The sequence below is a fragment of the Vigna umbellata genome, chromosome 7 (genome assembly GCF_029865625.1).
Source record: "Vigna umbellata cultivar VRB3 chromosome 7, Vumbellata_1.0, whole genome shotgun sequence".
Lineage (NCBI taxonomy): Eukaryota > Viridiplantae > Streptophyta > Magnoliopsida > Fabales > Fabaceae > Vigna > Vigna umbellata.
The window spans coordinates 25,815,555-25,959,733 of record NC_142171.1 but is presented as its reverse complement, the minus strand read 5'-3'; the positions used below and the strand labels follow the sequence as shown (position 1 = coordinate 25,959,733).

Sequence of the window (144,179 nt, the reverse complement as noted above, 5' to 3'; positions counted from 1 at the left end):
ATCAGTCTCCTATTTTTGGCCATGAGGCTTTTGTATATCATTCCATGCTCCTATCTTAATTTCCACTCCTCTTCTTAATTCAGCAATTTTAAGGACATTTCAGCGAGAATGAGCTATATAACATGTAAAACTGATGTCATGAGCTTAATTCCTTATACGTGATCTCAACAAGGTTTGAGATTCAGCAGTTAAGTTGAAAGATGATATTTGTTGCCTGAAATGTAGGTTTGCTTGCTATATTGGACACTTTTGATTTGTGATTTGTCACACTTTACCTATATATTTCCTTGCAGTATTAACGGGTAAATGCAGCTTGAGGTAATGTGTTTCAGAAACCCTTATTTCATTTTTATGACCTTGATTAATACACTCCATATTTGTTTGTCATAGAACCAATGCTGCATTTAATATATCTTCCAGAAACTCCTAGACATCAACTTTCAGTTTCATAGTTCTGTTCATCGGTCATTTTTTAAATAATAGCACATTTTCAAGGATAAATTGCACTCAACAATCAGTTACCATTAATATAATATGGAAGTATGATAATTCTTCCCATTATACAACTACCGTTGCATAGAAATTTAACAATGTTTCTAAATTTTAAGTTATTGTTCAGACTCGATAAAAACTATACTCTTTTTTGGGTTATGATCGCAAATACCTTTTTTATAAATTGTGATCATTGTAGTAACAAATTAATGAAAAATTACCAATATCGTTATTTATCAACATTCTACTCTATTATATAAAGCATTTTATAATTTTTGGTTAATATATCTAATATTGTATCTATCTTAAATATACAGAAATTGTCGTGTATCAGTGTCCTATTAAGTATACGTCTTTCATAGGAAAAAATATTACATGGCATTATCATATAAGGATGATAATTAATAAGGATATCAATTATAACTAAACTTTAATAAATTTTGTAATTATAACGTGTTCCCTCCAATTTGAACAAAAAGAGAGGAAATAATATAAAAGAAAGTACTATAATCGTGTAAAAAGACAATCATTCATATATTGCTGTTTTCTTTCCTTGGTCACTGTTTGCTTTAATTTATAATCATTCTTTTATATTTTTTTTATCATGAAAAAATTTAAATGTATTTTTCAAAATATATTTCACTTAAAAAATTAACTTTTAAACTTCATTCTTAGTTAGAGGTATTTAGGTTATTTATACATCTACTTTTGTATGTACTTTATTCAGTTAATCTACAAAAAAAAAAATCATTTCTACTTTTCTCTTACTTTTTTATGGTTTTATTTCACTTTACTGGATGAACTAAGCAATAACTTTGATCTTGTCCTTAATTTAAAAAAGAAAAAATCATTCGCAGTAATCAGCACATGAAAAAAAACATTCACAACTTACTCATGTTACTTATCGAAGTTATAACAATGTTAAATTGCATTGAATTAATATCATTTTGTTTTAGCTTACGTGCATATATGAGGGGGGAAAAACTAAACTAAATCTTCTACAAAATTAGTTTGCACGTAAATTAAATAAATTAATTTTCCCAATACTTCCGATTTATGATAAATAGTTTTTTCCTTCTATAAATGCTTTTAAAAATGTCATGTATTAAGATCATGCCGACTTAGCAAAGCAACTTAACAAAATACAGTAGCGATTTGAATAAAAAACATTAGATATTAGTAAAATTGAGAATCGTTAAGTGGGATGGGGGAAAAGTCGTAGTTAATAGTTAATAAATTTAATTATATAAAATTTGAGCAATTATAACATATGATTTCTTAAAGGACGAAAGCATACTTTCAAAATAATTAAAAATGTTATCTGATCATATCTGGTCTTAGCATACATAATTGTACGTGAGTGATTTTGAAAGGCACACGAAGGTTCCTTCTATGATGATCATAGTGATAATAAGACAAGAATATTATTGAAGCTTTTGTTATTGAGTGTTTTGATATTCTGTCTCAAACCCTTTTTCATTTTACTTTTCCCCTAACATTAACAAGGGTGCCTACCAATATTTGTTGTGGCCACATGCTATGATTTAGAGCAGAATTCTTACCCACTCATAATTATTATTAAATCTGTCCCGTTTTGTTAGCTTTAATAAAATATTGCTAACAAAACTATTATTGTACAAATTTTTATCTATTATTGTAGTTATTATTGTTTTGAAAGAAATCAGAGTTTTAAGCGATTTATAAAACTCCTTCCAAGCTTTAAATTACCATTCCAAGCAAATTATTTAAACTAAATTTGAATGAGATAACGTGTGCATAGAAGATTCAAACTAAACAGCATTGCACCATCTCAAGCAAAAACATACAAACGATAAGCAAAAGCAAAACTAGTTTGAAATTTTGATTTATCAGACTGTGAGCATGTTTCAACAGACATAGCATAAGCAGAGACTTGAGATACAAAACCAAGGTACCAAACTCTAACAAAAGCCCAGAAATGGACCGAAACAGAACATGTAGATTAGATAATCTGGATCATCCTAAGGCAAGCAACTTCAAGATCAACTTGAAGCATATGGTTTACTCATAGATCCAAGAGTGTTGGGAGCTTTGCCAGTTAACAGAGCCATCAGGGAACCACAATGCAATTTCCTTGCGAGCACTCTCAACTGAATCACTTCCATGGATAACATTCCTACACAAGAACAACTTCATCAGAAAAAGTATCAAACTTCCCTCAAATTAACCAATTCAATCAATTAATAAAAAAGAGAAACACCATTCACTGAAATTCATTGGAAATCACAACCCATTTGAAAAGGTCAAAAATTTACTTCAAATTGATCAAAAACTTAATAAAATGTAGATATGTACATAAACTACAGAAAGAAAAAAGCCATGTTGACAAACATTGACTTAAATACCAACAATTTTGATTTTGATTTTGATGAATACAATGACATACATATACAGAACATGGATTTATTGGGTTCCCCTCCCTTCATTTTTATTCTTTTCATGTCTTATCATCTACCTTGATAATTGAAGATGTTATGGAACACATTGCAACATTCACATTAAGAGAAAATAAATAAATTTTAGGGCACTTTTTGTCTCTAAAACACAAGGCTTCTGGACACCAACATCTCTAAAACACAAAAAAAAAAAATTGAATATCAAACAACAAAAAGATAACCTAATATCAACATAACTAAATTAGAAACATGAACAATGGAAACACATTTGGTTGCAGCATGAAAAAAAAACTAAATTGTGAAGAAAACAAATTTATACCTTCCAATGTCAATAGCATAGTCACCACGGATAGTTCCAGGCTCAGATTGAGCTGGGTTAGTGGCCCCAATAATCTTTCGGCCAGTAACCACAACATTTTTACCCTCCCAAATCATGGCAACAACAGGGCCAGAGATAATGTAATCCACCAATCCACTGAAGAAAGGCTTGGCAGATAAATCAGCATAGTGCTTTTCAGCAAAAGCACGCTCCACGCTAATAAGTTTCAAACCTGATACCAAATCACATTAAAACAACCGTTTGTTAATAACAATTTCAAAACTAATAAACTTGATCATAACTCATACTAAGCACAAGATCTTGGTGTTCGAATATGAGGTCCAAGCAGATAAAAATTCACAAAATACATGAACTTTAGCTTTAATCTAGATCAGAAACAAAACAATAGGTTCTGATCTTAAATCACAACAAAAATTCAGTATGCTATTGAGCAGTTAACAAAAAATTACCTTTCAAGTAAAAACCTTTCTTCTCAAATCTGGCAATGATCTCACCAACCTGAAACAGAATCACTTATCAGTCAAATAAATCATATGCATGATCCTTCAAATTCAGAACATCAACGTTTAAAAACGAATTACCGACACAGAAAATCATTCCTAAAACAACCATCGTCCCATTTTAAGGAAATCCATATAAAGCAAACAAATCTTCTAAACCCTCCAATTTCCCAAGACACAAAAACAAATCCTTAACAAGGTTATCAACTCATTCTCTGAAAAGTCATAAACATCAAACCCACTTTCTCTAAACTTCACATAACCAAAAAACAAATCACTAACACAGTCGTCGACCTTTCCTGAAAAGTCATGAATAGCCAACCCAAGTTTTCAAAACACAAAATTTCCCAAACCCAGCTCAAATGAACAAGTAAAATTTTAAAAAAATAAAAATAAAAAAATAAACGCTTAGAAATTCCACAAACAAGTACATGCATCCAAAATTTTCACGAAATTCATTCACAAATGCATCGTGAAATTTAACGAATAAAAAAGGAATCCAAAAAAACTAAAAAAAAAAAATTGTTAAGAGAGAATGGAACTCACAAGGCCTCTCTGAACGCCATCAGGCTTGATCATGATGAAGGTTTGCTCGGCCATCTCTCTCTTTTAGATGATTGATTATGGTATTTTCTGTAGTGAGTGAGCAAGAGAGAGCGTGAGATATACGATAGGATGTCCGAGAGAAAAGGGTATTTATATACGGTGCTGATGAGGACTCCAACCCTAACCCTAATTTTCACGAACGAATATTCTCCATTTGGCCTATGGAATCATTTTCATTTCACTGTTTTTCCTTTTCTTCTCTTACCTAAAAATATTCTAATTCTCTCTTTTAGAAAGGAAGATGTTGTATATTTTGTTTTAACAATAATACCTACAAACTATTATTGATTCCTCTTTTTATACTTTCACTAAAATTAATTACAATAGCTTTTATACTTTCACTACAATTATTTATAATATCTTTGTAAAATTTTATTTTCCAATAAGTGTTTATCTTCATACCAAGAGTCTAAACATATTTCAATCTTTCAATCCTATGTGTTATCAGTTTATGATCTTAGGACTTTACAATGTAATTTTATTTATCGTCTAGTTCTTTTTATATCTTCTTTTAGATTTATTTGTGTTTCAATTTGTTTTAAGAATATTTACAAAATGTACTTTAAGACTTAAGTCAATTTCTTGGTATTGTTAGTTTAAAGTGCTCAATAAATTATCTTACATACCTTAATTAATACCTTAATTAATGACATTTTGTGTTTTAATGGACCAAGACTCATTTTTGGATTCAGTGAGGCCCAATTTTTCTTAATTTTAGCCTAGAGATAACAAGTTAATTAAGGTAAATCATACTTAACTAATATCTAGTTTGTAATAAACCTTTGTTTGCTTTTTTATTGATCCTTTGTCTCAAATTCCAATAACAAGTGACATGGTTCAACTTGTTTTGGGATGTTTATCTTAATGGTGCTTTTGGTAATCGAGTACACACAATCTTATCTTATGTATAGGTTTTGTGTCGGTGTGAGGTGTGAGTTGTGTGTAGTACATTGCCTCTAAACTCGAGTGTTATTCATGAAAAAGTTTGCAAAGAAATTTTTGCAAAAAAAATTCAGTTTCCTTTGGGTTGGTCCCATATAGTATACTAGGCCTTCGTGTCTAAGAAGACGTGATGAAGTGTGACTTTAAAGGTATACGACACTTCAGTCAACGTGCTTTGTTGTGTTAGCCTTTTGCAAGTGTGATAAGCGCTAGAGAATTTTGTTCCTTGGATTGTTGTCGATCCAACGATTAAGACTAAACGTCTGTTGAGTTCCTACACAAGTTGATTGCCTATAAATAAAGAAGGTATTTGAAAGAGAAATTGTGCTGCTCTACAATTTTGTTTGATAATGTGTTTTTGATCAACCGAGAGCACTAAGAGATCTATGAGGTAATAATGTCTTCTAGCTTTAGTTCCACCACTAAGGAGTTTTTGGGTTGCTTAGACAACAGTTATGCTGATGAAGAGATTCTAACGGTGTTGAATTCTAGTTCCAGTTGTGAGAGCTCTATTGGTCAATATTATTTGTCTCTCGAAGAAAGTCAAAGAACTGTTTTGTCAATTGTTCAACCAGATGATGCGGGTAACAACCGTGGCTCGCCAAATGTACAATTAGAGGGTGTGGCCGAGACAGCCAATAACGTTGAGGGAAGAAGGCCCATGATCATTATCATCAAGGGTAATGATGTCAGTGATGGTAATAAAGATGTAAATGCAGAAAGGTTAGCATTGTTTACCAGATATGAATGGGTGGATTCCCATATCCACGAGTACCTCTTAAAGTATAAATGGTCATCGATGTTACGAATGTTTTTAGACAGTGTCAATGTTCTAGACAAGGGAGTTGGTGATGTCATACTTTCATTACGACCATGCAAATCAAACGACAACATATATCATGATCAACAGGGATCAGAAAAGGGCTTTTTTTTATTTTTATTCGTGCTTGATGACGAATCTTCATGTTTTTCTTCCATTGAATGAGTTTATGGCAAGGTTTTGCATATCCTAAATGTAGCACCTTTCAACTCCATCTGAATAGTTGGGCTTCCCTCCAAGCATTCAAGATGTTGTGCTGATATTTGAGTTTAGCATTATTTCCTCGCATTTTCTTATATCATTTCAGCATTTACGTAACAAGAAGGTGGGTTGGTTATCTTTGATAAGTAAGGCTTGACTATACTTATTAGCATCGTTCAAGTCTTCATACAAGAATTTCAAAGGAATTTTTTTCAAAGTGGTAATTGAAGAAAATGGTTGAAAGTTCTTTTTCACTGGTGACATCCCGAAGTTTACGTTGTATTGGACGCAAAAATTGCTTAAATACTCTTTGTGAGAAATATGTATGTTATCGTCTGACGAGCTAGCTACTATCGATCTTCTGAAGCAACTACCTTGGAAGCTTTCAACCTAAAAACTTCTCATTCTACATCAGTCCTTTCGTTTCAATGATGAGTTTTTTAGTATATTTTGTTTTCTCGAGCTATCACTTTTGATAAGTTTTTAACTTTGCTTAATTGTCATTTGTATTTTAAACATAATAGGCTTTGCCAATTTAAAAGGGTTAGCTTACTTCAAAGATTTGCACAAGAAGTTACAAGTAAGCAACAATTTTAGTGCCAAGCTGTCTACAATATAACCTACTCCAACAATGGCCCCTTAACATGTTGAGGCCCAATTATCCCCAATCAATGACAAGTATGGTTCTACTTGCACAAAATGTCCTCTAACTCTAATCTTAGGTCACAATGTAGTCCTTGAATCTTCTCGCACTGTTTGGTTCACTTGGGTATCACCTACATAGAACACTCTGACGCTCAAGTTAATGTTATCAAAATAGTTTGGTAATAAATGCATAATAAAAAGTATCTAACTACCTGAATGTTAAACATGTATTTATAGACTTTCGTGATGAGTATCAAATCAGGGTTGGTCCAATTACGACCCGTATGCTAGTAACTTGGTTTAGGTTTAAACTAATTACTCTTAATGATTTATCTTATTTGTGGTATGACCGATCAGTTACTTTGTTGTTGGATGGTCGACTGCTTAATCCATGACTTACCGAATGAGAGAACTAATGTTTTAATATTAATTTGTGAAAATAAAGTTAATAAAAAATATTGTTTTTCAACCCAATTTTGTTCCCACAAGTCTGATAATCAGAATTTTCTTTTACGAAATACTTAATTTATGAAGTTTATATAAAGTTAATCACCATCAACAAATGTTTATCTGTACGAATTTATCAAATATTCCCGTAAATAGGATTATTTGACTTAATGAACACTTTTATAGATAGGATTATAGAGCTAAATTTTTGGTCCACGGTTTCCAACTAAATTAAAATCCTCATATACGTGCTTAAACGAATTCTTTTATAAATATTTTTAGAAGAAAAAAGAAAAGAAAAAACTGAAATAAATTTCCGAGTTTCGTAAAAGTGTAAAGATATTAAATAAATAAATTTTAAACTAAAAAAGGTAATTTTATTTTTTTCATGATAAATATTTATATAAAAATGAGAGAGGAATTATAAAATAGCTTATGATATATATATATATATATATATATATATATATATATATATATATATATATATATATTTAGGGTTTAAACCAATATATATATATATATATATGAGACACTTTCTTGTAGTGAAATTGACATAATTAATCCTAAGAAATATAATTTTATATTGGTTATAAATGCTATTATCCATAAATTAAAACTAGCCATATTTGTTTGTCAATAATTTTATTGCAAACCCTAAAAAGTAGTCACATTATTGCTGCTTGAGAGTTGATTAAATCTTTCAGTAACAATAAAACTAAATTTAAAATAAATAAATTGGAAAAAAAATAAGCATCTATTATTCTTTTCACTTCCTTCCTCTTTTTAGCATTTCGAAAATTAGCTAAAAAGAGGAGAAGTGTGAAACGTAGAATAGGAAGTGCGATTAGAATAAATATACCGCTTTAATTATTTGGGCCCATGACCTATCAAGTTGCAACCTAAATCCATGGTCATGATGGGATTTAGAAATTAGATTATAACTTTTTGTTAGTTTTTATATATCACTTCAAAACACTAAACTTAGTTTTTCTTTAGAATAGAAGCAAAATTTACTCACGTATTATTAATGGTAAATGTAGCTTTAAATAGTCAAATGACAGTTTCTAAACAATTCAAAACCACCCCCGAAAATAAAGCTAATAGTGGTTACAGGAATGAGAAAAATTAGGAAATATTCCTAAAGACTTGGTAAACCAAGATATTATTCAAAACAGAAATAAAAACTGCTGCAAACTCCATCATTTCCTCCCTTAAACTAAATGTTATAAAACAATTAGTTTATATCAGAAATTATATCAGACAGATCACACACTCCCAGCAACCTCCGAAGCTTCTGAAAAACTTCCATCTTCAATGGCTTGGTCATTATATCAGCCAATTGATCTTGACTCTTGCAATGAACTAATTCAATTGCACCTTCCTTAGTAAGATTTCTCAAGAAATGGAACCTTACATCAATGTGCTTGCTGCGGCCGTGCATAACAGGATTCTTTGACAATTTAATGGTTGAGTTGTTATCACACATCATAGTTATACAATTTTCATAAGAATGACCCAATTCCTTTAAGATTCTTCTCATCCAAACTCCTTGACAAGCACAAACAGCAACAGCTACAAATTCTGCTTCCGTGGTTGATAAAGTTACAATAGGTTGTTTTTTGGAACACCATGAGACAGTACCTGATCCCATTAAAAATACATACCCAGATGTACTCTTCCTATCTTCCATATCCCCTGCATAGTCACTGTCTGTGAAAGCTAATAGCTCACCACTTTCTGCTGTCTTATAAAAAATCCCATAATTTACAGTTCCTTTCAAGTATCGTAAGGCTCTTTTAGCTGCTTGCAGGTGAATATCTAGTGGTTTTGCCATATATCTACTTATGAGACATGTAACAAACATCATATCAGGTCTTGTGGCAGTGAGATACAACAAACTTCCAACCAACTGCTTATAATAAGTTTCATCAACAAAATTCTTGGTTCCATCTTTGCTCATTTTGAAACCTGGGACAATTGGCGTGCCTACATGATTACTTTCCAACATACCAAACCTGCTCAAAACTTCTAATGCATATTTTCTTTGACATATATAAATACCATCAGGTCTTTGTAGCACCTCAATCCCAAGGAAAAATCTCATCTTTCCCAAGTCAGACATATCAAATTCTCTTAACATAGAGCTTTTAAACTCAGACATCATGACTTCATCATTACCAGTAAAAATTAAATCATCAACGTAAATACTTACAATGATAATTTTTCCTTCTTTGTTTCTCTTGGTGAATAATGTTTGTTCGCTGTCACACCGCTGAAATCCTTCACTAATGAAATGAGCTTCAATTCGACTGAACCAAGCCCGCGGGGCTTGTTTTAAGCCATACAAAGCTTTATGCAACTTATAAACCAAATGCTCACTACCCTTTATTTCATACCCTTTTGGTTGCTCCACATAAACATCCTCATTAAGGTCACCATGAAGGAAAGCCGACTTAACATCTAGCTGGAAAATTTGCCAATTTTTATGTGCAGCTAGAGCAATAATCATTCTTACTGTATCCATCCTTGCCACTGGTGCATAAACTTCTGTGTAGTCAATTCCATGTTTTTGAGAATACCCCTTGGCCACTAATCTAGCCTTGTACTTATCAATCTTGCCATGTTCATTGTATTTGATTTTGTAGACCCATTTCACTCCAATTATTTTAGCTCCAATAGGTAGTGTAGTGAGTGTCCATGTTTGATTCCTTTTTATGGATTTGATTTCTTCATCCATAGCCCATCGCCAATTTGGATTTTTCACAGCTTCCTCAAAATATGTGGGGTCATTTGACACCATTAATGCCATATGGGTCTCATCCTCCGATAGACCTTCTCCAGGAACATAATCATCCATCCATGTAGGAGGTTGCCTATTTCTTGATACTCGTACTCGATCTTCAGTATTGTTTTCTGCATTTATTTCTGTAACATCATTTCTTGCATTCTCACCTGCATCTAATTCTGCATCATCTACTTCTGCATCATCTATTTCTGCATCATCATTCCATTCTAAATCTGGTACAGGTTGTGTTCCATCCCAATCCCATTGTTTGTCTTCCTCAAAAATCACATCTTTACTTATGAGAATTCTTTTAGCTATAGGATCAAATAACCTATAGCCTTTAGATTCCTCACTGATTCCCAACAGCACACAAGTGATGCTTCTATTATCGAGTTTCGTTCTTCTTGCCTCTGGAACGTGCATATGGGCTACACATCCAAAAACCCGAAAGTGAGCAACCGAGGGTTTCATTCCACTCCATGATTCTTGCGGTGTAACATCTTTCACAACTAATGTAGGAGATCTATTTAGGACATAAATGGTCCAGTTCACTGCCTCTGGCCAAAAAGACTTGGGAATATTTTTATCAGATAGCATGGAACGAACCATGTTCATCACTGTTCTGTTTTTCCTTTCGGCGACTCCGTTCTGTTGTGGAGTATAAGCAGTGGTCAATTGCCTTTTGATCCCATTTTGTTTGCAGAAATCATGGAACTCTGTTGAATGAAATTCTCCCCCTCTGTCTGTGCGTAAACACTTAATAGACATGTCAATCTCTTTCTCAACCATAATCTTAAAACATTTGAAGGAATGTAACGCTTCTGATTTTTCTGCCAAAAAATATACCCATGCTTTTCTACTATAATCATCAATGAATAGTAGAAGATACCTTTTATTACTATTAGATGTTGGAGAGATGGGACCACATATATCTGCATGGATAAGTTCTAGCTTTTGACTTGCTCTCCAATTACTTTGTTTTGGAATGGAGTCACGATGTTGCTTTCCATTAAGACAGTCACTGCAGATTACTGTTGACATAGAGAGTTGAGGAAGTCCTTGTACCATGTTCTTGCTCAATAATGTCCGTAAGCCACTATAGCTTAAATGCCCATACCTTCGGTGCCAAAGATGAGATAGATTTTGAGTGTGTGTATGAAGGCACTGGTCAGAATTTGTTTGATGGAAAGTACAAGATTGGGGCAGCAAGAAAAACATCCTGTTGGCACTCATGTTGGTCTGAATTATCAAGCCTTTCTCTGGATGAAATATTTTGCACATTCCTCCCTTGATCAAAATGGTCAAGCCTTTCTCTTGTAATTGCCCTATGCTTAAGAGATTATTTCGCAATTCTGGAATATAGTAAACTTCACTGACAACAAAGTTTACTCCATCTACCAGTAACTTGATGCTTCCTTTTCCCATCACTGTCATCTTCGTGTTGTTTCCCAATTTTACCGAGTGTCGAAAGTTTGCATCAAACTCATGGAACATAGCAGAATCACCACACATGTGATTAGAACATCCAGAATCAAGAAACCAAACATCTTTTCCTTTAGTCTCAGGAAACTCCACATAAGACATCAAAAGTAGCTCTTCTTCTTCATCATAAACCTCTGCATAATTTGCTTCTTTATTCCGAACACATTCATAACGAAAATGTCCAAGTTGATGGCATTGGTAGCACTCTACAGCCGCCTTATTGAAGGTTGTTCTACCTCTTCCTCTTCCCCGTCCTCTTCCTCTTCCTTTGTAGCCACCTCGACTATGACTTCTTTCCTCTTCAAAGGTCACTTTTAAGGCTTGTTCCTCATCTTTGTGTCTACGAAACTTCTGTTCATGTACTATTAGTGAGCTTTGTAACTCATCAACAGAAAGATTATCTATGTCTTTGGACTCCTCAATGGAACATACAATGTAATCAAACTTCTCAGTTAAAGAACGGAGAATTTTTTCAACCACTTTAACGTCTGACATAACTTCACCATAAGTTCGCATTTTGTTGGCCACTGTCATGACCCTAGAGAAATACTCTGTCACTACTTCACCAGATTTCATCTCAAGAACTTCAAATTCTCTACGGAGAGCTTGAAGATGAGATCTTTTTACCCTTGCATTGCCTGCAAACTTTTTCTTCATAGCATCCCATATCTCTTTAGAAGTGTCTTTCTTGAGTATGGTGTCGAGAACAGTTCGGTCAATAGCTTGAAAGAGATAGTTTTTGACTTTCAAATCTTTCAGTCGCATCTCATCTTGCTTCTTTTGTTGTGCTTCAGTTTGTACGGTTCCGCTTGCTGGAATTACATAACCAAGTTCGATGAGATCCCAATACTCTTTAGATCGAAGGAAATTTTCCATTAACATGCTCCAATGGTCATAATGACCATCAAAACGTGGGATGGCTGGCTGGACAAAGCTCCCTTCGGTAGTCATTTTTTTGTGCTAGTGCAAAACTTCAAAGACTGCTGCTTTGATGTATCAGGCCCAGTGGGGGCTCTGATACCAGATGTTAGTAATTAAGATTGTAAATGCACTGATGCAGAGAAAATTGACTCACGTATTATTAATGGTAAATGTAGCTTTAAATAGCCAAATGACATTTTCTAAACAATTCAAAACCACCCCCGAAAATAAAGCTAATAGTGGTTACAGGAATGAGAAAAATTAGGAAATATCCCTAAAGACTTGGTAAACCAAGATATTATTCAAAACAGAAATAAAAACTGCTGCAAACTCCATCAGGAATCAGTTTCTGCAGTAATTTTTGGAATGTCTTTTTCCTTTGTGCATAACTAAACTAACTTTGAATTAAATTTTTTACATCAAGCATTTGGTTCATGCTTGTTCTGTAAACACTGCGATAAGATATTGATTGTAAAAATCAAGAGGATCCAATTACACATACTAGATTACATAATAAATTCAAATTTTTATTATAATAGACTTTTTCTAACTTTGATACTTAGTGACTTGCGGTGAGTTACAGATTAAATGATCAAACCTTAACTTGAATCATCCAACAAACCACTAGTGAGTTCAGTTGGTCGGAAAGGAGACCGGTTGATCATCCGGTTAATCATGAATTAGCACATAAACCTTAATGTTAACTAACTTAGAGGTAAAGTATAACTAATCATAATTGGACTGTGATTAGATCATTGTTAATTAAAAGTCCATCCGAAACCTATAAATAGATATTTGATGTAAGAAGGTAGGTGATTTTGCATTTAGTGCGCCACTAATTCTTAAGTGTCAATTTTGAGCTGATTTTGATATCAGAGTGTCTTTTGTAAGTACCATCTGAATCGTTTAAATGATCGGTTCAACTCATCACTCAAACTCTAGAATAACATTCAGATTTTGGATGACTCATCATAGTTTAGATCGTTGACCTTGACCCTACAGTCAAAACTATACTATATTAAGATAATGGATTTGAAATTAACTCAAACTTACAAAATCAGTTGAATAAGATGAGACTTTTTCTATCTTATATACTATAATTTAATATTATTTATAGAAGATATGAGATCTCCAATTATGTTTGAATTTCAATTAAAACATTAAAATATGTAAACAAAATTTAAGAGAATAATAAACCAATTTCATATGATTTTGAAACAAAAAGGATTTTTGAAGTGTGATTCCATGTTTAAGGTGGAGTTTGGTGAAATTTTTTATACTTATCACTGTGTTTAGCATTTGAAGAGGTAATAAGAAGATTCTTTGGTACATTAGTAGTGAAAGTGAAGGTTTTGCAATATTGTGGTGTTAGCTTTGTTTCATGTCTAACAAGAATAAAAAGAGATCCACCATATCTCTATTGTATCAAATTGCTAAGGCCATGGCCAACATTATGCATTATTCATTTGTTCAATTTAGTGCTACCTTTAGGGGGCAAGAATGCATATTGAAAAGTGAAACATGTTTATGTCAAATTAGAAAATTAGGATGTTTGAATTAGTTGGGTGCATTTTTTTTATTAAACATTTTGTAATAATTTTTTTAAAATTGATATAGTAATGAATTTTAAATGATTTACAATGTAAGTGTTTTTCACTTATAAATAATACGTAATCATTAAACTCATTTGCTTAGTTTTTTATGTCTTGGATAATGTAATTTTTCTTTGGGGTTTTGCCAATAAAATTTATTGTCTATTGAATAGAAAATGAGCTAATGAGTGATTTCAGTGATTAGATTTCAGAAAAAATACAACTTTCTATTAAATTATTCATTTTGTATCTATTCTATTTTTTTTAGTCTAATTGAACTCAAATTCTAATGTGCTATAAAGAAATAATTTCGTTAATTACTATATAACATTTATTTGATATTTTAGTTATTTTATCATAATGTGGACATAAACTCAACATAAAATATTAAAAATATAAGTTATGTAAGATTTTTAAAATAAATGTTATAACAAAATCAATTTTAACATACATGGAAATAACCGATGGAAGTATTAAAAAGAGAGAAACACAAATTTTAATTTATTAGATAGTCCATTGAAGAGATACTCAAAAAAAAATTTGTCACATACTAAAAGCTTGTAAACATAGTATTTGGATTTTATTTTTAACAAAATTAATTTTAAATATATCTGTTCATCGTATATTTTTTAATCTATTAAATATAGTCCGGTTCAGTTTTATAAGTTTAATTTATCAAAAGATAGATTTTTAAAAATGGAATTATAAAACAATTCAGTTTATTTTTCTTAAACAAGTTAAGTATTTTGGTTAAGTTCAACGGAATAGTGATTAAATACGCTTCAATTATTTCTTAATAATATTGAGTAGTTAATGTATAATTAGTGGTCGTTAATTTTATTATATTGATGTTGAAATATAAAATAATTAATTTTAATAGTTAAAATAATATAAATTTAAATAATAGATATTTTAAAAATAAAAATATCTTTTTTGTTAATTTTATATGTTTTTATAATTAATAATTTCAGATATTAAATGTTTTTTGTTTCTTTAATATAAGATATTTTAATTGTTTTTTTTTGTGAATTTTTAGATTTAATATTTTATTACTTTATAGTTGATATTTTGGATTGTTTATTTTTTTTTGTTGCTTTCTCTATTAATTTAAACTTTTTTAACGTTTAATTATATTTTCATTTTTAGTAACATTAAAAGAAAAAAATAAACGGTTATAAAGAAAAAGAAACGATACAACAATTACAACTATATAACATTTATATGAATTTTTATTTTCTGAACAAAATGAAACTGTATAAATAATTATTAAGGTGAGAATTTACTTAATGTCACAATTAATTATAAATTTTTGTAAAATTTAATGTTTATTAATTATTTTTAACTAATGCCACAACTCATAGCATGACAAAAAATATTTATGTAGTGAGTGTGGTGAGACAGAAAGATGTTTAAAACAATCATGATAAAACATTTATGACACTAATCACATCATTATGACACTAATCACAACATTATAACACAAATCACAACATTATAACACAAATCACAACATTATGAATCAATGAACGGACTTACTTAATTTATAAATTAAATTTATTGGAATCATATTGAGAGTAGATTGACCTTTAACTCATAAGAATAAGTATTTATTAATTTTTTACTATTTTTCATAAGTCTCTTAATTACAACTATTTATTATTTCTAGTTATGTAGTTTAATAAATTAAATTTTTAAATATTATAATATTGTTAAATAATGTTTGAATAATTTAAATATATAATTTATTTGTTTGTAAAATTATGAAAACTAACATTTTAATTTTTAACTATCATATTTATAATAAAGTTTGATAAAATAGATTAATATGTACTTTTCTGAAATAATAAATCAATTCAATCCACTTTTATTATATAAAATGAATAAAAAAAACAAGACATTATTTAGTAAATCAATCCTCTAACCCATAAATTAAACTTCATAGTTATATTTAGTATGGTATGATATTTAATATAAAAATAATTTGTATATATTGCATAATATTAGAATAGTATTAAATTTATTTAATATTATTTTCCTATTAAAATAGAGGGAAAGTACATCAATACTTTTCTAACTTAAAATTTAATGTGAAATATAATGAGATTAAGCATTGTTATACAAATATTTCATCACAAATGTAAATTACCTCTTTCAAATGACCAGGCTTAAATAATTTGCAAGTGTAAAGAGTTTTTTTAGTATCATATAGTAGCAAATGAATAGGTTCTGTAATTGATTACTTTTATAATACCTACATTAATTTTTATACCTAATAGCATATACGATTCTTTAATCCATAAAAAAATTTAACAGTATGTAAAAGTTAATCCATTTATTTTTTAAAAAGCTAAAAGTTGTTTTTAAGTCTCATGTATTATTTAAGGGTTAAAAATATTTTTATTCGATAAACTTATATATAAAATTATAATCTTATGTTCTAAATTTTAATATATTTTAGTTTTAACATTTTAAAATCAAATGAATATAATTATTTTTAATCCAATTATGTTAATTTTTTTAAATATTAAATGACATTAATATTTAAATTGTTTATACAATTTATTATTTTCATGTTTCAGCTCTAATATTATTTTGAAATATTGTTTAATATGTAAAAATAAAAAATAATATTATCGAATTAAAAAACTATATTTATTATTTTTTAAAATTGAAAAATCAGAACATATAAATGTTTGTAATAAAAGCTAATTTTAATTTCACGAACTAAAAATATATATTTAATTTTTTTTAAAATAAAGAAAGAAAGTGTTTATGACACGTAAATACAAAGTGTAACTGAGGAGTAGGTGTAGGTGCACTTAGAAATACATATTTTATGTCCTTACGTAAATGTAAGTTATTGATATGAATTATCTAATAAAAAAATGTCACTGAATTATTTTTCGGAAGCGCCAAAATTATAGAATGGATTATTTACATTTTTCATAATTAATAATGATTTTCTTTACATATGTTTTAATTCCTTAAAAAATGGGATACTTTAAAAAGAAGATAAAATTAATATTTTTATTCTATATATTTCAAAAACTAAAATTAACCTCCTGACATATTGCTCACAACAATTTAAGTTTAAATTCTTTTACATTACAACCTATTTTGATTTTATAACTTATCACATTTAGAAAGTAGTTATTTTACGGCATTAAGTATATAATTATTTTTTCCAAATTACTAAGCAAAATTAATTTTAATTTAGTTTGATCTTAAAAGCCCTTAATTGAAAAAAAAAAATTAGGTCTGAAAATTGTGAACATGTTTATGACAATAAATGTTAGGATTAAATATGTTTTTAGTCTTTAAATTATAGGCCGTTTCTGGTTTTCGTTCCTCTTTTAAAATAAGATACAATTTGGTCCTCATTTTTTTCGAAACTTTAGTTTTAGTCCTCGAAAACTAACCTCGAAAACTATCACATTTTTAACGGGGTTAGTTTTCGAAGACTAAAACCAACATTTTGAAAAAAACGAAGATCAAATTGTATCTTATTTTGAAAGAGGGACGAAAACAAAAAACGATCAATAGTTTAGAGACTAAAAACATATTTAACCCTAGATGTTATATATAATAACAGTATGATGCATGATCATTAGAGACACTAGGGCAAAATGGTTTGGTGAAGATTGCTAAGTTACACCTGCAGCAAGAACATTTCCTTTGAAAGCTTTGAAGAACCACCATTGCTGTGAAACAAGTGTAATGAAATATAATACTTTATTATTTATTTATTTATTTAGAAATAAATAAATAAATAAATAAATAAATAAAGAGGTTATTGAGAGACATGGGACCCATGAAATATCTGATTATTCACTCCACCATGATGAGATTTTGGAAGACTATGGAAATTGATTGGGAAGTCATGATTGCTGCATGGAATTCAGCACATACTATGCCACACTACTGCTACTATACTTCCTTCTTTCTTCTTTCTTCTTTCTTTCACATTAACATCAACTTTTCTATATACTTTTTTAAATCTCTCTTTTACAACGTTCATTTGTGGTTATAATAAGTTACTTATCATTTAAAGACATTTTAATTTATAGATATTCAACTCATAAACTAATTTATTAAATTAGAGATATGTTTGATAAAATAACTTAAACTAAATGTTTTATATCCACCAAGTTATAGTGAAATAAATTAGAAAATAGTTTTTTTCCTTTTATCTTATTGAACATCCTATACTCGATTTTATTTATTTATTACACTTTTGAACTTTGCATTTAAATATATTGGGTTGTTTTTTTTTTCTTTATTTGAATGTATAAATATTTTGTATTTGTTCACGAAGAAGAAAGTATACGTTAATCATATATCCATCAATAACATTAAATCTGATTAGGAAAACTTTTTGTACAATAATCATATTATACTATTTAAGTCAATATCAACTTTGATAATGCTATGATTCTTTTAAATAAATTTATTAAAAACTTAATAATAATAATAATAATAATAATAATAATGATAATGAAGCACGAGACAATTTACATATAAAATACATTATCTCAAACCTAAAAATTTAAGTCAATAAATTTATAAATATATATATATTTTTTTTAATTTTTATTTTTATTCAATACAAGACTTTCATACTTGAATTTTGCAGCACTTATATGTATATTTTTCATATTTTATAAGTTTTTCTTATAATTTTTTATAAAAAATAGTAAAAGATGAGCTTTTTTTTTTTAATTTTCATGTGAATTTTATATAATTTTATTAATATTCACAAACAGTTTATAAAATATATATTTTTTAACGGTGCATGATCCTTAAGATAATTATTGTAAAAGTTAATAATTTGTTAAATGCATAGGATCTTACATTACTCATATTATATAGAGAGAACAAATGTTGGAGGCAAGGAAATGTAAGTGAATGGAGGAGAGTCTTTTAAATCAACAACACAAAACAAAAACACAATCATTATGCTTTGAATTCAATAAATCACTGTCTTTGTTGTGTGGTTATTATACTCTACTTATCCTAGAATAAGTGTAGTTTAAACATTAAAATTGACCAATTTTTTGAGTTTCTAATGAAATGATAATTTGATGAGAAAAATAATGTATTCATTAATTAACAGAATTAAGTTAATTTAGAAAATTATTTCAACAAGTAATTTATTTATCATTGGTATTATATATTATTTAATTGGTGTGAAAAATATCAAACTACAATAATTTTGAAATGGAAGAGTATTAAATGTAGTTGATATACTATAGCACTCACATGATTGAATAAAAGTATAAAACTATTTTACATTATATTAGATAGTTAACTTTTTATGGGATTAGAGAAGAATAAGGTTTTTAAGATTCTAATATGTGAATGATGTCAAATGTTTGATCCTTGGTCTATCAAACTTCCTTTCTTTGGGACCTAAGAATGGATCCATGTTATAAAAAATGGGGACAACCCACCCATTTTCAAATCTCTATTCTCTTGTAATATTATATTCTTTTATCATCTTTCAAAGATACTCTACCAAGTTGCTTCTCCAATGACAAATTTAAGAGGGAAAAGGAAGTGTGTTTGGAAAACTTTGCACAAAACTTTAACCTACTATGGAAAAGAGAGACACTTTTTGTGTTTCTATCTTTTCTTACAAATGAAATAAAACAAAAGTAAGAAAAGACTACGAAGGTTAATTACATAATAGGTGGAAGTATAATTAATTAAATATAAAATAAAATGTAGATGATGATGATTACTTGATAGAGATCATTTTTTAATACATTTGATAAATTTGTCTTTTTTTTTTCATGTAGATGGAGTTTAAGTATTGAATGTTTATAGTAAAATTTATGAATTTTTTTTTCATAATGTTTTTTTAAACTATGTGTAATGTAAATTTATTATGATATTGATGTGATTCTTCTATATGTATATTTTTTATTTTTTTAATAAATTTTTTATATAATAATAGTGATGTCTAACAATTTATTTGAATTTGAAAATTATGTCGCATCAATATTATAATAATATAGGGTAAAGTTGATATATTATATTAATATATAGATATTATGTTTTTTTAAGAAAATACTTATATACTATTTTACTCTCTATGTTCTAAAAAAAAGGTACATATGAAATTGTATTAATTTTATGTATTAAATGTTTATTTGTTTTTCAAATATACTTTTTTATTTTTATTTAAAATTTAGTTTTATTTAGCACGTAAAATAAGTATAATTGATTGTCGATATAATATAATTGCATAGGCTTCAGTTCCTAGTGAACTGAGGCATATAAGTTTGCCTTAATTACAAAAAGGTCACCACGTTTTAATATGCTTCGGTTTTGTAAAAACTGAAGCATATTGCGTTAAAAGACTGTTTTTTTACTAGTCTTAGTGAAAATGGGAACGAGCTTTAGTGGCGGTGGCTGAAGTAAGATTTGACGACAATACCAAAGAAGAGTGTAGACGAATCCGAACAGGGCATGCCTAGTAGTTGGAACCCAAAGCAAGACAACAAGAAAGTGGTCGTGACAACTATTACGGAGAAGGAATGACTAGCAATAGACACACGACAATAGTGACTATGATGAACACAATTGGTATAATTTCACACTAATTTTGAAATCATACTATATTAAATCTAATATGTCTCTTGTTTCGGGTATGGGATCGAGTCACTCAAAACACCTATACGATTTTTCCTGATAAGCCGTATGGTCTACGTCCTTCGTCTTCGTCTTCACTCCACCGTCCAGAGATATACCTGCCAAAGGTTCTCCGATGCTTAAGTCAGTTGACTGTCCGTACGGTATAAAACAGTAATAAATGTGCAGTAAATGCAAACACCTACCACTTACTTGTCACATGTATTTATAGATTTCGGCATGGGCTTGAGATTAATGAGATTTTAATTACGGTCCAATCTCAGCCCAATATCCTTTATTACCAATTACCTTAATCTTTGGGTGAGAAGCCGAATGTCCTACCTATGGTCATTCGGTCATACGCACTGATTTTGCCGCATCCAGTTGCCTTAGAGTGTTCTTGTTTGTTGAAAACGTCCAGTCTGACTTGACGTTGGTGTGTTTATGTGACCATGATGTCATACACACTATTAACTCAAACAGAGTGTGTTTGATTGTAGAGTGATGTCGTGACCGGTCGACCCATACAATACAGGTGATGTTGTAGTCGGTCGATCCACACAATAGAGATGATGTGGTGGCTAGTCAGCCCATACATCTCTTATTACAACAATTATTATTTAATAGGTCAACCAATTTTCTTTTTTTAAATTATATCAATTACTCTATCAACCAATTTAATATATACATATATTAGAACGGTTTTATTCAAATCGATTTAATAAACTTAATAGTATTTACAAAATTATCATTACATTTTTAATTAAATTATTTTATATTATATTTTAATCTCTTTATTCTTCATTGGTACAACTAGTTAAAATAAGTTATTTCTTTATTATCCATACCACACTGTCGTACATTTCAGCGACTAAAATTAGTAACCACTTTTCTTTTTCAACGTATAACAGTTCTCTTTCAATTTTAATAAGAATATAATAATTAAGGGTGATAAAGGCTAATTTCTATGGTCATAAATTCAATTATTAGCCTCTCCTTTTTCTTTTTGTCAAATTGCTTTTCAAATATGTTAACATATTTTGAGACATCTTTTTGAGCATATGTTGATTGAGAGTAACCAATTAACATCGATGTTAAAATAAAAATAATCACAATCATAATAAAATAATAATAATAATAATAACAATAACATTTCCTTATGTTTTTTTACCATCTTAAATTTAAAATGATATTTATTTTTATTTTTATTTGTTAAATTAAGAAATAATTCCTTAATTAAAAAAATGATTTTAATTCTTCAAGTTTTTATTTAGGAACTAAAAATGTTTTCGAAAAAACTACACTTTATCAGTGAAGTCTTTATATCTCATTGTCGTAATTATCTCAATATACAATACAATATAGTCAAACTAAGTCAGTTTATAACCAGTTAATTAAGGTTCACATATTTCATATTGATGTACTACAAAACAAAGATAATTGCGGTATGATCGACAAAATTTGAAACCAAACATAATATTTGAAAACAACTTTAAGCAATAAAATATGATAAGTTTTATAGCAAAGAAAGTAATACATCTTTATTCATCAAGTCACAATCCATTCTATGAATAAGACAATAAGTATGCTGATAATTATATTTATAAATAGGTTAAGAATATATCTTCTAATTAATAATAAAATAAATAATTAACTCACGTATAGACATAATTATGATCATATTTATATTCATAAATAAGAATATATCTCCTAATTATTAATAAAATATATAGTCATAATGATAATATTTCAATAAAATATGTTATATAAGATGAGAAAACATTTCTCACTTAATTCTATAATGGGAGAGAGATATAATTCAACTTTATGTTTGCTAAGATGATATAATTTATACAAACTTCTTCCTTGCTTAAACTATAGTTATGGAAAATGTTATATAGTTATGCACACAACAATTTACTTAAGGACAACTTTATCACCTAAGTAATATACAAATACTAAGAAAAAATATCAAACAAAAATTCAACCCTTTAATTCTAAACATATCTTGATTATTTCTTTTTCAAAATCAATCCTATTTAGTCCAAATTAATTTAAATTTTCAAAATTCTTTAAAACTAGGACATTTAGCTATTAAAATGATTTATCAGAGGTTAAACTTATTTATGTTTCAACAAATCTTTGAAAGTTTTAAGAAATTACGAAAAAACATAGTTCTTAATTTATTACAAAAAAAATTCATCAATTTCAAGTAAAAATTATTGTTTTTTTTTTGTAAAAAAAAAAAGAATCCAAATATAACTCACATAAATTCATAGCCTAATACTAACCCAAACTTTTGATGGCATTTAATCAGACCTTCTCTCAAATTTAAACTTTGTTCAGTCCACCAATTTTAATTATAATTACAAATTGAGAAGACATTTTTTTTAAAGGATGTATTTTAAAGAGAAAAACGAATTGAGAATACTTAAAAATGTTCTAGATTGCTTTGAGAAAATCAAACCCTTTCTTTTTAACTAAGACATGCATGTTCTCAACCATTTAGCCCGTAACTTTAGAAAGAGAAAAGGAAAAATGATCATGAAGTATTTCTAGAAGAAATATAATCAAAGTTAGACAATTTAGGTTTTAAACAAATTTTAAAAAATTACACGTAAATCTCTTTATATATATATATAACACCTTTTTTTAACTTAAAACATAATTATATTTCTTTTAATATTAAAAACATAATTCCTTAAAATATCCCTAAAAAGAACTTTCATAAACCCCAGGGAATATTTTGCACTCTTAAATAACAATTGTTTCTTGAAGTTGATGTTATTGCCTGATTTGATTAAATTTGTTCCATCCGTTAATAAAAATGCTCGTTCAAGTTACACAAATGTGATTTTTTAAAGCTCATTCCATAAAATGAACTTATGAAAAAGCTGAAAAATAAGGTGGTAAACTATGGAAAGAAAGAAACTTGGGCAGTGAAATATAAATTAAAAACAAAAGGGTATCATATAGAATGAAAACCTGTGATTGATCGACATGAGATATGGAAGAATTAGAAAGAGAAAGATTGAAAAAAAAGAGAAAGGAAATTGTGGAGGGTCTTTTCAAGAGTGAGTGTGGAGGGTATAATTACAGGTTCTCTTTCCTTGTCTAGAGAAGGGTGGTCTCAGTGGACACATGTGTAATTGGAATATGATTTGGCATGGATTTGAAAGCCTCTGTTTTTTGGTTTCTCCATTCTTTCTTTCTTTCTTCAATCTCTCAAACATTAATTCTTTACATCATCTCTCCCACCACTACCATACCCTTCAATTCCTTCACCTTTTATGCCTTCCAATTTGAGATAACCTATTTCTCTATGAGGTGCTCTTCTCATGTTTATGCAATAATTCTTGATATTAATTAAGTGTTTTTACAAAACTCAATAGTTTTATATCCATAAGAGTCGAGATTAAGTATACTTTAAATACTTATTCATATATCTTCTACTTTTTGAGGCGTCTTTTAAGAACAAAATCATGACGGATAATACTTTGGATGTATGATGATTGACTCTAATAAATGTCAATCGACAAATATGGGATCAGAACATATTCACCTTTGGACCAATAACGAGGTTCTCAGATGAATTATCAATCTCATAAATCCTCTATTGGGGATAAACCCTTATTTCCTTTAGACCTCGACTAAAGATTCATGTTCCTACGATAAATGGTTTCACATCATTTAGGAGTTGAGGTCAAAAATAGTTTAAAAATTTATTCCATTATTTGAGGTGTCCTTCAAAGACAAAACCGTGACAAAGCTTCAGATTTCAAAAAGAACAATACTTCAAAAACGCAGTAATTGATCCTAACTATATCATTCGATAAAATTAGAAAAAAAAATATTAAGTATATCAAGAAGTGTCTCAGATACATTTGATCCTTATTTTCTTTGGAAGATTTTAATAGGAATGTATTGCTTTTTAATTTTCTTTTTCGAATAGCCTTTAGAAGGGTTATTGTCGTTGGTGATTAAGAAAGATATACTTTATTCACGTGTAAAATGAAGGTGGTTACAAGTGTAAAAGGAAAAAGATTGTCTGTGCTACCTTGAAACACTTAAAAAATAAAACTCTAGTAATTTTGCTTAAGGTTATACATTAAAACTATGCTTATATAAATTATTTTGTAAGAAGTAACCTTTAACCCATGTCGTGCCCAACAAATATTTCTAGACTATCCTAAATTTAATAATTTACATATCCACAAAGATACAATTTACATAAAACCACATTATTGCTTACGTTATTAAGGCTTAATTATGTGATTGCTAGTATAATGTAGTTTATTTTAAAGGTCTATTAACAATACACTTTTAATTTGCAAAGTTGAAAAGAAGAACAGCTCTAAGTTAGGAATTAATATGCATATATGAATGCCATCATGTGGATTATGTTCCCAATTTATGGTAGCTACTTGGGGAGAAACATTACTCTTTCCAAAAAACAAAAAAAAAATTCCAAGCACACGTACGAATTAATATATAAAAAATTGAGTGTTAGTTAAAATTTATAAGTATTTGATATTTCATACATTTTTATATTGATATGAAAAGAATTATATATAGGTAAATAACTCTTTTAAAAATCCATTTACATGAAAATTTGAATAAGAAATATATTTGTTCTCATTTTCATACTCATTTTTCAAAAGATCAATTAAATAATTATTTTTATTTATTTTTCTCAAATTCACCGAATATAACATAAATCAAACACGAAATTTCTTGATAAATAAATCACCCCCAAAAATATAAATAAAATTACTCGTATAATATTGTAGTTGTTGTTAGCCTAATAAATTTTTACATGAAATATAAAATTTCCTGCTAAATAAAAATCATTCTCACACCATATAAAATCTATATGCATATACAAATATCTAATCACCATAGAAATAATTTTACTAGTTATGTAAATCAGCTGTGAGAAATTAGATATTTGTAGAAATCCTCACTTTATTGTCAGCTGAATGTTCAAATTGAGTGAATGGTGTTTTGTTTTCTTGTGAAGATGAAGTGTTCGTTCTCGAAAATAATATTACTTTTTCAAAATAGTGAAATCTATTTAATAATAAACACTTTATTAAGCTTATTTTCAAACCCTAATAATATTTACAAAAAGTGAAACTCTTTATCAACTATATCATATAACATTATTCGTCAATACACACGAATAATCAAATTGGTTCTTAAATATATAAAATTCTATGAATTTAATCATTGAAAAAACAAAATATTTATTTTAGTTCTTGAAAATACAAAAATTCCCTAATTAAATCATATTATTAAAACTTGCAAGTCTATTTTGCTATTGAAATGTAATTTTAAAGATTAATTATGTTCAAAGTTTAAGTATATAAGTTATAAAAATCCTTTTTTTGGTGGAATGGAAACAGTGGTCAAAACAAAATTACTTTATCTTCATTATAATTGAGGAGAAAAGCAACAGAAAAAATAGTAAATTTTGATAATTGAAAATTGAAGTGTCTGTGACTGTTTCTCACACATTTTGTGAAACAATGTAATCGTAATCATGCTTACTTAAGATAATGAATCACACATACAGAATGCTTCTTCAAGAGATTAGGACTAATTAAGTACTCAATTATTTAATTAATATATAATATATGTCCTTTTCTGATGATTGATAAATTCTCATTCAATAATACTTAAGAGGAATTTTGTGTGGTGCTTCTACTGTGTAGCATTATAATTTACACCATTTTTGGACATGCATTTTAGGGATAAATTTGAGAACACACCCTTTAAGCTATCTATAAGAAGAAAGCATTATAGCATTTTGGTTACGGTAATGGATCTGTTTGGTAAAAGCTGGATATGGTTTTCCATCACAATGAGTTGCTGAAAAAACACATTCATTAGGTCAATTTTATGTATGACTCATCAAATGAGGAACATCAAAATTGAGTCCTTTCAAGAAACAAACATAAATGCATTTATTTTCCACTATAAAGGAAAATGGGTTCTACTCAAACTTCCCCTTTCTTACAATTATGAAGAAGTTGGCTTGCAATTTATGTTTTAGAACAATATCTTACCATGTCCTATTCTTTAGTGATTTTCTTTCTCAATTAAAAAGTATTAGAAATTGATTGATACAGGTTATATTAATAGTACAACACAGACAATGTTTAGCAAAAGAAGATTGATAGGATGAAGGTGAAAGATTTCAAGGTAAATAATTATTTCTTTCAAACAATTGATCACATAGTTTTTGATACCATTTTATCAAAAGACATTTTCAAAGAGATATAGGAAGCTACGAAGAAAAAATATGCTGAAAATGCAAGTATTAAAAGGTTTCATCTTCGATTGAAAGTTCTACATCGACAGAGATAAAACCAAATTATAATACATAAATGAAGGTGCAAACCTCATCTTACAAGCCTAAAACTGTTAGAAGTCCCACATTAACTAGAGACAAGGCCAATTCATAGTTTATAAGTGGGTGCAAATCTCATCTTACAAGTTGGTTTTGTGGGATTGAATTAGGTTTAAAAAACACAATTAAGTGGGCTTATTTTCTTTATCTAATAAACCTCATTGGTAATGTTATAAAAATTATATATAAATTTTAGTCATTGAAGACAGTGTTTTAAAAATAATGATATTGCTAACACTGTTAGAAAATCATTCTCGGTTCAAAGGTCCATATACATAATTGGTGCACTAATAATTTTTTCAGATAGGGACCAAATTCAAATTCAGCAATAATTGCCTAAAATATTTTAAATTTGTCTACTTAAAAAGTTGAAAGTATACAACAATGGAGTCAAATTAAAAGAAAAAAAAATTGGTTTCACATATAAATGGTTAGAAACAACAAAAAACTTTACGTATATACATGAAATTAGAAAACCAATTACAGAGATCTTAAAAATCTTAAACACCAAAATCGATTCAACGAATATCTACATCACAGACAGCATTAGGGTTTTCTAGATCGTCCAACTGCAAGTTGATCACGTAATTAACAATAATTGAGTGTTACAATCAAACTACAATAGTTTGTGCAATCAATCAAATACTTCACAGTTTACATAATTTTTTTCCATGAAAATATTTTTAAAAAAGGGTTAAATATGTTTTTAGTCCCTAAACTATTGACCGTTTCTGGTTTTCGTCCCTCTTCCAAAGTAAGGTACAATTTAGTCCTCAATCTTTAAAAAACGTTCGTTTTAGTCGAAAAAACGAACGTTTTGAGGACTAAAACGAGAACTAAAAACAAAATTTTGAGGACTAAAACGAACGTTTTTCTAAAGAATGAGGACTAAATTGTACCTTACTTTGGAAGAGGGACGAAAACCAGAAACGGCCAATAGTTTAGGGACTAAAAACATATTTAACCCTTTAAAAAATTATAAGTAATAAAATATAAAAAACACTTCGATGTTCTAACCCTATATATATATATATATATATATATATATATATATATATATATATATATATATATATATATATATATATATATATATATATATATATATATATATATATATATATATATATATATATATATATATATATATATATACACACACACATATATATATAATCCAAGCTTGTATAGATTCTATGTAAAATATCTCAATCAACAGCATATAATTAGAATGTGTATAACCACAAAAAAAAAGAAAAAAAATGAGACAACAAAAAACTTTATCAGTAAAAAAATTGATATTTAACTACACACCACAACATTTTTACACTGCACAAATACTGATTAGGGTTGAAGTGCATGTATTATTATTTAGTCAGTGGCTTGGTAAATAATTATTACGAAACCCATTAACAATATATTATAGATCAACTTGTATGGAATTGTTTCAAGAAGATTAATTAAAAATATAAATTTTTGAACTTCAAAACTCTATGTTAAATAGTGAAAAAAAAAACAAAAAAGTTTTATGACTAGTAATAATATCTTGTTTGATTCGAAAATATGACACATGATGTCTAAAAAAACTACTATTGATATGCATATATACCAAGAAACAACTTACATGGTAATCGATGAGTATAAACCTGGCGTGATGTGAAAGAATCATTTTGGTATAAAAACGACAATACCTAGTTTCATTCCTTCTGGCACTTGTTGAAGATAGATTCCACATGAAAAACACTTGTAGGACACTGCACGTGTAATCCAGAGAGAGAAAGAGTGTACACAAGCCTTTGAATAGACTCCGTTAACCATGGGCTGAAGGAATAAAACATTCCCTTCAGAATTTAATTGCCAAACACAAACACAAAAACAACCTACTTCTGTTGACCAAACCTCAAACACCTTGTTCTTGTTCCTGTTTCTGTCTTCTCAAATCCACCCTCTTTTTCCATGTTCACATGGCCTAGAATTTTCATGTTCTTCACCACCCCTCCAAGATTCACCTACATATCAACAACATAAGACCAAGAAAAAACCAAAAATCAAGGTTGTTTCAAAAGGGGTTATGGAAGGAGAGAGAGGTGTTAATCCAAGCTACGATCTTCAAGTTTCATTCAGCAACACCCCTCAAGCAATCCACGAAATGGGTTTTGTCCAATTTGAAGAAAATCAGGTTCTTAGCTTCCTGACACCCTCAGCTCAATCCCAATCTTCTCAGCTCTCACAGTCTCTAACCGGTGGCAACACCGTCACCGCCGCCACAGTCACCACCACCATCACTACCACTACCACTTCTGGATCAGTTGGTTTTAACCATAATGACCTTGCATCCAGAAGTTCTTGGAACAATGAACAGGTGATATAAGTTTATTCTTATGTCTATATCTATCTATTCATGTAAACTACGATCTTTTACCTAATTATAGGTTTTTGTTTCTTGTATTTATTCGTTTTGTTTTTATGCAAGTCTCTTTCAATTTTAGGGTATGCTGTTTTGATCACTTTTCTGTGAAACGGTTTTTGCTTATTATATAAATGGTATACCATGAACTTTCAGGTTAGAACACTGGATCCTAAAGCTGTCAATGATGAAAATTGCACCGGAAATACCAGTGATGGCAACAACACATGGTATACTCAGTATAACATCTTCTTGCAAACACAACTTTCTGATTTCAATCTCTCTCTCTTTCTCTCTTTCTCTCTCTCTCTCTCTCTGCATGCACGTAAATATTTAATTTAGATGCCTCAGAAGATATTCTTTAGGTTTCTGCGAAGAATCTGAAGGTCTCTACCATATATGGAAGTGACTGCTTCTTTTTCTTTCTGAGTTTGCTTTTGTACTCCAAGTTATTCTCTCTTTCTCTCTCTCTCTTTTGGGGTATGAGGAAGAGCATGGTACTCAAAAGTCTTGATACTCATTGATACTCGAATCCACTAGTCCATCAGCCTTCATATATTCTTCAAACAGATCATAATTTTATACTTTTGCTATCATCTTTAGTTTATTAACTTTCTGGTTTAAGGTTAATTAATCCTGCTTTGAACTGATTAAGAAAAAAAAAGCCTGTTTAATGGAGAAGAACTTGAGAATCAAGTGGCACATCTATATATATACATATAGATATATATAGACAAACACATGAGGATTTGTATATATATATCAGTATGTTGAAACTATATGTTATGTGATGGTAGGTGGAGAAATTCAGGGTCAGAGAAGAACAAGGTGAAAGTGAGGAGGAAGCTGAGAGAACCAAGGTTTTGTTTTCAGACAAGAAGTGATGTTGATGTTCTTGATGATGGTTACAAATGGAGGAAGTATGGTCAGAAAGTTGTCAAGAACAGCCTTCATCCAAGGTAATGATAATCAAAAAACCCTTTGAATCTCATTAGCCCTTTTTGTTTTCTTGATTATATATATATATACAGTGTGAAGAACATATACATATTGATTATATTTGATAATGTTTATAAACTCATGCTTGTGTTCTTATGCATAAGAATTTTTTACATAACATAATTGGTGAGAGAACTGTGAAACTCTTTGAAATAATGCAAAAATGGAAAACTATAAATGATTGAGTGCATTGGCTACATCATAGGCATTATACTCGGAGAAATGAAGGTAAGATGTCTTTTTTTTGGAAAAATATATGTCGGTGGTGAGCAACCTCAATTCAGATATGTAGCAATGTAATTCTCTAATATAATGTGTATTCAAAATACATTTATATTAAAAAAAATAAGAAAAACAGCACAATCTCTGAAGTGGTAATTATCATAGATTTTGTTTCAAACATTAATTATAGACTGAAAACAAGTGAGAGAAGAGAGAGTGATGAGAATCTTGGCTAAAACTGAAGGAATGATACTTTCAGAGGACTTGTGAGGAGAGAAGATTGATGGTACAGACTGAAAAATAGGCTTTTTTATTTTTATTTTTATTATTTTGTTGAGGTAATTAATTAAAAAATATGAGTTCATTGGGAAATAAAAAGGAAAATAAAATAAAAAATTGTTGAGAATATATTTAGTGGATTATTATTATTAGAGTTTTGACAATAGTGCATGGTATAGGGTCCCCTCCTTTGTCCTATGTTCATGCTGTTTTTCTGACCAACTTCTTCCACCCATCACTCAAAAGCTACCCTTCACTTCCACCTAAACCTTTTCTTTCGTATTCATTATAATTTCATTAACAAAACCTAATTAATCTCTTCTACCCATAACTTCTTGCCAATGTCAAACAAAACCCTAAATATTCTTCTTTTAGTTATGTTAATTTATGTTATAATAATTTCTCTAGCTTTTCAGTTAATCCTTAGTTTTAATATATTAATTTTCATATATTTAATTTTTTAAAAATGCATTAAGTTTGATGTATCAAATTCTTTTAATATATTTTAAAATTTCAAATAGTGTTCATTAGGGTATTTTAGATATGCAAGAGAGATATAATATACCAAAAAACTCTGTAAAGAATCTAAATCCAACCATTTGTTTTCCCTTTTTGTTTTTTGGCTTTAATATTATATATTACAGTTTTGTATGATTCTTATAAACTTCATCCATTCTAAGATTGTTTGCTGTTTGATTTATTTTCACTAGTTTTAAATTCATGGATACACACACAAACTGTGATTTATGTTTGAAGTAAATTAAAAATAAAAAGTTAATGTATTTTATTGAAAACTGATAATCAGTTCGTTTAGTTTCTTTTAAAGATTAAAACTGAAGCTATTTTAAGATTGGGGAAAGTAATTTATAAGAATTTATATTAAATATGATCAATGTATCTTGTTTTAAAGGAAAAAATAGCTTGGTGCTGTATATGATCACTGATTAATTAGAATGTAATTAGCAAGATCAAAATATTAAGGTGTGCCAGTCATGTAGCCTACAATAATTGACGAGGAAATCCTTGTTATGATGATAAATTTATATAGTCAAAAGACTGCATTATTACACAAGTTAATTATTTTTGAAATAGATAATTTTTTTATTTAGGCATTATTAAAAATATTTTTTTACTGACATATACAGTCCATTTATTCCTTTATAATAGTACTTTAACCTTTTTATTAAAACCAAAAACAAATTATGTGATTTTTTTTATTTTAATGTAAATAAAATAAGAGTATAATACTAATAATGATGTTATCTTGAAAATAAAAAATAACAAAGAAAAAAATATTTTTTTATTGAAAAATCGATAATTAAAAAAAGTAACAAATTTATATTCTTATTTATGTGTTCCTAAACCCATTTTCATGTGTGTAGCAACTTTCTTTATGGTAAGTGGAGCATTGGATAATGTGTACAGAAGGTTCTCAAACATGTATTTAAACACAGTAATAATATTTAGATGAGATAAAAATATATATATATATAAATATAACACAAATAATTATGCATTTGTTATTTAGTTGAAGAAAATTTGAATTTTAATAATAAAATATCAATTTATCTTTTTTATTTCAATTCTTTTTGTTAATTACTTGTAAAAATAGAAGGTACAGTGCCATGATCAACTAATGCATGAAAGAGTTATGAGAAAACATTATCGGTATCTCATGCTGCTTTAGTTTTCAATATTAATTTGATAAATATTATATCATTAATTTTTGGTGCCGATCAAAAAAATCATTAATTTTTTATACATTTTCTCGGTCCACAGATGAATAATATGTTTTGAAATGTAGAAATGAACAAAGTTATTATTTTCTTTCAAACAATTTAAATAGAGAAACGAAATCTTTTAAAAGCTAATATAAAAAATATTTAAAAAACTTTCTTTAAAAAGAATATTTAAAAGATTTGTAATGTCATATAAGTCTTTAATATGTACCCCAAAAAAAGTATTAATAATATATAAAGAAATCAAGTGACTACAAAATGAAAAATCTTATGTTGTCCATACCTAGGAAAATTGCAATTTAAGTCCAATTTAAAATCTTAGTGTTCATGATATTCAGAAGTGAAATCAATTGAAAAACTACAATTTAAGAAACAAATTAATTTCATTTATTTAACTTCTTAAGAATGCACACCAAATCATAAATTTTTCAACAACTTTTTTTAGACAATGAAGTAAAATAAATGACAAAAATGAGGAAACATGATAGATAAAACAAAAGTTATATTTGATGAAAACAAAAGTTACTTAGAGTGAAGGTAACTAATAATTTAGAGAGAGAAAAATAGAAAGGATCAATAAATATATATATATATATATATATATATATATATATATATATATATATATATATATATATATATATATATTTCCAAATTAATTTGGTTTGGTTGCAGAATATGATTACAAAAGTGTACTTAAAGGTATGTACTTAGAAGTGGAATTAGAAATGAAAAAGTTACTTTGGAAAAATAAAAGTCACTTCAGGAACATAGGAACTTAGGAACATTTGGAAAATATTAATAAAAAAATTAATTTAACAGTGAGACATGTCTGAATCCAACAAGTGTAGGTGAACAACTGAAAACTTCCTGAAAAAGATGCACTACCAAACTTTAATCGACACTATTTAAATTAATAACAAAAGATTTTTTTTTCATTAACCAAATATATATTGATTTTTATTTTTTTTGAAAAATTTATTTTATAAAATTCTTCTCAGAAAAGATGGTTGATGACATGTTTTTAAGAATATTCAATGATATGTAAACATTTAGCTAAATCAGCTTGATTATATAAAAATTATTTCGAAGTTAGAAAAAAATAATCAATCCATCGCATTTTATTTGTTCATTTTAAGGAAGAAGTAAATTTTAAATCTAATTTTACAATATTAATTTATAAATTAGTTTAATCTCATTTGTATATAATAAATATTTCTTATTTTTATTGAATGTGACATTGCAAACGTATTATCTTTATACCTATGGTGCTAATTTTATATTAATTTTTACTTCTTTTCTGAAAACATTTATTGGTAAAACTCCATATTCTAATAATATGTATTAGACCATTAAGACTCATCTATGTATATAATAAGATCAAATCTGATTTGCATAGTATTCGAAAGGAAAAAAAAACAAACTTTAATAAATAAGTTAAATTATCTTTTATTTTGAAGAAATAAACTAATTTTGAAGCTTTGTAGTATTTATTTTTTTATGTTATGGTGATGATATTGACATTAAATTTTTTGGATATGATGAACAGAAGTTACTACCGTTGTACTCATAACAACTGTAGAGTGAAGAAAAGGGTTGAAAGACTCTCAGAAGATTGTCGAATGGTAATAACAACCTACGAAGGAAGACACAATCATTCTCCTTGTGATGACTCAAATTCATCAGAACATGAATGTTTCACTTCTTTTTGAACAATTAATGTGCTTTCAATAATTAATTAATTAATATATATATTTATGTACTAATAGTTATTTAGATGTGACAATTTTTCATGAGGGATTATATTGTTAGTGAGCTCAATCATTCTTTCATGGATGAACTCATTTCTATGTTGTTTATACAAATTATAAGGTTTAAATTAAGTTTTAGTCTTTTTTATTTTTCACATTTGTGTAACTTTACTTTTTTATATTTTTAAATTGGCTTGAGTTTAAATATTTTTAATTAATTTCTTATCAAAAAAATGTATTATATTGAGTGTTCAAAACATTTTTTACTTTAAAGACATGATGCCATCGAAAAACTGTCTTTATGTCTTCAACTTGTTAATTAACTTATGTTTTTTATTTTTTTTTAATTTATTCTAATTTATCGATCAACTCATTCTCACAGAGACAGATAGTAAGTTGACCACGAGTCAGAAGAAATTAAAGAGAAAATAAGTGATTTAGTATGAGTTAGATATGGGAAGACGAGAAAAATTGTTGGAAATCACACATTGACGTCGATTAGAGATAAGAGCAAATTATAATATATAAGTGAGGTGCAAATCTCACTTTACAAGTCGGTTTTGTGGGGTTGAGTTAGCTTATAATTCACTTTCTAACATGGTATCAGAGCTATCGGACCACCCAATTTCTACTATCACGCACGAGATGTCTATACCTCGACGTCACACATTGACGAGAGATAAGACCAGATTATAATATATAAGTGAGGTGTAAACCTCACCTTATAAGCCGGATTTGTAGGAGATTGAGTTAGGCTTAAAAATTCAATAACAATTAAAAAAATACTTAGACCAAAATAAAATAATATTTTTAGCCTTTAATAAAATGAAAATTTTTAATAGAAAATCAATAAAAATATATAAATTTATGAAATATCTAATGTGTATAAAAAGTATTTCTCTCATCGATGTTAATAATCGTTTAAATATTTTTTTTCTTTTTCATCCTTTAAGACTTTTTTAAATACAAAACCATAATTAAAATTCTTGACTCCAGAACAACTGTAGTGATTAATAATGTTATTTTAACTTATTATTTGAAATCGAAACAATTATCATCATAAAGGAGATAACTCTAGTTATAAAAGATTAGATTATTTTTTTTCTAAGAATCATCTAAAACATTTGCTAAATTTCAATGACAATACTAAGCATTCATTTAATTCTTTATAACATTATAAAAAAAGGAAAAATAATAATTAAAGCAAGTAATATATATGGAATAAATATATTTATTGAGCAAAACTTAATGTAAAGAAAAACAACTTATCCATCAAATAACGTCAATTAAAATTCGAAAAACATATAAAACGATTTCTGAAACTAACAATCATTTTCACTTGTGCACATTAATCACATAATAGAACATCCTTCTGAGTAATGATCATTGAAGTAATAGGTTGCTTTCAGAAATTCCTCTCCCCTCTCTCCATGATATTGAGATGCTTCTATGATGGAAGATCTCAGAGGAGAATCATTCCTTATCATCACATGATGGTTGAAAGTGTTTGAAAATTCATCTTCCTTCACATGATTGTTGAAAGTGTTTGAAAACTCTTCTTCCTTCACATGATCATGGTTGAAAGAGGAGTCTGAAAATTCTTCTTCTTTCTCATGATCATGGTTGAAAGTGTTTGAAAATTCACCATAGTGTTTTGGAGAGTATGAAGAATCTTCTTCTGAAACATCTTCTTTTGGAGCATTTGATGCAATCTTCTTTTTCTTTCCAAATTTTGAGAGTTTTGATATAGTTTTGAAGAAGCTTGATTTCTTCTTAGTTTTTTCGTCCTTTTGTTTTGAACTCATTCTTTCTTTCAAATCCTGCATACCATGCAAATTAAGATTTTTCATAAATGTTAATACACTATATTAGCAAACACATGGTAATAAAATAATTAACTCTTAATAATAGCAATTTAATATAATTAAAACAATACAAATATATATAAGATAACATCAGAGAGAGATATAAAAGAAAGTTCTTAATAATATTACCGTAACAACTATTTTTCCTCTTCTTTTACTCCTATGCTATACCAATTTATAGAGTTTTCTATAAAAGAAAAATCCAAACCCGTGACTCATCTTAATATTTTCATTAACTCACAAACATGTGTACGAGATCACACTTAAATTACATTATAGTTATACCAAGTGTTATTTAGTAGAACAGTTTAAACCATTAAACTAATAAAGTGTAAAATATATAATAATTAATGTAATAATCTTCACATTATATTTCTATCTAACTCAAACATTCACATTAAAAAGCACACTATTCCTAATTCTAAAAAGACTTGAAACACATATATAATGCAATTCACTTGAGAACATACGAATATTTATAAAGATGAAACATATAAATATTAAAATGCATTTTCATCATGATATATATCATGGTGGGATGAGATATGTTGGTGGAGAAGATTGATAGACCTAATAATCTAATAAATATAGTGACAAAAACTCTTCTTTTATTAAAGTCCAAAATACTATTTTGAACTTAATTTATATTATAAATATAATTTAATACAAGGAAGTGAAAGTAAAAATAATTTAAGACATTCAAGTCAAAGTGGGTATTTATTATGTTTTTTTTCAATAACTTTTTAGAAATAAATATGATCCAATAAAATAAATTATATTAGAACTACAAGTTTCTTCTTACTATTAATTATTAAACAAATTTTAGAATATATATATATATATATATATATATATATATATATATATATATATATATATATATTCCGATAATATCATATAAAAAATAATTGGCAATAGTTATATTTCTTTCATTCGGTATTTATTGTATCACATTCGTTTATACAAATACCTTACTTTAAAAGAAAGTTTTAACATTAGTTTAACTAAATTAAAAAATAGAAACTCTTATTGAGAAATTGTACATGCTAAGAGTTGAATTAATATGATGAAATATATAAACTTTCTTAATATTAATTTAAAGTTATTTTTAAATGTTTTGTGATTATTAAGCTATAAAATAATTTGTGATTAAATGACCAATAATTCTTTTGCTAAGGATTCTTCCTGATATAAATTTGAATATTATTTCTTTTATTTTTAAAGTTATAAAATGCATAAATGATTTTCGACAAAAGTTTTAGCTTATAGGGTTATAGTGATTACTAATAGAATTATTTCTCTTAAGGAACATGTTAAAGATGATATTTGTATTATTTCTGAAGTTATTAATCTTCTATCTAAAAGGGTCAAGGGTGGTAATATAGTCACTAAGCTTGATATAACCAAGACTTTTATATCATTAATTAGAATTTCTTAAATCAAGCGTTGTGTTGTTCTGATTTTCATGAAGGCTTTTTGACGTGGATTCTTCATATATTGTAATTTGCTCGTCTTTCTATTTGGGTTAATGATGGTTTGACTAGTTACTTCGCTTGTGATAGAAGTGTTAGACAAGGAGATCCTTTCTCTCCTTTGCTTTTTTGTTTTGCTGGGGAGGTTTTGAGTAGGGGCGTCTTAGAGCTTTTTTCTAAAAACTTATGCTTCCTACGGTTGGTCCTTAGGGATACAATTTTCTTCTCATATTCTTTATAGTGATGATATATTTGTTTTCTATAAAAGAGATGCTAGAACCCTACAACATTTGAAATCTTTCTTGCATGAGTATGACACTTTCTCTAGTTAGTGGGTAAGTCCTGCTAAAAGTCACTTATACACTAATGATGCTTCTTCTTCTTTTGTTCTCAAGAGGGTTCTCTCTTAAAATCACATATATCTTCCTTTTACGTATTTGAGTGCGCCAATTTTTGTGGAGGTTCCTAAAGTGTGATTTTTTCAACCTTTGGTAGATAAGATTCATATTAAACTTGTCTCTTAGAAAGGAAAGTTGCTTAGTATTAATGGGAATAGAATTCAACTAGTAAATTCGGTAATTGTTACTTATTGTCTTATAGCTTCCAAGTTTACAAATGACCTACTAAGCTTCTTCTTGAGATTAAACAATGAATTCAAAATTTTGTTTGAACTCGATGTACACAAAAACATGGGGATTGCTCACTGTTAAATGGTCTATCTTATGTGGTTCTAGGTGAGTGATGATTTGTAGGTTACTTATATTCAATTGGAAAATAAAACATAACTGCTACATTTAGCTTGAGAGTTTGCTTATGGAAAAATGACTTGGACTAAACTCATGCGTATCTTCGATTTCTTAAATCTAAGTATCAGAAATATATGTTCTTTAAATCGTCATTAATTTGGCATGGTATTAAGGATGCATATGATGTTATTCTTGAAAATACTTTTTGTACACTAGGTGAGGGTAATTATATTAATCTTTAGAATGATTGTTGGTGTTCTAACATTTACATATCTAAACTGGCTACAATTTCTTATTTTGACAAAGTAAGGTTATACTTTGTTGTTCGTTTAGCCTAGATAGGTACTCACTAGAACTTTTCTTTTTTTTTTTTAACCAACTTATGTTATTTTTCTTCTTTTGTGCTATCTTAAAAAGTTGCAAAAGAAGTTTCACTCTTCTAATAGGGAATGTGTAGATTGAGGAAACTTGATTTGGTTAGATAAGGTGTCACCAACTAAAACTTTGGTTCTTTAAAAGTTATTGTGTGATTGGTTATCTATTGATTTGGAGGTTAAAAAAAGTAGTTTTATGCTTTATATGTTTTTATTGTGGTAATAATGTTGAATCTTTTTCTCATTTATTTTTTAATTGTTCTATTATTATAGGATGTTGAGAATGGTTGAAGGAAGTTTTTCAGGATTTACAATTTTCTTTGGATTTGGTTGTTTAATTTATGAAGTTTCCTTGTAATGAGTTGCTTAAAGTGATTAAAGTGATTGTCATTAATGCAATTATTTGGAGGATGGGAAATCATAGTAGGTTTTAGTATCCAATTGAGTTTCCTTTTGTTATTTTTCAAATTAAGGAGTCAGTGAAAGGAGTTACTGCATGAGTGAGAATAAATCTAAGAAGCATATAAGTAATACTATCTCTGATTTTTTTGGTATTGAAAATTTTAATATTCAAACTAGGAAAGGTAAGATAGTTTCATTTATGGACGTAATATAACAAGTTTTATCTACTAATTGACTTAAGGTGAATACTAATGGTGCAACTAAGTTATCCTGAGTTTGCTTCATGTGATGATACTCTTTAGAGGAAGTTGGAGTGAATATCTGGATAACTTTTAAGCTTTTTTAAGGGAACCAATTATTTATACTAAGTTTATAAATGTCACTTATACTTTGGAGCATGTTTAGAGAGATGACTTTCAAAGGTTTTAGTTGGATAGTAATTCTTCTTTAGTTTATATGATATTTTAAATCAACGAGTGATTCCTCGTAATCTTAGAGAAAAATAACGTGTTTTCATTTTTGTAAGTATATGTAATTCAAAACTTCTAATGTTTACATAAACGAAATTATTATGATAAGTTAACTAATTTACTTTTAATTCATAAAATATTTATCTTCATGTATTTATTTAAATTTTTTCATAGATATAATTTATTTACGTTTCCTAAAATGTAAATTTTATGAGTTTAGTGTAATATCTCATATTTTGTTTTATTTTATTTTTTTACTTTTAATAAATATTCACAAAATGACAAATGATGAATGGACTTTGAAATGTAAGCATAACTTATATTTTATTTTTAACTACATCAAATTTTCTATAATTTATTTATTTATGTAAACTCAATCTTAAGTTCGATATTAACGAAATATATTTTATTAAAATATAATAATTTAGATATTGTAGCCGTTCAAACTGTTGTGTCGTAACTACATCCGAAACTAGAAAGATAATAAACAGACTGTGGTACGACCCAGTGGTGAAAGAGAGAATGGAAGCGCTGAGAGTCTGCACTCTAACATGGAACCCACTGAAGCACTTCTTTCACTCTCACGCATTTCGTCGAACACCTCGAACGCTCGTTTTCCGCGCCTGCTCATCTTCCACCACCGCTGATACCAGGGCTGCCGGTCGCAATCGCCGGAGCTCGGCGTCGTCGTCTACCACTTCGACTTCTGATAGGGACGCCATTCGAGCCATACGCTTGAAGAAGGTAAGTGGCTATCGCTCACTTGCAACGGTGTCGTGTTCTTCCGTTTTCTTCTAATTGCTGTGTTTCGTGTATGGACGAGTTTAAAACTGAATTGAAGCTGAGTTTTGAATTGGAAAATTGTGCATTGTGTGGTTTTTCGTTGAACTTCAATGCAGGAACGATATCAATTGCCTTGTAGTTAATTTTGTGATCAAAATTTATCTTTCTTATCTGTTCTCCCCGCTTATTGACAGTTCTAGCAAAATGAGAATATCATGTGTGTAAAAAAGGAGTAGTTTAAGACTAATTTTACTTAGCGGCTTTTTTTCTGCTGGGGATAGAATGCAAAAATTGAATGCATGGTTCGGACAAATGTAAAGATTTTGGTTGAGATGTAGTGTTTGTCGGAGAACTAACAAACTAGGGGTCTTTATTTTTAGATTGTCTTAATTTTTGTGGAAAGGATTATCATTTTTGACAATCCTTCTTTGTGGTTATTTGTAGGTTGAAGAATTGAGAAGCAAGGGGCTTGATCCGTATGCTTATGAATGGGACAAAACTCACGGTGCTAGTCAGCTGCAAGATATCTATATAGATTTGGCAAATGGTGAGGAAAAAAATAGTGAGAGTGACCACGTATCTGTTGCGGGAAGAATTGTGGCCAGGAGGGCATTCGGAAAGCTTGCCTTTCTCACACTAAGAGATGATTCTGGGTCAATTCAGGTTTTGTTTAACTCTTTTTGTACATTCAAGGTAGTGAGTATGTAAATATTATAAGTGGGGGACATTTATAAGCTATTGTGAGCTGTCTGTATTTATGTAAATTAGGAAACCATTTTTCCTTATAGTTATGAAGCATATTATGAATAAGAGCCCCCATTGTGTAATTTAAGCTTTGTTGTTATTGTAGTTTTAATTTTTAGATGCATGTTATATTCATGTAGAGATAGAAATTACTGTCCTTCTGTAAAGTGAATGGTATATATAGTGGCTAACTGAAGTTTTTAAAATCTATGATTTCAGCTCTATTGTGACAAGGAAAGACTCATAGGGGATCAGTTTGAAGAGTTAAAGGCACATGTTGATATTGGTGATATATTAGGTGTAAGGGGAACAATAAAACGCACAGAAAAAGGTATTTAACTAATCCTCTTATTAAATGATTAGGCCGTTTTTAGTAAATTGACATGGCTTGCATTTGCAACATGCTATTTCTTGTGCCCATAATTTATAATTTATCCCAGATTTTCATCTGTATTATCTGTTATCTTAGTGTAAATAAAGGTAAGAACTTGCAGTAATTCTATGACTTTTGTATGCTTTTGAATTCCCATGCATATGCCCTTTCTAAGATTACATAAAAATTGAGGTACTGAAAGTTTGCTGCTGATGTGATACATACACAAAATCTAGTATGTTAGCAAATATGAGAGTTCAGGGGACAAATTAAATTCACAAGAAGGTTTTCTCTTTAAAGGTAAAAGAGGTTACAAATGTAAACAACATGTCTACGCAAATTGGAAGTCTCGAGCTGTCTCTAGGTGGATTAAACCAAATAATTTTTTAAAATATTTGCTGAAAGTTTTGTATTATGTTCTACTGGAGTTTTCTCAGCCTTCTTTTGTTTCATATATGATTATTTGTCGTATGAGTGTCTATCTACTGAAGATTTCTAGTATATGTCATACCTGTAATTACTCTTTCAAGTTGCTAGGGACTAGTTATGATAATTGCAGACTGAGAAATAGTTAATTCCTGAGATTGATAACCTTTCTCTGCTGGATTAAATATGCTCTTTGACAAATGCCAGATGATAGCCTGATAGTTATGAAACATTTGAACATCTTCTCATGTTTTTTTCTGGTCTTACTTCAGGAGAACTTTCTGTGTGTGTCCAATCTTTTGCAATCCTTACAAAATCTCTGCTTCCACTTCCTGACAAATATCATGGACTAACTGATATAGATAAACGTTATCGACAGAGGTAAGCTCATGCTTTTATATTTGTGTTTATTCCTTACTTATTGAAATCACTGTTATATACTAAGACATTTGTTATTTTATTAGTGACTATGATTACAATTCTTCTATACAATTTTTTTTTTCCTTTATCTAGTTCTTTCTATTTTTGTAATAGGATATCTACATCTACTCATGTTCTTTCTTGTTTCTCATCTGAGTAAATTATCTTCATCTTTCAAATTTTTTAATGGATTGTATTTTTTATTATTTCTTATTTTGTGAAATATGACTTATATCATATCTTATTCTTTCTTTTTATTTTCGTTATTTATTTCTTATTACTTCTCCGTTCCATGTCTTCTCTAATTATACCTCACACTTTTGGACTATCAATTGATTAGCTATGATTTAAAATGTTTCTTCACTGTTAATTGTGGACTTGTGGTTAGGTACGTAGATATGATTGCAAATCCAGAGGTAGCCGATGTATTCCGTAAAAGAGCAAAGGTGGTTCATCTACCAAACTTTTTTATCTCTTAAGAGTTTAAACCCAATGGCATTCAACTGTTTTAAATTTGACATTAAATAATTGTAATGTTGTAGACTCATTAAGTTTATCTTCAATCCTTTTCCCATGTCTCCTAATTGAGCTATAACTATTTTTTGTTTCCGTGTTTCTTATTGAGAAACAGATCAAGCTGAACAATTTATTCTATAAATTCATGGGAGGATATCAAGGATCAAAATTACAATTCTTGAGCAAAAGTGAAAGGAGTCTAGGAATTGGACTCAGTGGAATACGTGAATAACAAAGACAATTAGATTGTAATTGCATTTTGAGTTCTAAGGGGAGTGTGCTCAGCCAGAGAATGTCTTACACTTTTAGCATTTTTCTCCTCCAAAATAAACTAGACTAAGAGAGTAAAAGAATTATGGTCATCATGCTGTTCGGTGAAGAATTTTGATAAAACTATGATGGTAAAGTTCAACCTCGGTGACCAGCTTGGTCTTGCGTAATAGTTTTGAATCCAGAAAAAATCTTTTTGCATGTGTAATGTCCCTCCCCCGTAACATCTCATAGCAAGGAGCCCTCTGGCGTTGTGGTACATAATTTTCCTTACTATTGGTAAAAGAATGATGTTCAGTATGTCTATTTTGGGTTGTAATACATTATAACATGTTTACATTTCTTTTTCTTGAAATCTTGTTGCTGTAAGTGTTATGATACTTTTTTTATTTTTGCCTTAGTTATATATTTGATTGGATTTGATTTGAATGAAGATTTAGAATTTTGGTTTCTGCGATCATAGGCTCACTTTCTGTCCTTTTAGACTGATTAACAAACTTCTCTTATGTATTTCCTGAGCAAGTAACTTGATTGAAATTGATCTTCTAATCAATTTCATTCAAATAGGTTGTATCAGAGATACGGAGGACTATGGATTCTTTAGGTTTTGTTGAAGTTGAAACTCCAGTTTTGCAGGTTTGTTGATTTTAATGTACCTACCCTGGCTGCATATTTTTATTTACATAGAAGTGCATCTTCAAATGTTGGGGACTCTACTAGCTGTTTGATATATGCTGTTTATATTTAAGCAAGGAGCATGGATCTTTTAGAAGTTTTGATCTAACAGGCTAGCTTGATACATGATCTTTTATGTTTGGTTATTTTCATATTTATGCATTGTACTGGATCTCATGAATGTCAGATTGATATAGGGGTTATAAGATTTCAATTAAATGGCATAGTGGAACCTGCCAGATTTGTACTGTTATTATGCCATTGTTGGCTTTGTTTTCAATCATCTAACTATTTGGGTTATAACTGCAACTCCAAGTCACCTCTTTTTAGTTTTTCTAATTAAGGTACCATTAAAATTTTGGACCTTGTCTATGGATTGTACCATATGCTCTTTCAGTCTCAACTCTCAATACAACTGCTAAGTGATATATGATGTAATTACTCTCCAAAATGCCTTTTGTTGTAATTTTATTAATTATGATACGTAGGAGTGTGGCATTTGTACATGGAAGTTTTTTTTTTCCTGAAACTGATTAAGTTCATTGACTAGGGAGCAGCTGGGGGAGCAGAAGCCAGACCTTTTATTACATACCATAATTCTCTTGGAAGAGACTTATATCTGAGAATTGCTACCGAATTACATCTTAAGAGAATGCTGGTGAGATTTGACATATTTGTTATTTGTGAAGTCTTGCTTAGAATAGAACTCAGAGAAACATTCTTTTTTGTACAGGAAGGAAGTATCGAGGGGTTTGCCTCTTCTTACTTCACTCAGTAGTGGTGCAATTCTTTGTTTAACAAAGGAAAATACATTAAGTATTCATTCTGAATGTAATGCAAATGAATAAAATTACTGGTCAAAATATTGTTTCTTTTTATCAAATTTTGAAATTGCCGTGGGAATGCTGAAATTTTACTCTTGACAATACTAACAATTAGAAAATGTTGTCTTTTCTTTTAAGGATAATTTCATTCGTATTAGCTGCAAAATTTTTTGAAATATTTTCATCTAGAATATGGCATATATTCTTCAAGCTATAAATTTGAAACTGGCTTGATTAATATGGATGTTATTTTTCTAGTGAAGTCATTAACCATTTTAATCCTTTTCTTTATGGTAGGTGGGTGGCTTTGAAAAAGTATACGAGATTGGTCGAATATTTAGGAATGAAGGAATTTCAACTCGACATAATCCTGAATTTACAACTATAGAGGTAAGAGTTTAGATTCTGGAGGTGAATTTTTAAGCTTCCGTTACATAGGCCCGAACTGCAGTTCTATAGCAGAAGCGGAAAACCTGGATCCAATAACAACTAGCTGTTAATATGAGAGGAAAAGGAAGAATAGCTGAAGAGGGCAGGAAGTGGAAAATTCAATTAGCAGAGAGAATTTCATGACAGAATTGGGACAGGTGGCATGTAAGAAGATTTGGGACTCACGGGGGGAGAAGGGAGATGTTACATAAGAGAAAAATTGGGGTGGGGGAAGAGAAGGGGATATGGAAAATTTGGTGGTGGTTTAGAGGATCACCACGCTAGCTTGTCGATAGTCTTGGTTTTCATTTTTAGTTTTTGTTCACTTTTCCGGTGAGGTTTTCATAGTAATATTTAGTTAGTTTTGGTACTTGATGTGAACATAAATAACATTTCCTCATATGTTGGATTTCCTCATATGTTGGATTTCAAAATGATTTAGCAGTGATCGTTTGATATTTCAATTTGCACATGACCTTTTTCACTATATATTGAATTGCATTCTGTTAAATATTGATACTAGTTAAACTTTAGATGTACGAAGCATACTCGGATTATCAAAGTATGATGAGTTTGGCAGAGGAGATTGTCACTCGATGTGCTCTAGCAGTTCATGGGAAGCTTACAGTTGATTATCAGGTAGACGCTGTTCTTACTAAATTTAATCTAGAATTGAATTGGTTAGATGTGTTAGAAGAGATGCCTAAGCCTCTAGAACGGATAAAACATGTTACTGTATTGTTTATTGTTCAATGTTTAAATAGGAAGGTGTAGTGCCCCCTTGATTGATCCCCAATTTTCGGGGCAAATGTTGGGACTTTGATCTGTAAGGGAGGGCTAGGAGTACCACCATATTATAATTATAATATTTAGATATATGGATGTTCAATTTGACAAAAAACATTCTTGGTTCTGATTGCTTAATTTAAGTAAATATATTATCAATCAACGGGGCTGTCTATTGGCACATAATAAGAGTACTACAGACACATCTGTAAATACTTTATTTAAATCACTTGAAAAAATGATTATGGTATATTTTTTGTGTTTTTGACAATATAAATACTTTCTTTTCCAACAGCACCTTTCAATTTTAACTTCTTATCTTGTGCCTTCACGCATAATAGAAAATTCCTTATTCAAATTTAATAAAAATGTTTTTAAAATTTTACAATATCATCAAAATTTATAATAGTATGTTATGTTACCTTTTTAGCAATGTAATAATTAGTACTCAATATAAAAGAAATATTAAATAATGGCTCTCAAGCCAAAAATAAAAAAATTAATCATAAACGAGATCAGAACTTGAATGAATCCCACAATAATACATCTGTTTTTTCTTTAAAAGTTTATTTATTTATAATTTGATTAAAAAGGCAATTAAGTTCTCAATTTTTTTTTATTCAGTGATTTTTTTTTCTTTTTTACATTGGATACAAGTATACATTTTTCTTTTATTTTCTCGTACAACCAAAAAGACCTCCAAAGCCATTTCGTAACTAGTGAATTGGCTACATGGATAAAACCACCTTGAGTGTCATTGTCTTATGTTCAAAATCAGATAGGTCATTTATTTTCTCTTCACTTTAAGTTTTTTGTCACCTTTTTTTTATTAAGCAACTTCTGTAAAAAAAATTGGAAACCCAAAACTTCATTTATAGTTCACCCAAGGAAAACAATTCACAGTCATAGGTAGATTTTGAAATTTTTAGAATATAAGAGGAAGCTTCTTATCATTGTATCAATTATACAACTCAGAAAATTCTAATCTTCATATATTTGTGATAGTTTATCCAGCCATTATATAACTACAGAGAGTGTTTATACACACACACAACATATGGGGTGAATATATATATATATATATATATATATATATATATATATATATATATATATATATATATATTTGTGTGCACGTGTATACATATAGGTAATGTACCATCTGAGAACTTTTGTTAAAATGAGAAATAAGAACTATAAATATAAACAATAGATATATTGTGTCAAGAATTGTATTTTTATGACCAAGATACAGCCGGTGGATGCATAATCTTTTTAAGTGGTCATGTGTACACTGGCTAACTTTTAATCTTGACCAACCATGCCTAGTTTTATAGTCCAAATTGTTAGTTTTTATTTTTCAAAATAGTAAAGAATTATCATTTGATACATCCCTTATTTAAGTGAAACTTTCATATTATGAATTACTTTCAAATATCCCTTTTTATTTATCTAATCTTAATTAAACCTACTACCAATTTTATATATTTATCTTCAAATTTGCTCATTGTTCCTTGCAGCCCTTCTGTTCTCATCCTGTCAACAGAGGATATTATATTTACAATAGTGCTTTAAAACTTAAAATGAACTTTTTTTTTTATATATATTCTAGACATTTTCTCTCATGTAGTTCCCTCAATGATAGCTTAGCATTAACTAAAAAAATTTAAATGTCAGCTGGTGTTTGATGAGTGAAGACATTATACTGAAATTTAATTCCGTATAACAAATTTATTGAAGGTGGTGTAATGATTCCATACAGGGAGTTGAGATATGTCTGGAAAGGCCTTGGAGGAGGGAGACTATGCACAATCTTGTTAAAGAAATTGCTGGGATCGATTTCAACGAATTTGGAGATGATATTGAGGTTGCAAAGCGTGTTACTCTAGATACCCTTGGAAAGAATCTTGATAACAAGGATAAAGGTTCCATTGAAGCATGCCAGTCCGTTGGCCACCTTCTTAATGAGGTAGATTTTATTCATGAGCATCCAGTTTTTATTCTTTTCATTTGATAAATTTAGTTCTTTTTTGCAATTACATTTTTTCTCCTTTTATATTGATATTCCTCTCTTTTGCACTTTTTGCATTTATTATACTGTCAATTTGATTTGCAGACACTAACCAAATTGTTTTTGTTTTGTTTATTTAGGTTTTTGAGATTTTTGTAGAACCAAAGCTCATCCAACCTACTTTTGTTCTAGACTATCCGATTGAGATATCTCCCCTTGCCAAACCACACAGAAGGTAGAAACATCTCAAAATATCAAATAATGTTATTTGCTGTTATTAAAGGTATTTTTATCCTACATACTATGAAATATTAATCTTTTCGAACTTAGAATATTTGTTTCACAGATTAAAACTCATCCCCGGGAATATGAACTCGGGAATGTTGTACTACGTACTTTCTGGCATGCAGTGATTACATTTATTTTAAAAAAGGCATCCTGGCCAATCTCAATAAGAAAGTGATGCACAGTTTCTGTTTCTAGATAGTAGCTTCTATCTTACACATGATCCTACATTAGATACACAGGTTTGACTGAGAGATTTGAACTTTTCATTTGTGGCCGTGAGTTGGGGAATGCATTCTCCGAATTGACTGATCCCATAGATCAGGTAAGATTCAAGTTTTCAAACTTTTCAGATCCAAGTTGCATAGCTTGTGTAGATTTTGCTTATCGTACACTATATATAATGTGTTTGTCATCATTTGTTTCTCATATTCAACCACTAGAAAAGGGGAAAATAAGATCCTGGTAAGATAAATATAAAATACTGTCACCCTATATCCTAACAAATACTATTCTCTGTTATTTTAGAAGTAGGTTTAGGTTCTTGTGGTTGTTAGTTCAGAGTAGTTTATTTTTCTTTTCCTTTTTCTTTTTCTGCAATTACCTTAACAAGATAGATGACATATTGGATAATAAGTTCAGTATCATTTATGACAATTTGATGACATACTAACAGGAAAACAAGTCAAACTTGGTGCTGCATGATAATCAAATTGGTGCTTTGTGCATTAACTGCATGCGATTTCTCCATTTTTTTTTCACATCCAATTTTAAGTTCACAGCTACTCTTCTTCAACTTTACATGGATAACCAAGTTAGGTATTAGGAACCAAAAATAAAGAGAAAACTTGAATGGTTCGTTCGTTAATCTGTTCCAGATACCACCAGAAATAGAAAATGACTTTGCCCCACCTGTTTGGAAAAAGAATGAACTCTAATGGTTTCTTCTCTGAACTTAATTAACTGTCTCAATTTAATTATGGTTTCTTCTCTGAACTTGGTAGAGGGGACGCTTGGAAGATCAAATTAAACAGCATGAAAAGAAGAGGTCAGCTATTTCGGCAAATGATGATAAAAAGGAAGGAAAGGATGATGAAGATGACTCGTATGAAGTAACTCTTGATGATGACTTTCTCACAGCTTTGGAATACGGAATGCCTCCAGCTTCGGGAATGGTATGTCTGCATTGTGTATCTTTGTATAGTTGTGGAACTTACCCTTATTTTTTCTTGTGGTATTAACATGGTCACGTATTGAAGGCACTGATTCTGTCCAATGCAATCAACAATTATCTTGTCTTGAAATCAACTTAATAATAGATTAATTTTCTGATAGTGTCATTTTTTAAGAGCAAAATCATCATGTTCAATTTATATCATAATCATTCTTCATTTTAAAATGTTACTTTACTAAATACAGTGTTATAAAGGTCCGTTATGATTTTCATTGTGTATATTCTCATGTTTACTTTTTATCTTCAAATTTATGTTTCAATAGTTTATTGAATTTCTTATTGAAGAACATATGTATTAGAAATGAATGAATTATAAGCTATTACTGGAATTTCAATGCTTGTGTATGAGTGATATAATTAGTGTAATAGGCAACAACCATGGTGTATGCAAGCTAATGATTTCACTTCTCTGAATTGTGATGTTAATAATCTTTGTCAGCATTGTTTGACCTACAAAGTGTTCGAATAGCAAATTGGTTTTCCTTTCCTGTTGTAGTCTTTTAATTGCCATTTACAAATCCAGGGACTTGGAATTGATAGGCTCGTGATGCTTTTGACAAATTCTCCCAGTATTCGAGATGTTATCGCCTTCCCAGTACTCAAGTTGCAGCAATAGTGATATGTTTGTGAGTTCACTGTGCTCACTTTTTGCTCTTTCCTTAATTATATATGAAATCGTTTGTAGAACATGTAACAAGATCAAGTTATTTATTATTCCTCAAATTACCTGTTTGGGAGTTTTGATTTCTGGTAAGGCAAAATATGTCACTTAGAATATCAACAAAGGATTAGTTATTCTTCTCCTACAATATCATTATTATTGTCTTCTAGAAGAAAGTTAAGTTGATGGTAATGTATTTTATGTGTGGAGAAAATTATTATAGAGAATTTGATTAAAAGAATTACAAATAACAGTACCAAATTAAAAAAAACAAAAAAACAAACATAGAATGGATATGTGAATGATTTTCACCTGATTGCATATTGAAAGTTAAATATATTTTGAAGGGATGAATATTATAAAATAAATCCATGATTTTTATATGAAAAAAATTCATATATTTTTTTAAGAAAATCATTTTGTACTTTGAATTTCATAGCTTAAAAGAAAAATAAATAGTTTATCATATTAAAATTTTATCATTAAATAATTTATACATTCTAAATTTTATGTTTCACGATTTTTTTTTTACATTTTCTGTATTTTAATTTTTGAATAATTGCCAAAAATGGATCTAGTAATTTAATTGTTTAAGGATTTGTAGATCAAAAATGAATCATCCAATTCGAATCGTTTTTTATTTGTATGGATAAATTGTTTCTAAAAAAAGCATAATCCAATTTGAATTGAACTTCTAGCTATTTTAATTTGTTAATTAAATGTCATTTTAAGTAAAATCCGATTTAAAAACAAACATTTATATCTTACTAGTGCATTCTTTCTCACTTTCTATTTCACTTTTATTTTTAATTTTTAATTTTTAATTTAAAATTTATTTTTTAAAAGTGCTAAATGTCAATAAAAGAACGTATGTGAATATAAACTTTTAGGTATAACCTCCCTACAATATGAATGATTTCATCCAGAGACTAAAAATATAAGCACTATTTATTATAATATATTAAAATTCATATGTAATATAAAACAATAACAGTTGCTTTTTTCATTTATGATCATTAAGTAATTAAAAAATAATATAAAGAATATTGGTTTTTTCATAACGTATAAAATGAATTTTTTTATTTTTCATACAAATTATAAACAAATATAATTTATTATTCAATATTATATAAGTATCTTATGTGAATAATAACTTATGGACAAAAGTAATAATTATTAAATAATATAATATAAAATTTAGTATTATTAATATATTGAGATTTCATAATTGAGAAAAGTAAATTACATCACATTACTTAATTGAGTCACACACTAAAAATAATTTAATATATTCATTTAAAATATTTTTACATATGCTTCTACAAACTATACATACAACTAAATTTGTCATGATTTTTTTTATTTCAAAATAATACAATACTGTATGAATCTAAATTGACAAGGACAAGCCAAGTAAAACCTTCTAACATTAAACTAAAAAACACTTCTAAAAGATAACAAGAAAGGTTTGAAAGATCAAAACCCTACGGCACACACTCTGTTAAGTCTTTGCAGAGGCACTACAATTCCATTTCCAAAGAGAGAGAAGAAGAAGAAGAAGAAATTCAATGGCAGCAACGACAGAGGTTGAGAAGAAGAATCTAGAAGAGGAGGCCGAACAAGTCGTTAATCCATGGGAGGTTTCTTCAAAAGGAAAAATCGACTACGACAAACTCATCGACCGTTTTGGTTGCCAGAAGCTCGACGACGCTCTCATTTCGCGTCTCGAACGCCTCACCTCGCGTACGCCTCACGTTTTTCTACGACGCCACGTTTTCTTCGCCCACCGGTACCTCCATTTCCTTCATTCACTCCCTTCATTTGCTTAAACGGTGATTTGAGAGTATCGTTTATGTGTTGCAGCGATTTCGCGGAGATTCTCGACGCGTACGAGAGAGGCGATAAGTTTTACTTGTACACCGGGCGCGGACCTTCCTCTGAATCTTTGCACTTGGGACATTTGATTCCCTTCATGTTCACTAAGTGAGTGAGTTCGCGTGTCTCCGTTTTCTTCTTTTGAGGATTTAAAATGAATTTTGATTTAAGTTTGTAGATCTAGTTTGGTGCAGCCTTTTGTGATTGCTAGTGGATTTTAAAGAGGGAGCTAGTTAAGAGTTTGGTACCTGAATTGGTTGACACTATTGGCTTGTTTTTAGGTCGGTATTGTGCAGGTTGATAAAAAAATTGATAATCTAATGTGTGTTTTTGTATTTAAGATTGAATTTTAAAGAGTGGGCTTAGAATTTGGTACATGAATTGGTTGACGCTAGTGGCTTATTTCTTGACCAATTTGTATAGGTTGACTGGGTTTCATTTTTTTATTTAAGTGGAAATTTGACGAAAAATTGTAAATATATTGTGTAGGCAATATCTATTAGAATTTCTGTGTTAGTGTAGTCTGCTTTTTGTATTGATGTAGTCATTTTCATAAATGATAGGTTAAGAGAGTTTTACCATGATAATTGATTGAAATTAGATGTTTAAGTTGTGGGTCAAGCTAGAAAGGAAGGTGAATTCTCAATTGTTGTGATTGCTCGGGATGTTTTTTGACTTGGCGGAAAATGGTATGTAGGTATTTGCAAGATGTGTTTAAGGTTCCTCTGGTTATACAGCTCACTGATGATGAAAAGTTCTTCTGGAAAAATCTTACTGTAGAGGAGTGTCGAAGACTTGCAAGGGAGAATGCAAAGGACATCATTGCTTGTGGTTTTGACATTTCAAAGACGTTCATCTTCTCTGATTTTAATTATGTTGGCGGGTGAGTTATAAAGGCAGTATTTCCCTGATATATGCAGATTTATTAAATCATGGATTATTAAAGTTTAAGGGATTTTATTGAGAATGTTTAGATATACATTATTAAAATTAGTTGAATCTTAGGCATGGTTTTCTCTTATTTAGCAAAAATTTCTCCAGTTTATCCAGAACATTGCACAGAATTTATTTCCAAGATGAAGTTTTCTCATAGAAATTTTTAGTTCAGCAACCTTTAATGTGCGAGCACTTTTAATGTTTTTGGGTCTCATTCTTATATTTAAAAAATGAATGACTGTTAAAACTAATTTGGAGCTTTTATCACACCATAATTAAAAGAGAAAATACTGAGTAAATATTTTATGTTTTGGAATAAACTGTCTCATGAGAAATTTCCCAATCTCTTTTACTGTTTTACTTTGAATTACGTAAAGTAAATCTTCTGTCGTATGAGGATAATTTTCCTTTTCAGTTCCTTCTACAAGAACATGTGTGAGGTTGCATCACGTGTGACTTATAACCAGGCTGTTGGCATCTTTGGTTTTGCTGGGGAAGATCATATTGGAAAAGTTAGTTTTCCTCCTGTGCAGGTATGGTCCATTTCTTCTCTTTACAGAATGATCCTAACTTTAGATTTTGGTTACTGTAGTTGGGCTATTAGTTGGCTTCCTGAGTCATTTCTCTTATTTGCTGATACATAATGTATTGTTATCAATTACATGCGATAGCGGCACTATTCATATTTTGTTCTTAATATTTTTGTGAAAGTTTGTCCCTAACAATTATTTGAACATATTTGTGATCTATTGACAATGGAACTTTAACATCATGATGATGAAACTATATATATTCTTCTGTGCGTATAATGCTTTGTGTAAGTTTGTTTTTCCTAGTTATAATTGAATCCATTTAATTTAAAAATAGTACATATTTTGAATTTTCTACATGGTGATGACTGTATGTGCTTCTTTTGTCTATGCAGGCCGTTCCATCATTTCCCAGTTCATTTCCTCACCTATTTTCTGGAAAAGAGAATCTCCGTTGTTTAATTCCTTGTGCGATTGACCAGGTCAGTTGGACATCAATGCAAATATATGCTAGTTGATTTGGCTGAAGATTAACTTGTATGGCAATGGCCAGATGTGATTACTGTGAAAATTTATTCTTGTAAATATTTAAAGAAATGTCATAAAAAGGATCTATTCCAACTTAAAGCATATAACATTTCTCAAATGCATGTGAACATCTCGGTCTGTTATTTTCTTTCTAGTGTTCATCTTATTCTTTCTAATAGCATTTTTTATGATATATTCAGGATCCCTATTTTAGAATGACACGTGATGTTGCTCCTCGAATGGGTTTCAACAAGCCAGCCTTGATTGAATCTTTATTCTTCCCTGCATTACAGGTATTCTTGTGTTGCAAAACATGCTACTTTATCAAATTGATTAAGAGAGCTACTGATATTCATCATTCTGCTAACCTAATTGAGCTCTTAATTCTCTCCAGTCAATTTTTGTTTTGTTTTATTATGAACTGTGTTTTACAAAAGCCTAAGCTGTTGGGTTAAGTATTCTGCTGCCATAAGCATTCTTGGCTACCTTTTACAATGCACATTCTCTGTGGCCTATGGGACACCAACTTCAGCTGCCCACAATAAATACCTTCTTGCAAACAAACTCAAAATATAATATTATGCTAACGTAAATTTACGAAATATAATTTCTTACTACTACATCTCGCAACTTGATGTGTTTACATTATCAACAAAGAGTTATCTTCGGGCCCCTAGGCTTTGTCAAAAGCTTACCTACTGTGCTTGTGCATCTCTGCATGCACATTCTCATCATCTTTCATGACTGGAGTTACTAGGTCAGGCAGCAGGTTTTTGGTGTTCATTGAATTGAGAACCACCATCAGTTGTCCTAGTCATATCAATTTGCACATATAAGAAAGACAAGCACTCAATGCATATTATTAAAACATTAAAAATACATGGAGTAATTTTCCATATTACAAAACCCTATTCAAAACCTTCAATTTATTTTTCTAATTTTAGATTACACAATCTGGAATGTATTTTAAGATTGAGCAATCTGGAGTGTCTCTCGACAAAACCAAAACAACATGAAATCACGATGCACAGAAGCTTATTATCTCTTCCATGTTTCTGGGGGTGGCACTGATTGGACCAAAATAGGCAATGGTGGTCAGAAGAGTTAATGCATATGGCACAAGCTTGGACTGCAATGTGTATGGAGGTGTAGACAGCAAAGAGAATAGGGTTTATTAAGTTTTGTATTTGGGCGAAGGGATGTTTTGGTACACATTCCATGGGAGTAGGAAGGAGCCTAAATTTAGTTGTGATTTTTGGGTCATTTGGAGTTCAAAACCCCAAAACTATCTAATAACATAATGTATGCTAACACAAAAAAGAGACATTGCTCCCACAATGCCCCATGGTGTCTTTGTTCATGAACGAGTATGGAGAGGGGAGCCAGAATCATATAATATTCTGCATGTTGGGTTGGGATTTTATTCTGTCAACCATGACCTCACATCTTTAAAATATATAAATTTTCAGGGGGAAACAGGAAAAATGTCTGCCAGTGATCCCAATTCCGCAATATATGTGACTGATTCTGCAAAAGATATAAAGAACAAGGTGCTACTGAAATTACTCTATTTAAATTTTTTTTTTCTGTTAATTCTGTTGCTTATCTACAAGTCTTGTAGATTTATTTGTTCATTGTGACAAAAGTTAGCAGTAGGTTATTCTTTCTTTAATTGCTTGTTTTGTTGAGGAATCTTGGGTGACAAGGTAAATATACTTGTTGTCATTGGCGTTTGTGTAATGAGTATAATTTTTCTAAGCAACATCTGTGTGGTTTCTTCTGCCCTCATTTGGTTATTTTCACCAAGTGTATGTGTCGCTCTCTTCAGGTAAACAAGCATGCATTTTCTGGTGGGCAAGATTCGGTTGAGAAACATAGGCAATTGGGGGCAAATCTTGAGGTAACGGAATTATTGCCGGTTCATAAATAATGCACTTTACATGTATTAGATGTATAAACCTCATCATTTATTTAATGTTTTCCCCCTCACCTAAATTTTGAAAAGTGATAGAATGAAGAAGGATTAAGAAGGCACATGTATATAATATGCCTAGTAAAATTGAAACGAAAGATTAAACCCTTTTTTTGTCTAATAAATTGTTTTGCCTTTCTTTTAGTGCTCCCGTCTTTACCTCCTGTTACAGTCCAAGAATTTTGACCTTTTGTAGCATGATTCAGGTAGATATACCAATCAAATACCTAACTTTTTTCTTAGAAGATGATGCTGAACTTGAACACATTAAAAAGGTCTGATTTCTATCCTTTTCCCCCAATTTGTTTAATAATACAAATAGCATAAGGAGGAACCCTTTGATTTTCTTTCCCTAACTTGTTTTGTTATTCTCTTGTAGGAATATGGAGAAGGGCGCATGCTAACGGGTGAGGTAAAGCAACGGCTAATTCAGGTCTTGACTGAAATAGTGGAGAGACATCGTAGGGCTCGGGCTTCTGTGACTGAAGAGGTATGCATTCAACAATAATAGATGTCATTGCATAGATTCCTACGTTACAAGAGTGAAATAATAATACAGGGAAAATAAGTTGACATTTCGATTGTTAATTGCATAATCTTGAGTATTGCCAAAACCAATTATTAACCTGGGTGAGAGGAAAGTCTTGGTTGGAATTAAGAAAACCCTTATTGTTGAATATTGCTAGAACATCTGAAACTTGTTTACTCTTAGATAAGATTTTTTTTACTGAAAAGCTGCCTCCATTCCACCAATATATGTGTGTATTTGTGTCCGGGTGTTCACAATTGAAAAAGTAGCATTTATTAGTGTTCAAAATTTTGACGGAATATGGTCAATATTCGCACTACATACATATTTGGTTGGGTGGAATTGTTTTACGAAATCATGGTTGGTTGTATTAATGTATATATGGTGCTAAACTTAAATATTATCTTTTTCCATAATTCTCAGATGGTGGATGCATTTATGGCTGTCAGACCACTTCCTCACATGTTTGACTGAAGTCATCCAGCATTTGTTTGCCCAAAATTGCTGAGATCCACTTGTTTGCCAACCGGAGCTTTTTCTCACCATGAAAAGGAGTTTTCTACTACGATTTTGTTGCATAGACTTGCTATCATCAAAATTTGTACCATTTTTTACTACCATCTGACAATTAAAATGGTAAGGAACTTGGTTCTTTTGAGTTATATGAAAGGAAAAAAATTGATTAGCATTGGAAGACCTTTGTCATCTCGAGTTTGCAGTTTAATTAGGCTCGAGTTGGTTAACGTATGAATGAAGTTCTATAAAATGCCATAATAGATTTTGTAATTAACATTATCTTTTCTGTTATAACTGCAAGACGATTGAAAAGTGTTCGTGAATTTAGAGTCGAAGACCACAGCACAGTTTTATGGATACAAGATGCATTCGGAACTTTTTATGATCCCACCAGTAAAAGATTGATTTTATGTTTCTTGTAACCCATCGTTACAATGAAGTGTCTGTATAATATTTTTATTTTAATTCACACTTTCTCGATTCAAATTTAAGGGAAATATAGTTATGATTGATGGATTTATATGTAAGTAGACTTAGATGCAAGTAGATTAGGGTTATGATCGATAAATTAAGTTAATTTGAGTATGGATAAATATGTTTATTGTTTTTAAATTTCAACAGAAAATTATAATTTATTTGTATTTCAAACTATGATATAATTGTTTTTAAATTTAAAAAATGAATAGATATAAGTTTTTTAACATAACAATGTTATTTGTTTATATCTGTTTTAAATTGATATTTTAGTTGCCACGGTTTTTTTTTATACCGGTAAGCATTCCGAAGATATTTTTATATATATATTTTTTTAATTTTAAATAAAATTATTTAAAATCAAATTTTTTAAATATAAAATTAAATAAAAAGATATTTTTAAAGTATAACTCAGATCTAATTACCTAGTAAAATGTTAATGTTGAAACATTGGAAAAATACTATAAAGAGGAATTTGAATGAGGAATTTGAATAGTGTTTTAAAAACTTTTAGCAGTAATTGTTAGAGGCACTTGTGTTTTAAAGAGTGTTTAGAAAAACATTTATAAGGTAACTTGTTAAGAGATTTTGCTAATCTTTAATAAAGATTATACAAGTTTTAACACTCTTACTTTACAACAAGTATCAATCACCCTGGTCTCAATACTAGTCAACTAATTGGATCATTTAACTCAACTTAGTTACATACCAAATGTTTTAATTCACTTATGAATTTACAAAACAACCAAAAAGGTTTTTCAAACAAGATATAAATTTGATAACTCAAAGAGAAAATAAGTTTCATTATAAAGCAAATATGAAAGACTTGTAAAAATGTTCTCTATAAACGAAAGCGTTAGACATATAAAGAAAGAGATGCAGCGTAATAACAAGCTTGTTTATATGCATGTATATTTCTTGTCTTCTCTTCATGCAATAATCTATAAATAACATTCTTCGAGAAAGATCCGTTAGTCTTTTTAGGTAGGTAGTCAGACTTAGGTCTACGTTTATAGTGATTTATCATAACTTTGACAAAAGTAGTTTGTACGATTTTGTAGAGCTTGAAGCTTTAAGGAAACATTCTCAGAATGTCTTCCTATCTCTTAACGTCTTTATCGATCTTGTGTAGGAATTTGAGTAAATTCTTGTACCTTCATGATCTGCACAGATAAAGAGAACAAAACATACAAGCAAAGAAGTACTTTTCGTACATGCAACAAATGTTTTAAACGTTAGTAATCGTTTAAGCATATTGCGTGTTGAAAACATTTTAGCACACGCCAGCTCGTTGATAGAAGCATCGTTTAGGAAGCAAAACGTTTAATATATAATCTTTAGACGATATAAAATGTTAAATGCTCATTTTATAAAAGTGTTTGTAAGTTTTATTATATTGTTTGGCGAACTTTTCCAGACTATTCATTTTTTTAAACGTTTATCTATTCAACACTGTTTGGATATGAAATTTTAAGTTTCAATGTTTTATTAAGTGTATACATGTACGCTTCTTTTTGTTAGGCGATGTTTGTTAAAATTAGAGAATATGTATCAAATGAAAGCCCTAACCAGAGGGTGGAGACACCTATATTGGCCAAATAGCACTGTATTTTATCAAATCATAAATTGCATATGCTAAACAGATATCTGTCAAAAGATTTAATAAAGTTTTGTTTAAAAAGAACATTGTATAGTTATGATAAAATCTAAACCTTGTACTATTTAATCTCATTGTATTTCATTCTATTAAGAAAGAACATTATATAGCTGAATACTGTCAAGAACCTATTGTCTTAAAATCTGTAGCTATTAGGTGGAGGCCTAGCAATCATCTTATATCTAACATAGTGGAATAGATCACTTTACCTTGACAGTTGAGCTAGAAATCCAGCATAATGACGTTGAAGGGTTCAGAGAATCTTTGATTCTAAACACAATCTGCATTGCTGCTACCACAATATACTTATGAACACCCCTGAATTTTGGAACAAGTAGGGTTTATTTTTCCTTTTTCCAAGACAAAATTTTGTACTTTAGCAATAGGCATGCTTTGAACGTTTGTTGGCTGCAAACAACTCATGAAGCCCGAAACCAAGCAAAGTCCATACCAAGTTCTTGATCTTTATCACCAGAAACCCAATGAAGGACATGCAAGAAAGAGAGAAATACAGATTACAGTACACTGAGATGACTTCTATCTTTCATAGGAAAATAAATGCGGATCACTAGACAGTAAACCATGCTAACAGGTACAGAAATCCATCTGATCTATAAGATGACAAAAAAATTATGTGACTTTAGAAAGTAGCTAGGAAGCTTAAGTGTTGTAAATGGCGTCAATTGTCATGTGATGGAAATAGTGAACCTGAGTCACAATTAAATCGTAACGCTTGGACTGATACACTCTTAAGTGGAAAGAATTGCACTCTAACTAATAGGTATAACTTTTGTCTTAGTGATAAGCGCTCAATCCAACAACAACTGCTTTCACCTATCATTTATCAAGCCAATCTCAACTTCAAGAGAGTAGTGAAATTATGAACAGATATCTTAAGAGTTTTTCGACACTTCTACTATATTACCTGATGCTGGATGATGGAATGAAAATTTTCTTTTGAAGATAAAAATGAGAGAGGGAATAGGTCTGTAGAATACATGCGTTATATTATTAAATTTACTTACAAGGTTATTTACCTGTCAAATATGAGAAAGCAGCTCATTTTTACAGCAAAAAGCCAGTTTCTCTACTTTCCATTTTGCCTTGTGCTAAATATCTGAAAGTTCTCGTAAAAAAGGCATTCTCTTTCTACATAATCATGCCCCAGGTTTCAAGTTCTTTATCGTGTTTTTACAAAATAATGAACATTTGTCTCATTTAACTAAATGTCATAAAAACATTTTGGTACTTGATGGGAATAAACCCTGTCATATATGTGAAGTCATGTTCAAATCTTATATGCATGGATATTGAAGCAATTTCTTTCAATTCTAATTTCTCACCATGATGCTACATATCTTACAGTTTCCCTGGTAATCAGGTTAACTCCTGTATCCTTCATTCATGCAAGAGCAGATGCCTCCCCTGAAATGGTGCAATTGTTCAGCATCCCTCACAGAAATCTCTCTGCGAACCTCCCTAGAGATAAATTTCACAATGTTGTGGCAATTTTGGCACATGTACAGATTCTTTGTCACCAAAATAGGCACCCCAGGACCAGAATTCATAAGTCCAAACACAATGGCCAGTCTCTCACTGTGCCCACAAAATAAGTCAGCCTTAGAAACTTCCATTATGTTCATATGACTGCTTTCTGGCCCTTCAACACCAGCTTCCTTCATCTTCTTATAAAACCTCTCCAAAAGTGCATTTATTTCCATTATTTGAGGGTGAAAGTTATCACCACTGAGAAAAGCATGCACTGTGCCCTTGACTTCCACCCAGCTGCATCCAGCATCTACTATTAGCCCATTCTGTCTCATAATTTTTCTTACTTCTGCAACCTTGTCCCATTTACCATTGTCAGCATAAAGATTAGAGAGAAGAATGTAGTATCCGACACTTGTTGTATCGTATTGAAAGATATTCTCTGCAGCAAGCTCCCCAAGTTCAACATTATGGTGAATCCTGCATGCATTTAATAAAGCTCCCCAGATTGCTGCGTCTGGTTTCAGTGACATTTTCTGTATGTATTCATAAGCTTCCTCCAATTTCCCAGAACGGCCAAGTAAATCAACCACACATGCATGGTGTTTCAGATTAGGTGTGATAGAGTACTTATACTTCATGCTGTTAAAATATTCTAAGCCTTCGGCTACCATACCTGATCTGCTGCAAGCACATAATATGGAGATAAATGTTATTTCATCAGGATTGATGTTTGATTCCACCATTCTCTGAAAAACTTCAGAAGCAAGTGCTCCTTTCCCACGCTCAGCATATCCTGTAAGCAAAATGTTCCATGCAGTAACATCATGATCAACTGAGAAAAATTGTTTCCACGCATATCCCATTCTTCCACACCTCACATACATGTCCAAAATTGCATTAGGCATAAAGCCATCAAAACTTACTCCAGTTCTCAATGCATGGGCATGAATCTCTTTTCCACATGTCAAAGCTCCTATTCTAGCACATGCAGACAGAATACAAACTAAAGTAACACAGTTTGGCTTCAGTCTACGAATCATATTCCTGAAGTAAAATAAAGCTTCAAAACACCGGCTGTTGATCCTAAGACCTAGGATGATCGATGTCCAAGATACAATGTTCTTGTCAAGAGTAGAGTGGAAAACCTCCAAAGCCTTGTCAATGGATTTACACTTTGAATACATGTCAATGAGTGCGTTTCCAACTATCAGATGAGAGATGAGCCCTGTCTGTTTGGCTGTCTCATGGAGGTCTGTCCCCATGTCTAAACTGCATATATTAGAACAAGCAGATAGTGCAATGGCGATGGTGATTTCATCTGGCATGATACCTTCTGCTTCCATCATTTTATATGTCTCAAGTGCTTTCTGAGGCATCAAACAATTCTCGTAACCTGATATCATTGCAGTCCATGACACCACATCTTTGCATTCTGCTCGAGAGAAAACTGTTTCCGCTTCCTGAATATGCCCAACTGATGAGTACATCTGAATTAACGAATTATGAACTGAAGGGTCACTCCCGAACCCCATTCTCAGAACATAACCATGAATTTCCCTCCCCAATCTCTCATCACCCAGAAGCTCACATGCAGTAATCACACTGGTCATGGTCATCAAATCTGGATCAACAGGATATTCTATCATCATGCAGAACAATCTCAATCCCTGCAGACACTCCCCATTTTCAAAATACCCGGAAATCATGGCATTCCACGAAATCCTATCTCTATTAGACATTTTGTCGAACACCAACCTGGCAGTACTTACATCCCCACATTTCACATACATGGTTATCAATGCATTAAGCACATCCACATCTGACTCAAACCCGTATCTTAAAACATGCACATGAATCTCTCTACCCCTCATCAAGTTAGACATGCCACCACAAGTCCTCAAAACGCAAGGGAAAGTGTAAACATCAGGCCTCTCACCAACCCACAACATTCTATGATAGAGGTCCAGAGCCTCATCAAAGAAGCCAGCTTTAGCATACCCACCAACCAAAACATTCCAAGAGAACAAATTCCTTTTCTCCATTCTCCCAAAAACATACCAAGCATCCACCAAGTTCCCAAACCTCACAAACATACTCAAAAGCGCGTTCCCCAGTTGAAGACTCAAAAGGGTCATGGACTTGGAAACATAGGAATAAACACGTGACCCTTCCTTCCTTGCTCCCTTCCACTCACACAGTCGTACCAAGGCAACGTAAGTATCATCTTCAACGGGAATTCGAAGCTCGTGCATTGAGTCTAAGTAGCTCATGCTACGGTCCAAGTTCCCAAGAAGGCACAGTTGGGAAATATCAGAGTTTGCGCTGTGGCTGTGGTCGTTGCTGAGGGAGGTAGTGGCAGTGGAAGAACTTGAAACACAAACATGTTTAACTTTTCTAAGAGGGGAATGAAGGGTGTGCAGGTTGTGCGTAAAAGTGCGAGTTTTGAGGTTGAAGTTGGTCGAAGTAGAAGGAGGAAGAAGAGGATTACCCAATTGAGCATGAAGTTGAGAGGGTTTAGCAAACGCCGCCATTGGGAGTTACAGAACATGAAGGAGGGTTTATCGTTAAAACCAAACTCAACACGACACGAAAATGTTAAACTGTGTTGTGTTGTGTTGTCGTTGCCATTGCCAACCATAACCACCGTCTTATCCATGACATCTTTCGCTAAATCTTAGTTTAATATCTTCTGTTGTTTTTTCTTCAGACACAATCTAGTCTTATGTTATTATATAATTCATCACATTTTTCAAACAGACGTTAATATCTCGTTTCTATATTGGTAAAAAGAATAAGATATTTGAAAATATGTCACTCCATTTTATAAACTTTTATAAGAAAATAATTTTAACGAAATTAATTTTTTATTTCTAAAAGGAAAAGTGAAGGATAGTGAAGAATAGTATTAAATGAGGATAAAAAACGGGTGAGTCCGAGTTTTATATTAGATAAAAATAAGAAAGCAGAGAGATAAGTTAATTTATTATCTTAAAATTTTAGATTTTAGATAGAGAATGATATCAATTTTTTGTATAGTTAAGTTCAAATTTTATAGGTGTTTGTATCGAACTTCCTTTTCGATCTAAAAGAATTTTTCTGAATTTGTTTTCGATTAAACGGCCACACCACTTTTAAGTTAAGATTAATAGATAATTGCTTCTTAAATATGTTACAGGAGTTTTAATTCCTAAAAGTATATGGATAAAGTATATGTTAAAGAGAGATTAATTATATTTTCAATTTCCTATTTTGGTTCTTTCAACTTGTTAGTTTTTCCGTTCGTGAATAAAATTAATTTGGACATTCAATAGAAAATTTAATTAAAAGTAAATCATGGTACCAAAGTAAGAACAAGTACCATTTATTTAACACTTATTTTCTCTTTTAGATGGAGAATTTCATGCTTATTCGACTTCGACTGATTTGTCAATTGAAGCTCTAATTCAAATTTAAAGTATGATTACACATAAAGAAGTTCAATTTATTAAATCATAAAATTTATGAGTTTATGAAATATGCTGCAAGAAAGAAAATAATATTTTGAGTAAGAAGATTTTGTCTTGTGAATTAGAATTGCAAGAGGATTGAAAAATGGCCTTCAATATTTAAATTTAGAATCAAAGGCTACAAAACAATTTTATGGATGAAATAATAGTAGAATGATACACTTTTAATATACAATAATAAAATAATTATAAAAAAGTGAATTTTTGTATTTTTTTTAAAATGAAAAATAAAAAGTAAGAAAAAATTATATCAAATGAATATAAAAAATTTATATTTTTTAAAGTATCATTTTTCTTATGATTGAGATACATTCAGAATTTGTTGTGATCTCCATGCCTGCAAGTTGCAACTCAATTGTTACTAATAATGGAAATTAACTGTCTTAGAATGTAGTAAAAGATTGTTACGATAACTGATGTAAATATAAGTAGATCGAGTTAATTTCACAGTGATCTTGTTCTTGAAACATTTTTTTTAATTTCCTCAGGAGTTTAGTATTTTGCAACCTATGTAACAAAAATGGGATGCAGATAAGTTATCTTTCCACTAACGACTAAGGTTTAAAAATAAGTAATGATGTTTGGTTCAACTCATCAACCAAAATTTTGATAATTAATTTAACACTTTTGGCCTGATATGCGAATCTGAAATTTGAAAATTAAGAAAAAATTAACTTTTGAGAGAATAATTTGTGATAATTTAAACTAAATGGTCAGTACTGATATTGTTCTTATTCCTGTTCGCAAAAAACACCCATGATTCCTAATACGAAGTTAACACAGTACAACTAAGCATGAAAATGCAGAGTTACTATCAACCAAATTAAAAAAAAAAAATACAGTCTGCTATTTTTCTCCCTGACACTCAACATTTTCAATTGTACACTATCTTTTAAACCTGTACATTACAGACGAACCAATAGTGAAACCATTTGATTATCAAAAGAACAAAAAGATATAAGTTAGAATCTGTTTGGTTGTTACAAGTGTTCAGTTAGATGACCCAGAACAACCGCCAGATGTAAAAATAAGGTATGATCTAAAAATCAAGTGTCCCAACTTTAGATGACCCAGAACAACCGCCAGATGTACCATATGAACTTCCACTTGATCCATCAACTGGGGCTTGATTTAGACATTCTAAGACCAAAAACCTCCGCTTTTGCAATTTGATTGAGAACGTTGTAGCCTCCAGAATCACTGGAACCTGCATGATGAAAATCAGACAATTGGCAAAGGCAGATGTGTATGAAAGAAAAAAGTAGCTTCTATCCAATGAACTTTACAAGGAGACGGGCAAGATCTATAGCATGTGCCAAAAAATAATAGTTATCAAGCGAATTACTTCGTCTTCTGATCAAATTCTCATACTCTCAAATTTAAAAGCAGCTCCCAGAAGAAGCTTCTCTGATTTAGTGCAATTGAGTTGAAAAGATGGACGTATGCAGATTTTCCATTTAAATTCAAACACACATTTATTAAAAATTGTATAAACTGATGTGAACAGTTGTATGCATGTCATATTGGGAACTATTGGTGCACAAAAGAAGTAATTCAAAGATAAATCAAAATGAAGTATGAATATAACCTGTGTATTTAACCGTGCAGCTTTGTGTATGTTTATAAGCCCTATCATATCCTGGTAACCAGTGAGGAGTTTTGCCAGTTCCTTGTCCTCATCTGAAACAAATATAGTCTAGTGCTGAAATTTGAGATAATTCATAAATAAACACATGAAATATAAGACCTGAGAGTTGACAATGAACCTGGAATGGCTCTGACAGAAAGCAAGGTGTCTGCCATATGCTGCAATCTTAGTGAACAAGATGGAGAAAGAAGTGAAGGTGGAAAGGTTACAACAACAACAGCGTTTGAAGATTGAGTCATGCTCTTTAGGGACCTAATAAAGGAAAGCATATGCCACTCCTACAATAAAGATATGAACACATTTCTTATTAGAAAAATGTTAAACTTTCATAGAATGAAGAACGGTATCAATGTCTGAGATTCAACTAGGATCGCAAGATAGGATCTGCAAGCAGGTAAACTGTTTCCTAGTTCCTAGAGGGAAGGCTGTGTAAGAGTCATAAAGAAAGGTTTACAGCTCAAAGACAAAGGAGAAACTTATTTCAAAATAATATGAAAAAAAGCGAAGGAAATATATTAACTCACATCATTTGAATACTTGCACTGTGGAGAACATAATGATTGAATAGCAATACGACCAGCGGAGGAAATGTTGCCTTCATTTCTGTGATGACATCCGTAATGTTTGTAAATGAAAAAGTAGGCAGAAAGAAGAAATAGCCAAACTGTAATTACCTTGATCAAGCGCCAAAGTTTCTAAAGTAAGGTTCCAGAAGCAACAATAAATATAGTTCAAAATTAACAATACTGCAATCTTAATCATCTCTTTTACGCCAGCATTCAAAATAATGATATTGCAGGAGTTTGTGGTATAGTGCTAAAAGAAATATTCTTCAAAGCCAATTATGACAATTGCATGCATTTGCAAAACTCACAAACACTGCTTGCTTCCCAGATGCGTAATCCCTAGATTGTATTTATCATCAGTACGTGCCCATCAAAATAAAAAATAATAATAACTCACAGCTACCTACGTAAGACCATCCAATCATAACGATTGCCAACTATAGCATAAAAATACGGAAAATAAGTTCTAAATTGCACACGACTAGTAAAGCCCTTACCCACTGGCTGGAGACAGCAACCTTGGCCAAATGACATCAGTTTATTCTATCAAATCTTAAATTGCATGCGTGAAAAAATATCTATCAAAAGATTTAATAAACTTTTGCCTGGAAGGAGCATTATACCCTTACGATCAAATCCAAACAATAAACACTATCCAATTTAATCTCGTTTTATTTTATTCTATTGAGAAAAACTTGACTCAACCAGGTGCGGCAATATGAATAAACAGTTCAATACTGTCAAGATCCTGTTCTCCTAAAATCTGTAGCTATTAGGTGGAGTCCTAGGAGGAATCATCTTATATTTCTAAGAATACATTTCTAACATAGTGGGTGTAGATCACTTCACCTTGAGAGTTTAGCTAGAAATTCAGCACAACCGTCTTGAAGAGCACTAAGGTTTGGAGAATCTTTGAAGCAAACACAATCTACATTGCTGCCACTAAAATAATGCCGATCCAGGGGCTTTCTCAAATCAAAATCATTACAGTAATCCTGCTGACCACCTAAAATGTAAATAAGATTCAACTCATTAATTAACATTACATGATTGGCATATTCATCAATTTGCAAATTGCTCCCTTCTCATAAGATGCTATAAAAATTGATCACAAATGCATATTAATTGTTGAAAGGATTAATGACAAAAGAGGTCAAGGAGAATGGTACTGCTCTGGTACCATGTTGAGAAATGAGAAACCAAGAAGGAATAAAATGAATTTTGTACGTTATGTACATACATGAGTATTCTTATTGGTAATGAAGAAGAGATACAATAATAAGAAACGAAGTCAATATCTAGTGATGCAAAATATTTGATAAGATATACCCCATCAAATCTCCCAATTTAATGTAATCAAATCATATCTCTAACCATCCCCCTTGAGTTGGGAGAGAGCTACCATCTGAGAAAAGCTTGTTATAAATGTCATTAACACAAGAACCCTGGAGAGAATCATGTCGTTCAATTGGTTGTTTGTTGGAGGTGATAAAGTAAATAATGACAAATCCCCACAAGTTGGAGCATGAGCGGCCGAAGAGAAAAAAAAATGATCTGGGGACATGAAAGTTACTGAATTGCAAAAACAGAAAACGAGGAGGCTGTTGGAAAGAAAAAATGGTGAAATGGTACAGCAACTGGTGAAAAGCAAAAAAATGGTCACTACAAAGCTAGGCAAGATGGTGGTCACTGACAAGAAAAAACACACTGAAAATAAAAATTAACTGGTAAAATGTTGACAATGAACAGTAACACCGACACTGGATAGTGAAAAAGAAAAACTTAAACAATTTCTAAAAGACAGAAACCAAAAATGTACACAGTTTCTAAAAGAATTACACCCAGCAGCAGTGGGCCCACAGGGATAACTCAGATTGGGGTTCCCTTCTTGTGACTCTAATACCATGTTGAAACGATTAATGAAAAACAATATCTTTAACACTCCCCTTAATGTTGGAGCATGAGTCAAGCTTGCCACAAATGTCAACTGTTGTTGTCCAGAAAAAAACTTCTTCAATACTACCATGGCTGCTGGAGAGAAAAAATTATCAGAGGGCACAGTGGTTACCGGAAACCAAAACAATTGCACAAAGGACAAGGAGGTTGCTAGAAAAAATGGTCAAAGGACACTGGCAGTTGAAAAGCAAAAGATGGTCATTGCACAACAAGGAAATGTTAGTAGAGGCTGTCATGGGCCAGAAAAATCTCACCAAAAGAAACTTGCTAGGAAAACATCAATGGTGAACAATAACACGAATGATGAATAGTGTAAGAAAAAGAAACCAGAAATGTACACAGTTTCAAGAATAAAAATTACACCTATGAAAACTCGGATTAGTGTTGCCTTCTTATCAGGCTTTGATACCATGACACAAGGATACATATCATAGAGGATGGTACCAGTCTAGTACCATGTTGAGAATAGAGAAACAGATAAAGAATATAATAAACGTACCATTATTAGTGTTGAGATTCAGCTGAGAATCAACAAAGTACTTCTTGTATTGCCAAGCAATTCTTATATCCTTCTCCTGTAATTATAAGAGCAATAAATAAAATAAATTATCATAAAATAGTCATTATAACACAAATAGCAAAGGATGAACAAAAGTACATGGCTAAGATCTGAAGATTTATCCCCTTTGGACGATGCTGGACTAGGCAAAGTACCAAGAAATCTTTTAGGATCTCTGTATGCACTAGCATACAAGAGTGGTTGCTTTTGTACAAGTCCTTGAGACATAAAATTTCTCAATAAAAGCATATGATGAGGTGCTTCTTCATCTTCCATAACCATGACAAGGCTACCCAATGGAAAACCACCACCTAAAATCTCTACTCAAAAGGGGGAAAAAGCAAGCATGAGACTCTTCTCTGAAAAGACACTCCACATGAATCAAATAAAACAATATAACTCCTTCATTCACTAACAGCCACTTAAAAGCAAGTCAAAGGGATAATTACTGTCAAGATCGGGAATCCCAGATGAAATGAGCATTGTTCCATTAGGGCCATGCTTAAGTCCAGGATTCTGAGATGTCACTGTTGATACATTGCGAGAGAAGCTACTAATTCGAGCTCTGGTTGTAGCCATTCTGCATCAAATCTTTATAATATGCCACTCTGAGACCCGAGGAAGAAAGGGTACGTGTTTTCGTCTCACTGAGTAGGCTGCAACTCATGTCAAAAGACGTTTCCGAAGACCACATGAGCAAATTGCAAACATCAAAAACAATTTGATTTATAATGCAACAAAGGAAATCAAACAAATATATTAACCCGAAAAAAAAAATCAAGTGGAATTAATATGAAGGCTCAAACTCAATTAAAAATATTAAATGCACAAGTGAGCTTGGTTCGAATTTCAATTTCTATCAAAACTAAAATGTTAATCTAAACCACACATAAGAAATTGAAGCCTCCAAATTGCAATCACGAAAAGGGACCAAACTCAATAGTGCTTTTGTCCAAACAAGATTAGGGAAACTTTAACCAAAGGGATGCATTTCTTACAAAAGGACTATATGCGAAAGATTCTTTTTTTCCCCCGATCCTAGATTAATACTTTTTCAAAAATTACAGATCAAAAGAAAAATAAACAGTAACATTTAGAATGAACCACAAAAACCCATTTAACCCTGAATACAACAAATAATCAACAGCAGTCAAAAGAAGTAAACAAAAGCCCCCCTAAACCATATAACAAACAGTATACAGACACTATTATTTATTACAAGCACTAGCAGTAGTATCCACATTTTACAACACGAAAGAAATGTGAGGAAGCAATTCCATGTAAGTTCAAACCGACGGACATATCCAACAACTTCCAAGTCAGACAAAATTTCAGAAACAAAAAATTCACAAAGCTACGAGTTGAAGCTTTGTGCAGGCATATTATCAAACACGTGGTGTGCAAGCAACATACACTTCAGTTTTACCTACACGTAGCACACCAATCTAAATTTCTCAATCCAGATATACACAACATACAAATACCAAGAAGTTGAAGAATCGCAACACAGACGAATCATTAAGTAATGATGAAACGTAAAAGATGGAGAGAGAGACTTACTTTAAATTTTGAAAGCAATGAGTTCGGCGCTTTTGTTCAACGCCAAGGAGTTTCAGGCTTCGTTGGGTCTCACTCTAACAGAATCACTAACACTCCTTATATGTAATAATAAACCAATAATTTCATTTCATCATCTTTAATAAAGGGTTGATTAAGTTTCTATTAACTAAAATTTTAGGTTAACTCAATTTTGATCTTCAAATTGAAAACAAAATTATTTAAATTCCTTAAATTTGAAAAAAAAAATATGCATATATATATATATATATATATATATATATATATATATATATATATATATATATATATATATATATATATATATACCTTTTCAATATATCAAAATTAATACATAAAGACTAAACATTTTTACTTTTTTAAGGAACTAAACTGAAATTTTTTTTATTTAAATTGGAGAGCTAAATTTACTTCAAATTTCAGAAAAAAAGTAATTAAAAATTTTCTGGAATAAAAAATATTCATATAAATAATCTTCCACTGTTAGAAATAAGTAGTTCTTAAATTAGTAAAGTGTATCAATTTAAAATTAAATTGATATTCAATGTTTGATAGTTACTTATATAACTTTATTGGTTTAAGGTTTCATAAGAACCAAAAAGAGTACCTAAAACCAAAATGTTAAAGTAATTAATAAAAATACGTAGCTTAAGGTAAATCCAAGACCACTCTTTTCATTTTGCTTAGACAAATATTAGAAAAAATGAAAATGATTATACTCACAAAAATTAAAGGAATTGCCTCATGGCCAATGGCAGCTACTTATTCATGCTCCTAATTTTTTTTATATTATGAAAAAAAGGTTCATTTATATATTAAAATTTCATGATATTTGGATTAAGAATATGGCATAGTTTATGAGAAAAAGTGTACTGTTGCACAAGTATACGCTATTGTAAGTTGTTGATAATTTTGTTTTGGTGAAGTATAATGTATGAGAATAAGATCTCTAATAAAACCTCTCGTGGAATGCTTAAATTTTATTGTATTGGGATAATTGTACTCACGCTCATGAAATAATCTATACAAAAGATTATAACATCACTTTTAATTTAGAATTCTAATGCAATAAATTTGTATAAATTAAAAATTCAAAAGGTGAATATAAGTTTACAATGAAGAAAGGTTGAACAATTTATAAAGAAAAAAATATATAAATTTACTTTTAAAGTTTTAGATTGAAAAATAATATATTTTTTTAATATAAGTTGAAATCATGTATGAATATTGAGTTTTCTTAGTGTATTTCGTCAAAGTGATATTTTGTACATTTTTTTCTTACCAACAAGATCCTTTTGAAAGTTGTAAAGATCCTTTTAAAAGTGGTAATAGTTAAAAATAGTGAGACTTGATTATTTTAATATTAAATGGTTTTAATATAAATAGTTTCGTTATAAAAGAGTTTCATTATTTTAAAACACATTATGTCTCTAGAACGTCTAAGTAATCACAGTGACAGAGATCTTCAAGTTTACCCGATTAGTTTCTCCAAAAGAGTAAGTTAGTTTCTACTCTTTTTCTTTGGTATGTTTTGTTTTCTTTACATGCGAGTCGTAGTGCTTTTTCATGTGTCATCTAAGTCTTCTATAAGACTCTCTATTAATCAGTAGTTCTAAAAATATACCATGATCATGTCTCTATGAGTTGTAGGTGCAGATAGAGTTCCTTGAGCGGGTGGAGTCATTGGGTCCTTTGTAAGGTAAAGGAAACTAACTACTCATTTTTATGTTGCTAATGTTTCAATATAGCGTCTTGCATGCTTGGTTTTGTTTGAAATTTATAAATTTGGTATGAAAAGTTGTTGATGCGAATTCTATTGAATGTGTGTTGTCTGGTATTGAAAGGATTTACAGTGATTACTTGTTGAATATAATGGTTTTAGGTTGCTTGAATTGGTGGGACTATGTCATAATGAGTTGATATTTGTTGTTGAATTTTAATGTGATAGAATGATAGAGTTATAGTTGATTTTTGGTCTACACCGGGGTTTTGGTAGGTAAATTTCTATAAGAGCGATTTTGGAGCTATAACTGATGTTTGGCAGCTGTCTTTATAGGTCATTTAGAACTTGTCTAGAAACTATAGTTAACCAAAAATATGCTGATAAATGAAAAAGTAGTAAATAGGTAAAAGAATAGGGTAGTTTTGGTCTAAAAATGGGCTTTTGATAGGCAAGATTTTTAGATAAGGGTTAAATGAGGAAAACTGAAGTAAAAGATCTGTTTTTAGGCTATTTAAAACTTGTAATGTGTAAAATTCTCATATGTTAGCTTTTGGAGGGTTGTTATGAGTTGGCGCAACTAAATCCTGACCAAAAGATTAAAATGGTATCTTCTTTTGAGTATAAACATGTTCTTGAATCAATTATAGGGTCAAGGATACTAATTTTGGTCATGTGGACGAGTCTTAGGTGCAACCAAACTAGAAAAATCATGTTAGTGTCAAAACTAACCGGAATAATCGATTATCTTACTTGATAATCAATTATTTCAGTTCGAATGTCATATTTTCTGCAAAAGTCTCTAGAATAATCGATTATCTTACTTTATAATCGATTATTTTAGTAAGATAATTGATTATTTCAGTCAGAAGATCATCTTTACATCAATTTTCTTTGGAATAATCGATTATCAGGTGTAATAATCGATTATCCCTAAAAAAAATTTAAATTTGTTAGGTGCTTTGTTTCTAAGTTCTTATATGTTTTCTTTGCTTTGGATTCCTTATTTGGGTGAGTTAGTTTATAAATTTGTTATACTTAATTGATTTGAATATATGAATATTTATGGTTTATGAACATATTTATGTGTATGTTTATGGTTTATGAATATGATGGTATGATATGGATGATTGGCGTGATTTCATGGATCTCGTGGTGAGACTTCATGTTGGTATTTCAATGGTTATGGGGTAGCTCCTAGGGTGGAGTTTAGTAGTGTGTGATGTATTGATGTAGAGAAGGGGTTTATATGGTGAGGAGTAGCAGAAGGTCCTAGTCTATGGTCTGGTGTTCTTTGGCCATAGGTGGTAGACGGACTAGCCTTGTGTGATAGCTTGGGGTGGGCCAGTTATTCCACCACTACAAGTGCAACAACTTGCTATAGTCTGACATCAATACACATATACGGATGGTCAACTCTGATGTTATAAATCTGTTTGATTTGTTATTTGAATCGAGGATGTAATTATTATGTATGTTTTAAACTAAATTGTATAAATTATCTTTTGGTACATTAGCTTACTATTTTTTCTCTGTATTTGTTTGTTTGTTTTATTTCTTCAATTTTGCAATGATAACCATAATGGTGTGAGCTTGGGAGATGTCTCTGGTGAGTAGGTGCTGGGAGGAGATGGAGTTGAGACATAATGTAGGATGTAGTATTTTTAGTTTCATCTGTTTTTAGAAGACATATTATACTTTTGGTTCAGTGTAATATCTCATAGTTGTGTAGGATCTTGTATACCTTTTGCTATCTAAGTTATTTATGGATATAAGTAATAACTTTCAAATTTTTTTTGAGTTGACTGTTTTGTAATATTGAAGATGTGAGAAATCTCATTATAGTTGAATGTTGAATAATTAAGATGTTACCAAAGTGATAAGATTAGAAGTTTATGGATCATTAAAAAATTCTTGTATTTGTGGTTATTAAGATTGTGTTGGAGTAAAATTATGCTGCAGAGACAAAAGAAAATGTATTTCAAAGGAGACACTTCACTTATTCACTTATTAGTATCATATGAGTATTATTCTAAGTGTGTCATTGCCCTATATGTCGGACACGAGGAGACGATACATCTGGGGTGTATCCAACATGATGGAACCCTCTCCTAGCATTAAGCACGCAAGAAGAAGCTTTGAAACAGATGCACAACGGAATGAGATTTGGTGCAGTGAAATGGATGCATAGAAAGGTGTTTGATGAAGATGTGGTGTGTGTATGATGCCTCTACGCTTAGAAGGCCTTCCTACTAAGGAAGGAAGCTAGAGGGGAGTATCTGAATTCGAAATTCAGAGGTGACTAAGGGATATAAGAGGCTGAGCAAACAATTCTGCAGCATTTCATTACATCCAAAAATGAGAATTACAAAGGGGAGGCCCTCTTATTTATAGGTGAAGAAGGGCCTCAATTCTGATCTAATTTCCCTCCAAAATTCAAAATAAAAGACAAGCTTGGAGGCCAAGTCAGCTGGTCACAGGAAACATGCCGGGTCACATGTACAGTGCTGCCAAAACGTGCTTCAGGCTGCTCCGCTGGGGCTGGAGCCCCCCTATCTGAGGGCGCTGGAGCGCACGTGAGCCAGGAAGTGCATTTGGTGCATCTGAGCTGGAGCCCCCTTTGTCTGAGGGTGCTTGAGCGACCCTGATGTTGATTCCTTGAAGAATGCTTTTTCCCAAATCTGATTGGTTGGCCATGGTTATTGCCTTTATTGTATCCTACAAACAAAACAACCATATAGTATTAAAATAGGAATCCTTCTAAGACATAGAGAAAGAAAATCAAGAAAGAGCCTTAAAAGTTCTTCTTCAACTTCCCTTTCCTAGCCTTAGATTAAGTTGATACTCCTTTGAATGGAATGCCCTAAATGGGTTTCCATCACAACATCTTTCCGTTTTTCAGTCATCTCATCAATCATTTCATAAATTTTCTCAGCATCTGGGTGATCCCTATCTCCCATTATGAATTCATGAAGTGATCCATTCACTTCAATGGAACTAACACCTGCAACTTTAACAATTCCCTCATCCTTCATACCTTTCCTTATGTATGCAACATCACCCCATCTGCTTTCTGATGCATATATGTTTGACATCAGAACGTTATACCCACTTTTGTGAGGTTCCAATGAGAGAAACTGTTCTGCTGCCCATTCTCCTACTTTGAGATTTTTGTGAAGCCTGCATGCAGAAAGAAGAGATCCAAACACAGCCATGCTTGGCCTCATAGGCATGTTCTTAATCAATTCCTGTGCTTCATCAAGCATTCCTGCTCTACCAAGAACATCCACCATACAACCATAGTGTTCAACTTTTGGGAAAAGTCCAAATTCATGAACCATTCTGTCAAATAGCCTCTTCCCTTCTTGCAACAATCCTGAGTGACTACAAGCATGAAGAGCACCAATGAATGTAATGTCATTAGGGAGAACCCCCTGTGCTTGCATTTCTTCAAACAGTTTCAATGCTGCCTCACCATGACCATGCACTGCAAAACCTGATATCATGGCATTCCACATTGAAACGTCACGGTCCATTGCTGCATCAAACAATCTGTGAGCTATATCTATGTCTCCACATTTGGCATACATGTCCACCAAAGCTGTTCTAAGAATCATATCTTCTTTAATTCCTTGTTTATCTATGTAAGAATGGATCCACTTTCCCATTTCAAGTGATCCAGCTTTTGCACATACCTTGAGGAGGGTAACCATGGTCATCTCATTTGGCCTTATTCCACAACCTGTCATGTGCACAAAGACATCAAATGCTTCATCTGTACAATTGTTTTGTGCATAAGCTGAAATCATGGCACTCCACATCATTAAATCTTTGCTCTTGAAGCTGTTAAACAGAGATCTTGCGCTTCTAGCATCACCACATTTGCCATACATGTGAATGAAAGCAGTGGCAAGAACCAAAGACATGGTGAACCCAGTTCTTAATGTGAAAGCATGCAGCCACTTTCCTAGTTCTAGAGCACCTGCTATGCCACATTCTTTGACCAAACTAAGGATCGTAATCTCATTTGGAAACATACCCTCTTCAAGCATTTTGACAAAGAATCTTACACCTTCATTCAAGTTATTGCAATGAATGTAGCCTGCAATCATAGCAGTCCATGAAATGATACTAGCCTCAGACAAGCCATCAAAAAGCCTTTTTGCATAACCTAAATTTCCACACTTAACGTACATATCAATCAAACCAGTACTTAGAGGAACTTCTGATTTCCCGAACTTCACATTCCTTATCACATAACCATGCATGGCTTTTCCCAATTTCAATTCAGCAAGTTCTGCCAAGACATGTGTGATGCTTAACATTGCAGTTTCACTAGGCCTCACTCCCATTATAAACATACCTCTCAAAAGGTCCAATGCTTCATCAAACAAACCACTCCTATCATAGCTCCTAATCATAGTACTCCAAGAAACAGCATCTTTGTTCTCAATCTTATCAAATAACAACCGTGCCGATTCCAAGCTTCCAACCTCACTGTACATCATGATTAAAGCATTACACACAAAAACATCCCCATGAAAGCCATTTTTCACCACAAAACCATGCAACTCTTGTCCTAGCAAGATTGAAGGGATAAGGCAGCATGCTTTGAGAACCGAGGGTATGATAAAATTGTCAACTTCGGTGTCTGTTCTACGCATATAGGCATAGATTTTTGCAGCATCTGCAGGGCTGTTGTTTTTTATGTAAGATGTAATTAGGAAGCTGTAAATTGCTTCATTGCTAGAATGACTTTCCAGTGCTGCAAAAGGGACTCTAAAACTCCAACTGGAACTGGTTTTGATGAAGTGACCTAGGAGTTGTTGTGTTTCACTGAGGTTGATGTGCTGTTTGATGGAAGACACATTTGGTTTTGGTCTGAGTTGAGTGATTTGGAACTTGTGAATTGAGATTGGAAGAAGAGAAGAAGGAGCACTAGGGAGGTAGGAATTGCTTGTAGCCATCTCAGTTTAACCCTTCCGTTTTTGCATATCCCTTTTCATTGCTTTCACTGAACACTGAAACTTAAGCTTCATGAACATAATTCACTCACCCTATAGACCAATCTGCTGAAAGAGTAAACTTTACCAGAGAAGATGAGTGATGAAGTTGGTTTGGAGTTTGAAGGAGGCCAAGAAGATGAAAAAGAGAGAGTTGTAGCAACATAGAGTGAAGAATCTGTGTTTGGTTCAGAGGTTCATTCATGTGGTTGTTATCATGTTATGTATTAGAGAACAGATAAGGAAGGCAGGATAAACACTTTTTATTGTGTCTTTTTTGACATTTAAGTGACATCATGCAGATAAGAGCATATCATTTTGTTTGTTTTTGTTGAGATTTTAACAGGTTGATATTTCTCTTTTTAAACTTGGAAAATTCTCTTCAATTAATTTAATAGTTATAAAAACATATTTCATTTTACATAGTTTTTTTAAAATTTGGTTTCACTCTTTGCCTTAGAACAGGATGATCTTGGATAATACTTTTTTTTTATAATTATTATTATTATTATTATTATTATTATTATTATTATTGTAAATAGTTATATTGGAAAAGGACTTTGAAAACCATCTTCCTTTTTATATTTTCTTCCTCTTCTTCAAGTGAATTCTTGGATTAATCTCACTAAAAACTTGTTAATTTTGTGACTATTGATAAAATCTTGTTATATTTTCGTATTTTAATTGGGGATATGTTCGTTGAAAATAGTGTAAATTCTTATATCTTGGATTTAATTATGATATAAAAGAAAATGTAAACAATTCAGCATTTTAACCACAACATAGTATCGGGCTGATAATTTATAGTTAATTTCTTATCATTTGACTTTTTGTAAGTCAAAAGATAAAGTAGTGAATGATTCTTATATTTCATCTGAATTTTATGGAATAATAAAAGAAAGGGTTAAATATGTTTTTAGTCCCTAAACTATTGGCCGTTTCTGGTTTTCGTCCCTCTTTCAAAGTAAGGTTTTTCGAAACGTTCGTTTTAATCCTCGGAATTTTGGTTTTAGTCCTCATTTGTTGCTAAATGAGGACCAAATTTTTAAACAGTGTTTAGTTTTCGAGGACTAAAACGAACGTTTCGAAAAGAATGAGGACCAAATTGTACCTTACTTTGAAAGAGGAACGAAAACCAGAAACGGTCAATAGTTTAGGGACTAAAAACATATTTAATCCTAAAAGAAAATATAAAGTAGGTGTGTTTCATTCGTGTGATTGCGAAACATTTTATTAAAATCTCAATGAAAAATACCAAAATATTATTATCTTTCGTGGAAATACTTAACAACATGAAATATTTGATCTTTGTAGATCACATCAAAGAAAGAAATCTTTAAATAAAATATTAATAATATATCAAATAAACTCCTTATTTATGTAAATGACATTCGGAAGAAGTATAAATTAATATTAAAAACATGAATCAAAATATAACTATTTCAACGATATCATTTTTGAAACTATAATTTAACATTTTGAATCAAGAAATTTGGATTGCACTTTAATAATATCATATTTGAAATCATAATTCTATATTTTGAATAAAAAAAATCTCCAATACACTTTATATTTCGGGAATATGACATTATCATGACCATTTTTGGAAGGGCGTTGCTCCCTCCACCACCACATATTTTTCCCTCCACCTCCCCAGTTTATTTTAATTCCAATTATATCTTCAGATTAAAATTTTTTATTTTTACTATTTTAATTTATTTCAAACCTAGTTCTCCTACTTTACTCCTGCACTCAATCTTTCCATCTCTCATTTTCGTTTAATAATTTGTCTTTCGTTTTACTCTGCAATCCAATCTGTTTTCTCCGTTTCACTTCTCCTCCTCCGTTTCTTTCTTCTTCATTTTCCTTACATTATTAAAATACATTAAAAATATATTCAAAAATAATAAATTAAAACATTTAAATTAAATTATTAAAATATTTCTAAAATAAAGAATAAACTAATAAAAGAAACCCTGAAATAAAAAACGTAACTTTTAAACGGAGGTGACATCCTTCAACGGATGTCAAAATCTTTCAACGATCCGTTGAAGCATTTTGACATCCGTTGAAGGATTTTGACATCCGTTGAAGGATTTTGACATCCGTTGAAGGATGTCTTAAAGGTTACGTTTTTTATTTTAGGATTTTATTTGAAGGTTTATTTGAATACACACCTTGAGGAAGCAACACACAACACCACTCCACACACTGCACTACGAGAGCGACACTGCACCACGAGAGGGAGACTGCTTGATCATTCTTTCCACCACCATCAACCTTTGCAACTTGTAAAAGAAAGAGAAGAAGAAATATAATGTTAAAATGAAAGAAAAATATTTTATTCATAGTGGAATAGGTTGTGAATGGGTAAAATTAAAAAATAACCCTAAAACTAAAATTTTACTTAGGGGCAAAATAGTAAATGGGAGGTGAAGGGAGAAATGTGTGGTGGTGGAGGGAGCAACACCCTTTTTGGAAACATAATATAGGATAATTAAGAATTATTTTATATTTACTTCGTGACACTATTAGTTTATATCTACCATTATGTGTGGATGAGTCATCTTATAACCTCCTGTCGAAAATGCTTTAAAAACCCTATTTTGGATCTTTACTTGAAGACTAACAAATAGCAATACAAAGATTTATATGACATCTACAAGGAGACCTTGACCTTGTTGTCAAGGGTATTGGAAATAAAGGTGTGGAAAAAACTAATAGTATGATGATTAAGATTTTTTTTTTCTTTCTAAAATGAAGATGAAAGATATTATTGTCATTGAATTACTTAAAGGAAATTTTTAATGCAAAAATTATGGTCAAGATTGTAAATTTAAAGCTTTAATATATAAAGCAACTCTTTTAAATCATTCTACTATGCTATAAGAAAATTATAAAAAATTTAAGATCATAAATCTTAAAAATAGGATTAAGTTACTATTTTTCAATCTTAAGTTTATATTTCCTCCTCACTAATTTCTTGATTGCATAAAGGTCTTTAATTAATTATAATATAATTATTTACGTAATCATAATAAAATTAGAATAATATTTAAATATAATAATTAAGAATTATTTTAGAAATGAAAGTAACATAAAATTAGTCTATTTTAGCTTGTTATTTTTTAATTTGTAAAAACGGATCAGTTTTAAATTAATTAATTAATTTTTAATTAGATAAATTAAAATAAGAGTCATATAGGATGAAAATTATAATTAGTTTATTTTTTAAATATTTATTTAATTTAATTTCTTAATTTTAAAATTAAGTAAATTTAGTTTTTATAACAAAATTTTATTAAATTTATTTAAATTTTTAAATGTATTTCTTAATTAATATTAAAAATAATTATCAAACCGTATAAATAATTCAGATATTATAAAATATTTTAAAAATATTTCATAAATTTAACCAAATTTAATTAAAAAATTAAATTTACATATTTTTAAAATTAAAAAATTAAATTAAACTAAAATTTCAAAAAATATAATTTTTACTGAATTAAAAAAATAAAAAATATATTTAACCCTTAAAATAATTAAATTTTTAATTATTTTATTTTCATTTTTAAATTAAAAAAAGCACCGTGGATTTAACGCACTAGACGAAGAAATATTATAAGAAAAAGAGTCCCCATTATGTAATTTCACTAATAAAAAAAGCTTACAGGAAGCTTCGTGCTTTTCCATGCCATCTTCGTCCTCTGTTCCCTTTCGTCTTCCATCGATAGTAGCATATTCTCGTTCCTCTTCTTCGAAAATGGACTTCATCGTTTTTATCTTGGTGCTGCTGGTTAGTGCGCAGCTGTTCTACCACTTCTACAGTCTCATAAACATCTTGGCTACCCGCTTCCGCCGCGATCCTCCTCCTCCCGCCACCGCCACCGCCACCACCAAGTCCTCCGATCAGGTCACGCCTTCCTCCAAGGACTCATGAATAACACATCTCTAACAGCTTTACGACACCGTTTGGTGGGATGAAACCAGGGATCCAAGAAAGAAGGGTTTTTTATTTGGTGTGTAATCAATCACTACAAATGCTATGTTATTGCTTACCCACTAGTGTTAGGCCTTTTATTTCAAGTCAAATTTTAACCATGGTTGGTTGCTGCTAATTTCGACTTGTTTTCACATACATATGCTTCTTTTTCTTGTTGTGGGTTCGTTTCCATGTGGACATGCATCTGGGTTTTCAACTTTTCGGGTTTAATCTACATAAAGATGCATCTTCTTCGTTTCAATTTCTTTTGGATTTTGTGTTGAAATGAAAATGGGTGGCTTTGTGGGAGTGTTGTTTTGATTGATTATGAGAGGTTTTTAGGTCAACGCTGTTTCTGAGTTTTTGCTGTGAGTTGTTTGGGTTCGTGAAAAATTAGTGCCTTAAGTGTTAGCTTTGGCTAATAATATAATGTGGTCTTTAGGGTTAATAAAATCCTCTACAGTGCTTGTTTAAAGGAGATAAACAGGGGCAAACCCTAACTTACACTGCATTAATCAAAGTTCATCAAGTTGCATAAGTTATTGTTCTACAGAACATGAACAAATGGAGAACCTAAATGTTGGATATGGTCCAGAGTCATAACTTTCAACACGATTAGCTGTAAAATGGCAAATGGTCCTAAATCGTGAATGAATTTGGGAATTTGCCTCTTTGTGTAGTAGTAGTACAATAAGTCAATACAATGAATGAAGCAACTCATTTGCACGTAAATTCCAAAAATTAAAGGTAATAGCAGAAAATATCCTTGCAACATAACAATATAACCAATTCTGCCATCGGCATGTTGATGCATAGCACTGTTAACATGACGCTTTATATGATCATGAGATCATCTACACTATATTGCGCCGTATGATCCTGCTGGCGAGAACTAAACTTCAAATTCGAACACCGTGACTTGAAAAACTACACTCATATTGCTCAGATTCCAAAGCCAGAGCAAATTAGTTAACAGGTAATACCATTGAGAAGTCCATCAACGAACAAAAAATCAATCGTCAGCAGTGGCATCTTGCATCCTGGGCATGAAAATGTTAGGCCAGCAAATTATACAACCTCGTAAGATCCAAATTCAACAAAAATGAGGTAAATGAAACAAAGCAGTGCTCCGAAAGATAATCACCCGGTGGTAATTTCTTTCAGAGAAGCTATAAAGACCTCTTTTGGTGGTTGCTAGCTGAACCCAAAATTCTGAACATTTTCTGCAACAAAGCTAAAACATCGAGATCAGAGTGCACGAGGAAGAGCTAACGAAGTAGTGCACTGCCTTTGTACCCAATGCACAGATAGAACCATCACAAATGATGGATGAGAAAACAGAATGATGAACACTATACAAATTAAATTAATTTTAATTATTGATTGTAATTGAGTAACGTAATATATAGAATTAACAATATTTTTTATTTATCTAATAAGAAACATTATTTATATAGGCACTAAAATCTCTTTTGCAAGTACCTGCCTGCTGCGGGAAAGAGGACTCCCTTTCAGATGGAAGGTATTCAAGTACTCCCCGCATTTGTGGTCATTGCTTATATTAAACAGGTTTTGCTGAGTTAACAGCTGTTAGGTAAGTCAATAATAAGCATAGCCTAAAAATGTTAACAATCTATAGAAACATTCACAGAAAGTCCTATTATCTCTTGTCCTCAGCTATAAGGAATAACTCATTTCTAAATATCTTTGAGCCTCGTCTAGTTTACCATAGCGGGTAAGGAGTCGAATCATGCAAGTGCAGTGTTCTTTGGATGCTTCAATTTTATACCTCGAAATCAAATCAAAGATTCTAAAAGAATCTTCAACATACCCAGCCCTATCACATATAGATAGAACAGCTTCAAAAGTGAAGCGATTCGGAGTAATACCATTTGAAATCATGTCATAAAAAATATCTATTGCCTCCTTATACCATTCCTTATGCCCATAGGCCCTAATAAGAGCACTCCATGCCGTTGAACCTTTATCAGGAACCAGACTAAATACCAACTTTGCTTTATCAACATCTCCACAAATCCCATACATATCAATGACTCCCGCAGCAACATAATGGACTGATGCAAAACCCCTTTTCAACACTTGTCCATGAACTTCCTTCCCAAGCCTTAAAACTTTCAGCTCCCCACACACATGTAGCATCCTAGCCACGGTGACAGTATCCGGCTTATGCTCGGTCGTCCATGCCATTGACCTCATCACACCAAGAGCTTCACACACACGCCCATTCCCAATGTATGAATCAATCATGGCAGTCCAAGAAACCACATTCTTCCTCTCCATTTCATCAAAAAGTCTGATGGAATACTCAATCACACCGCACTTAGAGTACAACACCATCAAAGAAGACATTATCGGCACATTAGGCAGAAGCCAATGTCTCAAAGAATAAGCATGAATCTCCTTCCCTTGCTTCAGAGCCCTCAACTGTGCACAAATGGGAAGTAGAGAGGCAACCGCAGCAGCACCTGGCCGGAACCTCTTCAACCGAATCACAGACCTCATTTGAACCTCAAGTCTCCCCGAAACCAATCCGATCCAAAAATCTCCCTTCCTCTTCATCACACTAAACAAAACTCGACTCCCCGACCCAACATCGCCAAACTTGCGATACATATCGATCAATGCTGATAGAATCGACAATTCCTTGTAATACATATTCTTCACCACAAAGCCATGTGCTTCTCTACCTAAGTTTCGTGCACCAACTTTCCCTATACCATCAAGAATAACTGTCATTACAACCAAATTTGGGTTTATTCCTTCCACCAACATCAACCTAGTATAGTCCAAAACTTCTTTTATCATGCCATTGCGCGCAAACCTGGCAATCATAGTACTAAACTTCCATGCCTTGACGTCTCGTTTGGGAATATTATCAAACACTTGGCGTGCGAACTCGGTTTTCCCGCGCTTAAGGTATAGATTGTTCAGACGCGTCTCATTGGGAGGGGCGTCATCCGAACGCGGCGGCTGCAAGGGAGGCGCGTGGTTTTGTGGCGTGAAGAGTGAGAGAGTGTGGCGCGTGGCGGAGTTTAGAATGAACGAGTGAGGGTGAAGAGAGAGAGGGAGTGAAACGGAGGATTGAATTTCAGAAGAATATTTGAAGCATGGAGGCGTCGCCGCGTTTGTTAGACGCGCGCTGAACATTATCGCGTTTTTGGGGCAACCTTGTTAAGGCCAACAATGGCTGCAAATATTTAGCCTTGTTTTGTTTGAAAAAAAAAATTATTAGGCAGGATAATGCACGTGAAATTTTATTTTATTATATTAGGTCGGATACGTAAAGATTATACTATAATTTATTATATAATTTTATTTCTCATATAGTAAATATTTTACGTGTGCCCTTGAAAGATATTTTACATGATTTGCATAAATAGAGGGATAAAACATAATTTTTGAAAATGAAAAACATATTTTACTCATTACTTATTTTCATTTTTCTTTAGAAGTTTGTTTTATAATATGCATGCTGATACTGGTTTCGTAAGTGTATTTTGCTACCTTTGTTATACTAGTACTTTGATTCAAATAAGTCATGACTGTGTTTTTCTCCATTACAAATCTATGAAATAATAGAGTTGACCAATCAATTTTTATCATGAGATTACTGATATATTGTTCTAAAAAAATTGTATAATTTACTTCGAATGGAATAATCAAGATTATTACGCAAAAGTAAATTACAATTTGTGTAATATAGAAATCTTTTGTCAATTATGTAATTTAAAAGAGACTTTTAAATTCTACAATTACAAAAAAAGGTTATGCATTATTTTATTATGAATTGTGTAATTTATAAATCATTTTTAAATTGTGTGATTCATAATAGACAAATTTTTAAATTGTATAATTCATGGCACAAAAATTAAATTTTTGTTTTGAAATTGATTTGTTTGTGATGTTACCCGAGAATTTAAAATTTTTATAAATCCATCAATAAAATTATTCTATACAAAATCAAAAGTGCAAACAACACTATAACAAAATGGCAAAACTGAAAGGGTTAGTTTAGACTTTTCTGAAGTATAAGAAGATATAAATGTAGGGATAATGATACGTTGACAACATTTTTTTGACAACATTTTAACACCATCTACGTGTCATTCTATAATTGGTCCAAAATTACTCCACAATCAATTATCATAAACAATAACATGGAGGAATCACAGAATGACACGTAGATGTGTTAAAATGTTGTCAAAGTATCATTATCCTAAATGTAGTGTAAGAAACACGTATAGGTCATTTTTTCTTACAATGTTAATACACATTTTTTGACAATATTTTGACACATTAATGAACTAATGAGAAAATGACACGTGTATTATGTTAAAATGTTATAAAAAAATTGTGTCAAAATATGTTTTTCCTTTCTTACATCTCAACGAGACGTTGAAATAACCAATTTGTCATCATTTTTCTCACTTTATTTTCTTCTTTTTACATTAGCCATACACCTCTTCCTATGTTCTTCCTTGAATTTTTGTTTTAGACTCATTATTGTAACACTTTACCATTGTCAACAATTTCCTTTAACACCCATTGCCCCTCATGTTGGTTGAAGAGCTTCATCTTTGTAACTATTTGAATTTTTGTTGCTTTGTAAGTTTAGTCTAGATTGCTTATTTCAATAAGTTTTCAAATTGCACAATTTAACATGTATTTTTCAATGCATTTCAAATTGAACAATCCAGAATGCAATTATGGATTTGAGATAGGGATGACAAAGTGAGACAAGTCGCGTAGGCTGATTGCAAACTCGCACAAAAAAATGCTAGGTAGGCTAGGATTGTAGGCTTACCAACTCATATTACTTGTAGCTTGTGCATGCTTAGCACGAGTATACCTGTCAATTTGGCCCCCTTACATGGTTTAGTCCTAACCCACGTGGGTTGGGGTCAGAAAAATTCATAGGACCAAAAAGCCCCCCGTAGAAAAAGTTCACAGGGCCAAAATATCTTCAAAAGCCCTGTGGGTTAGGGCCAACCCACGGACCTTTTTCTTAGAAAAAATGTTCATTTTGAATACAAGAAAAAAATATAATTAACTCTTAATTTATTACAAAAATAGTTACTATAGAATATAAATTGAAATTTTTATAGGAGGAGAGTTCTAGAATCAAGAAACAAAATCAAAATGACAATATTTATTGAGTTATATTCTCTAAGTATATAATTAAAGGATCATTTTATAAATTTGGAATTTAAATATTTAATTTCATTTTTTTAGGTTATAAATCAGAAATTAACTTTCTATCTAAAATTATCCAAATTGAAATTTAAGAGAAGATTTTATCTAATTGAAGCTCTTAATTTAAAAAAAAAATAAGGCTTCTTTATTTTCTTAGAAAGCTATTGAAAAATAAATTAAATATAAATAATTTTCTTTTTCATTTTATACTCAACAAATCATGCTCATAACATAAATAATAAGTAAAAAGAAAAAAGTCATAAACCTTGTGCAGGCTGTAGTTGTATTCGCCCATAGGATTCAATCTCGTCGTACTACTTACTCAAAATGTTTACATTTTAAATGTCATAAACATAAACATATATTTATGTTATGTGTTCTAATTGAAAGTTAAAAATAAATTATTTAATGTGTTAGTCAAAGAAGAATTGAAGCACTATAACATTTGTCATTCTTTAGTATTTTAGGTCTATTTAAAATTTTCATTTTTTTTATAAATTTTTAAGAAATTAACTTTCTTTTTATAATATATCTTATGGTGATTTTGAGAAAATATTATCAAAGAGAAAAAGACAAAATAAAACATAAGTTTAATTTACACATAAAATATTAATACTATTTTTGATTCAAAAATTTTAGATAATAAATTTTTGAATTATTTTTAATTTTAAATAATTAAAAACAGATTGAGTGATATTTTAGAAGTCAAGGACTTTTTAAGAAGTGTAAAAGCAATGCAAATAGTAAATCAATTTAATATGTTATTATCTATCTTTGGGGTTATTTTGATATTACTAATTATATATAATTTTTTAATAATTAGTGTCTGCAATATAAGACATAATTGTATTAAAATTGACAACAAAATAAAGCATTTTTATAATATTTTAGTAAAAAAAATTGTAATACTATTTAGTTATATAAAATTAAGTGTGTGATTTGCAATTGTTTTTAATTATTTAAAAAAGTGGTTATTTTGAATATTAAATATTCTATTATACTATAATTAATTAATTTTATTTAATAATTTGAAATAAGAAATCAATTACATGAATATAAAATTTAGTACTTTTAATAGTTATTATGAGAATATTGAAGTTTACTTTCCAAAAAAATTTTAGTGGGCTAAATCCACCTTAACCCTGACCCTAATCCCCTTGAGAGGGGGCTTTGGGGACTGATGCTTTTTTTTGGCCCCAATTTGAGGGACTTTTTAAGAGAGAGCCTTTTCAAGAGTGGATTAGGGCTAACTCCGGAATCATGGATCAAATTGACAGCTCTAAGCACGAGGTAGGGCGAGCCAGCTCGCCACTTGCATAAAATCACGTTTTTCTTATACTTGTGTATGTTGGTTACTTTTCTTCCTTATGGACTTTTGGATATACGTTCTAAATTCTTGTATTAGTGGATATACGTTTATGTATACCTGAATGTGATAAAATATCAAGAATTCATCACATATATCAAATTTCAAAGTTGTTGAAAATGATGTACTATCAATTTACCATTCAACTATCCAAAATCTTTGCTTAATTTTGTGAACATATTTCCCCATTCGTAGAACATTGAAAACTTTATCACATAATGTATTTTTTAAAAATTGTAGGTCAGCTCGTAGGCCAAGACTTATGTAAGACAATTAAACTTACATTTTCAAAATAGAATAAACCAACCCGATTCACATTTTATAGGTCAAGTGCAGAACGAACCTAAACGAGTGAGTACTACCATACCGGAACCTTCCCATATGTATACAACACTCTAACCCAACACAATCAATACCTAATGAATTTAGTTAAATTTACAATTTTTAAACTTATGAAAGTGAAGGTTTAAATTATGTGGTGCATGAAGAAATTCTCCTTTCAAAACCCATAATTATTAGTACAAGGAATCTGACTTCCTGCAGCCCCACAATTTCTTCACTCACCCACTCCAATTTTCAAATTGACCATTTTCCTCTTTGTAAAAGTGACTTCCAGAATACAAGTTTCAAAAACGTTTTGCAGAAAGCTTTTCGAAATCTTCATAACAAGGTCTCCTAAACAAAATTTCCGAAACAGAATGTTCAAAATGCTTGAAATACATTTTGGAATACACCTTTTGGAATGAGATTTTCAGAATGAACTTTCTAGAATGGACATAATGCTTTTCACAATGAATTTTTCAGAACACCCTTCCAGAACACAAAATACATTTTGGAAAGAACTTTATGGAACGCCGCATTTTCTTTCATCTTCTCTGCAGCGTTTCTAACTCTGCAACTGCAGTGCAGTGGCGGTGACAGCGATAGCGGCAACAACATTGACGGTGGTGATGTGCAGTAACATGTTGAGTTGGTGAGTCTTTTCCTATTGTAGGTGCAATTAGTAATTATGGGGGTGCAGTCAGAAATAGCTTAGTTGTAGGAGCAGAGAGCATATTTATTATGAAAGGCCCACAAGCCCATTTCGTGTTCTTCTAGTCTCTGGTATAGAGAGTTCACTCTGCAACAAACCGAACAACAATGGCTTCCAATTCGAAATCGGAGACTTTTCTACAGCGATATGGTTACGATTTGCTGTTGGCATCAATAGCTGCTTTATACGTTCTCACCGTTCCTTACACAAAGGTCGAAGAGAGTTTCAATGTTCAGGTCTCTCTCTTCTTCTTCCTCAATTTGTTTGCTTATTTTGTTTATGGTTTGATTATTTTTATTTATTTATTACTTATCTGTGTTTCTTTAAGGCAATGCACGATATTCTCTATCACCGGACTAACCTAGACAATGTGAGTTTATTTTGTGTTGTTAACTTCGTAGGCTTTGTTAATTAGTATATTATTGGACTCAATTGATACTTTTTTATCCTTTCTGATAATAGTATGATCATCTGGAATTCCCTGGGGTGGTTCCTCGCACTTTCCTTGGTAATTTTTTTCCATTTTCTGGCAATTCCTTTCAAAATATGTGTATTGTTTACTTGTTCATAAAGATTTTCACATTTAAGCACTGTTTGTACAAATTTTTTTACAAACATTTGTAAGAGAGAAAAAAAAATGAAATGAGTATTGAACTTCTTCACAGGCTAAGTTTAGCTCATGTCCATGTTAAAAATAAAAATTTAGAGAAACTATTTCAGAGAACTTCTATAAATTAGCTTACATTTCACGTAAACTAATTTTAAATTATGGAAACACTTTTTTAATTATTTATTTTTTTATACAAATTTTCTTGCACATAAGTTAGTTTTAGTTAATGGAGAATCTTGTCGAAACAGACACTTAACACTAGCCAGTTATTTGTGGTTTATTACGGAAGATAATAATATTCTTATGTATAATTAAACAAATGAGAATTAAGGACTTGTTTATACAGTTGCATTGGCTGTGTGCCTAATGTGAATGGTTCCATTTAATAATCTGAGACTGTGAATGACATTTGCTATGAGTTGTGAACGCCATTGAAGTTTGTTTAGTTTTAGCTGTGGAAATTTAGCAGTTCCGATGTTCAGTTGGATTGTTTAAATGTTTTTGCAGTGGCCATGCCTTGTGAGTACAAACTGGTTTCTACTAGTGTAGATGTCTTTTTATTATAATATTATATGTTATCTGATATTGATGTTGTTATTGTTATTTTGTTTTAGGTGCTTTGCTTGTGTCAATCATAGCAGCTCCTTTTGTGTTGACTGCAAGTTTGATGCATTTGCCAAAGTTTTATGCTCTTGTCATTGGTATCCTTCTTTCATACATGACAATCACTGCATTATGATTTTTGTTCATCATACTTTTCCTCATTTTGATGAATGCTGTTTATCTTTTTTCTTTTCTCTGAATTTTGCCCTCCTTTTGGTTTAAATCGAAATAGACTTGTACTGATGATAAATCATGGTGGGTTTCCTACTGGGAAGTGCATTAAGTGTCTTTACGAAGAAGCAATTAGTTATTAGTTTTCTGTTTGGATGCCTGGAAATTGAGTGGATGAGAAAACAAACACACTACAAGAATTTGAAGTATAAAACACTATCTTTAGATGGAAAATAGAAGCTTGAAAACTAGTTCTGATAAAATTCTCGTTTCAGAGCATAATTGTGTAGTCAATGAGCATTTATTACATACAATTGTGTGTGTTATATGTGCATAATTGAGTTGACATATCAAATAAATTAATCTGGAATTTATTGGCGAGTCTATTATCATTGGTAATCTCAAAATGCTCAAATTTCTCAGAAAGCCTTCAATTGTCATTCTCACACTCTGTTTATTGAGTGGTGGGAAGTACATTAATGTATCTTATTGTTGATGTCTAGTTCGAATGGCTCTAGGGTGCATCATACTATACACACTAAGATTCTTCCGACGTCAGGTATGTACCTTTGGCTCTTTTCTATCGACCTCTTATCATGATCAATAAATAAGAGTCCAGAAAGGTTAATTTATTTAGTCATTTACTTATTATCTCGTGTTTATTCAACTTTCTGATATATATGTAATTGAAGTTCCAGTTTCATGACTTCTTCTATCATGCACCATTGTATAATTGGTGTACGGATGTACTAAAGTGTTTTAACTATTGATCAAGTAAAAACATAATTCAACAGTAGAGATAATTTAGCTCAGTTTATTTGGTATGTAATATTTATAAAATTTAAATTATGAAATGTGTTTCCAAAACTTCACCAGTACTTCAATATTCTAATAATAATCTTGCTATGCAGATAAGGAATAAATTTGGGCATCAAGTAGAAGCCTTCTTTGTAATATTAACTGCTATTCAGTTTCATTTTCTGTTCTATTGTACCCGTCCACTTCCTAACATTCTTGCACTGGGCCTAGGTAACTACTTAGCCTGCCTTGCTTCTTTATATTCCTGATAGTGTTTTTCTTGTTTTAAATGATGAAAGGCAGTGTGAAACTAGATAACACCAGGGGGCAGACCCATAATGCTGGATTTAAATATGGGGACCTTTAGCTCAGAAAGGAAGGAAATCATTGCCTTGGTCCCTATCTAATTTTAGAAAGGGCATAATTGTTCTACAGAGAATTTGCCTGTTTCAATCAAATAAAAAATGATATATACAATATAGAATGGAATAAAGTTGAAGTACACAACATTGTTACAATTCTAGTTGAAAGCATAGAGAGGATAGATTCTGAGCTGAGAAAGAGAGAATTATAAACTGTAAATTCTGATAAATTTTGCCCAGGGATTATCCAGCTGCTGACTCTGAAGTTGGTTACATGATAGTGACTAATGTAACTGAATCATAATAAAAAAGTAATGCTTACTTAGTACAAACAGAAAGATAGCAAAACCAAGGACTAGCAGAGTGATAATACAGGAGTACACTTTGATTAATCTTTGACATCACGTTGATATACCCTAACAGGTACAAATAACCCTAATAAGAAAAAAATTAAAAAAATTATTTTTTTCAAATATGCAAAATGTGAATGCTTATTTTAAAAAAATTAGATTGATTTTTCAATAATTTAATAAGAAATTTTTATAACACGACAGGGAAGTAAATTAGAAGGACAGTGAGAACATTCTATAAATTATTAAAGACAAATTTTGCATTAATTCAGTGAATTCTTTATTTTGTATCCTATTCTAATTTTCTGTCTTACATATAGAATTTTTATGAAGGATTTTTCTTGCTTGCTAGTTAATGTCATGGTGCTTGACTTTCTCTGGATTTACTTTTGCAGTGAATTTGGCATATGGATACTGGTTTGAAGGACGTGTTTATGCAGCTCTAAACTCTCTGGTATGTATACTGTTGTTTGTATAAGGTTCATCTCAATTTTTTCTTTTGAATATTATGAGCTCCTCTGTATTATTTTTTCCAGTTTTTATCATATACATCTTTTGCCATGCTAGATGCCAGAATCATTTTCTTGAACCACTGTAAAATTGCTATTTTTAAAGAGAATTTCAACTTCTCTTGTTATCAAGTTTGTAAAAAGAGTTGTATTTATTTATTTATTTATTTTATTAGATGGGACCAATTACATTGATGTTATTTCTTTATTTTTCAGAGATCTTTACCTAATATTGATTCTGAACCTATTATGTTATTATGAGGGGATTTCTTATTTCTCGTTTGTATGTGTATGTGAATGTGTTGCTCATGTAATAACACATGGGAATTCCATGGACATGTATGTTTGTCATTTTTTGATCAAAAGAAACAAGTTCAGTGTCCTTGATTATTTCTTTTTATGGATCTCTTTCTTATAATTTGATAGAAGAGTTTTTGGAATTAATTTCTTCAGCATATAAATATATGCAAATTCTTAGCCCAAACTTTTTACAGGAAAGGGAAACTAGAAAGAAAGGAGTGAAGGAACAGTTAAGGTGAGAATGAGATGTTCTTGGTCCATTTTGACCAGAGTAGAGGGAAGCATACTCTTTATCAACAATTTTATAATATTTTTATGGGTGGTAAAAGTGGATGTACATGGGAATTACATTTTTCTAAAAATACGCAAGGGAACAAATATCTTGTGAGAATATATTTATGTTTGCTATTCTTGCCCCTAATCAACTTTGTGAGAAAAAAAATCGTGTTCCTGAAGAGGGAGGGTTGTTAGAGTAGTATAAGTTCCTGTGAAAAGACAGTAGCACGATGACAGTGGTGAGGGGTAAGTGATAATGGATGATCTATGATGTCTCTATACATTCCATTTCAACAATGAAACAAAACCCACGTCCCTCCTTCACTCTAAATGCATATTTGCGAAACATGAGAATTATCAGTGATTATAACCTTCCACAAAGTTTATATAAATTCTGGAAACATTCTTTGATTCAAGTGATCAAGCTTTTATAATATGTTAAATAGCTCATTTACTATTTACGTTATTTATGTTACTATTATTTAGGACCATTTTTGTTTCCACTGTTTGTGAAATTAACTCATTTTATGAAAATGGTAATATATTTTTTCATATTTGTACTAGTTTAATATATCATCTTTTCTTGTATGCATTCACGCACAGTGAGACAGGAGGGAGTGTAATCCTTTTACCATTGATTTTTGATGCCTAGAATAGTTTCTCTGGAATTAGTTGCCCCTTTTAATTCTTAATATCACTTTATGCTTGATATACTTTGCCTTGTCTAAAATTAATCTCTTTGCACTTTCGGATTATCAGATCTTTGCTACAACTGTATTCAGATGTGACATGCTGTTACTTCTTTGTTCCATTGGGATGCAACTTCTTTTGGTATGTTGGCTTTTCCTTTTTTCTCTTTAAATGCTTGAGCTACTGATATAGATCTTCTCAAGTTTCCATTGTGCTTAACCTCCATGAAGAGATATGATTCAATTTTTTAATTTGTTTGGTTTGAAGGATATCCAATGAGTTATGATGCTTCATGTTACTTATACAGTTGTTTTTCTGTCAAACTTTCTTCTATATATTTAAAAAAAGAAGAAGGAACAAGTCTGGCTATGTTCATTATTTTCTGTTGCATCCTAGTCTTTGTCTTGCTTTTCATAGTGTTATGCTTTAAATTTAATAAGTGAAGCAAATATTTCCATGGTATTGGGATATATTTATTCTATATTGTTGGAAGTTCCACGTCGGCTAGAGATAAGAACAATTTATAATATATAAGTGAATGCAAATTTTACCTTACAAGCTAATTTTGTAGGGTTGAGAATTAGGTTCAAAGTCCACTTCTTAACCCATCATCATTGGACTTCTTATGTCAATATCTTGATAATGAAATACAGTCTCATTTCCTGTAAAAATAGAGAACAAATTCTATTGATTTATATTTTTTGTCACTTTAATATAATATATGTCTTAAAATTGCTCTCTAAATTTTTGGACCTAATAATTAGTTGGATGGAAATAGATATAAGAACTAATTAATAATTAGGAAATATTGAGTATCATGGGATGAAATAGAGCAAATAACGGGAAGCATATTCCTTTATTACTAATAGCTAGGAATGTAATCCATGAGCTGTCCTGGCAACAGCTCTAATATTGATGTCAACATTTCCAAGCATAATTTAAATTAAATCTGATTTGGATTTTTATCTTATTAGGTATTTCAATTTTAAGGCTTCCAATTTGAGGAATTCTGTTCCTTTGTCACTGTCTTAGAGGTTATATCATAATCAGCAAGGTGTTTGAAATGTTCACTTCGGTCACCATATACTTCCCATGTTGGAAAATGCCTTAATTGTAGTCACCCCCGGCCTGTCTTATTTCTGGCCTCTTTGGGCTGCCGTAGTTGCAGTCTTGGAATGTACTTACTCCCACATTTACTGGAGATTACTTAAATATAGCTTATAAAGCTTGTACAGCTCTAACCTTATTAGCCTTTTTTGTAGAGTGAAGTTAGGTTCTTCTGAGCCCAGTCTGCAATACATTATTTAATGTTCATTTAACATTTAAATGCTTAACTTAATTGGTTAACCATGCTTCGGTTATCAATGTTTTTGAGAACAGTGTTTATTATATTTGGCATTTGAAGTTAATTGTTCTGTTTGAATTTTCTATCATCTTTTTCTGACCTTGCTATTTTGGTTGAGTTATTATAAAATTGAAAATCTCAGTTTGACAATTCCAATCTCATGGTAACATGATCATGGTTTGTGCCTAATAAAATTCGTCTCTTGAAGGGAAGACAAAAAAAATTTCAGTATGGGGTGCTCTGAAACACTGCACTGGGATGGGCCTCTTCTGCATAGGTTGGTGACGTACATTTTTTTATTTATTTTAAATTTAACCTGTAACTTAAATAAAAATAAAATTATGAATGCTAGGATGCTGTGCTGTTAAAATTTGATTCTAACATTATGGTCTTCTGAATACAGGTCTAACCATATTAGTTGATTCAGTTATGTGGAAACGATTATTGTGGCCTGAATTTGAAGTCTTTTGGTTTAACTCTGTACTAAACAAAAGCTCTGAATGGGGAGTATCCTTCACCAAGTTTATTGAATATGGGAAATATATATACATATTTCATGACCAGGGTATTTTCAATTTTCTTCTGCTTCCGTTTGGTTTGAAAAACCATTTTTGTTTTCAGGAATAATTACGAAAAGGTCACCTTGTTTTCGCTTTCTTTTCTTTTTGGAAAGATTTGTTTCTACAGGAAAAATGAGAACAAAAGCCCATTTTCACTATTTCTTGCATAAAAGATTTTTACCAAGCAGACCTTTTTTTTTTCTACCTTTTATATGGCTGAATGATGAGGATAAGACATAGTTTAGTAAGGAGTTAAGAGGGGGGATCTTTTGTCACCTTTGTCGTTTACTTTAGAGGTTGATGTTATGAATCGAGTTCTTTCAAATGCTGTCTGCAGATAGGAATATCATTGAGGATATTCGAGTTGGCTTGCAGTTTATAGTCTTGTTCTTAAGTTTGCTGATGATACTGTTCTCTCTTTAGAGGTATTGATAGTTTTATGAATGATAATTTTAAGCCATATTTGATTTATAGGTTAATTCGTCCAAGTGGTTTGACTTGTTTAAATGTGGATGGCTATATTCTTCAATTGTCTCTGGATGTTGTCAAATTTTACCCTACCATTCACATATTTGGGAGTTCTATTGGGTGGTAATGATTTAATACTTCTTTCAGAAATCCTGGGATTACTAAGATCTTTGTTTTGAAGTGAATACCTGAAAGCAATCTGTATGACCCAATAAGGATTTTTGAAACAGATTTGTACTTCCTTTGTCTCATACTGCGTGTCTCTTTGGGTATTTTACTTTGTTTCAAAACATTTGTCACTTCAGGAAATCATGAAAGCAGTATTTACTTCCTTTTTTCATCAATAATGTCATTTATGGGTATCTCACTTAAATACTCGAATGAATTCACAAATACATTCTTGCTCATCAGATAAAATTAGGTTTATGAACGAAAGGTTTTTTTTTATCAGATAATTTTTGTATTTAATAATTTTCTTAAGGAATGTGCATTTCCTTAAAATACAAGTAATATGAGATGGAGGAATTTGGTGTATAGGGATTAGGGTTTGGATGTTCAGTGGCTAATCCTTTTGATCATCACTGATCATTGTGAATTTTCTCTGTTTTGCCTTGGGACAACGCATAATGAGTTCATCATCACATAAAATCTGCATGTTGTTTGTTGCCTTTGATAACACTATCCCATTTGTAGTTCATAAATTATTACGTTCCTTGACAATTATTGTTAGACAAATTCTTTCCATTGGTACTTCACTTCAGCTCTTCCTCGTTCACTACTTGCTGCATATCCACTTTCAGTGGTAAGTTTTGGATTGTCCAATATCCTCTAATGATTGAATTGTTACTTATGTAGATTTTAAGCTTGAAATAGTGGTTTCTTCTACTTTCATTGTTATGTTAAGGAAAAAGCTTTTAATTATTTTCAATTAGCTTGTTGATGCAGAATGGAACAATATTGATTATTGTTATGTTTAGTTTTTAATGTTATTCTCATAAATGCTAATTGTTTCTTTTATTTGAGAGATTTCTATTTTAGGGATTTTATCTCCAAGTTACATGTTCTTAACTAAGTATTGTCTTTTTAAAATTTCCTATTTAATTTAGTTAGATTAGGATTTAACATTTTAGGAAATTAATATTTCATTAGTATTTAGCTAGGATTTTATATTTAATTTAGATTTTAGTTATCTTTGGGTTATAATATCTTCTGAGTTTCTTATGTGACTTGGAACAATATTGAGATTTTATTTTCTTTAGTTTAGAGAATATTTGGAACCCAATCAGAGGTAGCCTTAAAAGAGTGCTTTAGGTGTGTAAAAAAGGATGACTAGAACTGTATGATTGCTACACACATTCAATCTTTATTTATAATCATAGGAAAATAAGAATACATGAAGAAAATCTGATAAATATCCTAATTACAAGTTTCCTATTTACAGGTATCCCTTCAGAAAAGACCACTTTTTCTACCTTCCTCGAAATGAAACCATAAAAAGAAAAAAAATTGGGAAAAGAAAAAGAAGAAAGCCTCTCTTACATCCTAATTTGAGTTTCTTGACATGCTGTTCTTGTTTGCAGTTTGGCCTTTTTTTAGACAGAAGGGTACGATCTTTCACTTTTCCAGTTCTTGCCTTCATTTTGCTTTATTCTAAGCTTCCTCACAAGGTACTATAATTGTAATTTGAAATCTGATGCTTAATTTGTGTCTGTCTTCAACCCGATGCATGTATTCAATATTATTCTGACTGATATTGCAGGAGCTTCGTTTTATCATTAGTTCAGTTCCAATATTTAATGTCTCCGCTTCAATTGCTTCTAATAGAATGTAAGTTCTCTTTATGAGCATTATACATGTCTTTAAAATTTAATTGGGTTCTATTTTTTATTTTCTAATCTTATTGCAGTGAATAACTAGCAATTGCTAGAATATATTGGAGCAAGTTATTTCAATTTACAAAGCATCTTCCTCAGTCCTCTAAATATATTGGTTCTTTGGGACTAGGCTTGGTATATTGCTCTATGTAGCATGAATTCAGACACTACATGGACAGAGAGATAAGATATGCACACCCACACATACATATAATATGAAGATGACAAAAGATTTATATATTGATACTATGAATTGTTGGTCACTACTAAAAATACAACTCCTAAATTTGGTTCCTGAAGTGGAAAAGTGTTCAAAAAGGAAAGAGACTCAGAAAAGAAACCCTAGATCAAAGAACAAACATTCCTGAATTGAATATTGATTCCAAGCAAAACACTAACACACAAGCACATTAATTCTGAGTCACATAATGCTAAAACCCTAACACAAAAATGAAAGAAAAAAGAAACATAGCAAGCAAACTTCTTGTGTCGTGAAGCTATCTTTCTCTATAGGATCACTAACTAGCTCCTCCAAAGGCACGGTGTCTAGATTCCTAAACCCACTGAAGAAGCCCCTGAGTAACTGAGCCTCAAGCACCAAGCATTGTTGCTCTTCCTCTCGTTGAGGTCCAAAAGTTCTAAAATTGAAATCGAGTAACTGAGTGAAGCTTCAATGGAATCGAAAATCTTTTGGTAATCATGAAATTGAAAGGAGAAACGTGGAGCCCAAAGCTTGGTCTGAGTGGCAAAAACATTGTCTCCATGGATCTTCTGAAGCACCATACCCATTAGAGAGCTTCTTGACGGGAGTTGTGATTGTGGCTCTAAACTCCATGACAATGAGAAAGTTCTTCTCCTTATTCTTCTTGCTTACATTTCTTCTCTTGGCAAAACAACTTCAAGAAGACTAAGAGACACATAGTAGAAGCACAAAGTAATCATGAGAAAAAGAGTTAAAGAGTATTTTCCTCCTGAATGAGGGGTCGTGTCTGCATTAGAGGTTGGGTTGTGTCACAATCGACGTTGTCATTGACCAGACTATGCCTGAAACCGTTTCCATACTGCTTTTGTGCCATGTCTAATTTGTTTCTAAAATGGGGAAAGTGTATGTTATGAGACGTGTTTGTGATTCACAGATAGTCCTTCAACAATACAATATCGATAGTGTTTGAATAATACAATATAGATGTTTATTCATTTTTGTTAGCCACCAAGTGAATGTAACAAGACAAGTAACATCATTGAATGATCCAAAAGAATTTGACATTTCGATGGCACTTATAACATTAGGTGGGTTGAGGTCATTTATGTGTGAAATTTCATTTTGCATATAGGTAATTTAGTTTCAAATTCAACATGAGTCTGATAATTATAGAAGTCAGAATCATATCTTTAAATGTTCTGACAACCAGACACCATTACATTGGAAATATGCTTGAGATATTTTAGAAGAAAGAGTGACGTTAAATAGTCAACCAGTAGACACACCAATGAATCCAAATGTCAAACTAGTACTAGACTAGGGAGAACCTTATATCCTATGATACACAGAGGGTTAGTTGGTAAGCTAAATTATCTCAATGTGACTTGTCATGGTTGCCTTTGCAATGAGTGAAGCAAGTCGTTTTATTTTTTTAATTCTCTTTGTCAAGATGTAGTTGTTTGTATCCTATGATATAATAAGAATGCCCTTAGAAATTTCCTTATTTACGAAGATAAGAGGAGGAATATTCAAATTGTTGGGTATTTTGAAGCTAACTAAGGAAGCTCACTTAGTGACAGACACTCTACTTCAAGATATTGTGTTCTTGTTTGTTGGAGGTAATTTAATATCTTGGAAAAGAAAGAAACAAAATGTTGTAGTAAGATCAAATGCAAAAGCAGATTACAGGGCAATGACTTTAGCCACCTGGAAGCTCGTATGGTTAAAGTAATATCTGAAATAGCTTAAACTTATAGAAAATTACCAAATGCATCTTATATGTTGTAACAAGCGGATATCTCTAAGAGGAGCAAGGATAAGTCACATTCTTAGCAAGTTGAGCACATATGACATATATGTTATGAAGCTCCAACACAGCCTTTGAGCCACGCTTCCCGCTTTGAAAGTGGACATGGACACAGATTCACAACAGAAGCGTGCCTGACACGGTTGCCACAACATAATAATGTAACATTATTATGATCATTGTCGTCTAGCCATTTTTGTAGAGAAAAAAAGTTAACTAGATACAAAACTTGATTTCTGAAACCAAAGGAGAATAGGAAAGAGAAAATTAAGAATGCAGCACAGGTGGTCAGTCAATTTTTCTACGCAAGAGACAAACTGTTGAAGCTACTGCAGTTTGTGAGTTGAGTGCCAAAAGTTTGTGTTCAATATATTTGTAAATCACATGGATTTTCTTATCTGTTTAGCTTGTTGATGAGATTGGTTGAAGAATGAAAGGAGGAGTTGTAAACAGAATGAGAAATGCAGGGTAGATTTGAAGCGTGATGATTGAGCTGAACTGTATTTACATTCTATAAACAGAGATGAAAGTTTCAGATGTTTCACTCTTTCAATAGTTGTACCTGTTTTTCTGGTTTCTTACCCTTTTCAGTTGCTAATCTTCTACAAATGTTTCAGTTACAACAATAGGAAAAAGATGATTTGGAACTTGCTTTTCCTCACTTTATTGGCATTACTTTTAGTGAGGTTGGTTCACTAGTCATTTGTTTCATTGGTAGTGGGTATATAATTTTTTGTACTCATTGTCTATCTTGCAGTCTTGCAGGCACCATCACAAGTTTCATGGCATCATACTGGAACTATCCTAGTGGGTATGCCTTAAAAGAATTGCATGGAATTGGTGAGTACACGAGTCTTGAAATAACCATTCCTTGGCTGTAAAGTACTTTGCTGGAATTTTCCTAGAGAAAAACTGCTCCTTGTTTGACCCTTGATTTGGTAATATAGAATTGTATTTGTTTTGAATGAACTGTGTCTAATGCATACCACATAGTAGGTATTTATATCATAATACAGAATCAATTATAATAAATACACCTAATAATTAGGAATCAATCATTCTAATTTTCTAGATTATGTTATGCCTAATTCCCTAGAAATATGTAGCTGTTGTGTAAAATATTGTAGTTGTAGTTTTTGTTTTTCACAATTAACAATGGCAAGTTTTGTTAAAAGTTGTTAATATTGTTGGATGGTAGGATTCTCATTGGATTCACTTGAAAGAATTAATATGAAAGAAAGAAGATTTTATTCAATCGATACATTTGAAACAATACATCAACTTCTATATATAGAGAACTCAAACCCTAAAGTAATAATTACATGAGATCTCTAGAACCTTCTAACAACTTCTAACAAATCCTAACAACTTCTAACAAATCTTAACAACTTCTAGTAATACATTTAATATCCTATTGTTGGAAGTCCCACATCGACTAGAGACAAGACTAATTTAGAATATATAAGTGGGTGCAAACCTCACTTTGTGGGATTAAGTTAGGCTTAAAGTCCACTTCTTAACATGGTATCAGAGCCAGGTTAGAGTCTATCATAGCGATATTTGTTGTATGTTGGACATATTGTTCCATCCACTATCTGGCCGTTATAGGACCACCCATTAATGTCTAGTCTCACGTTCAAGATGTATATACCTCGGTGTGAGGGGTGTGTGTTGGAAGTACCATATCGACTAAAGGTAAGACCAATTTAGAGTATATAAGTGGGGCAAACCTCACTTTACAAGCCGGTTTTGTGAGCTTGAATTAAGTTTAAAGTCCACTTCTTAACACCTACCAACAACTTTCAGTATTGCATTTAATTGAAGTTTAGATGGGACATAGGAAGTAGTTATAAGGTCACTATCTAGTTTCTCTTTAATAAACTGTCGATCTATCCCTATGTGTGTGGTCCTATCATGCTGAACTGTGAACAATGCTAATAGCTGACTTGTTATCACAATAAAGGATCATTGGTTCTTCACAAACTACTTTAAGATCATTTAGAATAATTCTCATCCATATCAATTCACATACCCCTTGTGCCATAGCGGGATTCAACCTTTGCACTAGACCTTGCAACAACATTTTGTTTCTTACTTCTCCAAGTCACTAAATTTCAACCCAAAAACATGCAATATCCTTAGGTGGACTTCCTATCTCTGACAAAACTTGCATAATCTATATCAGTATACACTTCCATTTTTAATTTTTCATCTCTCTTAAACAATAATTCCCTTCCTGGACTTGTCTTCAAATATTGGAGGATTTTGTTTATAGCTTGTAAAGTCTCTCCCTTGGATCATGCATGAACTGACTAACAACACTCACAACATAGGCTATGTTTGGTTTGGTGTGAGCTAAGCAAATGAGCTTCCCAACAAGTCTTTGATATTGGCCTTTATTCACAGTAGAACTACCTTCATTACTCCCAATTTTCTGGTTTTATTCTATAGGAACTCCAGTGGTCTTGCAATCAATCATACGTGATTCTTTTAGAAGATCAATAACATACTTTCTTTGGAAGATAAAGATGCCTTTCTTCGAGTAAGCTACTTCTATCCCAAGGAAGTACTTCAATTTTCCTAGATCCTTCCTTTTAAATTGGGCAGCAAGCTTTTCTTTCAAGACTTGTTTCTCATGTTCATCATCTCCCATAACAATCATATCATCAACATACACCAAGAGTAGTGTAAGTTTACCTTTTGGGGAATGTTTGATGAACAACATATGGACACCTTTACTTTGTTGATACCCATGGATATCGTAACCTGAGTCTACCAAACCAAAGACGAGGTGACTGCTTGAGTCCATACAAAGCTTTCTTCAACCTACATACTTTATTCCCTTCTTTAATAAGCTTATACCCTGGGGGATTTTTCATACAGACTTCTTCCTCTAATTGTCCATGCAAGAATGCAATTTTCACATCAAATTGTTGCAATTCCCAACCAAAATAAGTTACCAGTGAGAGAATGATTCTAATTGTATTCATCTTTGCCACCAGAGCAAATGTCTCCTCATAATTTACACCATAAGTTTGAGTAAATCCTTTAGGAACTAACCTTGCTTTGTAATGTTCTACTGTGTCATTAGATTTATACTTTACATTATAAACCCATTTGCATCCTACTGCCTTTTTATCTAGTGGTCTGTTAATAATTTGTCACGTTTGGTTCTTTTCTAAGGCACTCATCTCTTCATTCATGGCTCGAACCCAATTCTCATCCTTCAATGCTTCTTAAACTAAAGTAGGGACTCTAATTGCATCAATGGTAAAGAGGAAACTTTGGTACTTCACAAATAGGTTTTTAGTTGTCTCAATTTGAGAAATAGGATAGTTGGTACAAGACCTAGTTCCTTTCCTCAAAGCAATGGGCAAGTCATCAAGTTCAGGTTCACAATTAATATTCAAGGAATTTTCAAAAGGTTCAACAATGGCATAAGAAGGAGCACTTACCCTCGAGTCAAATGATTGGTGTTGTTCTTGGAACAAGTTAGGTTGCTTTTGTCTCTTATGATATTTTATACAAAAGAAATTCTCTGGACAACTAATTTTTGGAGTTGATCCTGACTCTGGAACAAAGTTAGCCTTGTTAAGAGCAACTTCAGAGATATCCATATAAGATGTGCCATGAGTACCAAGAGGAGTACGAGATGGTTCTTGTATGAAAGGCATAAAAGATGAATCAAAAGATTTAGCTTCAAAGGAACTCTCCCTCTGAAGCTCAGGACATTCATAAAAAGATTTAGTTTCATCAAAAGTGACATCCATGGAGGTAAAAAACTTTCGACTGGGAGGATGATAGCAACAATATTCCTTTTTATTAAATGCATAGCCAACAAATATACATTTAATAGCTCTAGGATCTAACTTTCCACGAAATTGACTATGAATATGGACAAACACAACACATCCAAACACTCGACTATGAAGACTAGAGAGAAAAGGAACAAATGGAAAGAAGGAAGATATGAACTCAATAGGACTCGGACCATCTAGGACTTGAAAGGGTAATCGATTAATGAGAATGATGACAGCCTCTCCCCAATAAGATTTAGGGACATTTATTTGGAAAAGAAGTGCCCATGTCACCTCAAGAAGATGCCTATTTTTTCTTTCAGCAATACCATTTTGTTGGAGTGTATGCACACAAGTAAATTCATAAACAACACCATTTTCGAAAAGAAATTTAGACATGTCCATGATTTACATATTCCCTCCCAATGTTTTTATTGACTTCCCAATTTGTGTTTTTATCACATGGAAGAATTTGACAAATAAGGTAAAACTTCAGATTTTTATTTCATGAGGAAAATCCATGTAACACAAGTACAATCATCAATAAACATGACAAACCATTTAGCATATTGTCGCATATAAGTTAATGCTCTATCCTGATGAGGTGTGTTAGAAACTAATTTTTTCTACATTCAATGTATCATGTGAGCATATTTTTCTGGTGTTTGGTTGATGTAACACTGATTTGTTTTGATATGTAGAATTGTTTTTCTTGCTCATAACTCCTTTCATCTTAATTAGAAGTCAAACGAACAGTTGTTGAGATTTAAAATAACTCCAATCCAGAAAATCCCCTCATTTAAATTATAAAAAAGGAAATTTCAACAAAAGATGAAAAATTGAATTTTATATGGATGATAGTGTAACAAGCTTCTTGTTTTTGTCTTTGTCATACTGCTTTTGTCATTACTTATGTGTGTTGATTTTTTTAATTGTTGCAGGTTTTCATCATGACACAAATGAACAGTGGGTGCACATTGATACATTTTCAGCCATGAATGGGATATCTCGCTTTTGTGAAAGTGATTTGCCATGGAGGTATATCTTGTTTCTTTTCTTTGCACTGTACTAATAATGCATCTAGTTAATTGCATGGATCCTATTAAAGATATTATGTAATAAGAAATATTGCATAGCGTTAATTTTATTTAGGGATTACGTTTTATATTTTTTTTGTTTCCTTTGATTGAGTCGTTCTATTCCTTTTAAATAGAAAATCATGTGTGTGCTCATAACACACAATTGCTGTAAATCTTTCTATATGTAGCACGTGGGAGTTGGTTCCCTTACCTCCCATGAAGACTGTTGGCTGTAATTAGGTGTATACTTTGAAGGTTGGACTAGATGGCAATATTGATTAGCACAAAGCTTGCTTTGTGGCTTAGCCATATATAGATCTTTGTAAACAACATCATTCCCCTGTTTCCAAACAGCTTTTGTGCATCTATTTCTTGAAATGGTAGTCATCTAAGGATGCCTTCTTACACGGAGAGTTGCTAGAAGATGTTTACATGTAACAACCTCTGTGTTTCATGAGCTCTGGTGAATCTCACCTTGTATGCCACCTTTGTCACCCTCTGTATGAATTGAAAGAGTCTCCCCATACCTGGTTTGGTCGCTTTAGCTCTACCTTAGTTCATTTTGGCATGAGTCGTTGTAAGATTAATTACTCTGTTTTTCCAAACATTCTTTGCCTGATTGTGAATGTTGATGACAACATCATCATTGATGACTACGTTGTCATTTCCTTGAGAAAATATGCACTGGACATCTTCACTAAGACTAGTAGTATGCTTGATTGTCATCCAAGTGATACTGATACGGACCCCAATATCAAGCTGCTTCTAGATCTTGAAACTGTAATCCAGTATGTGAAATGTAATTTCCTGTTGCGTAGGCATGTAAATGGATGGAGGCCTTGATAACGTTGCTGAAGTATGTAGGCATATAGTTGACTGCAGGTTTTTTCTGAGCATAGTGAGAATGATTAGTGAATATGTTTCTCATTGCACTAATGAAAACGCAATGAACCTTGATCTATTTTTCCTGATCCTCACCATTTCAAGTTTATTAGTTAGCACTTTATCTATAGTTGAAATGAGGCATCATTATTGTTCTAGGGTTTACATTTTTAAACATTTAATTGTGAGTGCCTTCTATACTATTTGTTGCTGTAAGAAGTCCAATTCTGGATTTGAATGTTAAGAGGGGGACTCCTCCTAACATTCATTAACTCATGATGATTATGCAGATTGTTGTTTGTATATGGTGTTGACATGATCTATGATGCTCACATGGAAAATCGTCGAAATACTAGACATACATATGACTAAATATGAATGAAATACCTAGTCATGGGGGAAGATTTAAGTGTTAATAATTTCATTATAGCTTTGTTGATTGCTTGCAATTTGGGATGACCAAACTGTTTTGCTTACCAACTATTTTTGAACTCGAAGTTGCTTATCTTGAATTCTTGCTGCAGGTACTCTAAAGAAGAACAAATTAGTTTGGAAGAATTTCAACGGAGAAATTTTACTTTCCTTATAAAGTGAGTTATATATTAACAGATTGATATATTACTTCAGTACATTACTTGACAGACATAAATTGTATGGCCCATGCTATGCTTATGATGAGAGATCCTAGAAAGTGTTGCAAAAGATAGTAGTGTCAAGTGAGCAAGTTTGTCAAATAAAATTGATGAACTTGATACATTAGATCCCCAAGAAGAGTATGTGCTGTGAAGGACTTCAGCATATGTTATGTTCATAATGGTCATTGCCATGAACTAACTATCCTTGAAGCTTTTGTTATAATTTGAAGACATGTGAATAGTTGTATATTGCATCTAGATTACACCTCGTGTATCATGTCTTCTGGCTTGAGACATAGATAGTTCGCAATCCCAGCAACATTGTGCTGAAATTTATTTTTTTTATTACAAGAACGTTTCAGCATGGATTGAAATCTGTAACACTTGGTCATGGAAATATTGATACCATATTATGGACCTACTATCCCAAAAGCTTAAGCTATTTAAGTGAAGATGCATGAATGATTTTATATTACATCTTTAAGAGACATAATATTTAACACTAGGCACTTGGATGAATAAATTTTATTGATGACTTCGGTCATATTTAACATTAGGCACTTGGAGGAATGAAATTAACATTTCATTTGGAAATCTTGAACTGGAAGTTTATATACGTTTTCAGTGCATTGGCTGATTGCAAGAAATTTTCCAGTTGATATGACCTCCTTGTTGATCTTTTAACAGTGAACATCCTGTGATCAATGGATTCAAGTGCCTATTTACTGAAGATGGGTTCTCAAGAGTCCGCTTGAAATCTGGCTTTCCACCAATTTCACTGGTTGGTAGTTGCTATTAGTATTCGCAGCCAGCTCAAACAATGAATGCTTTGTTAATTATTGATCCTAGTTTTCACCCTTTGCAGGTAAAAGAGCCTAAAGTTTATGTCCATGGAAGTTTAGGAAATCAGAATATTGTCAGCCAAAATTTTTCTGGCTGCTCATAATTTGTCTGGTAGTATAGTCTGTTTGAGCTTGACAGGTTTGAAGGGTGTGGTATCCTTTTTGACCTTTTTTCTCTCAGTTACCTACGAGGAAGAGTGGGGAGCAAGTTTGACTAAAGTTGGTATTGTGACCCGTTCTAACAGTTGTGTGTTTTCAGCACTAATGATAATGTACATACGGGTATAATATTTTTCTTGTAGCATTTCAAACATTGATTCGTCTGAGGTAGCTATATCTGATTTTTCAATTACAGTAGATCATACTGGTTCAATAGTCTGATATGGAATTACTTGAAAACTTTTTTGGCTTAATTTAATGCAGTTAAATATTATTTAAGGAAGTATAATTTGGATTGGAGTCTAGTAGCTCCTTTTCCAATTAGAAAGCATTATGCATTTTGGTTATTGCTAAAGCAAATAACAAGCCCTTTGCATGTACATATAGATCTATGGTGTTCTAAGCTACTTTTATCTTTCAAGATACTGAGATCCTTTCAAGGGGTTGATCTCTTCTAACAGATTATTTTTGTAAAGTATTTCAATAGAGAATTATTGTTTTCTGTTTACAGTGACCATGTGATGGGCATTAATTTGTTTATTTGTCTCAGAAAATTCATGATGCTAACTAATTAAATTAAATTCTGTTTAGCTTCTAAATGAATGTATTAATCTAGTTTTTAAATGAGACTAGTTAACAAAACATTTCTTATTAATAAAGTAAATGACAAATAACTTTTGAAAGCATTCGGTGCCACAAAAACAATTTCATTAGTAACATAATTATGTATACTGCTAATTATTAAAATATACTTTAGTCTTAAGCTTTTTATTTCTTTCCTTTGTAATCAAATAAGTCTTATCCTATGAAACAATGAGTTGAATTACTTAAAGGAAAAATGACAAATTAAATCAGATTATTTTCTTAGTCTATGGTTTAAATAAGTAAGCTGATTTTTCAAAGTAATAATTATATTAAAAAATAAAAATAAAATAATACATACATATTAATATTTAAATATTAAATAATTATATTTAACAATAAAAATTATTTTCTTTAATACGACTTAAGTTTTAAAAATATGTTTTATTTTTTGTCTTTGGATATAAGTGAAAATAACCAGTAGATAAATTAAACTTAGAAATTACAATCCATTTAAAATATAATTTTTTACCATTTATTTTAACACTTCTCTTTATATGATTGTGAAAAGATTATTTTAATTTGATTGTAATATAATTAATATAACTCAGTGGTTACATATAAAATGGGAATTATCAAAATATAATTATTAAAAAAAAGTGATCTCAGCTTAAAGGCATTTTGGTTTAACAAAGGAAGATAAAGATAAATAAGGTAAAAAAATTCTCAACCATTAATGAATTATTTTTGAAAATCTAACGGTTAAGAAAATTTCCTTCCTGATGCCAGGGTCTCACCCCAGTTTTACCCAACTCAGTCTATTGTGTTGTTATTAAATTTATAAGGATATTATAATTAAACTTGCAATAAATAAAATATATTTAAAGATATAAAATTTTTCAATTAAAATAATTATTTCATTGATTATTTAATTCTTTTTAAATTTAACTATTAAAAAAAATTAAAATAACTATTTATGATAAAAAAATATTTATAAAATAAATCAAAATTATTATTTTTATTTTTAATAAATTTTTTTCACTAGTTAAAATAAAATAGATTGAACTATTAAAATGGAGACATATGATTATTAAAAGCAAATCATACTTATGAAAAAGAATAATTTTAAATATATATTTATAGAGATGATTGAAACTCATAGAACAGTGTTAGTTATCTTCAACCCACCATTTCCCTGCAACTACTTCATTTCACTGGCTGAAGGAGAGAAAAATGAGTGTCCTTGGACTTGAATCTTCTCTTCACAACCAAACCCTTTCTCTCTCTTCTTCGCTCTCTTTCTCTCTCCCCTTCAAGCCCTCTTCTTCCACTCTCCGCTTCGCTCGCACGCGCGCCACGTGCCTCCCCTTGGTAACGTGTTCCGTCTCCAAGGTCCACAACTATGGCACCGTGGACTACGAACGCCGCCCCATTGTGCGGTGGAACGACGTGTACCGCCGGATATCGCTCAACCCGGACCCCGACGTGGGCTCCGCCGAGGTGCTCAACCGGTGGGAGAACGAAGGCAAAAACCTTACCAAGTGGGAGCTCTCCAGAGTCATCAAGGAGTTGAGGAAGTACAAGAAGTTTCGGAGAGCCCTTGAGGTCAACACTCTATCTTCCTACATCTTTTTCATATGGGGTGCTTTAATCTCTCACTCTTTACGTGTTTGTGTTTTTTACTCTTTCATTTTGCTGACGAGAGGAATGATGTTAGTTTGGTTTTTTTGGGAAACTAATTATCGGAATTGCACTTTCACTTGAAGTCAAAACACTATCTTCCAACCTTTTTTTCATTTGGGGTGATTTAAGCTCTAGCTCTCTATGTGTTTGTGTTTTTTACTCTTTCATTTGGTTGAAGAGATAGTGATATTAGTTTTTAATTTTTTTTTGTGAAACTGGTTATCTGAATTTCAATTTCACATGAAGTCAAAACTCTATCTTGCAACCTCTTTTTCATTTGGGGTCTATAATACTTCACTCTCTTTGTTTTTGTGTTGTTTTTTTCTTTTTGCTGAATAGTGTTTTTTTGTCTGTTCTAAGGATTCAAATTGCACCTTCACTCGAGGTCAAAATTGTATCTTCCAACCTGGGTGCTATTATCTGTGTTTTTACGTTTTACTGAAGAGATTGTGATTTGTGGGTTTTGTTTTTTGGTTAAGCTAATTATTTGGTTCAGGGTTTTAATTGTACTCGAGGTTAAAATTTTATCTTTTATCCACTTTTTCATGTGGGGTGCTTTTATCTATATGTGTGTTTGTGTTGTTTTGCTTTTTACTGTAGAGATTTTGGTAAGTAGTTGTTAGTGGTGGAATGTGTTATTAGTGGGAGGTTGGAGTGTTGTCTGTTTGAGTTTGTTTCATCAGATTTTAGGCATAGTTTAGCCTTTCCTGTGTTGAGAAGTTTCACATTCATTGGACTCACCAGTTCAAATGGTATTTTTTTTTTTGGTAAATCGTGCTGCTTGAGATTGGTTAACAACGTTCACTTTTGTTTTTTCCTTGTGACGTGACACAAGTAAGATTTTACAGATTTGTTTGTGACACATCATTCTTTTTTTGGCAAATCATGCTCCTTGAGATTGGTTAACAACTTGGTTCAATTTTGGTTTTTCCTTGTGACACGACCCAAGTACGATTCTACAGATTTGTTTGTGTATATAGGTAGCATTCTTGATGTTCAGTAGTTGATAACCAGCTTTACATAGTATGAGTTGAAATATAGAGCATTGCCATTTGTTCATAATGAAGGATTTTGTAATTTGTTGATGCCATTTTATTTCAGTTTTGCATGTGATTCAAGTTGGAATATAAACACCTGTTAGAAAGTGTTTTTAAGTCTAACTTATTCCCATAAAAATCGGCTTGTAAGGTGAACACCAAACAACAGTTGGCACATTCCACGATCTCCTAAACACACAAATACTACCAAAACTCTAATTCAAATCCAAACTGCTAAAAAAATACAAAAGTCGTACAAAATAAACATAGCAGACAGAAGACATAGTCAGTCTGATAGTCAGTCTGTGCATGTTTTCTTTTCCTATTCACAAACTTTCCGAGGTATACCAGAGCATGAGCAGCAAAATAAAGAATCTGTTAATTGCGGTTTCCCAAACATGTTTTGGTTACCATCTATGGCTTAGAATTTTATCTTACTGGATGCAAGGATATGTCCAATATCTTTGCCACAAATTTAGCAAAAATTTCCCTCTTTCTGTTCAACCTTTTTCCTTCTTCCATTGCCTTATTTAAAATTTCAACTGCTGTAAGAGAATAATCTTTTCCAAAGCTATATTTTGTTCATGGTGTGGAGTGCTGTATATGTTTATCATCATTGGACTATCATTCACTCCGAAGAATCAAAGATTGCTTCATACCCTTTTGCAATGTCAGAAAAGTTTATCTTGTTCTTGCAAAGTTGCCATTAAACTATGCGTAAATGAAGTCTGTTTAACAGATAATCCTAAAAAAGGAGTAGGGATGAGCAGTGAGCTATATGAGACTACAACAAGACCTGATTGATTCCATGGTAGTGCTATTCCCGTCATTATATAAGAAATGTTCCATTCTACACTTCACTTAGGGCACTTGGTTTAATGGGATAAATATACAATAACATAAATCTATGACAACATTCTTAATTGTTAGTTCCTTATTTGCAGATACCGTCAGTAAAAATTTTGCATAATCTGGGAAACCATTTTTGGGCCACCGCTCTATTTATTGACATGCTTTCCTTGGAATGAGTGGAATTATGAAAAATCTTGCTGTTTCTGATTATGTTTACTTATTTGCTTCAGTGGTCTTAATATCAGCCATGTACAATTTTTTAAATCAACAAACAAATGTGCAGGTATATGATTGGATAAACAATAGACCAGAGCGGTTTAGAGTTTCTGAGAGTGATGCAGCAATTCAGTTAGATCTAATCGCAAAAGTTCGTGGGTTTCCTAGTGCAGAAGTATTTTTTCTGAGTCTGGAAGATCAGTTAAAAAATAAGAGAACTTACGGTGCCCTTTTGAATGTATATGTGCATTCCAGATCAAAGGAAAAGGCAGAATCTTTATTTGACACAATGAGGGGTAAAGGGTATGTAGTACATCCACTACCATTTAATGTAATGATGACCCTGTACATGAACGTAAAGGAATATGATAAAGTTGATATGCTGGTTTCTGAAATGTTGGAAAAAAAGATACAGTTAGATATCTACACATATAATATCTGGTTATCTTCTTGTGGATCTCAAGGATCAATAGAGAAGATGGAACAAGTGTTTGAACAGATGGAAAAGGACCCTACCATTATCCCTAACTGGTCTACATTCAGCACAATGGCTTCAATGTACATTAGGATGGATCAGACTGAAAAAGCAGAAGAATGCTTAAGAAAGGTTGAGGATAGAATTAAAGGTCGTGATAGAATACCTTTTCATTATCTCCTGAGTTTATATGGACGTATTGGAAACAAAGACGAAATTTATCGAGTTTGGAATATATACAAATCAGTTTTTCCAAAAAATACACCAAACTTGGGATACCATGCTGTTATTTCTTCTCTGGTTAAAGTGGATGATATTGCAGGTGCAGAAAAACTTTATAAGGAATGGGTTTCAGTAAAGTTAAGTTATGATCCTAGAGTAGGAAACCTTCTCCTAGACTGGTATGTTGAGGCAGGTGATATGCACAAGGCTCTGAGTTTCTTCAAGCAGATGAAGGAGGATGGTGGTTTTCCAAATTCAAATACATGGGAGATTCTCTCGGAGGGCTACATTGCAGATAAGAGGATTTCTGAGGCCTTGTCCTGCTTGAAAGAGGCTTTTATGGTTGCTAATGATTCAAGGAGTTGGAGACCAAAGCCCTTGAACTTGTCTGCATTCCTTGAGCTTTGCCAAGAGCAAGGTGACTTGGGAAGTGCTGAGACTTTAACTGTACTGTTGAAGCTGTCCAAATTTAGTAAATATAAAGCTTATGAATCATTCATTGGCTCATCAGATGATGAATTATCAAGCAAGATTAATACAGTAGATAGAACTGATGATATGCATGGCAGTGAAAACATGGATGGTGACTCTGAATTATTGTTGAACGAACTAGAAAGTAGCTTTTGATACTTCAACTGTTTTTCTTTCTAGTATTAGAAAATGGCTTGCTAGAACATGCAGGGGATTTTGGTGAGTATGATCTCAAAGTTTCATGGATTCTGTCTCATTGCAACTGTAAGAAAGTGTAGCTGCTTTTGGAGTTTTTATGCTAAAATGATATGTGATGTTTTGCTTTTCATACGATTGATGTTGATATCAATGGTATATGTGATCTTGGGTCACCCTTTTGTATGATCTGTATTAGTTTTTGGGCTTTTACTTTGTGCACCCCCACAATTTCATTACGCACCCCCTGAAATTTTCAAAATGACCATTTTGTCCTTCTGAAAAACATATTTTGGAATTCTCTGGAAAAAGCTTTTCTGAATTTTTGAACCAAAATTTTAAGAACAGAATTTCCAGAATAAGATTTCCAAATTGTAATTTTCAGAACAGAATGTTCAAAATACATGAAATGTATTTTGGAATATATTTTTCTGGAATGAGATTTCTGGAATAAACTTTTCGAAACGTATGTAATGTTTGTTTATGAGTTTTCCAAAATACTCCTACATGAATATGTTTCAGAAAGTGTTTTTCAAAACACATTAAATACATTTTAAAAAGAGCTTTTTGAAATATATGAAATACATCTTTAATAGAAACTTTTCGAATTAAGTTTATTTTTTCATATTTTCTCTCTTTTTCCTCTCCGGCATTTTTCCACTCTTTTTCTTCTTATGTAACAGTAACCAATAACCTAGTTTTTGTCTTTTTCAATCTGATTTTTTATGTTTTCATCATGAATGATGGACTTTGAACCATGCACTATTCGCTTTGGGTCTCTTTGAAACAAATTTCTCTAGAGAATTTTAATAGTAAAAAATAAAATAAACTCTTTCATAAGATAAAAATAACTAATTTATGTACAAGTTAAAATTAAAAATTCAGTCAATTTATTTGAGAAAAGAAATAGATCATAAACTAATTTTAGTTTATGAAAACATGTTTATTTTTAGTTCTACAAATTAATTCTTATTTTTCTTCATATGTACAATTGATATAAATGCTATTTGAATCCTTATTTTCTTTTTCTACTTCGCTACAACTAAGCTATTTGACATACGCATCTCAAAGGTAAGAAAATTATTTTGTAAATACTATTGTCGCATTTGCTAATTTGTATATTTGGTCTCAATGGATGTAATCTTGTGCGAATTTGATTTTTATTTAAAATTATATATTTATTATCGTAATTTAAATATTTCTTGCAATTAAGAGGCATAATAATTAGCCGAAATGTGAGTTAATGTATATATCTATTCAATGATGGATTATTTTGGTAAATGAAGGATGTGTTTTATTATTATTATTATTATATATATATATATATATATATATATATATATGTATATGTATATGTATAGATATGTATATATATATATACATATACATATATACATATATATATATATATATTCAATAAGAATTTAAAAAATATGACTGTTAAATTTATTTTGAAAATAAAAAAATTTCAAATCTTTTTAATTTAATTTAATTTTCATAATTTTATCAAATCAAACAAAAACAAAGGAATATTGTTTTTAAAGTTAATAATGTCGTATTACATATTTATTATTCTTTAAAAGCTTAATTATCTTTTAAGTCTATAGTGAACTTTCAACTGAGTTTCTAAAAATTTGAATGGTCAATTAAGTACTTAATAAAATTATATTTTGCAATTGAATTTTTGCATTAAATTATTTTGGAATGATGTGGTTGTTAAGTGACTAATATAGTTGTTCTCTTTATGTGTTACCTTATTGAGTTATTGCTATGTGGATATCATATCTATAAACTTTATTACTCATTTGCCACATTTAGTTAGAGGTCATGATTCTATTTGAATTATAGTAGATAGGTTGACAAAGAGTGATCATTCCTTGGTAGTGAATATGAGGATGTCTAAGAAAAAGTTGATACAATAGGAGATAGTGAGATTACAAGGCGTGCCTTCTAGTATTTTGTCAAATAGAGATCAGTGGTTCACTTCTAGGTTTTGGTAAACCTTGTAGGAGGCAATGTGAAGCAAGTTGAGGATGAGTTCTGCCTATTATCCTCAAACAGATGGTCAATCAGAGAGAATAATCTAGCCTTTGAAAGATTTGTTGAGAATCTATGTGTTGGATCACTTGGGAGGTTGGGATGAAGTTTTACCTTTGTTAGAATTCACCTACAACAACAACTTTCAAGCGAGCATAAGTATGATATCGAACGAGGCTCTATATGGCAAGCATGCAAAACCCCCTTGTCTTGGTACTAGGATGGAGAAGTTGTGTTGGTAGGTCTTAAATTCTTACAACAAATCACATAGATGGTGAAGTTGATACAAGAGAGAATGAAGGTTTCTCAGAGTAGGCAGAAGTCCTACACTAATCAAAGGAGAAGACCTTTGGAGTTTGTAGTTGGAGATCATGTCTTCTTACGAGTAATCCCGACTACTGGTATGGGAAGGGCTATTCGCTTAAGGAAATTGTCTCTTAGGTTTTTTGGTCCTTATCAAGTATTGGGACGCATTGGACCAATAACTTATAAGATAGTCATGCCTCCTCAATTTTCCAATCTTTATTTGGTGTTTCACGTCTCACATCTTAGGAAGTGTGTGTTTGAGCCCTCTCATGTGCTTGAAGTTGAAAATGTGCATGTCAGGGAAGAACTCTCAGTGAAGGTGTAGCTGTTTGGTATAGTTAATTGCCAGACGAAGTATCTTAGAGGAAAAACCATCAATCTAGTTAAAGTAGTCTCAGATGGGAGAACATGTGACTCTACATGGGAGATAGAGGAGGATATGAAGAACTCATATGTGCATTTGTTATATGGTAAGTCTAGTTTTCGAGGTAAAACATTTTGTTGTTGGGAAGAACGTAAAAGCCTAGAAAATAGGGTATTGGAAGTGATAGTGTATTCTAAATAATGAAACTCACTTATTTTAATTAAAAGTTCAAGCATATAAATAAAATTTCAATTAACGAGTTTTATTATCTAAAAAACATACTATTACTCTAAAATCTTTCTTCTAAAAGCTCTCTACCCTATCTCTAATCCTTCTAACTCATAGTTCATCTGTTTGAAGATTATAGAGTGTCTAAGTGATCACTAGGGCGAGATTTTCAAGTCTGTCTGATCAGTTCTTCTAGAAGAGAGCATATAGAGTTCGTTGAGTTGAAGGAGACGTTCTAAGTCCCTTAGAGTAGAGCAGTTGAGCTTCTAACGGGTAAGGGAAGCTAATTACCCATTTTAAAGTCTTTGATATGTTTCTAGTTTGTGATGTATATGATGTATTTTAGTTGGAATCGTAGGTTGGTATGAGAAATTCTGTTTTGGATGATCTGTGAATGTACCTGGTTTTTATCAATATGGTGTTGCTTAATGTGGTTGCTAAAGTTTTTGTTGTGTAAAATGATTGTGTGTGGTTGATTTCTTTGTTTTGGTGTTGACTTGATAAAATAAGTCTGTAGTCATTTGAGAAAATTGGTATTCAATTTGACATTAAAACATGTTTTTGGACCAAGCTCTGAGTTAGGAATATCACTTTGGTCATTTGAATAAGCCTTTAGTTCATCATATCAAAGTTGGGCTACTGCAAGTTTTCTGATATGGTGTTGAGCTTCAGTTTCACCACTAAGCGGGCCAAATGTTAATGGTCTAATGCTAAGCGGTGATAGGGCACCGTTGAGCGCTAGTTACCACTATAGGTATGGAATTAAATTTATGTTAATTCGCTGAGTGAGAGGTTGTTTGAGTTAAGCGAGATAAAAATGCGAAAGTTTTGGCCTAAGTGCTAGACCTAGCGTTGAGTGCTCCCTAGTATGAAGCTAGTGATGTTTTCTATGATTTTCTTATTCTTGCTTGTGTTTGAAGTGGTTTATATGGATTCCATGCATGCTTATTTGGAATTTGTTTATGCTTCATGGATTGTAAACATGACTGTTAGTATGAATGATATGTGATGTGATAAGAATTTGAAGGAGAAGTTCTTGTAATGGTTTCAAGTAGTGTATGTATTGATGTGAGGATTCTGTATTGGGAGTTATCGTGACACTCTAATAATCATTCAATCTCAAGTTGAGAAAGATGAGATATATCGTGAAGAGTAGCACGAGATCTTAGTTTATGGGTTTTTCCTTGGCCATATATGGTTGACGGACTAACCTTGTGTATGGTAATTTGGGTTGACAAGTCGTTCCACCACCATAAGTGCATAACTCCCAAAGTTTGACATCAATACATATATATGAATGGTCAAGTCTATAATGAATGATTGTATAACTTACGATTGATTGATATAAATTGTATGTGTCAATATCTTTGTTTCTGTTATATGCTTTCTCTTTTTGGTAAATTAGATTATCCTTCTATCTTTGTCTTTTTGTATGTTAGTCTTATTTTTTATAATGATCACCTTAATAGTGTGAATAGAGAAAAATGTCTTTGTTGATCATGTATTGGATGGTGAGGGTGTAGAAGAATAGGATAATATACTTAATTAAGCTTTTAATTCAATGTAATATAACTCTTAGTATTATAATATCTTTGTATATATATTTTTGTGTTATAGTTATACCTGTAATAGCATCATGTAGGTTTCTTTAAGTAAATTACTTCTTGTTATTGAATGTGTGATTAATTTCTATAATAGATAAGTACTATTACAATGAAAAATTACAAAAATAACATTGATGATATAGAAAGAAAATAAATACGTCAGTCACTTAATAGTCACGTTATCCCGTTAAAAAGAATTAACAATCATTAACAAATATAAATCTATCGATGATTCAATAAATCATAAAAATTTATTAGAATTCAAAAGTTATCAAATAAAAGTAAAACATAATCAACTCTCTTTAAATAATAGCAAATGTTATTACTTAAGTTTAATTAGTTTTAGAATTAAAAAAAATGAAATGGTATTTATAAATTTAATAATATTTATCAACAATTATGATTATATATAAACAAGCATTCATTCCGTGCAATTCGAAGGAGACGTTAATCAATTACGTGATTTTCAGGACAAAATTAATTACACAGGACACTGTACTAGTTTAGATTAGGTAAAGTTCCAAAAAAACTGGTTTTGTGTACCGTTCTCAAGTCACAGACATGCAATCCTCTTCTTCCCTTTACCTCAGCAAGTCCTCCTTCACCACACACCTCCACCTTGGCTTCAACCACACCCTCTCTTCCACCCACAATTCCCTTTCCTCTCTTTCCTTCACCCTCCTCAAACCATGTTCCACAAGGCTCATAACAGCTCAGGCTCACAAGTCCAACAATCACAAGAGGAATGGTCCAAAAGGGGGTGTGAGGGTGAGGGGCAACAAGGAGAATGTGTGGAGCATTGACAATGAGCTTGCCAAGGTGGCTTCTTCTCAGAAGGAGAAGAGGAGGAAGAGGAGAGTGGTGAAGAGGAAGGGGGACAAGAGTGGAAGGATCATTGTCTCTGGGGCTATGTTGGTGGAGGTTGAGACTGTTCTTCAGACTCAGGTACCTTTTTCCTTATCTGGGGTCTCTTTAAATTTCTAATATTGATGTAAAGTTGTTAGCTTTTGGCTTGTTTGGGGATGAGAATTGATGTGGGGGGTTGGAGTTGGGTAGGTTTATCGATGAAAATGGGACCTTTGTTCTTTCTGAAACTGTGATTGAATTCGTGAATGGTCTGTATATGCATATGAATTCTGAGATTTTGTTAACTATGTTATATTCGTGGAGGTTGAGAATGTTTTTCAGTCTCAGGCACTCGTTTTCTTCGTTGGGTCTCTTTGAATTTGAACTTCTGACACAAAGTTTTTGGCTTTTTGTCCAGGGAAGAGAATTGATGTAGTGATTTGGGATTGCGTAGGTTCATGGATGAATATGAAACTTTTTTTTTTCTGAAATTGTGCTGGAATTGTTGAATGAACTATGAATGTATATGAATGTATATGAATGGTGAGATTCATGTTAACATGAAAGGAACAAACAATTAGTATATGATTATAGAAACATGAATGGTGGTTGGTATTTTATGCTTGTGGCTTCTCGGTCAATAAAAAAATTGATGATTCGGTGTCTTACGACTAAATACACTCGTATTATTGTGCTTCCATGAGGTATAGATTATTTTCTCTACTCCTAGTCCTTTATATTGTGTGTTTGTTCTAACTTTGATAGAAGATGGCGACATTGTGTGAGGCTGTAGCTGTGGACTAGAAATTGATTAAGTAGGGTTAAATTGAATGTAATGAATAAGTCCTCGAGATCAAGGTCCTTGGGTGATTTTGGTGAATGGTGTCCAAAGGATATATGCGAACACAAGTAAATTTATTCAAATGAATTAATAGGAATCATTTAACGTGATGTATGGTAATAAAGGTAGCTGTGTTTCTGGCGATAATTAACAGGACATGAATCACACCAATTGGATGAAACAAAAGTGGTTTTAGATGCTGTGTGAAGTCTAGTATTTTCATTTATTTTTGGTATAAGTGGTTAGTTTTGTTCAAATTTCATGTCAGAAAGTTTTGCTTGGAACTTCTGTTTATCTGTGTAGCAGAATAATTGAGTTTTGATAGTAAGGAATGCTCATATGATGTTTCTTCCATTTCAAAACTTTTTGGTGGAAGAATCTGTGAGAGAGTAAATTCCATCAATTATTTTATTAATAAAATTGCTTCTATTATTGTTATCCTTATACTTTATTGTATGTATATGTTTTCTATATCTGTGCTAAACTGTAGACATGATTCTATTTCAAATTGCAATGAACATTACACTGACAGAGTGGACAATCTTTAAGGAACCGGTGATAAAACCAGTTTGGAATACATTCGCTAGCAGTCTCAGCGGAATATGGAAGGGTGTAGGTGCTGTGTTCTCTCCCATAACAGCTGAAATGGAACCAATGGAAATAGGTAGCAAGAATGAAAATCTATATGACTGCTATACTCTTTCCCGTATAGAGGCAGTACCATCAGTTTCAGGTGATCGAACGTCTCAAATCCAGAGAAAGGTTAACTGGGTGACTTTGAACCCTTATGGCGAAATACAACAGCATACCAAAGGAATCAATGTAACCAAAGACAGAAAGCACAAAACCGGAGAAAATGTGACAAATCGCACTTTGCCTACATTTGAATCCTTTGACCTTAAAAGGGGTGATGTGATGGAAGAAGATGTCATGGGCTGTGAACCAGGCCTTGTTTACTTTGAAGTAAGATTCCTTTCATGCTAGTATAAATTGATTAGTGGAAAGTGAGTTATTATTTGATGTATGTCGTAACTTTTTGAAGTATTTATTTTGTAGTTTTTCTCAGTGAACTATTATGGTCCATATTTCACATTTGTCACTTTTTTCTTTCCACAATTCCTCCCATTTGGGTCATTTGCTATAGCTAGATTACTCATTGGACTACATTCACAGTAACTGTTGTGGACAACTTTGTGTAGTTGCTTTAGGTTTTCTGGTGCAATTCAAAATTATTAAACTAGATGAGAAATAATTGGTCTGGTCTTGCTGACATATATGTCAACTATTTTGAAACATTTACCATATAATGTTTAATATTGCTAGAGTCATGTGTATCAATGAACTATCCTAAATCATATGATAGTTTGTTTATGTTCGTCCATTTGTATTTCATTGTTACTATGATTTATAAACTTCAGGATGGCTCTTATTCTCGAGGTCCTATGGATATTCCAGTGGGTGAATCCAATGATACAAAGTACTATATCTCACCAACTTTCAAGTTTGAACAAGTAAGTTTGGCATGCTTCCTACAAGATATCATATTTGTGGATATTTCCCTCATTTAAGTTACTATTAACACTGATCATGCATTTGTTAATTTTGCCACAATTTTACCTTTTCCAGTGTTTGGTTAAAGGCTGCCACAAAAGAATCCGAATCGTCCATACCATAGAATTCAGTAATGGTGGTTCTGACATACAGATAATGAGAGTCGCAGTGTATGAAGAAGAATGGTCCAGTCCTGCTTCCATCGATGACCTAAGGTATTTGTGCTTTGTTTACATGTGTACAAGTTTGTGAGTATGACACTTCTTGTTAACAAGAAAATACATAAATCATAGTCATGGAAATATGTTATTATTCCTTCTATTATTGTGTATACTTAGAATCAAATTGTTAGTCTACCAATCAGCCTATCGATAAGAAACTAGAAATCATAAGCTGTAAATATCCTTGCATTATATATAGATGAAAAGAAAATCAAAGAAGGCATAAAAAAAGATAAATGGATTAAGTTTCTTTGATATATAAGATTAACTTATGCATAAGTTAAAATTAGTTTCTGGAGAAGTTAAAGAGAGTTTCTGTAAAAGTTGAAGGAATAAGATTAAGTCATTTTACCTTCATATTTTCTGTTCCTACAAGTACTTACTGTGAAGTTCATCACAACAGATCATGACAGTTCAACATTTCCTTTGTCTTCAAGAAAGTGACTAATACCTGCTACATTTGGAACAGTGATATGGAGTTGGATGTGAAGCCATTGTCACAAAGAAAACGAACCAAGCCATCAGATTTGACAGGGTCATGGAAAGTCTTTGAGATCAGTGCGACTCCGGTATACGGCGAGGAGAGCATGGCCGAAGAAGGAACGGAGACACCGTATGTGTACCTTTGTACAGAAAATCTGAAGAAGAGGAACCTCCCTGAGAACACGAACTACTTCGGCGAAGAGGAGCGGCTTGACATGCAGGATGTGACCATTCTGTGGCTTCCTGGAGGTGTGACATGCTATGTTGACATCAACAAGGATGGCATTCTTTGCATTGGAGTTGGTTGGTATTCAGATGAAGGGATCAATCTTGTGATGGAGAGAGACTATGGTTTGGATGGAAAGCTTAAAGAGGTGAGATGGAAATCAGAGGTGAAGAGAAGGTGGTCAAGTCCTCCTCCCATTGAATAAACTGTGAGAATTAGATGCTTGTAAACTTTTTGTTGCATGAGAAATACAAAGAAAATTCAATGGTGTATACCTAAATCTGAGTACAATGATGTTCAAGAGAATGGATTGCATGTACATTTTTACCATTACTTGTCATTTTGGTCTATTTTGCTGATAATTTTCTTTTTCAGTGAGCTTTGCTTAGCTCATTGCAATGGTTTGTTTATCTTAGATTATAGCAAGATGGGTAAGGTTACATTCATGGCTAAATGAAAAAGGGTTTATGTATGATGTGAAATCACAGAGTTTATACATTTCTCTTGGTTAAAAATTACTGTTTGACATTTTTTTCCTTAGTTTGCTTACAAAACCAAAATTAAATGCAATTTGACTTTTGATGCTTAAAAATAAATAGTACTTAAATTAATCATACTCAAATTGAAATCTTCAATATTTGGATATAGCTAGTATAGACTTTGACCATATAGTTAGGGTTAGAGTAATAATTAAAGGATGAATGCAATTTTGATTTCCTTACAATATACTTAATCAGCTACTTTAGTCTTTTTGTGTGTGATTTCAATACTTATTTTATTTTTATTTAATCAAGCTTTAGACCTGACATTAATTTAAGGTATTATTAAGAAATAATTTGATAAATTAAAACGAAAAAAAAATAAAGATGAAAACATAGTTGTGATAAATGAATTTGGGTATGAAACTATACGTTTTAGATTGTGATTTGAAATTGATTTTGAGAATGCTTTAGAACTCGTGATGTATGAATGAATTTTATGAAAATGTTTTCACCATAAAAAATATGAATGTTTGAGTAAAGTATAAAAATATTGCAAATACATTACTTCTTTAATATTTTCAAGTAGACTGTATAGTGATCTAAAATAAAAATTTATAAATATCAAATGTTGTAATGTACATTTTTAGTGTTGATAGCAGCGAAAATGTTATGATTAAAACGCTTTAATATGGAAAATTATATATATCAAATACTTTTAAGTGCATGTTTAATTTTTCATATTTTTGTACAGTAAGAGATCGTGTCAATTGTCCAAGGAAAATGAAAAGAATAATTCTTAAAGTCCAATTAATCACATCTTTTATATCAACTAAAATATAGTGAATTCAGGCCAACATAATAAATTATAACCAAACCTAAATTACACATGATAAAAAAATAATTTTAGACCAGAGTAAATGTTTATGTTTATGTACTCTTTTACTCCATTATTCGTAGCACACCATTCTCCATTTGATTTCAAAACGCATAAGCTAATTCTCTCTTCCCTTGTACATATGTTACTCTCTTCTACAACAATACTGCATTTTCAAAAGTAAAATGACACGTAAATATTATAATTTATCGTCAATTGTATATCACCAAAAAGAAAAATTATACATAAAGTCTACAATCTACAATATGTTTTTAATGACTTCCAAAAAATTCGTTAATAAAACAAACTTATAATTTAATATAAAAATAAAACAGTTTTTTAATAATTTGAAAACAAACAAACATATAAATACATTAAACTTTGTTTAGATTAATTTTTTTTAAAAAAAATAAGAAAAATAAATAAAGAATAGTCTAAACCTATACTAGAGGATGACAATACTCTAAATAAGATGATGGGGACTTTACAGTAATAAAAGAATAAATAAAAAAAAACATGTCGAGAATATATACAACCATCAACAAGTACAGAAATTCTCTTAAGGGTAAACCACCTTCATGTAAAAAGAAGTTAAAACAACTACTTACACTTTATGAAACAAGTCTTAGATTGCAGCAGAAGCTGCTGCAGCCTCTGATCTGATAGCACGTTGCATCATCCTTTGCTTCCTAAGAGAGTCGTTTAATGAGTCAAAGAATTGATGTCTCAAAACATCTTCAGCACTAAGTCTATTTCTTGGATTAACTGTTAGACACTTGTCTATCAAATCAAACAACGATTTCGGGATCTGTTCAAGAAATTCTGGTCTCTTTGTGTGAGTTTTGCACCAGGCTCCCAAGTCACATGACTGCAAGTATCGCTCATCAAGTAACTCCTGCAATAGAGAGAATATTATCAACTAAGTTGTGTAATAGGCAATCACAATTATTTTGCTTCCTTTACCATAAGATTACAGTATTTTAGCATGTGCATGGTAATATATAAATTTTTATTTTGTTTAACTAAAATATATTTTGATTTCTAGAAACATTTTCTTCAAATGCAGATGAAAAACATTTTAGTTAATATTTATATATAAAAAGGGGCTAACAATTTTACTCTGTAGTTATCAGAATTCAAAGCTATTAAACTAATTTGATTAGAAAAATACTAAAGTTTAAAGTAACTTTTGACAAGCAAGATCATCTTCAAATATTACCATAGAATTAATTTGACATTTATTTACTACTACACACTGTACAATTTTACTAATGAAGTTTAACTAATAATCTACTGATACAAAGATGGTGGTTAAAGAATTTAATAGTGTTTGAAATCTCAAAGAAATAAAAGAATATTTCATTTATAAATATATTTTGAGCAAAAGTTAATAACATAATAATAAATATTTTCATTGACTAAGATTAATTCAGTTTATTATTTTCCAATTCTATCAAGGAATATGAGATCATTACCTCAGGAAAAGACACTTCACGGTCATGTAGCTTGGCCACTTCCCAAAACTCTTCACTTCCCCGCAATTTTACAATTTCTTTTATGTTCCTGAAACAAAACTCAGTTAGCAAGAAAAGACTAACAAACAAATCATAAGAAATGAATTTGACAAGTGAGTATTACTGTTCCGGGTCGCCAGTGAAAGGAGTCTTTCCTATCACCATGTAGAGTAGAGTAACGCCAGCTGACCAAATATCAATCTTATGTCCCTGATGCTGAGATCTTAACAAAACCTGAAGAAAAGATAGACCCTTTAATTGAAACTCACTGAAAAACAAAGCTTTACATAATTACAAAGCATACCGAAAGTAAGCAAACTTAATTATGTTGCATATTTTGTTTCCTATAAGCAACTGAAAATGGCACTCCCTATGACAGCATATTATCCACATTTGGATCAACATAAAATTGAGCCTCTAATTGGGTGAAAAGATATGCAAGTCAACGGAATTGACAGCACGATCTTACCTCCGGTGCACGGAATCCTTTGGTTCCAACACATGAACCTTCTTTTTTCTGTTTTCCATCTCCTGGAAAACACATCAACAGTTAATATACTTAGGGGACCAATAACAGTCCTCAGAAAGAAAAATGGTTGTAATTAGAGTCATACCTTTGCTTCTCAATACCGCACCAACTGTAGATGAATGCAGAGGCATTGGGGTAATATGAAAAATCTTGCTATCTACTCTGCTTGAGGGAGCAGTAACTCTTTTCCTTTGAGAGGAAGGACCTATTATTGAACTGTTGTTTGTATATTTCATAGTATTCACAAAGCTGATAAGCTCCTTTCTTCCGTGGGAAGGTAAAGGTTCCCTGAGCCTCTCTGCAGAAGCAGTCCTAGTGCTAGCATCTCTAGCAGAAGTTATACCCGAGCCGTCTGTTCCTTGTGCTCTAGAAAAACTCCCACCAACCATGTCGGGACCATTTTTCTGAGGACCAGTAAAAGCCTTTTGTTTCACATGCCTGTTAAGTTCAGAATAATTCTTATAATCCGCCAAAGCTCTTTTATTGGATGTTAAAGACTTGCTGCCTCCAAGATTCTTGCCTCGGACCAAAGGAGCAGAACGAGAAGAAAGAGAAACATTATGGGATGATGCAACCAGGTTGGGTTTTGATTTACCTGAAATACGCAAATTAATTAAGCGGATTATATATTATGAAGAACATAGACAGTAAAACTTAGCAAAGAATATTTGAAAGAAAAAAATTTTTATTTAGATAAACTTCTGTAAAAATTAAAATTAACTTGAGAAAAGTTAAAATACTATTACAAGTACTTATAAAAAATATAATCTAAATATAATTGGGTGGTGGAAAGAAGAAAAATGTTATGTATGATCTAAGAGTATGTCATCTTTAATCTTGAAATTAACTAACAAAGTAACCAATTAATCACGCAATCTTTTATTTTATTAAAATTACAAGTATCACGAGAAAACCAAAGGAATCTTACTTCCAACTTTGTTCTTATGCTTCAAATCCTGTAGAAAAAATATGAACTCCATCAGTGTCAAGATTAAAAGAATCATGGTCAATACTCTTGACAAGAAGTGAAAAGAGAAGCACCTACCATGGCTAGGTTGAAATCAATAAGGTAACCTCTGCTTTGCTTTCGAGAGAAAAGGAAGTTTCCAGGTTTAACGTCTCTGTGAACAACTCCCTACATTTTAAAGAGTTTGAATTTCTCAAAACAATTATACTAACTGTCCTTTTTAAAGTCACATCAAATAAATAATAATTGTGCAAAGAGAAAATACCTCTTTGTGCAAACAATAAAGGGCCCTGAACAGGCAATAACCGTACCATTGAATCTGTAATAAATCAATTTCCTTTTTCAAAACCTGCAAATTGAGAAGGAAAATTATCTTCATTAAACATGAATGTAGAACATGTTAGAGAATTTGAATGAACCCATTAAATTAAGATTGAAAAAGACACAATATGTTGCATATCTTTTTCCAAAACCTAAAAAAGTAAAAACAAGCTCTATTAAAAAGGAATTACATAAAACATCTATGAGCTAAGCTAATCAACCTAAAGTTGGGAAAGGTTAAAAGGGAAATTCATGAAAAAAATTAAAATGTACGAAGAAAATATAAACTTTACAAAGTTTCAGCAATTACCTCAGGTCTCTCGTGCTCAACATGCTCTAAAACAAAGCATTCGGTATTGTTATTTTTCAAAGAACCTTCGTATCTTATTATGAAGTTTTTACCACTGTAACATGAGAAAGAAATATTAACAAATAACAGAAAGCATTGTGACTTAAATATAAAAAAAATATTGTACTCTTGTGTCTTATACTTACCCAAAACGCTCGAGCATATTCCGTTCAGTAGTTACGTGATTTATATGAGCATTACTATGAGGACCTGTAAAATCACACGTATATATTGGACTATCAATATCAATATATTAAAATCCATTACGCCAATTATATAGTAAATTAGTATAAGTATAGTAATACCGAAATTATTACATACAAGAGAATAGCATCCAGTTTCTATTATAAGTGAGAAAAATGAACGCAAGAGACATCAACTGAATTGAAGAAAATTATGTAGCGTCACTTTCTAGTATTCTGCAAATAAAGGACACTTCCCCCATTTTACTTTTTTGATCGTAACGCACAGACACATAATTAATATAAAGGATAGGTATCATTTACATTTTATTGCAACCCGTTTTCCATCTGTAGTTCTTTGAGCACGGTAAACAGTGCCATAACCACCTATATGAAAAAAAAAATGTCAGCAATTTAAATATTTTTTTTTATCAAAAAGGAAGGAAAGAGGCCAAATACCTGAACCTTCTTCTTCCTCTATTGTAAAAGCTTCAAAGGATGGATATGTTTTTTTCTCCACCTGATTCAGAAATACAATGAACCTCTAATCAAATGGTCAAAATGATACAAAAATGCACAGGCTGTCAAACTACAGGATACCTTAGTAGTAGCGGGAATATTTTCTGCCTTATTCTCTTTATGATTTTGCTTCCTCGTTGCAAGTTTCTGATTATTTTTAAATTGATCAACATTTTGTGGAACAATATTACATTTGTTGTTGGCTGGTGACCCTTTAAGAATCTGTGACTTGGGATGTAGACCGTTCTTCTGTCCCCCCTTTAATGTGTTAGAAGATTTCAAAGGCCGCTTAGGATTTAAAGAGGAATTAGCTCTTTTATAAGTTATTATGTTTCTCTCACCCTCCATTGTTTCTAAATTTATTGCAAGGCATGAGTTCTTTTGTTGCAAACCATTAGTTAATTCTTCTCCACAGAGTACAGCATTGACCATCTGAGTAACATCTTCCTTGTCTCTATTTGAACCAGTATCAATAAGCCCCTTCTTTGAACCACTTTGCACCTCATCATCTTCATTAGATCTTCCTGGTAGATTTTTGCATACAGTACTTTCACCCGTACCACTTGCTACATGAGTAATACTATTTAGTTCAGTACTGTCATGCGTAAAAGCATCAAAACAATCCATTTTCTTCCCAAATCCAAAGCTATTAACATCAATGCCGTTCTTGCATACTGAGGGTTCTAACATGGCACGATCAACACGGAGATTACATGCCATGAATCTATTTACGTCCGCTAGCTTTGGACTGTTTAAGTTTTTGATAATTGGTTTAGAAACCTCTTCATTAGACATGGTTGGGCTGACATCATGCCTATGTTTAAAATTTGGCATCAGATAACCTGAACATTTTTCATTTTTATCAACACGCAAGGGGAATATAAAATTCCCACTACCTATATTCTGTGATTCAAATTTTATTATAGGGAAGTTTCTTCTCATCAGAGCCTCTGCAGCATCAGCACAACTCTGCACACAAATGAAAAATTCCAGAGATTGAGACCAAATTCAGCACTCAGCAAGAAATACAATGATTTTGCTAAATAAAAGATATATCACTCCATAAGAATGATTAAAGATGAATCTTTTTAAAGAACAACTATGTAGTTACTATTACTTACTTATAATAACTAATGAGAAATAGACTATAATTAATATAAAATACTTTTTCTATTAAAATGAAAAAAAGACTTCTCTGATTATTATGATATTTAATCTTTCAATTGATTTTTTTTTTCATAAAAGACGAAAGGTATCCAAACTATAAACTAAGAAATTGATATTTACTTCTTCGTTAATATTAATATACTAATTAATAACAAGCATTTATTTTTATAGTTTTATTTTCCATCTGAATCTAATGCATCCTAAATGCAAGAAAATGAGTGTCCCTGTTAAATTTCAAAGACACACTAGCTAAAGTACATTAACCATGTATAATTTATCATTCAAACAAACTCTATGTACATACATGCCCGCAACAAGTCTAAAGAGAACCAATATATATACACAAAAACTGAAATTTACCAACAATACTAATGCCAGAACATCTCAAATAACATTACAATATCACTTAACCTAATTTGATTAAAAAATGTTAGCCTGTTTGATTTTGGAGTTAAAACAATTTTATGTAGCTATCATGCATAAATTACATTACTTCGAAATAAATTTTAAACAAAAATCAATATTACAAATTATGACCTAAACACAGGTTCTATTTCTATTTTATTCTCCTGACTATATAATAATAGTTCAAAATGCAAGAAAATGAAATCAAAATTATCATTCCACGTGGGTACGACCAAGCAGAAGCATTAGTGCCTTTAGATTCGTATAAGAGCCTCTAAGTTTTCACTGAAATACAACCTAATGTGATTTTTAGATTGTCAAACAACAATTTTGACAATCTATTATACAAAGGCAAACCCGGTAATCATTGACCCCCCAGCCTAAATGGTGGTATCCCTGCTTTCTTCAACTGATTATTATGCCTCCTATAAATGAATCCCATGCTTGATCAAGCTACTCTCATATATCACAGGCACATAACAGTCAATCAAAATAACTTGTCCCAAGTGCATATAACAGTCAACAAACAGCAACAAAACTTGAAACTATCAAATTTGTCATTAAAATAAATACAAGGTATTTGCTATTTTTTTATAATGTTCACCTTATTAGATGCAGTACTAATTTGTTGGTAGAATCAACATAATTCAAACCACTTCAAAATTACTTTCAAGCAAAAAGATTTCTCGCACACAAAATGAAATAAGAATGAGAATGAAATACCTGGAAAGATATTTCCCGAATTCCATTTCCAATTGCTAACCTTTTGTGTTCTATTCCATCTGCTATCACCAAAATTTCAATCAAATCAAATTAATCATAAAAAACAGTAAATCAAAATCTTAATTGAAAAACATTTAGAGAAATATACCTTCCGCCGAGTCGAACAACAACTTGCGTTTCCTAAAACAATGCTTTTGCCGTTCAGGGGAGAGACGGACAGAGAAGAAGCTTCCAAGTGCAAAAACCGCACTAACAGAGGGTGTGACTAGTCCATTGTCAGTAACAGAGAGGGGTGAACCAGGAAGAGAACTGACGTAGCAGACAAAGTCCGGCGATGCAGCAAATAAACGACACTCTGCGGCGAGACGTGACGGATAGACTGCGTGGCCAATTCGGAGAAGGAGTGCAAAGAGATGCCATGATTTCTCTTCAAGATCGAGTTCAAATTCACACTCAGCCATGGATCCAGATTCGGATCTCTGCGTGCAATGCAATGTGGTGCTGGTTTGGAGGAAGAGAGAGAGAGAGAAGCGGGAAGAGAAAGAAAGAAAAGAGTGTTTTGATTGGGGGTTTTGTGTTTGGACAAAGTTTCCCGCTTCTTTTTGAGAAAGAATCCTATGCAGACATGAAAACTGAGGCACACCTGTAACCCCAAATGCTAACAGTCCGATATAGTGATAAACATAAGTAAGAGTAAAATGTTTTCTCAGTTTTAATCAGCTTTTCAAAATTATAAAATAAAACTGATCTTGGTTTAAAAATTATAATAAATTATGGTAGTAGATTATAAGTTTTAAATTTGAGTTCTATAAATTTTTTCATTGAGACTGTAGTGCTATAATATAAATAAAATTTAAGATCTAAAATTTTAGTGTAAATTATGTGTTTTAAAAGCAACTTTTCTAAAATTTGTTCAAAAAATATTAAAACATGATTTTACAACACTTACATTAAAATAAAAATTATAATTGGATTTTTATATAATACTAAGACAAAAAAATTACATTACGTGTGCATTTAAAGAAATATAAGAATTTAAGATAATTTAGGTTTGTATTAATTAATTGAATATTTTACTACCAAATTAGAATTCAAATTCCTTTGGAATAAAATAATTACCTTTTACTTTAAAACATATTTAGGTTTGTATTATTGTTTTTTATTACAAACGGTAATATGTGTAATTTTAGTTCTTGTATTAATTATTGTTTATTATTAAATTATTAAATTGTAACTATTTAAAAATGTGTTGGTATTAAGAAAATAATAGTTAATTTAACACTAAAAATGTAAAATCGTAACCAAAATAGTTAAAATGATAAAAATATTTAAATTTATAAGAACTAGATAATTATGTAATCACCTTAATATAAAAATAATAAAAAATTGTTTAATCAATTTTTATTTCTACAATAATATATATATATATATATATATATATGTGTGCGCGCGTGTAGATTTAAAATATTTATTAATATATTAAATAATAATTTACATTTTAGTATTAAATTAATTACAATTAATAATAAATTTTAAAAATTAGCATAAAAATAGAGCATTAAAATTAAATATGACTATGTTCATAAAAGCTTAAAATGTGTTTTAGTTTAACAACGATTCATACATACACATTTAATTTTAATATAATGTATAACTCAATTGTAAATTTTAATTCTATAACCATCATACCAAATATTACATTCAACATACAATAACTACTAAATCTCAACTACTAAATCTTGAAGAATATATAATTTCTAATTAGAACAAATATTTTGTATATTTAACCATTTATTTCAACATTACAAAAACATTATGTAACATCCCAAAATACAGTAATTACCATAAATCAGAATTAATTACCATTAACAGTAAACACTGCAGTCTTTATAATTAACAGAGTTCAAAAGCCGAACGGCTTAAGGTGCAGAATTACAATATACAAAACGAAATCAGTGAAAGCTAATAACGAACGGTTTTACAAAATAAAATAACCGAACGTATAAACCAAAAGCGGACGTCCTAAACTAGAAAGAAAAGACGGACGTCCTACTACTCCGCTTTCACTTCCACTTCAACTAAGTTTTCCTCCTCGATAACGTCTTCCAGAGTTGTCTCGCCTTCTGCTCACATCCACACGGATGATCATTGCAAGACAGGACGAACGTACATAGACAAATGGACAACACAAGGAAAAACGAAAGGGTAAGCTTATATAATTTAATTCATACAAACAACACATACAATGAACATATCATTCCACACAAGCACATAGTTTAACATATAACATCATGTAACATCTATAAATATATATATATAAGACGACCGTCCGGACTGTATGATCTGTGTAGTTACAAGCGTCCTTGCACCCGAGTGATGTAGTAACTGATACACTCTAAACAGCTGCCACTCGAGGTTAGTCCGTTCTTACGTCGCCCATGTTAACTTATGGACTAAGGACCTCCTGTCGTTCCCACACATGAACTACCCTCTTCTACGTGAAGAAGAGTATCACGGAACATCAGGATGGACAGTGAGTCTTAACTTATCCACAATCATACTTTACCAAATTTAATATTTAACATATCTGAGACGTTCCTCCCTGGAACGCTCGTCCAAAATCCATCATCATAAAATCAATCAATGTAGTGTTCGCACTGTAATTTCTTATAATTTATTATCATTCTCATCTTTAACTTTAAGAGCATAAAAGGACGAACGTTCAGTCCTTTGAAGGATTAGGACGAACGTCCAAATAAGGCACTGGATGGACGAACGTGACTTTCTATTTGGTCAGTTAAATGAACTGACTCAATTGAAGGTGTACTGATACTTAAAAAAATTTCATAATAAAGATCTTGGACCAGATTTAATATAAGAAGGATGGTCAATAATACTTAGAAATTTTCCTTGAAGAATTTTGCATATGAAAGACCGATACTAGTATGTGAACGAACGTAAGAAGATGAATATTTTAATACTTGAACGAACGCTTGGTAGATAACCGAGCATCAATTGTGACGAACGCTTGGTAGAAGACCGAGCGCTACTCAGGACGAACGTTCGGTATAAGACCGATCGTTACTTATTTCAGTATTCTTTAATTTAAGGCGTACGACATCTCTATGCTGAGCCGAACGCTCAAACATAGTAATTCAAATGAGGACGCTCGTTCTCAAACCGAATTCTTCCCAAATGAAAGAATTATACTTTAAGTCTTTTTAGGGAAACCGAACAGTATAAGACCGTACGATGACGAGCGTAATTTATCATAAGGAAATTATCATATCCAGATTTTTCAACTATCTTAACTTTGACATTTTTCATACGATTCATACTTTATAAAATCATATCCACATTAATTTACATACTTTATAGAATTCATTCATATCATCAAATCCAACTATACACTACTCCTCCATCTTTCATACGTATCAAAATCAACATGCACTACAACCAAATCAGAAATCACATTCATTCAGTACAACAGGGTTCGTTCATACATACAAATCAATACATATACATATATATTTCATACAGTCAATCCATATCATGCTTTCATATAATCATACAAGTATAAATTAAATATATAAGCTTCCCTTACCCGGATCAATGCAGGAAACTTCCTAACACAAGATTTTGCTTTCGTCCAACTAACATTATTCTACCCTCAATGCCTCTTGGCTCTTCTTAAAACAAATCTAACCACAGAAACATGAAATCCTTTAGACTACTCGTTTGCATGCAGCCAAAAGCCTAGTTTCCAGAAAACCTAAGGACGAGCTACTGGAGAAGAACTTACCAGTTTCCGTTCTTGAAACTGTTCGGTCCAATGTGTAGCTCTCAGCTCAGCGAACGCTCCTACGGTGCTGAAACGTGATCGGAGGTGAATCGTGAGAATTACAGTAGAGAGAAGTTGGGAGTTCTAGAGAGAAGGTGGAGAAAATGAAGGGTTGAGTTCAGAGGTAGAAGATGAGTGCGTGCAGGTGAGAGAGAGTTTTTCCAAAAACTCAGTTTTGTTAAATCCACGTTCGTTTGGACGAACGTCTCCTCTGCCGACACCTGCACACCCACTCTGACTTTGGAAACTTCTCTCGTGACACGTGGCGTACGTGCATGCGGTGCAAAGTGCGTTTTTAATGATACAGATGAATGATGTGGTACGGTTTTTAGTGCACAGCAGAGTGATGTATCAGATTAGGGAGTGGGTTTTCAAAGGGGATAAGCATTGATGTGGTGTACATTAATTTGATGTGACAGATAATTGCAGTGTTAATTTTCTGGGTCTCACACATTACATATGGTATATACATAAATTTAATTATTATTATTATAAATTTTAATATTCACAGGTTTATTTATAATTAAATATTTTATATGTTACAATAAAATTGATTAATTATTTTTTTATTTTGAAACTCTTTATTTAAATATTATATTTATAACTATAAATAATTATAATATTTAAACATAATTATGTAAATATTTTTAAAAATATAATAATGATTATATTAATTTTTAATACAAGTTTTTGAAAAAAGAGTCACAAACCTTGTAATAGTTTCAACATATGTATCTTCTCGAATAATTTATAACAACATATTTGAAAAAGATTCTCATTTAGTGTATATAATGATATTTTAAAATTATCCATTTATTTTTTATTTTTCAATATTTTACATCAAACAAGCATAAAAAATAATTTAAATATATTTTAAAAAATTTTCTTATAATTTTTAATTATAAAGTTTAATAATTCCTTAAATTATTTTTTAATATAAAGAAAAAGAACAGAGGAATTGTACACCCATGTTTTCCTAGACACATTCTAATTTGTTGTTATTATTTTAAGAGTTATAATATTATGTGTACAAATAAAATATTATAAACAATTTTTTTAGTCCAAGGATGACTATTAGATTGGTTTTTTTTTCCTTTATTACTAAGAAACCATCTTCTGTAAAAACAAAAAATCATTGTAAAAAGAATACTTACTATAAATATGTCCAAAAAGAACAAACTCGAAAACATTATATAAGGAATTGCAGTTTAAACTTTTGCACGTATCAATAGATATTTTCTCCTATTTTTCTGTCTCATCTTTGTTGTAACTTCAAGGATTTTGTTTCCTATCATTGCCACAACAAAATCTTTTTTATCCTAAATTTCTCACATTTTGAAATAAACTAAGTAAAATATTTTTCCATCTCAGAAATCGTCATAAAAGTAGCATGTACGCATCTCACGCTGACAATAATTCCAGAATATAACATTCGGGATGATTCAACTGTGAAAGCAAGGCAATGAAAGAATAATAACTCAGTCATGCATAAAATCCGATCAAATCCAATCAACACTTTTAGTACAGGGATTTCACCCTCGAATCCAAAATTCCATTTCATGAGAATATAGAACCAAATCATACTCACGATTACAAAGTCACTCTATCAGATCTTGAACTCCATTAGCAAGGCTCCAAGAGGAAGAAAGCATGATACTGAAAGCACCTTAGATAGGTTTGATCTTGAAGTGAAGTGAAATGAGAGAAAAGACAAAGCACTTCAAATCCTGTAAACAGTATATAAAAAAAACAGAACAGAAAAAGGTATTAGTTGACAAAATCTGGCATTCACATCTGCTAATAATCACAACACTACCCATCCTAAGACTTAGTGAAGTATTATCAGAAAAAGGGATTTTCAAATATCAGTTAAAACGACATTGGACTTTTGAAAATGAGATTTTTACATTATTGGCGACTTTCTCTGGTGATCTTTATTAGGTCACTTTGTCTTCATTTTTCTTTACAGTGTTATATAATATTTTTTCTAATTTTCATGGACCCTGGTCAAGGAAGCTGTTTAATTTCTCATTACTGTACTTAGAAAGGCTTTAAGATGATAAGGAGTCATAAATCTGACCTATATGCCAAGAAATTATTCCATAGGCTTATTAAAAGCCAAGACAATGGAAAATTTCTCCCAAACGACTGGAATAATTTTAACTTCTACATTAATTCTCCCTACCCAAAAGGGATCCATGAGAATGCAGCACACACTTTCAGCACAAGGATAATTTTAAGGCCAAAAGAATTTCAGCTTGATAACTAGAGAGTTATTTTCTAACTCAATGCTGACCATTTAATACAACAAATTACATAACCACAAGCCAGTTGTTTTTTTATTTAATCTAAAACCACTTGAAGTAAGTTCACAACACCAAAGAAGAGTCCTTCATTTGTCTTCAACTGGACACATCATAAAACTGGCCCAATGCAAAGCTCAAGCTATGACCAAGAACAGCATTTCAGAATGATTCATGATGATATATTTCCTCACTCAAAAAATAAATAAATAAATAACAGTAATTACTCAGGATAATTTAGAAAGCATTCTGGAAGGATGTAACAAAGAACAGAACCATCAAGAGTAACTCATGCTCTGATATTATCACCATTAATTATTAGAAGTGATGAAGTATTGTAATAGAAGACATAAGTTTTATCTGCTTCCGCATAAAATTACAACTGGCCTGTATAAGAACCAATCAAACAGCTTAGGAACTTTGAACAAAGGCAGTAAGTTGATCCCAAACCACATTAGTCAAATAAACAATCTTCCTCATTCTATCGCCTCAGCAAATGGCTCTAAGTTGATCCCAAACCACAAGTAAGGCACACATATTTGCCCAAGGGCCATGAATAATGTGGACTTCATTATTTCAGGTCAACACCACCCATTGTTTGGACTACTACTGAATTTCCTAGTCTCCTTCACAGCCACCTAGATCACTCCAGTCTGTCAAAGATTCAAAGCTCTAAAAAACGGTTTTGAGCAATGCAAGTTACAGTGCTTAAGGTATGAATCATGTCAACTAGAGAGCACATTCAGGCTTCCTTAGACAGGACAAGAGTCAAACTACGTCATATAAACTTTTGTTACTCATTCTAATGTAAAGGGATCAGGTCATGTTCCAACATCATCCGGTATTTTGTTACACAATGATGAATTATACAATTTCCAAGTACTGGGATGCAATAATCCCAACAAACTTCGGCATATTTCCTTTCCTTCCAAGTCTGACAAAGACACTATTAACTGAAACATTAAACATACAACCTTGTCTCAGTGGCATGCGTGGCCAATACCTAAGGCCTATTGCTGTCATGTGTATTGTGTGAAATGAGCATTGCACTCTTACAAAAAAAGTAATAATAAAAATTCCTAAAGTCTATAATAACCTCTTTATTGGAGTTAACTAGGTAGCTTATATTCATGTATTTCAAGATAAGAAAATCACATATAAAATATTATAGAAGAATAAGTCAACCAAAGAAACAATGAACCGTTGTGCAATCACTCATAGAAGATTGTTGAAACACACTAATATAGTATTTCCATGTATTACTTTATTATACTTGTTCCAGGCCAAATAGGGGTCTTCTATCAGCTGTAGTTTCCATGACCTAGAAGTCTCCAATCCATAGTTTTAACCCTGATTGCTATAAAATCATTTATTCAACAACTACCTAGTTCTTTAGATCCTTAACTAAGATACACCTATTTGTTTTTCTCAACAATCACCCCAATAACCATTTCACCCCACAACAAACAGAGCATCACGGTTATTTGGCATATTTAATTTGGGTTTACATGCTATCATCAAATAACTGTTCCAACATCTCTTAGTCCAACTTATCAAGTCGTGAATACAACAAGTATCAACTGAGAAAAAGAAAGCCTGGAAATTTCAGTATTCATGCTTCTTCACTGAAAAGGTAAGCCAAACACCACTGCTTCTTGCCATTTGTGAGAGAAAATTGTGAGAACATCTTTCATGGTCAACAAATTATTATCCATCAAATTGAGCATGCGCAATTCAAAACCTTAAATAGATCAATCAAAACTCTAAACCACAATTTCACCTGAACAAGGTAGTAAAAGATACGAAGTCCTTCCGGGTCAGCACTGCTCTGAACATCCACCAAAGATCCAATTTTCGAGGTCGTGAACGATATGTGCTCATTCCCCATAACAATTTCCAGCTCCTGTCGCCCCACCCGGTCCGGTTCTGGCCAGTTGTTATCATCTTCCTTCATAATCTACACACCAAACAAATAAACAAACTAACCAAACAACGAAGAATTCACAAAAAGACGGTTAACTTAGTTGGTGAGTCTGTAAATTAGGGTTACCTCGCTTTCGGATATGATGCGACGGCACTCGCGGAGAACGGCGGGAGTGAGGTAAACCTCCTTGCGGATGATGGTGTCGTTTTTGTAGTTGGAGTTATTAGCGTAGCGAAGCTTCCCGTCGGGGCGAAACTCGAACTCCAAGAACTCGTGACCGAACTTCCCTTTGTGACCGACGTAGTAGCGGAGATAGAATTCGTTGTTCTCCTCTTCGCTCCCCATTGAAACCACCGCGAATCGAAACGGAGCTCTATGAGTTTCGTGGAGAACAGAGAAATTGTGAGCGTCAGAAGCTACTGAGGGTCTCTGTAGAAGGAGAAGGGCAGAAGGGTTTTTTAGGGTCCCTTTTCTGAACCATTTCAAATGAATTTCAATTTTTGTCACGTTTATAAATTTAATTTAAAAATTTAAAAATTAAAATTATTAAATTTTACAATTTTACAAATAAGTGTCATATTTAAATTTAAGTTTAATCACTAAAAATATATTTAACTTTTTTTTTCTAAATTATATTATAACTTCATAAACAAAATTAAAAATTAACGTTTTTTAATTATTTATTTTTATAAATTGTCAACTTTATTTATTTAACCAGTGAAAATACATATATTATTTTTTTATGATAATAAAAAGTAATAAAATTATTGTTATAGTTATTATTATAAGGTTTAATACATCCTTTGGTCCTTAGTTTTGGGGTTTTTGTTCAAAGTCGTCCTACATTTTAAAAAAGTTCAGTTAGGTCCATATTTCGTTAAAAAAATGTTCAAAATGGTTCTTTTGGCTTACGACGTTAAAAACATAACGGTGCAGTTGTCTCTATACCCAAAACTAAATGACATGTAAAGTTTTTGCAATAAGTGGCACATATGATATATTTGAATGTGTGAATTAAAAAAAAAAGATATAATAACTTCAGCTAGGTGTAATGAAATGGGTTAAATCAAATTACCCTTACCTAAGAATCCTATCGCGATTTTTGGGTTTAACAATCTGGAAATGGAAACTAATGGTGGAAACTAAGTCAAATATCTTTCATGTGGTTTTCGTTGATATCCATTTGGGACCAAAGTACACAATTTTAAATTGAAAAGGAGACCACATTGCACATTTTTTTACCAAAGGGGAAATTAAATTTAACATTACATAAACACCTGAACGTAAACATTGAGCATCAGCTTTTGCTATTGTTTCTGTCCCTGAATCGTTTGAACCCTAAACCCTTGTACCAACCACTCAATTGAATTTTGGGAAAAAATTAGGATTTGGTTCACTTGATCTTGCATCGCCGCTGGTCCAATCCACAACCTTCCCCCTTCCTTCTGGTCTCACCACCGACATACTGTCAACGGAGCCAAAGAATCTTGTGCGTCGCCTTGCCACTAACGGACGAAGCCAAGCACATTTTGTAGCCAATAAAACTACAACAACGTTGTCTAGCCCTTGATTGCGGACAAGGATTTCACTTTAGGTTCGCTTTCCCTTTCTCAAATTCATTGATTAATTCCACTATAAAAATGCAATTTCAGAGGAGACAAAAGTCTTTCAACAATCAAAATGCATCCGACATGCTATTTACATACATTGGATTTGCCCCATGATTGAATTCCTCTCTGGTCGTCTTCATCCTATTAACTATGTAATATACATCCATTAAAGTCTTAAAACTAACAATATCAGGTTTCCACCAAGTCAATTCACTTCACATTGTCACGCATCAAAGTGCACATGTCATCTAGTTTTGGTCACGGTGGCAATTGCACCGTTATATTTTTAACGCCGTAAGTCAAAAGGACCATTTTAAACATTTTTTAACGAAATATGGGCCTAAATGAACTTTTTTAAAACGTAGGACAACTTTGAACAAAAACTCTAAAACTAAGGATCAAATGATGTATTAAACCTTATTATAATGATACAATTACAAATAAATAATTTTTATAATTTTATTATAAATAAATTTTGTTTATATTGTAAATAATTTTTAATTAAAAAATAGTTAAATTTAAAATGACGGTTAAATTGAAAAAATAGTTAACATTAAAAATATGCCAGTTAAATAGCAAAACAAGTAAATTAATTGTTTTAATTTAAAAAGCTTTTATTTAAAGTGTAAATTTAGAAAATAAATATGAATACAAAAGAAATCCATATATATATATATATATATATATATATTATAAAATTACATAATTAATATGATGATAAATTTGAGTGATTCTATTTCGTAGTTATGATATTGTATAAATTAATGAAAAAAAAAATCACATTTACATTCTTTTTATATTTTTACTATTAAGTTTCTATTAATTATTTTAATTTATTGAGTATGAAAACTTTCTATATCTTTTAATTGAGTAAGTGTTGTTCAATTGTTTTATTAATTATGTAATATGAATGTTATATTATTATCTTCTTGTTTATTTTTCTTAACATATTAATATATTGTGTTTAATATAAAAGATAATATATTAATGTCAATATTAACTCAACTTGAGCTGTGTTAGCAAAATATCGAAGAAGAAGTTTTGATGATGTTCAAATTAAGTTGAGAGATATCAAGTTTCAAGAAGATCCTTTGAAGACTTGCATTGTTATAGAAAACTTTTTGTAATAATTGTAATTAAGTATTTAGGACTTAGGTTCTTAATGGTTTTGATTTCATGGACTTTCACATTTCAAATTTAATGTTCAAAGTCAAAAACACATTGTATTAATCAATTAAACCTAGTGAGAATCGATTAATCCATATAGGAGCTGAAAAACTCTAACTGCCTCTGCATTAATCGATTAAAACTTGCTTTAATCGATTAGCTAATCGAATAAAATGTGGATTAGTCGATTAAAATGTGGAATAAACACAAAGCACCAATTAGCTGATATTTTCATCAAAGCATTGCCTAAGGATAAATTTTATGAGCTTAAGAGGGATTTAGGAATCTTAGAAATTTCTTAGAAGTGTTTTTCTTGAAAATTTTCGTGTTTTTTCGTATTTTAGCGTATTTAATTGATTATAGGATGTTTTAATCCATTAAAAGTGTTGCCCCTGATGAGCTGTAGACTCGCATACGAAATAATCGATTAATTCAAGTTTTAATCGATTAATTAATCGATTAATTGGTGTTTTAATCGATTAAAAGTGCTCCAGTATGTTGGTTTTCAAATTTCTAGCCATTAGCAACAATCTAAAACGGCCATAAATGGCTCTATTTTGGTTCTTGATCGTTTAGGAAGCTTTCCTTACCTTATTTATACCTCATTCTTGCTTCCATACCTTACTTTGCTATCCCCAAACTCATTGTGCGTGCTTTCTTCATTTTTCTTCACTTATTCTCATCTACATTTCTGCTATAATCTTTCTTCTCCATCACCAATGGCTAAGTCATCCAGAAGAAGGAGAAGAAGAAGTATAGCATTTGAAAACAACCCTCCTCCACGTGAAGCTAATATTCAAGGGTGGATTTCAGATGTGGAAGAACAACAAGAATTCTTGCAGTTTTGGAAGGAGAGGAAAGTTCTTAAGCAAAAGTTTATTGATCTCTAATGGTTCACCTCTTATGCTTCAACTTTCCTCAACTTATCATCGAGCAAGGAGTTCAATATCTAATGGAACTTCGAGGGAGCTACTATCCCGATCTTCTCCGGGTCTTCTACTTCAACCTCAAAGTTCATGATGGCATTTTCCACACAAGAGTCAAGGGGGTCGACATTGTCCTTGACAACGACATTTGGACAAATGTCGCTCATATTCCAGTATTGCCAAACTCTCAACTTATACCAAGTGATTTTACTGAGTTTAACAAAGTCATGGTATATTGTTCTTTTTTGAAGCATCCCCAACAACACCAGAATAGTAGACTCCTTCTTGTTGGTGGCCTGAAGATGGAAGAGCATCTTCTACGTTATCTTCTTGTGTGACTTTTATGTCCAAGAGGGTCCAATCATGCCCAATGCTCTGAAGTTGATCTTATGATCATGTATGGAATACTTTAAAGTATTCCTATTAATTGGCCTCATCTCATATAGAGCATCATGTATAAGGCAAAAAGGTTGGATTTTGCTCCTCTCTTTCATCCACTATTGGTCTCTCACATCTGCGAATACAAGGGCATAAATGTCTCTAGTGAGCGCGCTGAACCTGTCCTCGCTAATCACAAAATTGGAGATAACTCACTGCGACAAATGGGATTCATCAAGCAAGGCAACTCATATATTCATTTTGATGATGTTAGTGCTCAAGTAGATGAAGAAGAAATATACAAATTCCTGACCAAACAAATGTTGCGGGGCCATCTCATGTGCAAGAAGAGTTTATTATAGCAAGCTTATCTAGGCAAGTGTATGAGATGGCAAAACTGCAAAATGCTCGCCATAAGAAAATTTGTACTCATCTCAAGAACATTGATAAGAGGATCTCGGGTTTAGAGAAACATTTTCAGGATAGTGATGAATTTTAGGTTCTCTTGTTTTTAAGATGCTTTATGTTTTTATTTGTATGCTTTGAATGTTCTTATGTGTTTAAATGTTTATTGATATCAAATAAAATATATTATGTTTGTTTACATATTATGCATACAGGCTTTTTATTAAGGAGGAGTATAATTTTAGGGGGAGATATCTTAACACAACTTTTCAATCATGATCGAAAAGGGGGGAAAAGTATTTGAAGCTTTGCTTATAATTTATCTGTGTTTATTCATTAATGCTCTTTTCTTCTATAAGTTGTGTTTTTATTCAGATTATTACTAAAAACTTTAAATTGAAGGGGGTTTTCATTATCATCAAAAAGGGGGAGAATGTTAGCAAAATGATGAAGATGAAGTTTTGAGGATGTCCAAATCAAGTCAAGAGATATCAAGTTTCAAGAAGATCATTTGAAGACTTGCATTGTTATAGAAAGCTTTTGTAATAATTGTAATTAAATATTTATGACTTAGATTCTTAGTGGTTTTGATTCCATGTACTTTCACATTTCAAATTTGATGTTTAGAGTCAAAAACGCACTGTATTAATCGATTAAACCTAGTGATAATCGATTAATACAGATAGAAGCTGAAAAACTCTGACTGTCTCTGCAATAATCAATTAAAACTGGCTTTAATCGATTATCTAATAGATTAAAATGTGGATTAATCGATTAAAGGTGACCGTTGGAGTTTTCTAGCGGTTAAAACTAGTCATTGTACTTATTTTAATCGATTAACAAGAATATTAATCGATTAAAAGCATTAAATGGCTTGAAACGAAGAACGAAAGAGTATTTGCTTGAGTCTATAAATAGGCTCTCATTTTTCTTCAACAACAATTCTTCTCTTGTGCTCTAGAACACAGAAATCATTAAGAATTGTGTGATCTTGTTCAGCTAAAGAAACTCTTGTCCGTGGAGCTGTTGAAGTGCTACTACGGTGATAGAGGAATAACTGGTTCATCCTTGGTGCGTCTGAGGAAGTGTTTGGAAGAGAAAATCATCCTTCGTGAAGTATTCGAAGGAAGTGTTTCATCCTTTGTGAAGACTCAAAGGAGGTGCAAGTTCATCTCTTGTGGTATCAAGAAAGGTGGTTTCTAAACTTTTACAAATTGTTTCTTTGTGATTGTAATTTGTAATTGTTTTGTGATTAGTGAACTGTTTATCTTGATTTGAGATAAGCGACTGGATGTAGGATTGGTAAGATCCGAACCAGGATAAAGTCATCTGTGCAAATCTCTTTCAACCTCACTCTCTTTACTTTGTCTTTATTATCTTCTTAGTATGTAAAATTGAGGAGAAATATTAAAAGGCACACGTTCGTTTTAAAAAACCAATTCACCCTCCCCCCTTTTGGTTTGTTATTCCACGCTAACCATTCCGCTGTAGCCGCTCTGACAAGCTGAACAACCAAGGATTTGAGTTCTTTCCAAAACTTACAACAAATCCAAAATTGGATTTTCTATAAGATACAAATGAATGACTCTCAACGAGAGGATATGTGTTCAAATACAATACAATCTTAACATTTGAAAGTGTTTATCTTTTTAAAAAGATTTTTCTCTCAAAAGATATTGAGTGTTAGACGATGTAAGAACACTTTGAGTTTTTCCCTATTTTCTTGTTGCTTTTCTTCTTATGTTATTATACGCTTTTTCATCAATAACGTCTTCT

General features: G+C 31.4%; 14 protein-coding genes across 18 annotated transcripts in view; 8 read left to right on the top strand and 6 right to left on the bottom strand.

Annotated features, from left to right (window-relative positions):
- LOC124842698 (uncharacterized) overlaps positions 1-278 on the top strand; it is a 5,475-nt gene extending 5,197 nt beyond the window's left edge. For all 3 annotated transcript variants that reach the window (XM_047319241.2, XM_047319242.2, XM_047319243.2), the window contains exon 9: positions 1-278. This exon is cut by the window's left edge and continues 103 nt beyond it. The gene's annotated coding sequence lies outside the window, so the exon portion shown is untranslated.
- A 2,048-nt stretch (positions 279-2,326) lies between these two features.
- On the bottom strand, positions 2,327-4,469 carry NDPK1 (nucleoside diphosphate kinase). The gene is made up of 4 exons (XM_088094659.1): positions 4,314-4,469; positions 3,717-3,765; positions 3,247-3,478; positions 2,327-2,647 (listed from the first exon to the last, which is right to left on the bottom strand). Exons 1-4 carry the CDS (start codon positions 4,365-4,367, stop codon positions 2,533-2,535), a joined length of 450 nt encoding a protein of 149 aa, XP_087950785.1. The 5' UTR covers positions 4,368-4,469; the 3' UTR covers positions 2,327-2,532.
- A 24,486-nt stretch (positions 4,470-28,955) lies between these two features.
- LOC124844535 (putative WRKY transcription factor 12) lies at positions 28,956-34,808 on the top strand. Its single transcript, XM_088094566.1, has 4 exons — positions 28,956-29,618; positions 29,820-29,893; positions 30,461-30,622; positions 34,452-34,808. Exons 1-4 carry the CDS (start codon positions 29,328-29,330, stop codon positions 34,612-34,614), a joined length of 690 nt encoding a protein of 229 aa, XP_087950692.1. The 5' UTR covers positions 28,956-29,327; the 3' UTR covers positions 34,615-34,808.
- A 5,642-nt stretch (positions 34,809-40,450) lies between these two features.
- Positions 40,451-50,572, top strand: OVA5 (Lysyl-tRNA synthetase, class II). The gene is made up of 14 exons (XM_088095506.1): positions 40,451-40,726; positions 41,210-41,428; positions 41,729-41,840; positions 42,581-42,689; positions 43,117-43,174; positions 44,082-44,150; positions 44,740-44,847; positions 45,311-45,403; positions 45,977-46,081; positions 47,991-48,197; positions 48,380-48,474; positions 48,759-48,849; positions 49,529-49,699; positions 50,282-50,572. The coding sequence occupies exons 1-14, from the start codon at positions 40,505-40,507 to the stop codon at positions 50,372-50,374; spliced, it is 1,752 nt and encodes a 583-aa protein (XP_087951632.1). The 5' UTR covers positions 40,451-40,504; the 3' UTR covers positions 50,375-50,572.
- A 1,295-nt stretch (positions 50,573-51,867) lies between these two features.
- LOC124826534 (Nucleotidylyl transferase superfamily protein) lies at positions 51,868-57,821 on the top strand. Of its 2 annotated transcripts, XR_015780898.1 has the most exons (12): positions 51,868-52,208; positions 52,283-52,402; positions 52,992-53,177; positions 53,646-53,763; positions 54,156-54,242; positions 54,489-54,581; positions 55,758-55,838; positions 56,117-56,188; positions 56,467-56,535; positions 56,640-56,750; positions 57,213-57,425; positions 57,607-57,821. XR_015780898.1 is itself a non-coding variant. In XM_088094723.1 (11 exons), exons 1-11 carry the CDS (start codon positions 51,988-51,990, stop codon positions 57,261-57,263), a joined length of 1,209 nt encoding a protein of 402 aa, XP_087950849.1. In that variant the 5' UTR covers positions 51,868-51,987; the 3' UTR covers positions 57,264-57,821. The 2 variants fall into 2 exon arrangements, 1 of the variants encoding a protein (XP_087950849.1); XM_088094723.1 differs by having other exon boundaries at positions 57,213-57,821.
- Positions 57,822-58,574: 753 nt separating this feature from the next.
- Positions 58,575-63,618, bottom strand: ECB2 (Tetratricopeptide repeat (TPR)-like superfamily protein). The gene is made up of 2 exons (XM_088094530.1): positions 60,780-63,618; positions 58,575-59,899 (listed from the first exon to the last, which is right to left on the bottom strand). The coding sequence occupies exon 1, from the start codon at positions 63,456-63,458 to the stop codon at positions 60,819-60,821; it is 2,640 nt and encodes an 879-aa protein (XP_087950656.1). The 5' UTR covers positions 63,459-63,618; the 3' UTR covers positions 58,575-59,899; positions 60,780-60,818.
- A 1,553-nt stretch (positions 63,619-65,171) lies between these two features.
- On the bottom strand, positions 65,172-70,870 carry ELO1 (Paxneb protein-like protein). The gene is made up of 9 exons (XM_047299367.2): positions 70,723-70,870; positions 69,612-69,818; positions 69,262-69,482; positions 69,103-69,178; positions 67,497-67,653; positions 66,606-66,684; positions 66,200-66,359; positions 66,022-66,113; positions 65,172-65,640 (listed from the first exon to the last, which is right to left on the bottom strand). Exons 2-9 carry the CDS (start codon positions 69,739-69,741, stop codon positions 65,473-65,475), a joined length of 1,083 nt encoding a protein of 360 aa, XP_047155323.2. The 5' UTR covers positions 69,742-69,818; positions 70,723-70,870; the 3' UTR covers positions 65,172-65,472.
- Positions 70,871-74,780: 3,910 nt separating this feature from the next.
- On the bottom strand, positions 74,781-84,676 carry LOC124826536 (pentatricopeptide repeat-containing protein At3g22690-like). Its single transcript, XM_088095250.1, has 3 exons — positions 83,124-84,676; positions 82,928-83,000; positions 74,781-77,433 (listed from the first exon to the last, which is right to left on the bottom strand). Exons 1-3 carry the CDS (start codon positions 84,611-84,613, stop codon positions 75,289-75,291), a joined length of 3,708 nt encoding a protein of 1,235 aa, XP_087951376.1. The 5' UTR covers positions 84,614-84,676; the 3' UTR covers positions 74,781-75,288.
- A 4,445-nt stretch (positions 84,677-89,121) lies between these two features.
- Positions 89,122-107,660, top strand: ALG12 (homolog of asparagine-linked glycosylation 12). The gene is made up of 19 exons (XM_047299371.2): positions 89,122-89,294; positions 89,387-89,428; positions 89,521-89,566; positions 90,283-90,369; positions 90,946-91,001; positions 91,354-91,471; positions 92,348-92,406; positions 93,797-93,868; positions 95,286-95,349; positions 95,476-95,579; positions 96,831-96,902; positions 97,681-97,767; positions 97,860-97,927; positions 100,601-100,669; positions 100,741-100,823; positions 104,722-104,818; positions 106,266-106,331; positions 107,064-107,157; positions 107,242-107,660. The coding sequence occupies exons 1-19, from the start codon at positions 89,166-89,168 to the stop codon at positions 107,320-107,322; spliced, it is 1,494 nt and encodes a 497-aa protein (XP_047155327.1). The 5' UTR covers positions 89,122-89,165; the 3' UTR covers positions 107,323-107,660.
- A 1,456-nt stretch (positions 107,661-109,116) lies between these two features.
- On the top strand, positions 109,117-113,243 carry LOC124826539 (Tetratricopeptide repeat (TPR)-like superfamily protein). Its single transcript, XM_047299372.2, has 2 exons — positions 109,117-109,564; positions 111,815-113,243. Exons 1-2 carry the CDS (start codon positions 109,193-109,195, stop codon positions 113,069-113,071), a joined length of 1,629 nt encoding a protein of 542 aa, XP_047155328.1. The 5' UTR covers positions 109,117-109,192; the 3' UTR covers positions 113,072-113,243.
- A 2,175-nt stretch (positions 113,244-115,418) lies between these two features.
- On the top strand, positions 115,419-115,778 carry LOC148195583 (uncharacterized). The gene has a single exon (XM_088095249.1). The coding sequence runs from the start codon at positions 115,419-115,421 to the stop codon at positions 115,776-115,778; it is 360 nt and encodes a 119-aa protein (XP_087951375.1).
- A 2,376-nt stretch (positions 115,779-118,154) lies between these two features.
- LOC124826540 (dihydroorotate dehydrogenase (DUF3598)) lies at positions 118,155-122,150 on the top strand. Its single transcript, XM_047299373.2, has 5 exons — positions 118,155-118,594; positions 119,886-120,299; positions 120,755-120,847; positions 120,963-121,102; positions 121,578-122,150. The coding sequence occupies exons 1-5, from the start codon at positions 118,211-118,213 to the stop codon at positions 122,020-122,022; spliced, it is 1,476 nt and encodes a 491-aa protein (XP_047155329.1). The 5' UTR covers positions 118,155-118,210; the 3' UTR covers positions 122,023-122,150.
- Positions 122,151-123,179: 1,029 nt separating this feature from the next.
- On the bottom strand, positions 123,180-130,401 carry LOC124826541 (Protein kinase superfamily protein). 2 transcript variants are annotated; one of them, XM_088093998.1, is made up of 16 exons: positions 129,998-130,401; positions 129,850-129,911; positions 127,636-128,523; positions 127,495-127,555; positions 127,360-127,422; positions 127,000-127,063; positions 126,815-126,908; positions 126,449-126,532; positions 126,262-126,351; positions 126,145-126,172; positions 125,302-125,811; positions 125,157-125,218; positions 124,812-124,921; positions 124,649-124,736; positions 123,782-124,068; positions 123,180-123,339 (listed from the first exon to the last, which is right to left on the bottom strand). In XM_088093998.1, the coding sequence occupies exons 1-15, from the start codon at positions 130,308-130,310 to the stop codon at positions 123,799-123,801; spliced, it is 2,787 nt and encodes a 928-aa protein (XP_087950124.1). In that variant the 5' UTR covers positions 130,311-130,401; the 3' UTR covers positions 123,180-123,339; positions 123,782-123,798. The 2 variants fall into 2 exon arrangements, with proteins under 2 accessions (XP_087950124.1, XP_047155331.2); XM_047299375.2 differs by lacking the exon at positions 123,180-123,339 and having other exon boundaries at positions 123,598-124,068; positions 129,850-129,908.
- A 4,752-nt stretch (positions 130,402-135,153) lies between these two features.
- On the bottom strand, positions 135,154-138,399 carry MAGO (mago nashi family protein). Its single transcript, XM_088095009.1, has 3 exons — positions 138,044-138,399; positions 137,774-137,950; positions 135,154-135,417 (listed from the first exon to the last, which is right to left on the bottom strand). Exons 1-3 carry the CDS (start codon positions 138,260-138,262, stop codon positions 135,358-135,360), a joined length of 456 nt encoding a protein of 151 aa, XP_087951135.1. The 5' UTR covers positions 138,263-138,399; the 3' UTR covers positions 135,154-135,357.
- Positions 138,400-144,179: the final 5,780 nt, after the last annotated feature.

Coding starts and splice junctions, on each gene's coding strand:
- NDPK1 (XM_088094659.1), bottom strand. CDS start 4,367: ATGGCCGAGCAAACCTTCATCATGATCAAGCCTGATGGCGTTCAGAGA. Junction 3,479..3,716: donor GAAAGGTTTTTACTTGAAAG/GTAATTTTTTGT, acceptor ATTTGGTATCAG/GTTTGAAACTTATTAGCGTG. Junction 2,648..3,246: donor TATGCTATTGACATTGGAAG/GTATAAATTTGT, acceptor GTTCTTGTGTAG/GAATGTTATCCATGGAAGTG.
- LOC124844535 (XM_088094566.1), top strand. CDS start 29,328: ATGGAAGGAGAGAGAGGTGTTAATCCAAGCTACGATCTTCAAGTTTCA. Junction 29,619..29,819: donor GTTCTTGGAACAATGAACAG/GTGATATAAGTT, acceptor ATGAACTTTCAG/GTTAGAACACTGGATCCTAA. Junction 29,894..30,460: donor AGTGATGGCAACAACACATG/GTATACTCAGTA, acceptor ATGTGATGGTAG/GTGGAGAAATTCAGGGTCAG.
- OVA5 (XM_088095506.1), top strand. CDS start 40,505: ATGGAAGCGCTGAGAGTCTGCACTCTAACATGGAACCCACTGAAGCAC. Junction 48,475..48,758: donor CTTGCCAAACCACACAGAAG/GTAGAAACATCT, acceptor ATCCTACATTAG/ATACACAGGTTTGACTGAGA. Junction 48,850..49,528: donor TGACTGATCCCATAGATCAG/GTAAGATTCAAG, acceptor TGAACTTGGTAG/AGGGGACGCTTGGAAGATCA.
- LOC124826534 (XM_088094723.1), top strand. CDS start 51,988: ATGGCAGCAACGACAGAGGTTGAGAAGAAGAATCTAGAAGAGGAGGCC. Junction 52,209..52,282: donor CACGTTTTCTTCGCCCACCG/GTACCTCCATTT, acceptor TATGTGTTGCAG/CGATTTCGCGGAGATTCTCG. Junction 53,178..53,645: donor GATTTTAATTATGTTGGCGG/GTGAGTTATAAA, acceptor TTTCCTTTTCAG/TTCCTTCTACAAGAACATGT.
- ECB2 (XM_088094530.1), bottom strand. CDS start 63,458: ATGGCGGCGTTTGCTAAACCCTCTCAACTTCATGCTCAATTGGGTAAT.
- ELO1 (XM_047299367.2), bottom strand. CDS start 69,741: ATGGCTACAACCAGAGCTCGAATTAGTAGCTTCTCTCGCAATGTATCA. Junction 66,360..66,605: donor AGTGCAAGTATTCAAATGAT/GTGAGTTAATAT, acceptor TCTTTATTGTAG/GAGTGGCATATGCTTTCCTT. Junction 66,114..66,199: donor TTCTGTCAGAGCCATTCCAG/GTTCATTGTCAA, acceptor TATTTGTTTCAG/ATGAGGACAAGGAACTGGCA.
- LOC124826536 (XM_088095250.1), bottom strand. CDS start 84,613: ATGTTCAGCGCGCGTCTAACAAACGCGGCGACGCCTCCATGCTTCAAA. Junction 83,001..83,123: donor GAAATGAGTTATTCCTTATA/GCTGAGGACAAG, acceptor GTTTAATATAAG/CAATGACCACAAATGCGGGG. Junction 77,434..82,927: donor CTCTTTCCCGCAGCAGGCAG/GTACTTGCAAAA, acceptor CGGAAGGGTTAA/ACTGAGATGGCTACAAGCAA.
- ALG12 (XM_047299371.2), top strand. CDS start 89,166: ATGGCTTCCAATTCGAAATCGGAGACTTTTCTACAGCGATATGGTTAC. Junction 89,429..89,520: donor ACCGGACTAACCTAGACAAT/GTGAGTTTATTT, acceptor TTCTGATAATAG/TATGATCATCTGGAATTCCC. Junction 96,903..97,680: donor CTGCATATCCACTTTCAGTG/GTAAGTTTTGGA, acceptor TCTTGTTTGCAG/TTTGGCCTTTTTTTAGACAG.
- LOC124826539 (XM_047299372.2), top strand. CDS start 109,193: ATGAGTGTCCTTGGACTTGAATCTTCTCTTCACAACCAAACCCTTTCT. Junction 109,565..111,814: donor AGTTTCGGAGAGCCCTTGAG/GTCAACACTCTA, acceptor ACAAATGTGCAG/GTATATGATTGGATAAACAA.
- LOC148195583 (XM_088095249.1), top strand. CDS start 115,419: ATGGTGAAGTTGATACAAGAGAGAATGAAGGTTTCTCAGAGTAGGCAG.
- LOC124826540 (XM_047299373.2), top strand. CDS start 118,211: ATGCAATCCTCTTCTTCCCTTTACCTCAGCAAGTCCTCCTTCACCACA. Junction 118,595..119,885: donor AGACTGTTCTTCAGACTCAG/GTACCTTTTTCC, acceptor ACAATCTTTAAG/GAACCGGTGATAAAACCAGT. Junction 120,848..120,962: donor CAACTTTCAAGTTTGAACAA/GTAAGTTTGGCA, acceptor TACCTTTTCCAG/TGTTTGGTTAAAGGCTGCCA.
- LOC124826541 (XM_088093998.1), bottom strand. CDS start 130,310: ATGGCTGAGTGTGAATTTGAACTCGATCTTGAAGAGAAATCATGGCAT. Junction 126,909..126,999: donor AATATGCTCGAGCGTTTTGG/GTAAGTATAAGA, acceptor CTCATGTTACAG/TGGTAAAAACTTCATAATAA. Junction 126,533..126,814: donor TTGAGCACGAGAGACCTGAG/GTAATTGCTGAA, acceptor CTCAATTTGCAG/GTTTTGAAAAAGGAAATTGA.
- MAGO (XM_088095009.1), bottom strand. CDS start 138,262: ATGGGGAGCGAAGAGGAGAACAACGAATTCTATCTCCGCTACTACGTC. Junction 137,951..138,043: donor GCATCATATCCGAAAGCGAG/GTAACCCTAATT, acceptor TTTGGTGTGTAG/ATTATGAAGGAAGATGATAA. Junction 135,418..137,773: donor TCTTTTACTACCTTGTTCAG/GTGAAATTGTGG, acceptor TACTGTTTACAG/GATTTGAAGTGCTTTGTCTT.